The sequence below is a fragment of the Microcebus murinus genome, chromosome 8 (genome assembly GCF_040939455.1).
Source record: "Microcebus murinus isolate Inina chromosome 8, M.murinus_Inina_mat1.0, whole genome shotgun sequence".
Classification (NCBI taxonomy): domain Eukaryota; kingdom Metazoa; phylum Chordata; class Mammalia; order Primates; family Cheirogaleidae; genus Microcebus; species Microcebus murinus.
In genome coordinates this window covers 32,473,618-32,617,796 of record NC_134111.1, presented here as the reverse complement: position 1 = coordinate 32,617,796, position 144,179 = coordinate 32,473,618, and the positions used below count along the sequence as shown (strand labels likewise).

At 38.2% G+C, this 144,179-nt stretch overlaps 2 non-coding genes and 1 pseudogene across 2 annotated transcripts; all 3 read right to left on the bottom strand.

Annotated features, from left to right (window-relative positions):
• Positions 1–25,288: 25,288 nt before the first annotated feature.
• On the bottom strand, positions 25,289–25,360 carry TRNAA-UGC (transfer RNA alanine (anticodon UGC)). Its single transcript has one exon. It is a non-coding gene; the product is annotated as a tRNA-Ala (tRNA).
• A 33,671-nt stretch (positions 25,361–59,031) lies between these two features.
• Positions 59,032–132,847, bottom strand: LOC105879584 (52 kDa repressor of the inhibitor of the protein kinase-like; annotated as a pseudogene).
• On the bottom strand, positions 118,675–118,775 carry LOC142872464 (small nucleolar RNA U13). The gene has a single exon (XR_012920721.1). It is a non-coding gene; the product is annotated as a small nucleolar RNA U13 (small nucleolar RNA).
• Positions 132,848–144,179: the final 11,332 nt, after the last annotated feature.

Genomic DNA, 144,179 nt, shown 5'->3' with positions numbered 1-144,179 from the left:
GTGTCCAAAGTTGTCTTCAGTGGTTAACCTTCATTCTCCCTATTAGGGGGAGGACAGGTTACCTTTTGTCTTTGTAAATCTATGTCCTGCTTTTAGGCAGATAGAGGAAGGGCAGAGGACTTTCCTGCATCTGCTTCTTCTTAATTGCCTTCAGCTCTACAATCCTTCATATTTTGGGGTGACATATTCTGGTCTCTGACAAGGTATTTTTTTTTTTTTTTTTTTTTTTATTTTTTTTTGAGACAGAGTCTCACTTTTGTTGCCCAGGCTAGAGTGAGTGCCATGGCGTCAGCCTAGCTCACAGCAACCTCAAACTCCTGGGCTCAAACGATCCTCCTGCCTCAGCCTCCCAAGTAGCTGGGACTACAGGCATGTGCCACCATGCCCGGCTATTTTTTTGTATATATATTTTTAGTTGGTCAATTAATTTCTTTCTATTTTTAGTAGAGACGGGGTCTCGCTCAGGATGGTTTCGAACTCCCAACCTCGAGCAATCCGCCCGCCTCGGCCTCCCAGAGTGCTAGGATTACAGGCGTGAGCCACCGCGCCCGGCCTCTGACAAGGTATTAATTCTCTTCTGTTCAATGTTTAGGCTGCAGATGTTGTGTTCTTGGGTCAGTAGCCTCTACTTCTTTGCAATGCCTTCTGTCAAATATCTGCTACTGGTGAAGTTGCCCTGGAAGAGACTTCTTTTTCCTTCTTACAGCTTTGCAGCTTTCTGTGTCTTTACTCAGAATACACTGTTTGCCTGGATGTCTGCCCTTCCTATTTGGTCCCTTTGTGCCAGGAAATTTCAACTTTGCTCCTTTGTTAAAACTTTTGTAACTTCTAGATACAAACTGAAAACTGGTCCCCCCATTTTATAGAAATGTAGACATCAGATTCAAGGGGAACAAGTCAATAGACAGATCCTATAGTAGTGGGCATAGGAGCTCTGGTTTTTCAGCCTTGCTTTGGTCCTGTATTACCCCCTGCACCAATCATATGTTGAAGTAATAATCTCCAATGTGATGGCATTTGAAGATGGAGCCTTTGGGAAGTAATTGGTTTAGATGAGGTCATGTGGTTGAGCCCTCATGATGGGATAGTGCTATTATTAATATAAAAGGAAACACCAGAGAGCTTGCTTTCTTTCTTTTTCTTCCATGTAATGACACAATGAGAAGCCCTGACTAGGCACTAAATCAGGCAGTACATTGCTCTTGGACTTCCCATCCTTCAGAACTATGAGAAAGAAATTCCTGTTGTTTAAGCCACCAAACTATATTTTGTTATGGCAACCTGAGCTGACTAATATGATAAATGTCATGTCATAATAGTACTTGAAGGGGGAAAAAAAGAATACAGTATGGATTGCTTAATGACAGGGATATGTTCTGAGAAATGCATTGTTAGGCAATTTCATTACTGTGCAAACATCATAGTATACTTACAAAAGCCTAGATAGTATATGAATTTTTATTTATGTATATTTTTACATATGGAAAGCCAAATGTCCCAGCACCATTACTGGATATCAATCATTTCCCCTACTTGACCTGCAATATCAAGTACCATATACCACATATCAGGTATCTATATATGCTCCATTATAATCTTGTGGAACCACCATCGTCTGTGTGGTCCATCATTGATGAAAATGTTCTGCGGTGCATGACTGTGTTTTTCAGAACTGTGATCAAGGTGAATGTCGGACTCTCTTGCTAATGACCCAGCTATCTTTCTGCAATTATAAGTAGTCCAGGTATTTAACTCTTTAATAGTTTCATTCTACATAAGTACCAACCATGAGAATGCCCCTTTGCATGCTGCAGCTGGGAACTGAGAAGGATTATTTAGGCTGCTGGGGTTACTGATGGTGTGGTAGTGGGAGGGATGGTACCATGCTGATATTGGAAGAGGGTACAATTTGACTCATTTAACATGTATAATGATCTGAATCTTGCATTTGGAATGGTGTGTTTTAAAACTGAGACATTGAGCTAAATAAATTCATAAATACAGATAGAATATTGGGCCAGGAAATTTAAACATAGTAATAATGTGAATTTACATTTGTGGCCACCTTGTACAACTTTAGAGACTAAATCTGCAATTTTACAGAGAATTAGGAGACTAGATGAATAGCACCTATAAAATGAAAATCTGAAAATCTTTGACAAAATCCCCAAATGCCAAATGCATTTACAATGCTCCATGAGGGAAGGGAGAAGCACGAAGGAAACCTCATATGAAATAGGGAAGGGCTAAAGAAAGGCTTGCTAACATTCTCATTGCTATTATCATTTTTTTTCCTAGGGCTAATGGCTCCATATAAGACATGCACATTCATCTACCCATGACATCTATGCAGAGCTTGGAACAGTGTCTCTCTAGGTCTGTAATTGCTTGCCATGCTTAAACTAGGGAAAATGAACATTGGATATTTGGGAGGAAACAGACTACTTCTTTGGCAAAGTGGATAATGTTCTTTCTATTTAATATTCTAAGCTCTTTCGTAGACCAACAAAAAGAGCAGACAAACTATATGTCTAGTACTATTAGGATACTTACAGAAAAAGAGAAATTGTTTTTGAAAAAATACATTTGGTGCATAAATATGCTTTCTAGGAAAGGTCCCAATTGCAAGTTTACATACATTTAGGATGGCTTTTAACACTTAATTTTCTAGAAGATACAAAACTACTGGAGTTCTCAAGGTTTTTATTATGTATAAAGAGGAGATGAACAGGCTTCAATATCAGTCTTTCAATGGATGGAAATTATACTGTACTCTAATTATCAAATCCTCAATCAGTGAAGAACTTTGAGGACCTTGAAAACAGAGAACTGTGAACCCAAGCTTTTCCTGGTATTTCTTACATAGCTCCTTTCTTATCCTTGAAAGCCATCCTCCTTCTCCAGGTAATACATTAAGTTTACTCCCCTTGTATGGCTCAGTATCAGCCACTGCTGTGGCCAAAGAGGAAAGGTTGGTTTCTTTGCTTTGTGACCCTGATTGGACCTCAAGAGTTATGCCGAAAATAAAATTCTAGTGGCCCCAGATGAAATGTTTCTCTTGATCCTCTTTTGGAAATTGCAGGTAATCAGTCTGATGATACTATATTTGTCCATATGTTTTCTAAACTTTGAGTGACACATATTTCCTCACAAAGATGAATGCCTCCAATAACAATGAAAGAAGAATTATTTCTGAAGAATGTACAGTACCATAATGTACTAGTATCAACCAGAGTACATTACTGGTTGCCTGCAGAGTCTCTAGTACAAAAATGCAGCCAAATAATTTAACAAATATTAACTGAGCATCTACTTAATTCCAGGTCCTGCACTCACAGTGGTGAATGAGACAGAGAAGGCCTTGGTCTGATGAAGCTTACCTTCAGACAGACAATAAGTAAGTGACCGAGTGTATAAGTTAAACAATTTAAAGCACTCTTCAGTGTTTTGTTTCAGTTCTCTATGACTGTATGAGAAGCCCTCACAAAATGCAGTGCCTTAAAACAATCATTTTGTCTTACATTGGAATAGTCAAGGATAATTCTGGCGGTGGTGCAATGTTGTTTATTATGTAATCAGTCTCAGTGCTCATCTAAATTCAAAAGCAGGGGTTGAGAAAATAGAGCCCACCTCTTAATGGGGACGTGGTGAAATCACACTGCAGAAGTGCAGGTGGGATAGGAAATAGTTTTCTGTCATCTTTGGAATACATTAATATGATCTATGACATGCTTGAAGAAAATGAAACATGGGAGAGAGTAGATGGGGGCAGAGGGAATTTGGAGACTCATTTTAGTTAGGTTTACCAGCCATGAGAATATGTGGAAGAAGTTGTATGATAGTTTGAGCAAGTCTAAATAGAATGGTCAATTTACATTCACATAAGGCCCCATTAGCAATACTGATGACAGGTTGGATAAGGAGTGGCAAGCTGAAAGACAGAAATATTTAACTAATCTTACGTTATTCATCTTCTTTGAATATTTGCTTTAGTTCATCCTTAATCATTTACATTCTTCTTTTCTGTGTAATTATTTGCTGGAGGTGATAAATTGCAGTGGTGACTGCTTAGATATGGTTGTAGTGCAACCATATGTGGTACAACCATATCTAACTCAAGCAAATGCAGACATATTATGAAGACTGATGTTGCCTATAAAATCTCAGTTTCCAGATAACTAGAATAGAGACGTACTTTGAGTTTTCCAGGCCTAGAATTGCTTGTAATTCACCAGTTCTTATTCTACCTAAGGCCTTCAAGTATATAATCCCAAAATGTGTTGCACAACATCTGTTATGTCAGTAGGTTTCATCTTTTTTTTTTTTTTTTTTTTTCTTTTGGTGCATCAGAATTTTTGGAGGAATTTAAAAAATGTAGAGTCCCAGGTCTCACCTTCAGGGATATAGATTTGGTTAGTATGGAGTAAGGCCTGGACATCTGTATTCTGAAAGCAGTCTGGATAGTGCTGAGGTAGATGGTCAAAGATTTACCACTTTGAGTTAATGGGTTTATGATTATTGGTGTCCACAGTATTTAAAAAAATTTTAAGGCTGTATACCGATATGAAATCCAGGATATATTCGACATAGTCAAGGGCTATCATTACACTTGGTTTGATATAATCCTGACTGGACTGAAACTTCATTAATGCTTTTCCATTTAACATACATTCAGTAAGCACCTACAATGGGTTAGAGACTACGGTAGGTACAAAGAGAATCATAAAGATGAAGAAGACGATACTTGTTCCTAAGGAATCTATAATTTTGGCCTTCCATTTGTTAGTTTCTTTTTACTAATAACTATATTAGAGAATGATTTAATTACTGCCACACAAATGACAGAAGAATGGGAAAATGTATAATTCCATTTCAACTCAATCCAGAGCTAGGAAATTACAGTGCCAGTTTACCATAGGTTTGTTCTTGTGCCTTGGGAAAATCAGTTTGTATCTCCAGTTTTCATATCTCTTATTTTTAAAAATAAAGGGGTTAGGCCATACAATTTTGAAGTATTGCTATACTAAAAGTCAACGATTCTATATTAAGGAATTAAAAAAACCAATGACAGCATGGTACTGTCACAAGAACAGAGACATAGACCAATGGAACAGAACTGAGAACCAGGATATAAAACCATCCTCATATAGCCGTCTGATCTTTGACAAAGCAGATAAAAACATACACTGGGGAAAAGAATCCTTATTCAATAAATGTCACTGGGAAAACTGGATAGCCACATGTAGAAGACTGAAACAGGATCTGCACCTCTCACCTCTCACAAAAATCAACTCACAATGGATAACAACTCACAATCAACTCACAACTCTAAGGCATGAAACTGTAAGGATTCTAGAAGAAAATGTTGGAAAAACCTCTTATAGGCATCAGCCTAGGAAAATAATTTATGAAGAAGACCCCCAAAGGCAATCACAGCAACAAAAATAAATAAATGGGAGCTGATCAAATTAAAAAGCTTCTGCATAGCCAAGGAAACTATCATGAGAGCAAACAGACAATCTACAGAATGGGAGAAAATATTTGCATGCTGCACATTCAATAAAGGGCTGATAACTAGAACCTATATAGAACTGATGAAAATTAGCCAGAAAAAAAATTTAAAAAACCCATTAAAATGTGGTCAAAAGACATGAATAGAAACTTTTCAAAAGAAGATAAATGACCAACAAACATATGAAAAATGCTCAACATCAGTAATCATTAGGGAAATGAAAATCAAAACCATAATGAGATAGCACTTAACTCCAGTGAGTATGGCTTTTGTCAAAAATCCCCAAAACAACAAATACTGGTGTGGATGCAGAGAGATAGGAGCACTAATACACTGCTGGTGGGACTGCAAACTAGTACAACCTCTATGGAAAGTAACATGGAGATACCTCAAAGGGCTAAAAGTAGAATTACCATTTGATCCACCTATCCCATGTCTGGGCATCTACCCAAAGGAAAAAAAATACATTTTATAAAAAAGACATCTACACTTGAATGTTTATAGCAGCACAATTCACAATTGCAAAGATATGGAAACAACCCAAGTGCCCATCAATACATGAGTGGATTAATAAAATGTGGTATATGTATACCATGGAGTTCTACTGAGACACAAAAAATAATGGTGATCCAGCACCTCTTATATTATCCTGTATGGAGCTGGAGCCCATTCTACTAAATGAAGTATCACAAGAATGCAAAAACAAGCACCACATGTACTCATCATCAAATTAGTAGTAATTGATCAACACTTATGTGCACATATGATAGTAACATTCATCAGGAGTGGGAAGAAGGGGATGGGTATATTCACACCTAATGGGTACAGTGTGCACTGTCTGGGGTATGGACAAGCTTGTAGCTCTGACTCAGGTGGAGCAAAGGCAATATATGTTACCTAAACATTTACACCCCTAAAATATTCTGAAATAAAGTATATACATGCATATTTAAAAAATAAAATAAAATAATCATTACAAAAAAAAACCAATAAAAAAGATATGGGGGCTGGGCACAGTGGCTCACGCCTGTAATCCTGGTACTCTGGGAGGCCAAGGCCTGTGGATCTTTTGAGCTCAGGAGTTGGAGACCAGCATGAGCAACAGCGAGACCCCATTTCTACTAAAAAAAAAAAAAAAAAAATAGAAAGAAATTAGCTGGACAACTAAAAATATATATACAATAAATTAGCCAGGCATGGTGGCACATGCCTGTAGTCCCAGCTACTCTGGAGGCTGAGGCAGAAGGATTGCTTGAGCCCAGGAGTTTGAGGTTGCTGTGAGCTAGGGTGACACCATGGCACTCTAGCCTAGGCAACAAGGTGAGACTCTGTCTCACAAAAAGACATGGGAATTGCTAATAAGCAATGAAAAGATGCTTAAAACTCTTAGGCATTCGGAAAATGCAAATCAAAACCACAATGAGGTATCTTTTCACACTCACTAGAATGGCATTATTAACCAAAATAGAAGACAATCACAAATGTTGGCAAGAATGTAGAAAAACTAGAATTCTGATATATTGCTGGTGGGAAAGTAAAATGGATCAACTGCTTTGGAAAACAGTTTGGAAGTTTTTCATAAAATAAATTTAAATTTACTATATGACACAGCAATTCTACTGCTAGGAATATACCCAAAAGAGAGGAAAGCATATGTCCACACAAAGACTTGTAGGTAAATGTTCATGTCAGCATTATTCATAATAGATAAAAAGTAGAGATAATCTAGGTGCCTATCAATTGGTAAATGATAAACAAAATGTGGTATATATATATATACAATTGAAAAATATTTAGCAATAAAAAGCAATGGGAAACTGATGCATGCTACATTATGAATAAACCATAAAACATTTTAAGTGAAGGAAGTCATATGAAAAAGAGCACATATTGGATGATTCCATGAATATTCCATATATGACATATTCAGAGAGGCAAACTTAAAGAGACAGAAAGTAGATTAATGGCTGCCTGGAGTTAGAGATAGAAATGGTGGGTGGGGGTGGGGGTGACTGCAAATGGACACAAGAGATCTTTTTAGAGGAATAAAATGTTCTAAAACTGGATTTTGGTAATGATTGCAGAACTACTGTGTTTCCCTGAAAATAAGACAGGGTCTTATATTTACTTTTCCCCAAAAAGACACCCTAGAGCTTACTTTCAGGGGATGTGTTATTTTTTCCTCAAAGCCTCAGCTTGCAGCATGTACAGGATGGCCGGGACCTGACAGGGGAGCCGACCTTGTTGGTGGGGCTGCCCGCACCTTTCTAGTCACCTCTGGGACAGCAGTTGTCACCATGGGGCAGATGAGAAGGGCTGCTCATCTTCTTTACCACTCCATGACAAAATGCATGGGTTGTGCAGATATGCTGCATAGCCACACCCATCACTAGGTCTTATTTTCGGGGTAGGGCTTATATTGCGCAAATGCTTAGAAATCCTGCTAGGGCTTATTTTATGGGTAGGTCTTATTTTCGGGGAAACACGGTATGTATATTTACTAAAAATCATTAAATCATACACAAAATGGATGAATTTTATGGTTTGTAAATTATATCCTAATAAAGTTGTTTAAAAAATAAACAAAGCAATACATCTGCTATTGAGCTTGGATAATTCTCTGCACTCTAGTCCCATACAGAGCTAGTAAATTTCTATGTCAACAAAGAGGAGAAGATACCATCTGCATATGCCTCTTTTACCCTCATTTTAGTCCATTTTGAGTTGCTGTAACAGAAAACTTAAGGCTGGTTAATTTATAAAGGAAAGAATTTTATTTATTAGCATCACCATTCTGATGACTGTAAAGTCCAAGAGCATGGCGCAGGCATCTGCTCAGCTAATGGCAAGTGCTATGTGCTGCGTCAAGACATGGCAGAGAAGTGGGATGGTGAGCAGGTGTGTGCTAAGAAGCTAAACATGAGTGGGAACAACATGCTGTTGTAGTAACTAATCCAGTCCTGTGAGACTGAGAATTTACTCCCACAAGATGACATTAATCTATTCACAAAGGATCCACCCCCATGATCCAAACACCTCCCACCAGGACTCACCTTCCAACACTGCCACAGTGAGGATGAAATTTCCACATGAGTTTTGATAAGGAAAAAACCATATACAAACTATAACAACTGCTTACATTTTGTCTCTATCCAAATTAATAATTTAAACCTTACCTGAGGGGTAAACTGTTAAAATACATGTTTTAAAATGAAAGTAGTTTTATAATTGTGCCAAAATAACATTACTAATAACATAGTAATAATCATACTTACTATTTCTATTATTTTAGTTTAGCCCCAATCACTACATCATCTGATTTAAATTAAAGTAGCAAAAACAAATCAATCAAAGCTTGAATTCGTGAAAGGACTGATCTGAAGGGACCAAGGGCAGACTCATTTGCCCCATGTGATGTTCTCCTAAGGCCCTTGCTTTTGCTGATTGGTTGGTCAGTATACAGAGGAGGAGGAGCAAGCCTCTCACCCAGCTCCTGGCATCCTTACCCTTATATAGTAATATCTGTGGTTGTATTATATAGTGGGACTGTGGTTATTTTTGGGAAATTGCCTTGTCATAGATGGCTTTACAATAATGCAATCTCTGCAATAAGCCATGCCACAGCCTTTTCATCACTTTATCATTCATTCCTTAGTTACCAATTTATCTCAGTACCTGGGATACATTGAAAAAGCGTGAAGATGAAAATGTAAAAAAATCCCAACAACTATGGTAACCTCAATCTTACAAATTTTTATACCATATAGATATAAATTATTCTGACCTTTTATTATGTCTTTATATAATTTTAGTTGTTTCCCTTTCTTTCCCATTTTTCTTACACAGCCAGTCTTCTTACCAATCCTCCACCTATGCCATGAGACATGGCTAGAGGTGGATGGGTAAGATAATCTGAATTACGGAGGTAGAGATAGATGGTAAGGAATTCCCTTTCTCTTCCTCCCTTAGATCTTATATATGTGTTGAGTGAGTTCGTTCATTCGGCATGCATCTTTTTGAGTGCCAGTCATGTATTTGGATGGTAATTCCAATACTAGATGATTAAGAATGGTTTGGTTTCTTTTTTTGTGACTTTTTCACAGTTGGGTGGGGGAGGGAGAGAAATTGAAACATAAAAGATCAGTACAAATATTGTGAAAAATGCCAGATAAATGCAGACTTGTGTGCTAGGAAAGCCGAGAAGAGGGATTACCCACAGAAGAAATCATGCAATCAACTTTGTCCCTGCCTACTCGATGACTTTCTAGGCCTGATGGTTTAAGTTGTAGCTTGCAACTTACTTAACAAAGTTAGTGTCATTTCTGTGCCAAGAAGTACTAGAAATTCCCACCGCTTGCAAAATTATATTTTCCATGATTGGCTGAGGATTTGCAATTGCATTACTAAGCATAGATACATGTAATCTATTCGTATTAAGATATAATTGTCAGAGAGGTAATGTTTTAAATGTACACATGCTTCTGGAAAGTAGGTTCAGATGGTGGAGAGGAAAGAAAGTCTGAAGCCAAGTGGAAGCTTGTACAACAAAATGGGGATAAAGATAGCCAAGAGAAAGGGGAAATATCCAGAAGATCATCCTAACTTATTTCCCAGTTTTGCTTAAGGATCTCGCTCATACTACATGTAAGCTCTGGCAGGCAGAGACTTGCTGCTTTAAGCTAATAATGTGGCTGCAGAGGGGTTTGTGGCTTCAGCCAAAGCAAACCACAAGGATGATTCACTGGCCCCTTGTGTTGTCAAGAACTATGACATCCCTTCACTGCGGCCTGAAATCCATCTTCTGACCTTATTCTCCTACAGTGATTGTTTCAGTCCCTCTCAGTGTAGTATCCAAGCACATGGACAGCTTTCTCACTAAACCCAGGCTTTTTTCTGGTGTTTTTTTTTTTTTTTTTTTTTTTCAGAAAATCCTTTGGTTGATAACCTAATTCTGGGAATACTAGCCGTGATTCTAGGACCCTGGAGGCAAAGCACATTCAGCATTCCGGCTCCTATGAATAATCACAATAATCAATCATGAGTCTAAGGTCATATTCCATCATTCCTTTGACATAGTCAGTGTTTCGCAAAGGATGACTCATGGGCCACCTGCATCAGAAATTACCTGGTGGGGCTGATTAAAACTATGGAATCCTCATCCTATTCCAGAACAGAATGTCTAAGGGTGGGCCTTGGGGATTCTTAGGTTTGCTCAAGTTTAAGAATCTCTGGGATAGCTACCACAGTGTAATTCCACAGGACTAAAGTATGTGAAAAATGATTGACAGACAACAGGACCTCATAAAGGTTCAAGGGGATCAACAAAAAGAGAAGCTCGAAGAGAACTTCAAGGGTCTGTTGAAGCAGAACATCAAGAGTGCAGTCTGGTGGGCATCCAGTAGGCTAGAGGAGACTTTTCGGGAGACTGGCAGGAAGTTATGACCTGTTGCAGCTGCCGTCCCAACCAAGGACAGTTTGCACATGTGCACTGGGTAGATGTGGCTGCTGATTCCACATGAGATTGATTTTCCAGTACATTCCTTTTGGTATGTAGTGAACACTAACTGTGAGCTTATCTGTGAGCTGACTATTACAGAGGTGCAGAGAAAATTCCCCGGGGCTTTAACCTCAAGGAACTTGTGATCTAGTGGCATAGCCACTTGGAAAGGAGTCCAAAAAGGACAAACAGTGAGAGGCTAAGGTAGCATCAAATTAAGTGATGTAAATAGTGAAGTGAGAAAGTTCATATATTAGTGTTTTTGAAAATAGTGATCATGGCTATGATTGTCACTATGGGCTCTGAGAGTTCAGAAAATGTCCCCCTGCTCCTCATGTCAGGATCAATTGTCAGAGTCATCGTCTTGAACATGGTCCTACTGTGTTTTCTTCCCCAGACCCATGGGTGTGTGTACTGCCAGGGCCACTGACAGTGATGGGGCAGCCTTGTGAAGCTTCCTTTGCCTGATGCTTTCTTTGCATTGTTGAAGGGCAAGGCGAGTCTTGTGCAACCTGCCAAATGAATTACAATTCCCCTTGGACTCCACTCAAATTAAATTCCTACGTAGTTAATTAATTTGTTGCTGTCCTTGTTCTACCTCTAGCCACTGACTTTGTCCATATGGTGCCGGGTTACAGCAGCTAAGAATCAGAGATGGGAGTGCCTGGCACTTAGTGAGAGCACAACGCATAATTGTTATTGCCTCTGTTAGTGTTCATATCAGTTCCTCTCCGAGTGTGCAAAGTTATGTAAGAATACAAAGACCTATTTCTTCTCATGGAATCTTAGGGTTGGAGACATTTTAAATGCCACATAGTTTAATGTAACTAATATGATATTAGAGTCCTCTCTGCCATATTTTCGACAAATATCCCATTAGGTACCCAATCAGTCCTTCTGTTCTTTCCACCATATCCCTGTCTTTGGGGTCAGCTCAGAACACTACTAGAGAACTTGAATAAAGAGTGCAACTCAGTGTGCCAGTTGTAACTCAGTTTCCCCCAGAATCCTCCATACTGAGGGTCCAGGTTCTTGGTTTATTACCAAATGCAAAGCCACCCATGGCTGTCATGCTACATCATGGTTCCATTTCTCCCTGGCAGAAACTGGAGTCTAGCACTAGAGCTGGACTTGGCTGGTTTTGAAGCAAATCTCATGTCCATGTAAATTTCCCTTCTTCAGCAGTACTTGGAACAGGCTCTTTGTACATCCCCCAAACACACATCTGCCTCATGCGTTTGGATACCTGATCTAGATTGAGTGGGGGGCTGGAGGTGGGATTTGTAGAAGCATAAACTGAGGTTCGCAGGCTCGCAGCAGTTGGCTTGGAGTTAGAACATCTAGATTCCAATCTCAGCTCAGACTTGCTGGTGGCCTTGGGCTGCTAACTTAATAAGCTTGGGCCTCAATCTTCTCATGTATAAAGTGGAGACAATAGTAATAATTACACAGTTTCAGGGAGGATTAAAAGAGATGGTGCGTGTTGGGTGCTCGGCACTGTACCTGCCTGTCTTCAGGAGCTCATTTTAATCCTTTATGAACTAAGGCTTCCCTGGGCTGGGCTGAGGTTGTGAACTAGAGTGACAACAAAGACCATCACTGGCAGCTGTTTGAGCAAGGGTGTGGGGATGGATATTAAGTAGAAACTAGCTCCTGACGTCTCATTGTCACAAGCATCATTTTGTGCAAGGGGGTGAGGGAGTGGGTGAGAAGACACCTTGGACCTGGACAGAACTTTAGAGAGGATCTTGTTCATTTTCTTCATCTCGCACAAGCATCTGTTTTCCCCACAAGCATCTGTTTTCCCCACATTGCATGGGACTGCCTCCCTCTTATTTGACAGCTCTTAGGTATTTTTCTTGATCCTATTTACTGCCTTAAGTATACAGTCTTTTGGGATATGACAGATAAAAATAATAACAAAACAGAGCCACTTTCTGTTCCTTATCATGCAGTCCTAGATCCTTTCATGGCACAGAATGGGGGATTTAGGAGTCGGGGGGGGGAGGGGCAAATAAAAGAGCCCACAGGCTGCATTTGCTGCCCCTGCCGAGTGCAAAGCTGCCAGTACCCATCTTGTCACATTGCTCCTTCTCTCACCCCCCAGCCCCAGGGGCCAGAATGAGTATTTGCATTAATGTCGGGCACAGCCACGTTCAATGTGCATTCTTGCGTGTCAAGTGGCTAATGACATGCACCTTCACCCAAAGGGCTTTCCTCGTACATTTCCCTTGTTCCTCTGGAAAGAGAGAATTCCACCTGTTTATAGGTGCAACCTTAAACATCCTACAGACAAAGAATCCTTGTTTTCCTAAGTAGGACAAAAGTTTAAATATTGATATTAGTTGAGAGGAGAGGAGGTAATCAGCCAAGATACGCTTTTAACATGCGGGTGCTCTGCATTAGACAGGTGGGAGAAAGCGATGATATAGTTTAGATACATTAGGAAAGATAATACTTGGGGAAAGTCTGATGTCTCACAGTGAGGCCTCAGAAAAATTCCCTTTATGACAAAATAAAGAAATTATCCCTTCCATTTATCTGACAGAATGACGGGGACAGAATATGTCTGGTGAAACACACACACTCACTGTTTCTGTCTACACTTAAACAAAACACTTCTGCGACCAGATGTGTGGGCTTCTCTCCACACACCAGTTCTCCGGTGGACACCAGCTGGGTATCCCATCATTCAAGTCAATTGTGACACTATCTACCTGGAGACAGTGTCAGGTCCCACAGGTTAAGGGCGTGTTCCCATAGGACTGCCCCACTTTAGATGCCAATTGCATATCTGCGCCTCTCATACACTGACCGACTGGCTGTAAATCGGGGGTTCTCATGATTCCCCCTCCTTAGGTTCGATAATTTGCTAGAATGTCTCACGGAACTCAGGGAAGCACTTTACTTGTGTGTACCAGTTAATTATACAAGATACAACTGAGGAACAGCCAGATGGCAGAGATTCACATGGACAGGGGAAGGGCAGGGAGCTTCTGTGCCCTCTCTGGGCACACCAGCCTCCTGGCACCTCTGTGTGTTCCGCAATCCAGAAATCCATCAGATCTCATTGTTCACGAGTTTTTATAGAACTCAATCTCCAACCTTCCTCTCCTCCTTCCTGGAGGTTGGGGGAGGGGGTAGGCCTGAACGTTTCAACCCTCTAATACTTTAAGCTTGTGGTCCCCAACCCCCAGGCCATGGACTGGTATTGGTCTGTGGCCTGTTAGGAACTGGCCCGCATAGCAGGAAGTGAGTGGTGGGGGAGTGAGTGAAGCTTCATCTGTATTTATAGCTGCTCCTCATTGCTCACATCACTGCCTGAGCTCTGCCTCCTGTCAGATCAGTGGTGGCATTAGATTCTCATAGGAGCGCTGACCCTGCTGTAAACTGCGCATGTGAGAGATTTAGGTTGTGCGCTCCTTATGAGAAAGAATCTAATGCCTCGTGATCTGAGGCAGTGATGCTAGTGCTGGGGAGCAGCTGCAAATACAGATTATCATTAGCAGAGAGGTTTGCCTGCATAGAAACTATAAAAATCAATTGCTTGTAAACTCATATCAAAACCCTATCAGTTATGAGTATACATTTTATTGATTTGGAAATGAGGAATGATCAAAAAATCTAGTTTTTCATTCCTAAGGCAATGTGTCAGAAAAATTTAGTGAGGAATATAGTTGAATACTATCAATATTCATAAGCAATATAAATGTTTTTTTAAATTTATTTGAATATAAAAATAAATTATGAGATCTACTGACAGCTAAACTAGAAATACAAATAAATAATAGTACATATGTTTAAAGAACACACACAAATAAAAAAGATCCTTTCAAATGCATTAGGACAGGTGATACAAAGCGAAAATAAAAGAGAAGTGAGAAGGGAGAATAAATAGGAAATAAGTGTGACTATTGACTAGGGAGGTATCAAGAAAAATGAAAGAATACTTACCTAAGTGAATTTCTTTCCCCAGAAAGTTGGGTTTCATAACTCTATACTCAAAATGCATTCCAGTGAAGAAAATGGAAACTTTGGGAATCTAGATCTGATTTTCACCAACCAGGACTGATGCTTTTCTCTATGATTATATCCTTCAATATTAAATAATAAAGATCAATGTTGGGTAAAAAAACAAAACAAAACAAAAAACTCTATCAGTGAGTGGCAAGTGACAATTAAACTGCATCTAATCACAGACTTTATAGTGGCAAGTGAGCATCTTACTTCAATTGTAAAGGTGAATCTGGTGGCAGGCTTTAAGTCAGTATCTGACACTTATTTTAGTCCACGCATGGCCTGCCCATTATTTTATTTACCACTTCCATCTGAGCCTCTTTCACTGTCGCAGTCATGGTTTTGGTAAGTTCACACTTGTCTCAGTCACGGTTTTGGTAAGTTCACAAGCTAACCCTAGCAAAATAATGCGTGAAAAACAAACTTTGCTGGAGAGCTTCTTTGAAAGCTCATTGGGAAGGACCCAATGACGAGACAGCAGAAGACTCCAAGACTGCCAACAAAATGAAAGCTGCATTTAAAAGAAAATACCAAGAGTCCCATTTAAATTATGGGTTCATTGCAACAGGTGATTCACATTCTCCAAGCCTGCTTTGTATAATATATGGTGACCGGCTACCCAGTGAAGCCATGAAACCTTCAAAACTGCTTCAGCACACAGAGACCACGCACCCTGGATTAAAAGACAAGTCTTTGGAGTTTTTCAAAAGAAAAAACTTGAATACTAAGAACAGAAGCAATTATTGAAGGCCACCATTTCATCAAATATGTCTGCAATGGATTGGCATGGAGAGCATCATTCTTAGTGGTTAATCATATTGCAAAAGCTGAAAAGCCCTTTACGATTGGCGTAAAGAGTTATCCTGCCTGCTGCTAAGGACATTTGCCATGAACTTTTAGGAGAGGCTGCAGTGCAAAAGGTGGCAAGTGTTCCTTTTTCAGCTGGCACCATAACTAGACAAATTGATGAAATAGCAGAGGACATTGAGGCACAATTCTTAGAGAGGATTAATGAGTCACCGTGGCATGCAATGCAGGTTGATGAGTCTACCAAGTTGACAACAAGGCAACAATGCTTGTTTTGGTGCTGTGTATTTTTCAGGAAGATGTGCACAAAGATGTGTTATATATGCTTTTGTTGCCGAACAACACCACAGCTGCAGAATTATTCAAGTCTTTGAATGATTACAAACATCAGGAAAACTGAATTGGTCATTTTGTGTCAGTACATGCACGGATGGAGTGGCTGCCATGACTGGACGACTTTTTGGTTTTACTACTCAGGTCAAGGAGGCCACTTCTGAATGTAAGTCTATGCACTGTGTCATTCACAGAGAAATGTTGGCTAGCAGGAAAATGTCACCTAAAGTAAACAATGTTTTGCAGGATGTGATTAAAATTATCAACCACACTAAAGTACATGCCCTTCATGCAGTTCTGTGAGGAGATGGACACAGAGCACACATGTCTTCTCTTATATATCAAAGTGAGAAGGCTTTCTAAAGGTAGATCACTGGCCAGAGTTTTTGAGTTACGAGGGCCACTCCAGAGATTTCTTTTAGAATAACAGTCACCACTGGCAGCACATTTCAGTGACACAGAATGGATCACAAAACTTGCTTACTTGTGTGACATATTCGACCTGCTCAATGAACTCAATCTGTCACTTCAGGTGAGAATGACAACTGTGTTCAAGCCGGCAGATAAAGTGGCTGCATTCAAAGCCAAACCAGAATTATGGGGATGATGAGTGAACATTGGGATTTTTGACATGATTCAAACATTAGCAGAGATTTTGAAAGAGACTGAGCCAGGCCCTTCTTTCTCTCATTTGGGTCATCACCTATCTCAGCTTTCAACAGAGTTTGAGCATTGCTTCCCAACCACAAAAGACCCCAGAACTTGGAAGGAATGGACCCATGACTCATTTGTGAATAAGACAGGTGGATTGAGTTTGTCTGTGCTAGAAGAGGATCAACTGGTTGAGATTGCAAATGATGGTGGCCTTAAAAGTATGTTTGAGAGAACTTCAAATCTCCATATGTTCCTTATTAAAGTCAAGGAAGAATATCCTGAGATTGCCACAAAAACACTGAAAAGCCTCCTTGCATTTCCAACATCCTATTTTTGTGAAACAGGGTTTTCTGTAGTGACAGCAACCAGAATGAGATTACAGAGTAGACTGGACATGAGCAACACACTTTGGGTGTCACTGTCTCCCATCAGCCCCAGATGGGACTGTCTAGTTGCAGGAAAACAAGCTCAGGGCTCCCACTGATTCTGCATTATGGTGAGTTGTATAATTATTTCATTATATATTACAATGTAAGAGTGAAAGGTGGTCTTACTAATAACCTATCTATCTAACAGAGGAAAATAAACTATAAAACAGAAAAGTAAGAGAAATAAACTCACAGCACAAATTTGCCCCTTTGAAAAAAAACCCTCACAACTACCCTCTTTGTTTTGTTTAACTAAAACACCTGTGGTCTATTCTGTTATCTCTAAGACTTCATTTTGTCAGCCTTGAAGAGCCCTAAGCAGATAGTAGGGGTATGATCTCTCCACTCTCTGCTTTAGTTCCTGCAAAAAACAGATTCCAAGGATTCAGATAAGCTGAATTCATAGAGAAAAGGAAAAAAAAAATAGAAAAGGCAAACATGACTACTCCACAGCTGCTCCTGTGATCAGTTTGTTAAATCAGAGGGAAAAAACAAGACAAAACACCATCTTTACCCTTTAAAACACCAGCCACTTTTCCTCAGCTGCCTGGCATTTTCATTCTTTTCTCTGTGTGCTTTGGCCACTCTCTCCTTCCCTCTCTCTCTATCTCTATCCCTCCCTCCCTCCCTCCCTCCCTCCCTCCCTCCCTCCCTCCCTCCCTCCCTCCCTTCCTTCCTTCCTTCCTTCCTTCCTTCCTTCCTTCCTTCCTTCCTTCCTTCCTTCCTTCCTTCCTTCCTCAGGAAAATAAATAAACTTTGTATTTCTTTCTATCCTAAACTCTGTGTGAGAATTCTTTCTGCAAACCACCGAGACCACCTAGTAAGTTTCTGCCCTAACAAATAGAAATAAAGTGCGCAATAAATGTAATGTGCTTGAATCATCCCCAAACCATTCCCGCATCTCCCCTCACCTCATCTGTGGAAAAATTGTCTTCCATGAAACTGGCCCCTGGCGACAAAAAGGATGGGGACTGCTGCTCTAAAGTACTTGGCTCCAAGTTTTAGGAAACTGGCCCCATCTTGAAACTATCTAGGGGACCCACCCTAAGTCACCCCACTAGCATAGACTCAGGTGTAATGGAAAAGAGCTCGTTATGAATAGCAGAAGATACTCCCATCACTTAGGAAATTCCTAGAGTTTTAGGAGCTCTGTGTCAAGAATGAGGACGAAGACTGAATATAGTTCTTATCATATCATAATATGCTATGGATGAGGTAGCCTGGGCCAAGGGAATTGAATGAACCTGGGAACCAGACAGATGGTTTTAAATCTCGACTCTGCCACTCTGTGACTTTAGCTAAGTTACTTCGTGTCTCTGAACCTCAGGAACATCATCTATAAAGTGGGATGTGTGTGTGTCACCATGTATGTAATGGCGGAAGCTTAACATGACTGGCTCCATTTTGCTTCTGACTCCCTGCAGTAATATCGTTTAGGTTAAAAGTTTCTGCACATAGGAAGAATTTAGTTTGTCGTTCAACTCTGGAAGAAAGATGATAACCATCCCTTTCCTGAAATTGATTTCTAGGGAGATAAGGAAAGTATTTGCACAAGTAACGATGCTATGTTAAAGATTTATAGGAACATTGTAACCTGACCTATGTTATCCAACGTTAGAAGTTTCACCACCTCCTTGGACCCCTGTGGACGCCAAGATGCTTGTGGTCATTGGTCACCCCTTGCAACCTCTCTCCTCTTCCTCCTGCCCTCAATGGAAAAAGGAGCCTAAAGTTCACACTAACTTAGTATGGCTTTTTAGGACACTAGTCCACCATCTTCTCAGTTTGCTGGTTTCTCAAATAAAAGTTGCTTTCCTTGCCTCAACTTGCTTACCTTGTCTCTTGACTTATTGGCTGTCATGTGGCGAGTGGTATGAGCTTGAATTTGGTTACATATAGGCTTTTGAAATTAAATAAATTTATTTAATTTTTCCATATTTCCATGGCTCCCTTTCCTCCTCTCCTCTTGTCTTCCTAAGTCATAAAAGTTTTCTTGGTGTCTCAGTCAGTCTTACACACTTTCAGAAAAGCAGCCACCAGCAACAAGCTATTTGAAAGGAGCTAAGACGTCTGCCTACTCAAAACTGCATCTGCACTCATGCAAGTGTTATCTGGTTTCAAAGCACTAAAGGGATGGGAGTCTTTGGCAGCTTAACTTGAGTTAATCGGTTTGAAGGGGAGGGAAAGAAATGGGGACGTGAAAGATTTGATCAGTGGAGAAGAGGAGCTGAGGAAAGAAGCAGAGGATGAAGCTCCCTGGGAAGAGAAGTTTGCAGAAGCCACACGAGGGTCCTCTGAGCACCTGGCATGGGCAGTGGGGGTGAGTGGCCTGGAGGAGGAAGGAAGGTGAAGCAAGGGCAGACAACATGCAGGGAGCAAAGAGCCAGTATCGGGCAGGGTGTGGTGACTCACGCCTGTAATCCTAGCACTGTGGGAGGCTGAGGCCGGAGGATTGCTTGAGCTCAGGAGTTGGAGACCAGCCTGAGCATGAGCTCAGGACCCTGCACTTCCCTGCCTACAAAAAATGAGAAAAAATTAGCTGGGCATGGGAGGGTGTGCCTGTAGTCCCAGCTATTCAGGAGGCTGAGGCAGGAGGATCACTTGAGCCCAGGAGTTTGAGGTTGCAGTGAGCTACTGCACTCTACCCAGGGCAACAGAGTGAGACTCTTGTCTCAAAAACAAATTAACACTTGTATCCCCATAATACGAGAAAATAAAAATAAATAAATTAAAAACCAAACAAACAAAAAACCCAGTAGCTTCTTGGGGCCTGCCATGTACAGGAGTTTATGTTTTATCTCTTATGTGCTTAATATTCCTACATTTACATCTTGCTTTTATCTCTATTTACATCAAATGTAAATAGAGATAAAGTGGCTTAAGATTAAAAAAAATAAAAGCCAAAACCAAACCAAACCAAACCATAACACAACACCAAGGCTACTTTTTTGCAAATGATCAGTTGGTATTCACTTAATGGCACCATAGTGTCCAATCAGCTTATTGGAATGAATAGTATCTCCCCAGGAGAACTTCATTCACTGTGGCTTGATGGCACTAGGAAATAATTTTAGCTTCTAGGCAGTACATATCCCTTCCCTCATATCCACATCCATATCCTTTATTGCCATAAATACCAATGTAAGAAGTTAAACACAGAATCCAGGGCCATTTTATTTTGCTCATCATTACTATTTATAAACACAAATATACACCTCATACTAAATTGTATCAAAAGTAAAAGATGACAGTGAGCAGCTACATGTTAATGTATTTGCACAGAATGCTGGCATGCTCTTAAAACATGGGGTTTGGGTTGTTAATAAGGCTTGATTGGTCTAAGAAATATTAATAATGTTCCAGACAGTGTCTTGTTAATGCCCCAAAGTATTTCTGCACCCACCTCGTTTTCATCAGGAAAAGAGAGATGTAACAATTAAGGGTCTAATGGTCAAATGATCCTGCCGCTAACCCAGATACTGTCATTTATGCACCATGATTATGCCAATGGATCTTTCCAATTTTGTCATTCCCTTCTGTGCCATTATTCCTTCAGCTGCTTAGTTTCTGGCTTTCATATCGGCCCCAAAGAAAAACAGTTAATGGTGCTCACATTTCTGTTGCTAATCTTTGGTTTATTAGATCTTTTCCTATAATTGCATTTCAGGGGCTCTACTGAGCTGCTGGAATAGTTGGTGTGAGTCAGGTATTATTGTAAGACTTGGGGATGGTAATCCTGGGCTTTACAAGGTAAGACAAATGTGGTATTGGAGAAAAAGAGATTGTTGATGGTGAGGCTTACTAAGAAACATTTGTTTTCCTTCCTGCCTTGGTTGTTAAATTAAATTATGACTTTGAGGAACAGGGGCTCTAAATTCTTTCTTCCTGCCTGGAAAGCATATTCGGCTAGGATTTGATGCTGGGTCCTCTCCCTCACTCTGTCAGTGGCTGGCACCCCGATGAAGACTGCTGTCAGCTTAAGATAAATCATATTTCAAACATATTTTCTTTTTCAGATTGGGCAGCCAAAATTAGTGCAAGGAATGTCAGAGCGTTGCCAGATCTGTCAATATAAAGTTTAGATCACAGTTAACTGGTGCCAGTTTAGTTAACTACCTGACAAGAAAGGCTCATAATATGCCACGAAGAATGATTTCATTCTTAAAATGATAGATGCTCAGCGCCGGCGGGGATACTGGAACTGACATTGGCCCTTTTAAAAAAGACTTGATAACATTATGGAATAATGGGAGGAAGGGAAGCTTGACCTGGAAATAGATGAAGGTTGAAAAATCCTACCTTTATATCATACAACTTATCTACTAGTATATATATAAAAAAAAGCACTCTCAACTTGGGGCCATGCAGAGATTTGTCCTGTGATAAAATAGCCCTTTGGTTAGTTCAATTTGCTTCTAAGGGTTTTGTTGATATTTCAAATTCCAGAAGGACAGAGTTCAGACTCCAGATGGTTTAGGAATAGATGTGTTTAGTTGTATTTGTTAGAGCAGGCTCATCTGTGTTAAGAAATACAAGCAAAAAAACATAACGGCTCATACACAGTTTCTTTGCAAGTCTTTCATGAAGCCCAGGCAGATGTTTCTGGTCAGCTGGTGGCTTTCCTCCATGTGACAATTCAGGGACTCTTGCTCTTTTCACCTGGCAGCTCTAGGATCCTCCCAGCAGTCTAGACCGGAGCTTCTCAAATTTCAATGTGTATATGAATCCCTTGGGGAGCTTATTGAAATGCAGATTCTGTTTTAGAAGGTCTAGTATGGGAACTGAGATTTTGCCTTTCTCATAAGCAGCAGATGAAGTGAATGCAGCTGGCTCATGGACCCGATTTTGAGAAGCAAGGATCTAAAGGACCTCATCGTCAATTGCTTCCAGCTGGTGGAAGAGACAAGCGTATAATGCTTGTTGGGGGTTTCTGTGGAGCAGGCTTGGAAATGGCATATATCACATCTGCCCACATTTTTTTGACCAAGACTCAGAAGATGACTGCACCTAACTCATAGGAGACTGAAAAATGTAGGCTAGCTGTATGTTCAGGAAGAAAAGGAAGCACAATTTAGGGATCTGCTAGATATCTTTGCTACAGCAGGTGATTTTAGGTGCTAGAGCTCATTTATTTATTTTTATTTATTTACTTATTTTTTGAGACAGAGTCTTACTCTGTTGCCCTGGCTAGAGTGCCGTGGTGTCAGCCTAGCTCACAGCAACCTCAAACTCCTGGGCTCAAACAATCCTACCTCAGCCTTCCGAGTAGCTGGGACTACAGGCATGTGCCACCATGCCCGGCTAATTTTTTCTATGTATATTTTTAGTCGGCCAATTAATTTCTTTCTATTTTTAGTAGGAACGGGATCTCACTCTTGCTCAGGCTGGTTTCTAACTCCTGACCTTGAGCGATCCACCTGTCTCGGGCTCCCAGAGTGCTAGGATTATAGGCGTGAGCCACAGCGCCCAACCTAGAGCTCATTTATTTTTACTCTGTAATGATAATCCTATTAAAAATTCCTTCTAGATGCCCCCTTTTCCTGTTCTTTCTCAGCATTTTAAAAAATGTTGACAATTTGCTGTCCTTCTCTGTGAGTGATGATGCCTGGCACCTAGGAATAATTCTTTTGAGAAGTCCAAAGCTGCTTTTGAGCATGCGTTCATTAATCTTGTGAGTTAGAAATGATCTTGGGTCATCATTCCCACCCCTAAGACACTTAGGTATGCTGAACAGATGTGGCCTCCGGGGGGGGGGGGGGAGGGGCGGTGGTGGTGCAGATAGAGTACCTGCAATGCAGCGTTGCTTTGCCAGTATCAATCTCCTCCTGGAGCTCTCTGTGGTTGCTTTTGAAGGCAGCTCCATGGCCCTTCTCCTGGCTCCTCTGTTCTTATTGCGGGCTTCATCTTGTCTCTTAATGGACTAGAGCTTTCTCACAGCCCTGTTCTGTGTTTGTATTCATATGGTGCATCTATCCTCAGAGGATTCAAGATCCATTTAGACCATGTAATTTGTTTTAAATAGCTCAGTAAAAAGTTAGCTGAACTCAAGCTCCAAGGACAATTTCAGGCAAATGCATGTGTTATTGGAGCTGATCTTCAAACGGGTACAGTGGGGCATGTCAGGGGGGGTCAGTGGGTGAGACACTTGTTTGATTGCAGTTTGTAGTCATCGCAGTGTATATAATTCTTACGTTGTGATACCTAAGCTATAGGTGGGGAAAGTGGAGAGTTATTTTATTCCTATTATTTTATGCCAGACACAAGTGGGAAAACCCCAAAGCTTTCATTAGGCTTTTATAGGTTTTGCAATCGTATCTTCCCAACTTAGATGTGGTCTACAGGCTAAATGAGGTTATAGCAGTTGGCAGTTTTTCAAGCCTAATATATGGGTGTGGCTGACAAAGTTTGGCCTCGTAAAATAATTTTTTTTGGGGGGGGGAGTTATTCCTGTTTTTTCACTTATACACCTGCATGAAATCATTTAGTCAGCACCCAAGAAATCTATAACAAAGGAAGTTTAATGTTTCGTTAATAAACCAGCAATTTCTTTTTTTCTGTTCCCAAAGGACTTGTTCTATTTTGTGATACTTTTGTACAAATTTGATCTTAGAATGTATGTTAAAAGTTGGGACGGAAGTTTCCTTTGAGACCTCATGGGAGGTACAAAGCCTTTTACCTCAAAGTCCCCAACCTGAATCTGCCCAATATTTAAAGCTTCTGCAAACTTGTATGTGAGTTTCTTTCTTTAAGTGTGGCTTTCCTCGCATATATTTGAAAAACGAGTTAGTCTCACCTTAACTCTTGAATCATCTACTGTACTTGCTTCTTCAAGGATAGTTCTACCTTGTGATTGCCAGTTCCGTTTTGTCCACCATTCACATGCATTGGATCATTGCCTTGGACTCTTGGACCCCAGGCTCTCAAAAGGTGGAACTGTCATAATTCCAAAAGATAGAATTCTGAATGTTGAAATCCCAAAAGATTAAAATCCCGAATATATAATTCTGGAAAAAATAATTTAAAAAGTTCTCTAAAAGATATTTATTTGCCTTTTAAAATGGGGATTTATTTGAGAAACATAAAAACATCACAGAACACTTCATATGCCTCAATAAAATAGGCAATAACAGGCAATACATATTTTTGCAAGCATAAACACACTCAGGTATACTGGTAAGGACAGTCTCTTGGGTGTAAGGGTTACAAGCAAATGAACCTTATTCATGAAGAAATAGGTCATAAAGTGAAATGTATAAACACACATCACTGGCTGGTAATTGTGTGCACCAAGGTTTCTAACTTCGATCATCTGAAATCAGGTTGGATTTGATGGACAACCTGTCTTTTGATGAGATTAACCAAAAACCTCAATGGATCACTACTGCATGTGCAGTCACCCAAAAAGCTGAGATCTAGAGAAATTTTATCTTTCACAAATGTGGCTGTACAAAGAGGACATCTCTTCTTTGTTGAGGAAGCTTCAACATTGTTAGGTACATATACACTAATTACAGGCAAAGTCAACTTAGTGATAATAAACTTTCATGGAGTAAAATTTGTAAAAAATGCATAAAACAAATTAAAAATCTCTAAAAGTCATTACATAATTTATATTTACAGTATTGGAAATGATGCAAAAATGAAATACATAGCATAGTGAATTGTAAAAAATAGATCTGATAATTTAAAATAATGGGAAAAAACTAAGAAAGAAAAAATTAAAAAGAAAATTTGGAAAAGTATATTACAGGAATAGATTATGGGAAATTGCATGGAGATAGTCCATACGAGCTGACTTTCATGAACATTAACTATTTTTTTTTTTTACATTAACTGTTTTTTGAAGTCTTCCAACATGATGAATAGTTGCTTTTCTCCTTTTATGGCATGGCTCTCCTTGGAGAATATTCAGCATGTGGTGCTGTTCTTTTTTTTTTTTTTTAATTTCAGAATATTATGGGGGTACAAATGTTTTGGTTAAATAAATTGCTTTTGCACATTTTGAATGTAGCATCTGGTAGAACCCTGGGAATAAAGATGTGGAGATGCTGGGGATCGAACCCAGGACCTCATACATGCAAAGCATATGCTCTACCACTGAGCTACATCCCCAGCACTGGTGCTATTCTTCTTGAAACTCTATGATTATATATACATCATCATAAGCATTTTCTATTATTAATAAAATTTTCTATTTTCTGTGACATGGTTGTATGTTGTTTTGAGTAGGGGAAATCCATTGTACATGCACTCATATATATACAGATCACAAATTTGGTGGAAACAATACTGGTGATTGAACAGTACACTGTTGCATAAGTGTCTTCTTATCCTACTGTGCATGTAATTATTTTTGAAGCAGTCAGTAACTTCGCTGGCTTCTTCAGGCAAATACGGCTTTAAGTCATTAAAATCTGGAATTTCATCAGCTGGAAGGAGTGCCAATGCAGACAAATGATGAATTTTTAAATTGAAGTTTTCATCATGTCAGTATCACACGGCCAATCCACTCATCTGAATTTTCCACCAAGTGCAAATAAAGACAATAACAAGATAATAGTTCCTAACATGATGCAACTATCCTGTGTTCAACTGAAAATACACTAATCCCTTCCCCAGAATTTAGATTTTAGGATTTCAACTTTTAAGATTTTAACCTTTTTGGGTTGTGATTTTTCGGATTTTAGACATTAAAAATTTTAGACTTTAGGGATTTTGATATTCCAGGATTTCAACATTTGAGATTGTGGTGTTCAGAATTTTATCGTTAGGGATTATGATCCAAACCCCCCAAAAGGTCTTTTCCCTCTGTATAAGCATCAACAAAAGGGTGAATAGTCCAGACCACACTCCTTGCCCTGGCCTTGGTTTTTTGCCCTACCAAATGCACAATGTATAGGCATATGCAACTTTACTAAAATATCGGGGAAACTGAAGGTAACTGTATTGTAGGAAGAGAAAATTTTTAATTCTGTCTCCCATGACAGTTTCTGTCATTCAACGAAAAACATACAAGCATTTAAGCTCTTTCTGGCTGTTGTCTCAAGCAAATGCCCAGTTCCTTCCTATCTTGCTTCCTAACCTTACATCCACCCTCTTATAAGGAAGAAGAGCTCCTTCTTGAAAACTCTATAGATGGTATCTTCACTTCCTGTGAGGCTCAGTATTGCCCTAGGCCCTATTTTTCTTCATCTGGTAGCAGGACCCAGAAGTCCCACCAGTGTGTTTTTCTACACTTGAGACTGCAAGTCTTCCATAACATCCAGTGGCAGGGACTGGCATGGGCTTGGCTGGAGAGTTTAGGATGAGCCTTGGCAATCTCAGTCCTGTAGAAACACCCAGAATGGATTTAGAAACTCCCAGTCTGATTCCCTTCTACCATCCACACCAAGGGAAATGGAGATTAAGTCTTCTTCCTGGTAATCCAGTTGGTAACTTTTGAAATATACACATGTGTACCCAAAAAACTCATTTGCTTAATCAAAATATTAATGTTAAAAAAAAAGTAATGTCTAAATCCATATCAAGCAGAGAAATAGTTCATCAATTACAATCCGATCTGCACAGACTCCTGAATCTTGCATGGTAGATTCAGGCACAATTTCTCCCAGAGCATGGCTTTTGCCATCCTCCAGGTCCAGGGTAGGCCCTTGACTCTCCTGCTTAAGAAATACATGAGAAGTTGAGTCCATTACCCTGAAGACTATGCCAATAAATGCTCAGGAGATGATTTGTAAGGACCATTTTTTTTTTTTTTTGAATTTTAGGACACGTTGTATTTTTAGGACAACCCCACTCCCTAATTTTTTTTTTTTTGAGACAGAGTCTCACTCTGTTGCCCAAGCTAGAGTGCCATGGCATCAGCCTAGCTCACAGCAACCTCAAACTCCTGGGCTCAAGTGATCCTCTTGCCTCAGCCTCCCAAGTAGCTGGGACTACAGGCATGAGCCACTGCACCCAGCCAATTTTTTCTATTTTTAGTTGTTTGGCTAATTTTTTTCTATTTATAGTAGAGACGGAGTCTCACTCTTGCTCAGGCTGGTTTCAAACTCCTGAGCTTGAGCAATCCACCCGCATTGGCCTCCCAGAGTGCTAGGATTACAGGCTTGAGCCACGGTGCCCAGGCCCGACTCCCTATTTAAAGGAAACTTCATTCATGTTGGGGTGGGGAGATTGAAGGCAGTGTCCCCTCTTTCAATGGCTTTGTTTTTCTCTAACCTGTGTAGGTAAACAGTCATTGTTTCCTTGTGGAGTTATAGGTTTTTTTATTTTTTATTTTTGTGTGTGTTTTTGTATTGTTTTGTTTTATTTTGCGATGCAAGCTGTTACTTAAAATCAATACACTTGGAGAGAGACTCTTTCTTCCTTCCCTTATACAAGGGCTTCTCAGTCAAGGTTTGAGAATATTAGCACCACACAAGTTCCTAACCACCTGAATTACACATGTATTTAATGGACTGTAGCGGGTCATTCTCTGGTCTAATAACAACTTAGTTGTGGGAGTCTTTAGTTTTGTAGGCCCAGTGCTAATTCTATTAGTGGTGAGTTTCTTGAACATTATCATTGTCTTTGAAGTAAGAGAAAGGAAAACTTGAACCTCAAGAATATGTCAAACTATCATAGAATCTGAGTTTTAGAAGTATACTTTGAAATTGTCTAGAAACCACAAATGGAAACAGAGGGTCAGAAAGATTAGATGAAGTGACTCCACTACATGTCATTTGAAAATGGTTATGGTGGGAAAAGAACAGCAGTGCAGTGATAGCCCCTATATGCTGCCCAGTCCTAAGTCAGCCAGATCAGGAGGGCGAAGGGCGCAAAAATCCAAAACAGTGGTGGCAAAAATGTACTGGCTAATATCATATACAGATCTGAATGCTGCTAAGCAACGTGCACACAAGTGTTCACAGACTGTTGGAGTTGGGGGTGTTGTCAGTGTCATCCAATTCCCTCATTCTGCAGAGCAGGCTCAGAGCAGTTGAGGGCCTGCCCAATGTCTCTAAGTTTCTTGGTGGCAGATGCAGGGTTAGAACTCAGGCCTTCAAAATCTTCACACAGCGATCTTCTAATTGCTGATTTCTAACTTTCATGGAGGTGCTTTAGAGGCAATCTTAGGGGGTGAGGGACAGGCTGAGCTTTTAGCACTAGGGCCCACTTGAATTAATGCATCTGGAGTTTTAATTGTTTTAATTATTGGGGTTCAAAGATTTGATCTAAACTGGCTTTTACTATTTAAAAAAATGCTTGAAAAATTTTGTAGTATAGTATGTTTCCACTTATAGACTGCAAACAATTTATTTGGTTTGCAAAATATGAACTTTTTATGCTCTTTCATGTGGCTCTGCTCCTTGTAGTTATTCTTGCTTTGTTCTATTAGGCCCTAAGTAATTAGGCTTATAAGCTTCAGCAGATGATACAATATATTTCTCTACAAATATAGGTTATATTGCCAGGAATTTAGGCAAAAATCAAAACTCACTTAATTTACCTTTTGATTCTAACAAAAATCTATTAAAACATTTAAGACTGTATTGCTTAATTTCTCATTAAACCCATGGATAATTTTTATTTAGTCTTTTCAGTTTTCCATTAGGTTTTGGATACCAGGCTTTTCATCTTTCTAAATGAGCTCTTATTAATCAAGGACCTGAGGCAAAATTTAGACATTGTGAATTAAACCTAAATATAAAATCTATAAAATTTGAAAAACGTCAATGAATACAATATTCTTGGGATTCCCCCATAGGCAGCAAAGGATCTTTTTGGCTTCTTCAATACAGTGTTGATTTTATACCTAGTTTCCTGTGGCTCAGCAATTACAAATGATTTTTATGTCATTTTTAGAAGATAGAGCCCTTTAAGAGAATTGGAAACCAGAGGCATGGAGAATATAGCATGGAGAGGGTGTGTGGGAATTCATGGTAAGCAGAGCCTTGTAGCTTAATTTTTAGGACTCATGTTCTCCTAATGATGCCCCTGGAAGACTGCAAAAGAATTGCAAAAGAAGAGGAAAGGAAGAAAAGGAGAAAGCATTACTCAGTTGTTGTTTTCATTGTGTCTATGAAGATGAAATATTTACTTTTTACATGTAATTTTTTTTATTAATAAAGGAAGAGTCTCTAGGTTTTGAAATGCCATAAGATCTAAAATTAGATCCTTCTAAACAGTGGTTGTCAGTGAATCTTCAGCTTCAAAAGGAAAAAGAAAATATATTTATCAAATTTCAGAAAGTTTATGAGAGACATATATCTATTCCCAATGACATTTGCATAGCCTACTTAAACAATCCATCTTATCCAATAACCAACACTGGGACTGAAATAGAAAAATCCTAACAATTGGTTATCAACAACTAGATGCTAGATTTTCATTTTTATGTTATTAAGCAAAATAATATTTAATTAATGCTACTTATGGAATACCCATGGAAGTTTGGGTTTAAATCGATGTCACTTAAGAAAAGTTTTTGGGATTTTAACTGGTATATATTCATGCACCACATATTCTATTAAAATATTTCGATTTGTTCTCCTTTCTAAGGCAAATTTTTTTTTTTTTTTGTCGGGGTAGAGGGTCAGGAGATTTCTTAATGCAAAACTGAACATTGAAATCTTGAGGGACTTTACATGATTGAAGACAGGATCTTCACTCTGACAGTTTAATGCATTTTACATTATGATGGCATTGCATGCTTCACAGTTCCTGAAAAAGAGCTTACATTAGGTCTCAATGTAGCCTTTTTCTCCCTATAGTTCCTGATTATTTCCTTTGCTCACATCAGATCCCAGAGGGGACCCATTTGTGGATGGGAGATAATTTTGCCACTTGGGAAGGATGCATGTGGTTCTCTGCCTCAGGTAAAATTAGTTACAGAAAATATTCTGCACTGTAAGTGTTTTGTCCAGACATAGAATGGCCTACAAGGTTAGCCCCCTGACTGCATCCTGGTTCATGGGTCATGGCTCCCTGTAGAAATTCTATGTGTAATCGATTCTGCAATTTTCCTAATGTTGGAAGCAGGGAAATAGATAGTGACACCAGATTTCAGTCTGCCTGTCTCTCCCACTTCTTCCCCATATATGAAAGACCACAAAAACATATCATTATATACGTGTAGTATACAACTCATTTGCCAGAAAAACAATCTAAATTTTAGCCTAGACTCTTTCATTTATTTGTTGTAAAATTTTGGAGAAATAATCTAACATTTGAGTTTCAATATCCCTTATCCTCTAAGAGGGAAATCACAGTATTTTTATTAATTTCTTGTTGTATATCTTAATTTAGTTCAGTAAATTTATTTGTCTGAGAAATAAATGTTACTAGTCCCATATTACTGATGAGAAACAAAGACCCAGAGAAGCTAGGTGAATTGCCCACTGTCTTTTAGCTGGGGAAGAACTTAGGGTACTTTAAAAAAAAATCGTCTTAACCATTTTGCTTTTATTATTTTTAAATTGACACATAATGATTGTACATATTTATGGGATACAGTGTTATATTTTGATACATATATACAATGTGTAATGATCAAATCAGGGTAATTAGCATATCCATCCCTCAAACATTTATCATTTCTTTGTGTTGGGAACATTCAAAATCTGCTCTTCTATCTATTTGAAAATACACAATAAATTCTCATTAACTGTAGTCACCCTACAGTGCTACAGAACACTAAAAACTTATTCCTCCTATTTAGCTGTAATTTTGTGTGCATTAACCAACCTCTCACTATTCCCCCTCCCCCTACCCTTTGCAGCCTCTAGTAATCACTATTCTATACTTGTATGACATCAATATTTTTAGCTTTCAAATGAGTGAGAACATTCAATATGTAGGTTTCTGTGCCTAGCTTATTTCATTTAACATAATGTCTTACAAGATCATCCATGTTGCTGGGAATGCAAGAATTTTATTCTTTTTATGGCTGAGTAATATTCCATCGTGTATATGTACCATATTTTCTTTGTCCATTCATCTATTGTGAACACTTAGGTTGATTCCATATCTTTGCTATTCTGAATAGTGCTACAATAAACATGGAAGTACAGATATCTCTGTTTTTTTCTCTTTTTTTTTTTCATTAAGCCCCTTCCATTCTAGGATTCCTTCCTCCCTTCCTTGCTTTCTTTTTCTTTTTTCATTAACAGATATTGCTTTGACATACTGACTTTATTTCCTTTGGATATATACCCAGTAGGGGGATTGCTGAATTATATGATAGTTCTATTTTTAATTTTTTGAGGAACTTTCATACTACTTTCTATAATTGCTATATTAATTGACATTCCCACTAACAGTGTATAAGAGTTGTCCTTTCTCTGCATCCTCATCAGCATTTGTTATTTTTGTCTTTTTGATAATAGTCATTCTGATAGGGGTAAAATGATATCGCCTTGTGGTTTTGATTTGCATTGCCCTGATGATGAGTGATGTTGAGCATTTTTTTCATACACCGTTGGCCATTTGTATGTCTTCTTTTGAGAGATTTTTATTCAGGTCATTTGTCCATTTTTAAATTTATTATTATTGTTATTATTTTTGCTGTTGAGTTGTTTGAGTTCCTTATATATTTTGGATATTAATCTCTTGTCAGATGGATAGCTTGCAATTATTTTCTCTTGTTCTGCAGGTTGTCTCTTTACTCTGTTGATTGTTTGCTGTGCAGAGGCTTTTTATTGATAGTTAGATATAATCCCACTTACCTATTTTTGCTTTTGTTGCCTATGCTTTTGAGGTCTTCTCCATAAAATCTTTGCCCAGACCAATGTCCTCAAGTGTTTACCCTGTGTTTTCTTCTATTAGTTTCAGTTTTGGATCTTACACTTTGAGTCTTTAATACACTTTGAGTTGATTTTTTTTGTATACTGTGAGAGACAGGGTCTGGTTTCATTCTTCTGCATGTGGATATCCACTTATCCCAGCATAATTTATTGAAGAGACTGTCCTTTCTCCGATAAGTGTTCTTGACACCTTTGTCAAAAATCAGTTGGGCATAAAAATATAGACTTATTTCTGGGTTCCCTATTATGTTTCATTGGTCTGTGTGTCTGTTTTTAAGTCAGTGTGATGTTGTTTTGATTACCATAGCTTTGTAGAATATTTTGAAGTCAGGTAGTGTGAAGCCTGTGGCTTTATTCTTTTTGCACAGGATGGTTTTGACTATTCAGAGTCTTCAGTGATTCCACATAAATTTTAGGATTTTTTTCTATTTCTGTGAAGAATGCTCTGGTATTTGATAGGGACTACTCAGGTTACTTTTCAACTCAGTTAATGTCTGACTTCAAAACCAATGTTCTTTCCACTATGCCTTGCAGTTGCTAGAAAATGCAACTGCTGTGATGTATATTATTCTGTTAAAGTACAGTTGGGTATTCTAGACTGCAGAATGCTATAAAAAGGCAGAACTTTTTTACTTATTAATTTAATAGTGTTGTTATTTATAATAACACTCTGATAGGACTAAATATCTGAAATGTCCTGATCCCAGCTTCCAGCCTATTTGAGTGGCCAGAGATACACTAAAAGCATACTCTGTGTAATGTTACTAAAATTATTCAGAATTTTGGCCAATGTAGCAGGATTGAGAACAACAGACATTCATGTTTTTGACTTTGGCTGATAACCTCTTCTGGGATGGATTATGATAAACGACATTTTTAGTCCAAGTTAAATTATCTGTTTGATAATTAGTGAAGAAAGAGGGACATTGGCCAAGGCAGCCTTTTAACATCCTGTAGAAATTATTTTAAACTGCTAGATAAATATTTCCAGGAAGTTGGAGAATCCTAGTTATGATGTGAAAAGAAAAGCAGTACAGAAACAACCTTTATGCACTGCCAAAATACTAAGTCAATAAGTTTAGGAGAGCCGAAGGTGAAACTGATGATATTGGAAAGGTTATAATCACAGTGTAATATGATAGAATTAGAAAATTGGGCTGTTGATGATTTTAACTGCTGTTTCAAATCCTACATATTTCGCATTTTATCTCTGAGTACTCAATAACATGTAGAGGAGGAATTAAGTTTATTGTGATAACTTCTGACTTTTTTGATTGGAGGCAGCAAAGGTCATCGTTGTTTGCAAGGACAGCCTATGCAGCTGTCTGTGTCAGAGCCCTGAAAAATTTGCGATAGTGTGATAAGAAGGGACTGGAGTATAGTGACACAGCAGCTACTCCCTCCCTTGGGAAAGAGGAATTGAGGGACAGACGTTCAAAAAGCCAGAAAATTATTGCCAAGCTCCAGTTCCCTTGCATGTGGGAAATATCTTCCCCTTTTGTGTTCTTAATGAGATTACAAGTAACGTGAAAGCCATCTTCCTCTTCTGTGTTTCTCATGGTACTTAGTGCTGAGAGTACAAAATGCACACTTTAAAGTCTTGATTGTTTAATTAGTTACTTAAACCTTTTTTCTTTCATAAATCACATTTGATCACATCTGGAGATGTATTTTTAATTCTCTAGGTGATGTCAGCAATATACCTTTGGAAAAAAGAAAATTTTCTGTAAAAACCTTCACTGACACAATTTATAACTTTAAACTGCCTACCTTAAATCAAACTAAGCTCAACAATAATAGCTAGCAGATTTCCTTATTTAAATTAACAGAGAAGAATGCAATTCATATTATTTGCTAATCGAGGATTCTGATAAAGTTGAGTGTACTTGAAAATAGATGACTGTTTAAATATTTTTTAACCTTTTAAATAAAAGGACTTTTAAAATTTCAAAACGAATATATGCTTGTGTTAAGAAAAAAATGCAAGCAATAGAAAAGCATTTATTATACCTGTAAAGGGAAAATTCCTCCCTGTACTCTTTCCACATGGGGGTAGGCAGAACTTTGGCCCCATGACTTTGCTTTTCTGATGTCACACCAGCAAATCTGTTACCTTACATGGCAAAAGAGACTTTGCGGAGGTAATGAAGGTTACTAATCAGCTGTCTTTAAGACACAGAGATTATCCTGGGTTATCCAGGCGGGCCAGTGTAATCACATGAGCTCTTAAAAGCAGAGCTTCTTTCCAGTTGAGAGGGGAAAAAGCCAGAAAGATTTGAAGTGTAAGAAAGACTTCACATGCCACTGCTGGCTTGAAGATGGAGAAGGTCAGGTATAAGGAGGAACAGAAAGAGATCTCTAGGGGTCAATACCAGCCAGCAAAGATGTGGGAGCCTCAGTCCTACAGCTGCAGGGACTGAGTCCAGCTATCACCTTGAATGATGGCAGGTGGATTCATCCCCGGAACCTTCAGAGAAGAACACACCCTTGCCAATACCTTGTTTTTAGCCTTGCCATGTTCTAAGGAGGGGGCCAGCTGAGCCACACTGTAACTGGACTTCGGATCGACAGACCTGTGAGATAATAAATGGGCGCTGCTGTAGGCTACTACATCTGTGGTTATTTTTTTACAACAGCAACAGAAAACGAATACACCCCACATTCATTTCCAGAGAGTGAATGTTTTAATGTGATCCCATCAGCATGTTCAATGTATTGAGACATTTTTTTTGACTAAAAGTCTTAGTACCATGATTAATTTAAAAAAAAAACTTGTTTTAATTGAAAAATAGAAGTTGTATATATTTATCATGTACAACGTGTTGTTTTGAAACAGGTAAACATGGTAGAAAGTCTAAATCAGGCGAAATATGCATATGTGTTATTTCACATACTTGTCATTTTATTGTGGTGAGACTTGGTTAACCTTTATTATGGTTACAGAGAAAGCCTTGCCAAACAAAGCTAGACTTCTGCAATAATGATGCTGAATCTGAATGGTCACAGTTTCTAAGTCTGATGCATAAATTCACATCTTAACGAGTCCCATCAATACGAATTTCAACTTTGCAAAACTTTAAAAGTCAGATGGGAACCTGCTTCATTTATTATTGTCTGCCTTGGATTTCCACTACACGATTTACTACTCCTTTTATAAATGAATATCTTGAGCCATTTTACTTCTATCCTAACTGTTTTCTGGCTTCCATGGTGACAGAAACTTTGACTTAAGGCAGCGAGCTTTCAATCAAGGGTAGAGGGATGAATGTGAAACTCATTCTGTTAATGGCTCTAGTGACAGTGTAACCTTTCACGAAGTTCACTCCAGCTTTCTGCTCAAATTCAGGCTTTATTGACGAATATCTAAGTAGATGACTTTTTTCCATAATGGTGGAAAGGGAATAAAAATAAAGGTAAGTTTATTATGGTAACCTTAAAGGTCGCTTTTTTCTCTTTGACTTGAATGTGCAGAGCAAGTTTCTGTGTTAAATTTAGGCAGCATTTCTGTTAAAGTGGCAGTTTATCTGTCTGCTCATCTGCCCATGTGTGGCTACAAGGTTTATCACTCCAGGCTAGCACCACAGTGACTGACGGGCTGGACTCCACACTCCAGACTCCATTTGACCTCATTGCAAGAGTGGCAGTGACGGAAATTTAGCTAGTTGAAAGCTAACGTTTAGGCCAAGCGCGGTGGCTCTCGCCTGTAATCCTAGCACTCTGGGAGTTCCAAGGCAGGCGGATTGCTCGAGGTCAGGAGTTCGAAACCAGCCTGAGCAAGAGTGAGACCCCGTCTCTACTATAAAAATAGAAAGAAATTAATTGGCCAACTAATATATATAGAAAAAATTAGCCGGGCATGGTGGCGCATGCCTGTAGTCCCAGCTACTCGGGAGGCTGAGGCAGCAGGATTGCTTGAGCCCAGGAGTTTGAGGTTGCTGTGAGCGAGGCTCACTCTAGCCTGGGCAACAAATTGAGACAATGTCTCAAAAAAAAAAAAAAAAAGAAAGCTAACGTTTAGTGCTGAGACTCAGCAATTGTCCCAAAATGTTCCGCTATCTTAAGGCATTTTAAACTTTCTATTTTATTCTTGTAAATCTATGAGGCCATCACGGGAAGGGGAAGCATGGGAATGCCTAGTTTAGGGGTAATACTGACATATCAGGGCCTGTCTGGCGAACTGGTGAACAGGCCTATTTGCCCGAGGGTTGAGGGGGCTTCAGGAAGAGAATGCAAACTGCTGGAGGACGGACTCAAGAGCGATGACTTTGACCCAACAGGGAGGACGAGTTACCAGAGGAGAATGGAGATTCCAGGTAGAGGGGAGATCCCTCGGCTTTGGAACAAATGCTGCCTGGTTGGCACCGAGGGCTCCATTTCTTCAGTGGCAATTCCTGATGCAGCAACCACCTTGAGCGGAAAAATGGTGCTGTGTGACAGTGGGGCAGCCTCTCTAGGAACTCTCAGAAATGCCAGGGAATAAAGAACATTTTTAGGAGCTTGGGATGTTGAGTTAGCGCTTGCAGCAAGAGCTGGTGAGATTTGAAATATTGATGTGACTTTGACTTGCAGGTAAGGGAGACCTGGGGAGACTCTGTCATGTATTGCGGCAGCCATTCTCAAGACGGTCCTCGACGGTTTGTGCCTCCTGGTATTCATGGTCTTGGGCAGTTGCCTGCCACATTGAAATGGGCTGACCTATGAAACCTACAGGATATTTTGGAAATGATAATGTGTGGCTTTCAAGTTCAGGCCATAGAGGACACTGCAACTTCTGCCTTTCCTTTCTCTCAGATCACTTGGTCTGGGGAGAGAAGCTGCCATGCTGTGAGGATGCTCAAGTAGCCATGTGGAGAGGCCCACGTGGCAAGGAACTGAGGCCTCTTGCCATCAGCCATGTGAGTGAGCCACCATGGAAGCAGATCTGGCTGCCTCAATCAAGCCTCTAGAGGACAACAGCCCTTGCTCACATCCCGACTTCACCTCTTGAGAGACCTGGATCCGAATTACCCAGTTCATTTACTCTCAAATTGTTGACTCACAGAAACTGTGAAATCCTAAATGTTTGTTGTTTTAGGCTACTGAGTTTAGGGGTTATTTGTTGCTCAGCAACACACCAATGTAGCATATTACAGATGTGTAAATCTCATTCTCTAACACAAGTTGGGTAATGAGTATTCTCTAATACTAGTTCTTTGAAAGCAGCCTCCATATTTTATCCATCTTTTTGTTCCCCACAGTTCTAAACACAATGCTTAACACATTCTTCTTGATATATAGATTTTTTTTTAAATAAAAAGAATAAGTTATCTTGTACAAATTGAAAATTTTCCAGTCCCTGTTAAATAGCACCTAAAATGATTCATCATGATAAGTGTTGCTACCAGAAGAAACTGCTCAGCACTATATAGGCATCTGAAGGATGGGAGTGGAGCGGGGGCAGGTAGGAGCAGGGGCGAAGAAGAAAAAACATGGCAGTGATTGTCCTTTATTCACATCTCTCATTGTTTCTACTGCTCTTGTAGCTTTTGTTACAGCTTGCTAGTCAAGGCATCAAGATGATTGTGGTTGTTGTGAAAATAAAACAAAGATAGATGATACATAGATACCCAGATATTGAGGACAATCATTTAGCTCACTGATAGTCTTCCTTTTTCTTTCTTCCTTCCTTCCTTCCTTTCTTTCTTTCTTTCTTTCTTTCTTTCTTTCTTTCTTTCTTTCTTTCTTTCTTTCTTTCTTTCTTTCTTTCTTTCTTCCTTTCTTCCTTTCTTCCTTTCTTCCTTTCTTCCTTTCTTTCCTTTCTTTTCTTTCTTTTCTTTCGTTAGAGACAAGGTCACCCAGTCTGTATTGTACTGGCATGAACACAGCTCACTTAGAATCTGGAACTTCTGTGCTCAAGAGATCATCTCACTTTAGCCTCCTGAGTAGCTAGGACTACAGATACATGCCTCCATGCCTGGCTAATTTTTTTCATTGTTTTTTAGATATGGGCATCTCTAAAAATGTTGCCCAGGCTGGTCTAGAACTACTGGCCTCCAGTGATCCTAAACCTCAGTCTCCTGAGTCCATGGATTCTAGAGATAGTTTTTTTTTTTTTTTTAATCAGTAACACACTGCAGACAAGATGTTTTGAACTTCCTCTTTAACAATCCTACTAATATCTACCTGTCTCTTGGTTTATGTGTTCAGCTACCAGTCTCATACCCATAGCTGACAGCTGCTTTCCAAAACTGACATCGAACATATTATTTGTATAGTTCTTGGTAAACAATGAGAAATCAGAAAGAAAACCAATTATTATTTGTAAGCACTCACTTTGTTTTTGGAATTGAACATCCATGAAATGTTTCCAAAACAATCTCATTTTATTAATAAGGAACCTAAAGTCTGGAGTGGTTCTCAGCCTTTTCCAAAGGCACACAGTGAATTAACTGGTAAAGTGTGATTAGAACCCAGACCTTTTAGCTCCTAAGCCAAAAATCTTACTGATGAGCCATTTTGAAGCTTCTTTTTTCACCTTGATATTTCAGCATGCAACATAAATTATATACATATAGAGACGAAAAATTCAGTGCTGGGCTTATTACATATATTTTTTTCTCTAGCACATAACATCAATTGTGTTTATTTTAAAGAAGAAAAATGCTGTGCTAGGGTTATTAAATATTGGTATTCTTTTAGAAATGTTTTTATATTGGAAAAATGAGATGGAGGGAATGCATCTAATTTTCCCCAATGTGGTCTGATATATAGCAAGTGTCACTAATAGACTCCAGTTCATCATCATCATCAACATAATGATGATGATGATAATGATGGGATAATAGCAATAATGATAATAGATATAATAGCAAGAATTCCAGCTCAAGCCTAATCAGTGTGTGCTCATGTATTCAGACATGTCTGGAATGTCTGCAAGGGGGGGTGTCTACTTACATGAGTGATCACAGAGGCTTCGAGGAGAGAATGTACCTTGAGGGAAGACAAATGGGTGAACAAAATTGATTCAGAGATGACAAACCAGGAGAGTTAAGGGAAAATGACTTTGGATGCCTCCTGGTACATTATTCTCAGGATGAGGTGGTTGCAATGTGGGAAATAACAAACCCAATAACAAACCCTGTGTACCTGCTCTCTGAGGGACAGGGTTGTGCCGGGGAAGTTACTTTGGTGCTGGCAGCCCCTGCAGGAACAGGAAATGGTTGTCCCCAGGGACCTTCATGCTGGCAGAGCAAGCACTGGAGGCCTCTGCACAGATGTGGTGGGAATGAGCAGCAGCACAGGCCCCTGGAGCTGGTGTCCACAGCAGCAGTGCTGCCATCAGTGTCTATCAGCAGGATGGCTGACACCAAGGGAATGGCCATAGCAGGCTGGAGAAGTCTAGAGAAAATGGCCCATGCCACAGAGAAGCAAAACCATTGCCTGGGTGGGGACTCTCTCCAAAACTGTCTAGAAGGGATTCGAGGGGAAGTAGAGACTCTAAAATTGGGAAGGGATGGTAAAATTAGAGACATACTGGCTTTTTTGACTGTTAATAGGATGATTTTTTTTTTAAATCAATGCAGTGGGGACCTACTGTAGGACCCAAAGTCATTATTAGAGAAAGCATCATCATAGGTTCACTCTATCCTTCTATATTCTCGATTCGGGAATGTCAAGTTGGCTACTGAACATGCATTCACCTCAAGAGTCCCCAATAATTAACATAATTATAGTACAGGTTATGCAACTGAACACAACAATCTGATATCTTGTTTCCTGTCAATTCAACAGATGTGTTTTAAACCTGGTAGTATCACCACTTATAATTATGTAGGATAATCTAATTCTCGCCCTTTGGCATGCTAACATCTCTCTGGCCCTCATCCCGGGGCTTGCTTTCCAGGTGAGGCCTGAATGGATCTCCAGATATGCTTTAAAAATTAAAAATTAAGAGTGCTCCGCCTTGGGTTCTGAATCACAACCCTTCCTGGTATCGTAGGATGCCAAGTAAAAGCAACCACATTCAGGCTGAACCTCTGTTTAGCCACAACTAGAGTAGAACAGGATCCTCTTGTGCCAGGTGGATGTTCCTCAGGTGTCTATCAGCTGGTTGTGTTGAGCAGCCATCTCAAGCCCAGTTTGCTGATCTCTGGGGCCACAGTGAGCCTTGGACTAGTGAAACCTGTCTGTGCGCTGCCCATGCCAGTGGTGGCCACAGTGTGGCTCCTTTGGGTTGTGTTGAGATGAGGTTTCCATGACTTCCCGAGGGTAGTGCCATGCCAGTGTAATAATTAAGAACGTGGGCTTTGCAACCAAACTGTTCTGGCACCAATATCACCTCTGTCACTTATGAGCTACGTGACCTTGGGCAAACAGGTAGATCACTTAACTGCATTGTCCCTCAGTTTCTTCAGCTCCAAAATCAAGATCTTTGTATCACCAACCTCATAAGCTTATTATAAAGATCAAATGAAACAATATAGGTAAAGCTCTTAGGACATTGCCTGTTCCATCGTAAACACCTAATAAATATGAGTTTTATTACTATTTCAGTCATGATTCATTGGCTGGTTTAGCCTGGTTTGGTACAATGAAAACTATGTCTCAGAGATGGGAAGGTCATTATAGCTCTTAGGATTTCAACAGGAGGAATTTGTTAATATTCTCATTGGGAGGCTTCAATTAATGAGTCAAATCCAATTATTTTCAGTTTCTATGTCTCTTCTTTCCTTTGTGAAATTTCGCAGAGAAAGAATAAAATGACCTAACTTGGATCAAATGCCCACCCTTAGCTTAAATAGCTTTGGCCAGAATCACTGCGTAGAAGATATGAATGCTGGGGCCCATCCTGCGGGGCCAGGCTCAGAGAGGTCAGGGTGAGCTGGTGGCTGCCGTATTTGCACCTGTTATAATAAGCCCAGCAGTAGCGCTGGGAATCTGTGTTTCTCCGAATGTGTGTGTGTGCACATGAATTTTCAAGTAATACAAACAAGCTTCTGTAACCAATGTGTGACATTTAATAAAACTGCTGGTTGGACTAAAAACTTGTACAGTCTTTTTGAAGAGCAATTTCTTAATTTCTACTAATAAACTTATAATTTTATATAAATTTTGACCAAATCATTTTACCGGTACAAATTTATTTATTTATTTATTTGAGACAGAGTCTCACTCTGTTGCCTGGGCTAGAGTGCCGTGGCATCAGCCTAGTTCACAGCAACCTCAAACTCCTGGACTTAAGCAATCCTTCTGCATCAGCCTCCCGAGTAGCTGGGACTACAGGCATGTGCCACCATGCCCGGCTATTTTTTTTAATATATGTTTTTAGTTGGCCAATTAATTTCTTTCTATGTTTTTAGTAGAGATGGGGTCTCGCTCTTGCTCAGGCTGTTCTCAAACTCCTGAGCTCCAACAATCCGTCCACCTTGGCCTCCCAGAGTGCTAGGATTATAGGCGTGAGCCACCACGCCTGGCTCAAATTTATTCTTAAGGAAATAAAAGATTATTGTAAAAGATTATTATAAAGATACTGGCATGAAGATATTCATTAGAACATAATTATAATGTAAAGATGGAAAGAACATAAATATTCAATGAAAAGGGAATGGTTGAATAGATGTTGGCACATCTATGGAATGTTTATTCTCAATAGTCATTGAAAATGTTGTAGGACATTTAATAATATGCAAATTTTTTCACAGTATATTATCAAGTAAAAAGAGCAAATAACAAAGTGGTATTAATATGATTCCATTTTTGTAAAAAAGAATAAAAGACATGCACGTAGAAACACGACTCTAAGAAATTAACAAAATAACTGATCATCTTGGTGTAGGGAGAATACAAGTAATTTTTATGTTCTTTTTTCTTATCAGAATTCTCAATTTTTCTTCAATAATTATATTTTCTTTTTGTAATAAGAAAAATATGTATAGAGTCATTAAACTCGAATCTGTGAGCCACTGACTTGGCTGTAAGCTTTCTTGCAGCCAACACAAAGACAGGAACATTACCAGGTCCCTGATTCACTGTGCCCATCAAAAAAAAAAAAAAAGAAAAAATGAGTTCAATTGCCTAGGGGAAATACTTCTCTTTCTGGAACTAAGATCTATGAGAAATTTATCCTAGCAGTCCTCTTAAAGAGGTCACCAGGTGATATAAGAAAATGTGTACTTGTTGGCATTCTTAAATACAATCCTGAGTTTTACAGGATTCTTTTTCATAATGTCCCTCTAAAGTATACAGCTGAGAGACTGCTAAAGCACATTCAGAAAAACATGATTTAACTAGGAAACCAAAATGATGCCATCCAATTATATAATTCATTTATCGGACTTCATCCAGTGAAGATTTTTGAAGGGGAAAGGAACAGATGGATTGCATATTCTTCAGCCTTCTACCGAGGAACAAAGAATTCAAGGTTATTTTCCCTGACAAGTAGCTGCACTTCACAATTTAATCTTTTCTGTTACTGTGTATAGCTCTATTTTCTCTCAGCTGACCAAGATCTGTGATGAGAGGGATGACCGTCACTTCTTTAGGGAAGTTAGGATCCTGACAGGGAGAAATGCTTAACTGAAGGTTCAAAGCCTGGCCAGGAAAATCTTACAGAATGTAATTTTTGAATCATTTTAGCTCCTAGACACATGGATGAATCAAGCCTGAATATTTTCTCATAGAATAGCGCCACAATACAAGTGGTCTAGATTTTTTTTTTAAGAGTAGGTGCAACAAAATATTCACCTCATCTATTAAGACTAAACTGAACCAAACAATAACAATAGCTCCATTAACAGTCCATAGAACATTGACATAAGCCATATAATTTCTTGGTGTATATTTCAGGTCAAAATGACTATAAACCTGGTTTAAAAGAAATCTGTAATTAAGTAACTGAATGACTTAAATTTTTAAATTTTGGGTCTTTTAGATGACAGAGGACATTTGCCAAAAAGGATGACCTGTTTCAAGATGGTTTTTTATTTATTTAGGAATTAACTAGATAGTTGCTATGTCAGTTAAGACAATTCCCAGTTCCTCACCATAACACTGAGTAATGGACTGCATGCTTGTTCCCCCCAAAATTCATATGTTGAGTGCCATTAGGAAGTAGGGCCTTTGGGAGGTAACTAGGTCATAAGGGTGGAGCCCTCATAAATGGAATTAGTGCCCTTATAAAAGGTATCCCAGAGAGCTTCCTCATCTTCTTTCGACCATGTGAGGATATAAGGAGAAGTTAGCTGTCTGCAACCTAAAATAAGTTGACCTGACCATGTTGGTACCCTGATCTTGGGCTTTTACCCTCTAGAACTATGAGAAGTAAAGTTCTGTTGTTTACAAGCCACTCAGTCTATGGTACGTTGTTAGAGCAGCCTGAATTGAGTAAGACATGCCCTATGATTTTCAGGGAGGAAAATGCTTATCTTTTTGTGAGCTGGTGATGATGGTGGCAGTGCTGGCCATGCAGTGCAGCAGGTGTGTGCTATCACCACCAGGGAAATATCACCTCGTGTATTTCCCATCTCCCTTTTTCTTCCATTAAAAAAACCCTTTTATATTACACAGGAATATTTGTGCTATTTCTTGACCAAAAAGGTAAGTTCCCATTGAAGTGACCTCTAAACTGCTTATCTACTAATCAGTTTTAAACACAGGCAGTAGCAAAACTGCCTGCTGATTTTGCCTGTGGTCAAAGGAATGTGAGGAAGAGAATGTGATAGCATTTCTTATTAGTGGGTTTTCTTGGATATATTCTTTACATGTTTGTCCTCAGTGCTTATCAGTTCAGTATAGCAATTGTGTCTGTTGCAAAAATAAAAATGCCTGCAGTAGTGATTGATTGACCACATGAATCATGAACTGCAGTAACACTTGGAAACTCAGTAAATTCCTCTATGATAGTTACAGCTAACATGCTAAAGTGTCACCAGGTGTGTTGGATGAGGCAGTCTGGCTTAGGACAGTCAGAGGCCCCTCACTCATATGGAGCAGTTGTACATTTCTTATCCATTTCATTTAATATTTTATTTGTGGGGAAAGTGGAAGCCAGTAGGTATGCATTTGACTTGGAACTTGGCAAATTATACTTGTTTAAAATATATGAGCATATGCCTCCTATCATACCACCTATTGAGACTTGCCTGGATTACTGACAACTACGACTAAGGTTACTAATGCTTAACGGGCTACTGAGGCTATTACAAGGTCTCCAATTTTTCTGTCCTATTCTCTTGCAACCTAACGCCTGCACTAAAACCAGAGGGGTCTTTGAAAATGCAAACTCTGATTATCTTTCAGTGGCTTGCCGTCCTGACCTGGCTTTTGCTCATACCTTAGCCTCACCTTTCAGTTTTGGTGTTGCCCCCATTCCCACGCTTCCCCCAATGCTATGAAACTATGATCTGGTTTCAAAGCCAGTCTCACCCTTGGCTTTTTCAGAGTGATTTCTCTACCTGTAACTGTCAACACCACCCAGCCTAGTCTCCTGGCTAAATGCTACATTTTAGTCTTTGTCAGTGTTCCCTCACCATAAAGTCTGAGTTAGGAGTCCATCCTGTGTCTCTTATACCAGCCCAGGTGCCCTCTCTCTGCTCACTGTGGGACTACAGGCATTACATTTTCAGTAGTTCTTCCCAACTAAACTAAGTTCTCCAAGGACAGGTTCCAAGTCAACTTTGTGTATATTTTTATTTCCAATACTTACCTGAGAGCCTGACACATATTTGTAACCAATGCAATGACTTATTTGATGAATATTTGGAAGGAAGGTGGAAGAAGTACACAAAAACCACTACTCTTGGCTACAGAAGCATCTGACATGAGATGCATGCACAGGGCTGGTGACAGAGCAATGAGTGCTCTGTGCATTTAGAGAAGGGAGGAAGCACAGCTGTGGGCATCAGAAGGGCTTCAAGGCAAAGGAGGTTTTCAGATTGGGATTTGGATGAAAAAGTGAACTATGTGAATGGGGAAGGAATGTGTTTGAGAACACAGGAAATGCAAAGCAAGGCAGAGAGCAAGGGAAAGCAGCAGTGTCTGCAGAGAAGTGGTGCATAGTTCAGTCTGACTGGCATTTAGAGTGCGTGAAGGGATTCTTGGAGAATGTGCCAGAATAGCGGGTCCTGCCAGATTGTGGAGGCCAAGAAAGCTGTCACAAGGAACACAGACTGCAAGCAAGCAGAGTCAATGGCAATGTTTGAGTTTATTTTAAAAGAGTAAATATTAATAGAAGATAGAGTTGGTCATTCTTTATTCTATTGTGCCCTTAACCATCACTTTTAGGGACATGTGAGTAAGTGCCAGTCTTATTTTAATAGGAAACTTTATACAATATTTATGGAATTGATGGAAAACAAACTTCTGTGTTTCTGTGGAGTCACATCGTGTATATTGCTGATTCTTGGTGCATTTTTAAATACCACTATCCAAACTCCTCTTTAGAGTGAGTTGGGATATAAACAAATAGAATAGTAAAGATTGTGCAATTGCTGAATAATATGGGTGAACATAGAGAAGACGCTCGTGTCGCTAGTTTTTACGGTGAGTGCCTGTCTGCAGTTGTGGCCGTTGGCTTCACCGTGTTACTGGAACCAGCTTTTCCTGGAGACCCGCTATGAGTCTGAAGCTGCCTCAGAAGACAGATGCAGGGTGCAGAGTTTGGACAACGTCCAGAGAAAAGCAATAAAAATGATTAATAGCTTGGAAAACAAGACCTCAGAGGGATGTTTAAAGAAGTTAAAGAGAATCTTACTCGATATCAAAAGAATGGCTTCAGTGTCTTGAATCATGGTGCAGGCGCTTTTTCCTTCATCTTCAGAGAGCATACGTGAGGGAGACACGGACTCAACTCAAAGCAAGCAAATTCCTGTAAGGCCAAACAGAAAAACGCTAACAATGGTTTAACAGTAACAAGTACAGACTGAAACTGTGAATTTCTCATTTAGAATAGAGTAGACACCTGTCTGGGAGGCTTTCGGCAAAGTCATGAAGAACCTCTGCACTTTCATTGATTCTTCTATCAGGATTTATTTTTATTTTTATTTTTTTTGCTATTGTTGTTTATTGACATATATCCCTTAAATGTTCATGTGTCACAGTTTGGGTTCTCTGGAAGCAGACGTTGAGGCAGTTAGAAGTTCAAGCTACTTATCCGGGAGTAAACCTGTGAACAAAAAAGGAAGGAGTAGGGCTGGGCAGGGGGTGCTGCCAGCCCATGATGCCGTCCTGACCAAGCCTCTGCCAGCCCCGTGGGGCGCTCTGGAGCACAGCCTGCCTGTGTGAGGGATTGCTGTGGGGTGGAAATGGCTGGGCCTTGCAGCACTGCTTGTTCAGTCATTGGCTGGAGGCTGCTTCAAGAACATGCTCTTGGCCACCACTACCTGCCTCAGCCATTGGCGCCAGGGGCGGCCCCACAGTCTGGAAAGCCAAAGCAGACCTGAAGGACTAACAGCAGGGGGCTGGGAGCTAACCGCACTCCTCACAGCTGGGCAACCAGTCCTTTCTCCAAGGAGGATCTGAGTGACACATCTCTGTGTCTGTCACATTTTAAATGACACCCTTGTCTTTAATCGGAATTAAAGAAATATAAGATAGCCAGCTTTTTATGTGCAAATGCAATCCACAAAGTATTATTAAAATTTCCATTTCTTTTTTTTTTCTGATATAGAGTTGCATGAAGTAGCCAGAGCACCTAACTGTGGGTTCTCAGATTCACCTAATGAAAGACCACAGCCTAGGAATAGCAATAGGCATTCAAAATCAGGTACTTTACTCATACTAGTTATAACTTTCACAACAACCTTGCAAGATAGGTATTGTGCTTCAATTTTTCAGTTGAGGAAGCTGTAGGTCACATTGTTTAGGAGATTTTTTTTTCTAGGCACTGTGACCAGTAAGTGGCAGAGCAGAGACGTTAGATATTTGTATTATTCTAAAGGCACGTTGCATTATACTGAAGTGACTAATTTGAAAATTTGCAAAAAGCAATATGACTGCCCAGCCTGTAGTATTTCAATTCTTTTCTTCTAATTATTTATTTTTATTTCAGAATATTATGAGGGTATAAACATGTTGGTTACATTTTATGACTTTGCCTCACTCGAGCAAGGATTAGAGGCGTGACCTTCCCCTCTAGAACATTCACCATGTCCATTGCTTGTGAGATTATTGCCCCCCACCAAGTATTTCAATTCTTATGTACTTTAATCTAGATACTGAGGATGTTTGATGTAGTCCTTATTGTATTAAAAATAACATGTTATGGTTTTGGCTTGCATTTGACAGAGTGAAATTAACTTTTGACGTTATTCTTTGTAATACTTGGGTGGTTGTAGCCTATATATGTATACCTGCTAACTTACCACATTTGCTGAGAGAGTTGTGACTCCTTTTTCATAGGACCTTATAGAGTTTCCTTTTTATTTCTAGCTTTATACCTCATTTACCTAATCTATTTTAAACATAAAATAATATCACAGTCAAAATATAAAGTTCAATAAGACTATGATATCAACTATAAGAAATTTCTGAATATAAAAAATAATCTTCCTACTTGTACCTTTTTCAGTATTTTATGCATAAGAATATGTGATAAATATCTCAATAATATTATTTCTCTAACTTTTGAACCAATGAAATTAATATCCTTTTTTTATTTGGAAGTCATTAGAATCAGTTGCATAATTAAACATCTACTTCTAAGGCTAGAAACGTGGTAGTATATCTTGTTCAGATATTTATTGATGAGTAAATTCAGCACTAGGGCACTTTGTCAATTCACACTTAGTTTATTCAGATTTCCTAAGAATTAGCCTCAGGTTAAGCTAAAATTTGTTTGTTTGTTTTTTTAAATAAAGTAAACATGTAAACAAGTTGGGAGGAGTAGTTATTTAATCATTTCAAAAGAACAATTTTCTTTCTTTTTAAGAGATGGGATCTTGCTGTGTTGCCCAGTCTAACCTTGAACTCCTGAGCTCAAGTGATCTTCCTACCTCAGCCTCTCAAGTAGCTGGGACTACAGGCATAAGACACCACACATGGATTCAAGAACAAACTCTTTTAAAGAACTTTAATACATTAAGCTGTTTTGCTAATGCTACAACTAAACAGCCACCCTCTTTTTATTAAGATGGAGACACTATCACATATTGACCCATTTTAATTTCACCTTAGGAAGTACTGATTTCTACAACACCATTTGTCACTGAAGTAGTTTCCAAAAATGACTACAGCATGTGTGTCTATGTGTGTGCATGGATGAGTAGATAATTTGGTATGTTGCTATTATATTGATTTCCCCTCATCCTTGAAGCTGATGAGAGCTAGTGATAAAGCCTGTAATACATTCTCCTGGTGCACCAGCCATAGCTAATGCACTCTGTCACCTCTTTACTAGGTTGTATAGTGTTCCTAATAAGATAAGGCACTCCTGGGACCTGTGGATGTGACCTCATGTGGAAATAGGGTCTGTGCAGATGTTATTAAGAATCTTGAGATCAGATCATCCTAGTTTTAGGGTGAGCTCTAAAGCCAAGGACTGGTGTTCTTATAAGGAGAGGGAGATGTGAGAGTCAGTGGCTTTTGCTCCAGGTAAGCAGATCTTGAGATCTTGGCTGTGACCTCTATATTTTCCCATGTCTCCAAATTTCAGAGTGGTCCTTTGTCCTGTAACCTCAGTTCTCTGATAAGTCTAAGAAAGGTTGTTGATTTTCAGTTTGTTCTACTTTTTCCTTGTTGTGAGGAGGGGCATGATGACTTCTAAACAATACATGTCTGAGCTGAATCAGAAGTCTCCTCACAGCATATTTTGGGCAAAACAGCCTGAGAAATTCCTGTAATATATAAAACAGACCATGTTGCTCTTCTGTTTATAGCCTGTTTTGGAGTAAAAGCCAAAGCCCTTCCATTGACTTAGAAGGCCTCCCTGATCTGCACACTCTCTGCTCTACTCATTGGCTTCTTCCTCTCTTAGTCTTCCCCTTACTCTCTCTGATCCAATCCCCTTGGCCTCTCTACGTTCCTTGAACACACCAGCAGGCACCTACCACAGGGCCTTTGCACTTACCTGGAATTATTCATTTCCCAGATGTCTACCCATCTCTGCACAAAAATCAGAGATTGAGGCCTTTCCTAACCACCCTGTTTAAAATAATTCTAGAGTTCACTTCCACCCTTTGATTTCCTCACCTGTATCACCTTTATTTATTTCCATAGAGCTTTTCAACACATGATCTATTTCGTATGGTAGTTTTCTGATTTTTTTATGTCTATGGTCTCTCCCACTGGCTGGTAACCTGCAGGAGAGCAAGGACTTTCGTTTGTTTCATTTCTTGCTGTAAGGAAATCATGAATTCAGGATTATCAGTGGGTGTTAAAACTGTTTAGTGAATGGTTGATGAGGAAGGGAGCACCTATAAAATTCCAAAGTTCTGCTACATAGATGACTTTCTGGTTGCAAAAAGAAAAGCACTACTATTAAATAGAGGAATCAAACTGTCACTACCCTAATCCAGGGGTTAGTCTTGGTTTCATTAATGGTGGGTCAATCAGATATGATGTGTTTTCTTAAGTGATACAACACAAAGTTGATAGCATCACTTGTGATATTATCTGGCTAAATATGCTAAACTTGAATCCATAGAGCCTTTAGATATAACTCTCAGTTCACAAAGCAAGAAATAAGCTAAAATTCACCACAAGGAAGAAACCAGACAAATTCAGAAGGAAGTACATCCTGTAAGATTGTTCAAGATCATTAAAGTGAAGAGTCTGTTCTAGATGAAAAGAGACATAAGGGATAAGACAACTAGGTACAATGTGTGGGCTTGGATTGACTATGATTTGCGCAAATGAGTTATAAAGGGAGTATTGGGTCCATGGTGACATGACCCAAATGTTAGATGACATGAGCATTTTCTGAAATAAAATTGGTGAATGTGAATGGGAAAGAGTGGCTTTCAAGAGAATATGTATAAATATGTACAATTACAATGTGTCATTTAAAAAATGTGTAGAGTACGATCTCAGGTAAAAAAATGCAAATGATATTTCACTGTTCGGTAAAACAATTAAAACAGTATGCACAGTATAATGTCAAAGAAAAATATACACATACAAACTGTTTTTAAATTGGCACTTAGCTCATAGGTTTCTTTGAATGTTCATTTCTAGATGGGAGGAGAGAAAATTGCCCTATGAGTATGATTAAGAAAGAAGAGGGGATACATAGAGACCCACCTGCTTCATATTTCAAGATATAAATGTGCTACACACATAAATATAAACTGTTATGGTTGGTATAAATAGCTGTAGATACCAAGTATTATATAACTGCATGCTTTCAAGTACTTAAAATTTTGGCTTTTGTTTAATTCAAATTTGCCTTACTCTAATTAATTTAATTAGTGAATTTAAAAAAATCATATCAAATCTAGCCCCATTTGTTCATTATGCAAGGATTTCAAAAAGTCTGGAAATTTCTCCTTTAATCTGTTTCTTTGTTTGTTTTGCTTTCGAAGGGGGAGATCTGGACATTTTATTATTGATGGATTAAAAACAGTGTACTTTTTGGTGTATTTAGACCATTCATATCTAAAGTGATTTTTGATATAGTTGGATTAACATTTATTATATTTGTAACTGTTTTCTTTTCACAGCCCTTGTTCTTTGTTTCTTTTTCTGTTTTCTCTTTTTCTGCCTTCTCTAGTTTTAATTGAGCATTTTATGAGATTCCATTTTCTCTCCTGCCTTTGCATATCAATTATACTTTGTTTAATTTTGGTAGCGGCTGTCCTAGGGTTCACAGTATGCATTTACAATTGATCCCAGTCCACTTTCAAATACTGTGATGCTGCACTGCTTCACAGGTAGTCCAAGTACCCTGTAACAGAGTATTCCCAATTCTTCCCTTGGATTACTTACACTGTGGTCCCCAACCCCTCGGTTATAGACGGATTCCAGTCTGTAGCTTATTAGGGACTGGGCTGCAGAGCTCTGCTGCCCTCCATCCCCAAACTGTCTTCTATGAAATTTAGGAACGCGGTGGGGTGGGGACACACAGGAGGAGGTGAGAGGTGGTTGAGCAAGCAAAGCTGTCTGTATTTACAGCCGTTCCCCATCGCTGGCATCACCGCCTGAGTGCCGCCTCCCTTCACCCCCACTCCCCTGCTCGCTCCTACTCAGTCTGAGGAAAAACTGTCTTCCCTGGTGCCAGAAAGTTTGGAAGCTGCTAATAATATTACTGTCATTAATTTCATTTATATATAAGCTATAATGACTGAATATTTTATTGCTATCATTAATCTGTTTTTTTTTTTTTTTTTTTTTGAGACAGAGTCTCGCTTTGTTGCCCAGGCTAGAGTGAGTGCCATGGCGTCAGCCTAGCTCACAGCAACCTCAAACTCCTGGGCTCAAGCGATCCTCCTGCCTCAGCCTCCCAAGTAGCTGGGACTACAGGCATGTGCCACCATGCCCGGCTAATTTTTTGTATATATATTTTTAGTTGGTCGATTAATTTCTTTCTATTTTTAGTAGAGACGGGGTCTCGCTCAGGATGGTTTCGAACTCCCAACCTCGAGCAATCCTCCCGCCTCGGCCTCCCAGAGTGCTAGGATTACAGGCGTGAGCCACCGCGCCCGGCCATTAATCTGTTTTTTAATTTAGATGACCCTATCTTGGAAGTTCGAATTTCAGTAACTTGATCTAGAGTTTTAGACTCTTTAAATATTTTTCTTCCTTCTTTCCTTCCAGCCTCTCTTCTTTCCCTTATTTCTCCCTCCCCATCTCCCTCCTACCTTCCTTCTCTTCTCTCACTTTCTTTCCATCGCCCATTAATACCACATTCATTTTCTATTATTTCTTTTAAGAAAAATGTTTAAGTCTTCCTCTAACTCAACTCTCCCTGCCTTTATTCTTATTTGTCCCTCTTCAGAGAGAAACACTGTTCTGATCTTCGTGTTTTTTCTATGCATGATTTTATACTTTCATAGAAGTACAAACTAGATGTTTCACTGTTCAGTAAAACATAAATTTCCATAAACAACATATAGTTTTGAATCTTATATATATATCATAGTGTTCTAATGCTTTTGCAACTTTTTCTTTTGTCAACATTATGTTTTTGAAATTTATCCATGTTGCTAAAAGTAGATATATTAAAATAGTTTATTTTAGCTGCCATATAGTGTTTTATTTTATGAATACTATCCATTCTTTTATTTAGGTATATTTAAGTTCTCATTGTTTTGTTTTTATGAATAATGCTGCAATGAACATTTCTTATTTCTCCCTGCCTGCATGTTAGAATTTCTCTAAAATATATACATAGTGGAATTACAAGGTGTTAGGTAATGTGCATATTCAGCTTTACCAAACATTGTCAAATTATGCTCCAAAATAGTTGCTCCAATTCCATCAGTAATAAATGAGAATTTCTGTTGCATCACATCTGGAAACACTAGGTGTTCAGTGTTAGAAATTCAGTTTGGGAATTCAGATTTTTAAAATTTGTCCATTTGATAAATGTGAGATAATATCACATTTTTAAACTTGTTTCCCTTTTTATTAGTCATTACATTAAAAATCTTTTCACATATTAAATAACCAATGGATTTCCAGTTCTGTGAATTTTTCATTTTTCTATGAGATTATAGTTTTCTATGCATTCTTTATATACTCTGGATAATAACTTTTTTGTTAGTTAAGTATATTGCAAATGTTTTCTCCTAATATGTGCCTTATTTTTTCCCACTGTATTGCACTTTGTTGTATAAAAGATTTCATTTTATTTTTTATTTTTTTTTATTTTATTTTATTTTTTTTTGAGACAGAGTCTCACTTTGTTGCCCAGGCTAGAGTGAGTGCCATGGCGTCAGCCTAGCTCATAGCAACCTCAAACTCCTAGACTCAAGCGATCCTCCTGCCTCAGCCTCCCAAGTAGCTGGGACTACAGGCATGTGCCACCATGCCCGGCTAATTTTTTACATATATATATCAGTTGGCCAATTAATTTCTTTCTATTTATAGTAGAGACGGGGTCTTGCTCTTGCTCAGGCTGGTTTTGAACTCCTGACCTTGAGCAATCCGCCCGCCTCGGCCTCCCAGAGAGCTAGGATTACAGGCGTGAGCCACTGCGCCCGGCCAAAAGATTTCATTTTAATATAGCAAATTTATTAATCTTTCATGTGTCATTTGTGTTTTTATGTGTTTTATTTAAGGATTTCTTCCATACCTTAACATTGTTTAATCTCCTTTATTTTCTTCTAAAGTATTTAAAGGTTTTTGTTTTTCATATTTAGATTAACATTCCTGGAATATTTTTAATGTTTATCTTGTATAAAATAGGGAACTAAACTTTTAAAATATAGGTATCTTATTTTTTAATCACAACTAATTTATTGGCTCATCCTTTCTCTATTAATTTATTACATCTCTGTCATATATCAGATATCAATACATGTGGTTATGCTTTAGTGCCACTGATCTATTTGTCTACTTTTGGGTTACTATCACATTCTCTCATTACTCTGACTTATAAATGGGATCAGCTTTTTGTATTGCACTGTTTTTGTACTATGATCTTGAATTTTCCAATCTCTCTGAACTCTTTCATTAATGGTTTTATCATTGACTTGTGTCAAAGAGGCCAAGATCCCTCTCTCAAGTTTTTCACTAACTAGTTGTATATCCTGGAGAAAGTCACTAGTGTTACTAAACTTCAGTGTTCTCTTTAAAAAGGGACAGGTCATACTATCTATTGATAACTTACAAGGTAGGGTTATCATGGACGTTAAATAAGAAAGTGAATGTAGACAGCCTAGCACAAAGTAGAGATGCTAATTCCAAAGTACTAGTTCCTTTTAACAATTTTATTTCTCTAAAATTTGCCTGACGAATAGTTGATACTTCAATTAAATTCATTAAATTAGATTTTATGTACCCACACACACAAGAAGACCTTTCTTGCCATCCAAAGCTCCAGGTTCCACTAAGGCATTTCTTCAGTTTTAAAGTCACTGATTCATTTGTTTTCTTTTCTTGAATAGGGAGGTACTACCCCTTTTATTACTGAAATCCAAACACTGGGCTGGGAAAAACTATTTCTGGGAGATAACCACTTAGAGAGCACAAAATTATCTCCTGGATTCAGGTAAGACAGATGTGCTTTACATGATTCATTATAGATATTAAGGATGTCAGAGGAAAAAATGGCCATTATAATTATGTGACTTTAAAGTATTTTCCAAAAGAGCCATATCTGTCATCAGTTATGAAAGCTGACCAAATGTGCACGATGACAGACAGATGGTTCTCATTCGTATTAACTTCCTCTCAAGCAAAAGGAATGCTAAGGCAATCTGACCTTATATTATGTTGATTCCAATGTAATTACATTTGTTATTTCCAGGCGATGCAGTAAATCAAGCTGTGGCAAGTAGGTGGATATTTCACAGAAGTAATTTCGGAGACCATTAAATACGATCACATGTTCCGCTGTACTCTCTTCCGCCACAAGACAAATAATGTCCAGTCCAGGTGTGGGGGAGGGGACAGAGTGGGAAGCAAAGTTATTTCCTTTAAAAGATAGGACAACCACATTTTTCTACATGCAGATGCAAAATTTTTAAGAAACAAAGGAGTCCAGTGAAGGCATGTGGGGGTCAGAGGTACAGACAAACTGCCCCTATGCAAGAGATTTGTGAGCTCTCTGTTCTCAGTCCCAAAGCTGCCAAGTCCAGCTGCTTCCCAGGCAGTTGTGTCCTTCCCCCAAACACACCTGCTATCCCTGCACTTTGCTCTGCCGAGGGAGAGCCTGGTCGTTAATTACAGTCTACAGCACAGAGGCTTATGACCCTTTTGATTTCATTATAGTTAGAACCTCTGTAGAGTTCACTGTCATTCATAGAAAGGCCAACTGCTTTTAGAATCCTTTAATAAACCAATTGCCCAAAGGCTAAATTCAGGAAGAAATCTAATATAGACACTAAATGATCATTTTGTTGTCTAAAAGTCTCTTTTCACAATGGATATAATTCTTCTTTTAGCCTGTGATCCGACCTCCCATGAATACCAGCTTCCTAGAGTGTTATCACGATGCAGGAAGAAGGAAAGCAAAAAAAAATGAATTTGACTTTAAAGAGCATCTTTGCCTAAAACACAGATTTATCTAAGAATGAAATAAAGGCTCACAGACTGTAGCAGAGAGCAGAGATTTACCTATCAATTGCTCAACGTGTTTTAAAGAACTGGGAGATACTCTGGAGTGGTTTAAGGGGAAAACTGCCCGGAGATTCTAGGAAAAGATGACCCCTGGCAGACCTTTCCAGCTCTGTGCACAACTTCTTGAGAGAGCAGACGACATGAACCCACGGGTACAGGAAGCAGTGTGGGAAGGCCTGGATCTTGATTGGTTCAGGCAGGGTAGCTTGGTTTCAGCTGCCATGAAACAATCCGACCCAGTGGTGAAAATTTTTGCCTCAAATCTCTACAAAGAAATCAGGCCCTTCTCAATGTTCCCTATAACATCTTGTTTTAACTTGGCCAGGGTTTGTCCAAGTTGCTTAGCATATAGTCCATTGAATTTCGTTCAGGGAGCTTGAAATCAGAAGGGGGTGGGGAGGATAAGAGAGAGAGAGAGAGAGAGAGAGAGAGAGAGAGAGAGAGAGAGAGAGAGAATCAGAATTCCAGTCAAATGAAAAAAATAGAAAAAGGCAGCTGGGTGCAATGACATGTGCCTATAATCCCAGATACTTAGAAGGCTGAAGCAGGAGGATCGTTCAAACCCAAAAGTTTGAGTCTTGGGCAAGATAGGGAGACCCTATATCAAAAAACAAACAAACAAGCAAACAAAAATAATAAAATTTTAAAAAGATTTTATTTTCCCAGAATGCTTTGTTTTCTAACTTTAATCTCTGGTGCTGCCTCATGACATAGCTGTTTGGAAGGATTCCATGGGGGAAAAAACAAACTAAGAAAAAGTAATCAATAAAAGAACTTCTTAAGAAAAAAAAATTATATTAGCCCATTAAAACAGAATAAAAATGTAGATGGAACTGTTTCCTTAGGTTTGACTTTTCCATTCCATATTTGTTTACCACAGCTACATATTATATTTAAAAAATGAGCCAGAGACAGCTTATGAAGGGAAGTGGAGTTTGGCTTACTTATTTTTGAGATCAGTTGAAATTCTAGAATATTCACTAAGTAAAATTAGTTTTGAAAAAGTATGTTTGATTTGTAAATAGAGATAAAAATAAATATATAAATATCCATATACAATGTATACATGTCTGTATTGCCTTTAGCAGATCCAGAATATGGACAATGTGGAAAGTTCTGTGAAAAAAGACAGGATAGGGGAGTTCACACAAAACAGCATGACATGGTGGGTGGTACCCACACAGTAGGTGCTAACGTTCTGCTCTGCGATACCCAGGTTCCTGGGTGTGCCTAGACTGGAGTCCCTTACCTGGGGGACATCACGCTGTCTGTGCAGGAGCCTCAGCTTGTTGGGGACCCGGACTCTCACTCGAGTTTTACCACTAACTATCTGAGTGACCTTAGAGACCTCACGTCACCTCTTAGTCCCCAGGTTCCTCATTTGCTTGGTACAAAGTAATTTTGCAATATGTTTTCATTGATTAATTAATAAGAGTGAGTTTGACAATGATCTTGGAGATTTAAGGCTTCTCTGCCCCATTCAGCAATTCTCTGTTGCCATAGATTTTTTTGTGTTTTGGCTAACAAGGTGGTGTATCCACTTATGAACAGCTTTTTCTAGATATGCCAAGAAATATGCAGTTGACTATTAGTATGACATCCTGAAATTATTAGTTCTAGTCTTAGGGTTTTAAATGTATGTAATAACAAGAAATATTGGTTATTACACATATGGTAACTTTGGACACTTTTCAAAATGATTTAAACAATACACCTCTACCCACAGGAGAAAGCAACCTTCCTCCAGGGCATATAGCTTGGGGAGCAGAACACAAGTTCCATTTCAGCCTCAGCCACCCACTTAGCAGGGCAACACATTTTAGGGCATCCGTGTGTAGGGTCCTTGTAGAACAATATGTGGTGGCCCAAGGGGTATCATGTGTATGACAATCCCAGATCAGGCATAAACTTTGACCATTCAGGAAGAGATGGTGTCACCTTCGAATAACTTACAGGGATAGTTTGATTTGGAACTAGTGTAGTCCAGTGGTCTCCAAAGTGGAAGACCCTAAAGGAAGCATACAGAGATTGATAAGGATATAAAAACACATAATAAAAGTTTAATTTACATTAACCTTACAAAAATTAAGTTTCGCTAATTTTTGGCTAATGCTTTTTTACTGTGGTAAAATATATATAACATAAAATTTACCATTTCAACTATTTTTAAGTATTCAATTAAGAATTTAAGTATTCAATTCTTAATATCTATTCTTAATACTTAAGAATTTAAGTGTTCAATTCGCAGGCATTAAGTCAATTGATGATGTTATGGAAGGATCACTGCTATCCACTTCCTGAACATTTTTAACACCCTAGACAGAAACTCTATACTCACTAAAAATAACTCTCTATTCCCCCCTCCCCTTCTATTCTACTTTTAGTCTCCATGAGTTTGCCTATTCTAGGTACCTCATATAAGTAAACTTATACAATATTTGTCCTTTTGTGTCTGGCTTATTTCACTTAGCATAATGTTTTCAAGTTTTAACTGTGTTATAGCCTGTACCAGAATTTCATTCCTTTTTTAGGGCCAAATAATATTCCAATGTATGTATATACCGCATTTGTTTATCCGTTTATTCATTAATGGACATTCAGGTTGTTACCACCTTTTGATGGTTCTGTCTGGTTATGCAGATAGAGGGAAAGCCCCTCCCAAGGGCCTGTTGATCTCTAAGGGCCTTTAATTCAAAATACTGTTTATAATAAGGAGTCATATTTTGGGGTGAAATTTTCTGAGCTTCTTCATAACCTCATTTTGAATGCTTTTTAAAATTGCTGCATCCATAACATATGTTGAGAGTAGGTTTATATCATATAAGTTAATATTTATATAACCAATACTTATTGGGATACATCCTCCAATTTTTTTTTTTTTTTGATAGAGGTATTTCAAAAAGTTCAGAGAACACTGATTTCTGTAAAAAGAAGTTAACTTACAGACATATTTTCCCATCAGCCTTGCCAATTAGGAAACTGGCACATTTTCATGTCTAGGGTATTTTCTCCTTTTAAAAATGTAACATTGACTTGACTCCAGTGTGTTTGGCCAAAGTTCCCTGATGGATCACTAGAAAGGCAACAAAGGATTAGCACCTTTGGCTTTAGTATTATGTGAGAACAATTGTACTTTTTTTCATCCGTGTTTATACAAAGTTTGTGTATGTAAAGTTGAGTAATCCTTGTGACGAAACAATTATAACCCCATGGGACAAATTAGACTCCAGAAGAAAATACTATAGCTGAGTTGGGTGACAAAAGTCATACTAGGCCTGAGTCATGTTAACAGAGAAGGGAATTTTCTCAGTAATGACACTGTAGGTAATCAATCATGTTGAATCTGAGTTTCTCATTGTACCATTCTAAGGCAACTCAATTATTATCCAAGCTTAGAGATTTGCTAGGGTCCTTGTTTACACTGACATTCTCCCACTTGGGATCCTTCTCCTATTTCACTGCTCATTAACACATCCATTGAGGAGTGAACTGGGGCAGGGATGGGAATTTTATCTGGTAGCTTTATTTCCTTGTTCTAGAATGACTTAACTAAAACAATTCCAGAGTGTCACTAGCAGAGATCACAAAGAAGTGAAAAGTGGCACTTTCAATGCTATCTTCTGGAAGAATAGATAGGTATTCAAAGCATGGGAGTTCAAACAGGGGCCATTAAATTGGTAGATTATCAATGGCTAAAGTATTCATTGGAGGCCTATAGGTAAAGATATTCAGTGATTAAGTGGCCTGTATATACCTTCCACCTCTCTTTCAAATATCAAATACAAGAGAAAGCCTATTTTAAGTCTCTTAGGTATTTTCAATGGTTTCTCAATTATCTATAGGAAACTCTGACTTAGTTGTACAGAGTTTAATATATGTGTCCACCATTAAATCCAGACTGTGTTTTATATCAAAATTTATGTTAAGCAAAGCCAAATTACTTGATCTTTGGCCTGTCAAAGTGTTCTTCAAGTATACTTTGAGATGCTTTTGTCCATTTTCGTAGCACTCATTTTAAACCTTTATCTTGGAAGATTACACAGGACCTTCAGCAATGCATGTACATTAGGAAAATACTTGACATCAGGTAGGTGGAGGGCTTCAGAAATGGTGGATGGAAGCTCAATGTCTTTCTCTCTGTGTTACCATTTGATTCTTCAACAATGAGGTTCAGCTGAGAGCATGTCAGGATTGGGTAAATCACTTCTGTACATGTCAGCATGGTGATCCTCTGACATACTGAATTTGAGTTGACCCATGACTGAGGATACCAGAGATAGGCATATAAGAGATCTGAGGTGCTGTTCTGGGAATATGTCTTTAAGTTCCTGAATAATATTCTACACTGTTGGAACACTTAGCGTTTCTTTATAGTAACTCTCAGAGATTAGTTGAGGTTCCAAGTTACTTTGCTGAGCTCTGTGGAATTTCCCAGGGAATTTCATCTGAATATCAAGTTTGGTTGTCAAATTTGTGGCTTCTTCGAGCCCAAACTCATGATAAACTTCAATATTTTCCATCACTTCACTGAGTGAATGCAGTACTGCCTGGAGATTTTCCCCAAAGACCCTTGTAAAAGAGAGAACATTTTTAAGAACAACAGTAGTAACAATGAAATCAAAATCTGTTACTGAACTACAAAGGACAAATGCTCAGCCAGCTATACAGTTATTCTGTCTAACAGCTTTGTCACTATTTATACCATCTAAACGTAAAACAAGTGCTTGCAGGAGGTCCACTAAAATTTTAAAAGTATCAAGCCTTCCTGTCCACTGAGAATGGCAAATTTCCTTCAGTTCTTTCTCCCTTTCTTCACTGTTCAGAAAAAGAACAGAAATTACATGGTCGAGTTCTAAAAGCAGTTATAGTGATCGATGGACAAAAGAAAAAACTTCCTCAATTGTCCCCAATGCAACAGATACTCCCATAACAGGCACTGATTTTGCCAACCACATATTTAAGGTACAGAAAGAGCAAAGTGTGTAGATAGCTTGGGGACATTTCTCTAAAAGTCTAGAAGCAACAACTTTCATTTTGGAAGCAAATCCACTGGACACAATGTAAGCCTGGCCAGGACAGTACTCCATATTTAAGCCCCATTTTTGTCAGTTATTGCAGTGTGAAATTTCACACCCCAAATTTCTGCATCAGCTTCAGAAAGCAGAAAGTCCACAAATTCCTCTGTCAGGCTATGAGATTCATTGATGCCCCTCACCAGGATGTATACATGCTCTCCCCCTACATCATCAGTGATAAAGGAGAAGAAATGTGAGTTTCCCACTTCCTTGAGAGTTTTTGCTCGAATGCAGCTCTCACCGATCTCTAGCATCTGTCTCTGCTGTATTTTTGAACAAAACAATGTGTTAACCGCTGTTGTCTCAAAGCGCTTTCTCAGAACCTCTTCACCAGAACTTATCCAGCACTCCAGCAGGGCTTGCAAGCTATCAGGACTATAGAGACTTTCTGGGATTTCTTCAGCCTCACGTCCATCCAGTGGTATGTTTTGGTTTCCCTTAAGAATCAAGATATCAAATAGAGATTTTGGTGTTCTTCGTTTTACTTCTCTTAAAGGATTAGAGGTAAAATGTCCTCATCATGTTCTTCACTTCTTTGTTTTGCACTGAGGTTCTCAGAATGGCTGTTGTTGCTTTCTTTATGTTTTTGTTCTTGTTCAGAAGTTTCGTCTATTTTTTTTTTTCTGTCCTTATTTCATCTTCCATCAATTCTTTTATTTCTTTCTGTGTCTACTGTGTGGATTGTTCCAGTGACCGGTAAGATCAGATATTGTTAGTATTGCATTATCTTGAAGAATTGTCCTATAAAGTCTCCCAATGACTTTTCAATTGCCTGCTTCAATTAATTTTAAGAAATAAAATAACCGAATCATTCTTTAGTTTTTCTGATGCCTCTGTACAAAATGTATGGCTGGACAGATCATAGAGGTCTCAAAGTGTTTGTCACATAATTGATAATGTTTATTTAGTCGATCAGGTGTGTTATTTTCTAAATCTGCTCACAGTTCTCCCACTTCTGACATCTGGCCAGATCCTGTGGGAACCTGGCCAGGTAGGACTGTATGCTCTTCCCATTAGCTGGGGGCAGCACAGAAGTTACCCTCACCCCCAACCCCCACCCCCCAGGGGAGCCAGGCCAGCAAGAGGCCATCTCTCCAATGCGGGGAGGGGGGGGCTTTTTTTTTTTTTTTTTTTTTTTTTTTGGTGTTCTCCTCAATTTCTTTCACCAATGCTTCATACTTCGTATTATAGAGATCTTCCATTTCTTTGATTAAGCTTATTCCTAGGTCTTTTATTTTATTTGTAGCTAGTGTAAATGAGATTACTTTCCTGGTTTCTTTTTCAGAGTGTTCTCTGTTGGCATGTAGAAATGCCACTGATTTTTATATGTTGATTTATTATCTTGAAACTTTACTGAATTTGTTTATCACTTCTAATAATTTTTGGTGAAGACTTTAGGTTTCTCTAAGTATATGATCATATCTTCTGCAAACACAGATAATTTAACTTCTTCCTTTACCATTTGGATGCCCTTTATTTCTTTCTCTTATTTAATTGCTCTAGCTAGAAGTTCCAATATTATGTTGAATAACAGTGGTGAAAGTGAGCATCCTTGTCTTGTTCCAGATCTTTGTGGAAAGGATTTCAGTTTTTCCCCATTCAGCATGATACTAGCTGTGAGTCTGTCATATATGGCTTTTATCGTGTTGAGATAAACTCCTTCTATACCCAGTTTTTTGAGAGTTTTTAATCATGAAGTGATGTTGAATTTTATCAAATGCTTTTTCATTATCAAATGAAATGATCATATAGTTTTTGTCTTTTGTTCTGTTGATATAATATATCACATTGTTTGATTTGTGTATGTTGAACCATCCTTGTATCTCTGGGATGAATCTCATTTTATCATGATGAATTATTTTTTTAATGTGTTGTTGAATTCAGTTTGCTAGCATTTTGTCAAAGATTTTTGAATCTATGTTCATCAGAGATATTGACTTACAGTTTCCTTTTTTTGTTGTGTCTTTGTCTGATTTGTGTATCAGAGTGGTACTGGGCTCCTAGAATGAGTTTGTGAGTATTCCCTCCTTCTTCATTTTTTGAGATAGTTTTCTTTGGTAGGGAGGTTTCTCTCTCTCTCTCTTTCTCTCTCTTTTTAAGAGACAGGGTAGTCACACTCTTTTGCCCACAGGAGTGGAGTGGTTGAATCAGAGTACATTGCAGCCTCCAACTCCTAGACTCAAATGATCCTCCCATCTCAGCCTCCAGAGTAGCTAGAACTACAAAAGTGTACCACCATGCTCAGCTAATTTTTAAAATTTTTTTGTAGAAGTATGATTTTGCTATATTGCTCAGGCTGGCCTCAAACTCCTGGCCTCACACTATCCTCCCACCTTGGCCCCCCAAAATGCTGGAATTACAGGCATGAATCATCATGCCTGGGCTACTGGGAGACTTTATTACAGCTTCTTTTTCATTACTTGTTACTGGTTGATTCAGGTCTTGAATTTCTTCATGGTTCAATTTTGGTAGTTTGTATGTGTCTAGGAATTTATCCATTCCTTTAGGTTTTCCAATTTATTGGCATGTAGTTGCTCATAGTCGTTTCTAATGATCTTTTGAATTTCTGCAGTCTCAGTTGTAAAGTCTTCTTTTTCATTTTCTCCATGCATCTGACCAGGAGCTCATAAAAAAGATTGGTAAGAGTCCTGAGAATGTGTGCAACCCTCTCAAGACCCTTCTTCCTTTGGAACAAAATCCTTGATATGGAGGGGGGGAAGGGAGAGAAGGTAGACAAACACTATGGCCTTGGTGAAAACCCAAGCTGGGAGATGGGAACAGAAAACACTCTCTATCACTGGGAATGGGAAGGCATATGTACTGGACCAAGACATACAACGTGGAGAAGGGCATGAGTACTGCGACTTAGTGCCCCACCTAAGACTGAGCTGTGATGAACTGCTTCCTCCAAACACTAAGCCAACAAGCCTTGAATAATAAAGAAACTGCAGAATATACCGGAGAGAGTTTCAAGAGCACGAGACAGACTCCGAGGCACAGTGCACGGGAAAGACCTAAGGCAGAGTGGAATAAACATTGAGAAAAATATTTTGGCATAACAGCTCCCATGCTAAACCCAAAGTATTGTTAGAGGAATTTGAAGCTTGTGGTGCACTAAGGGTAGCCATAGCAACAACAAACCTAAAATCAAGTGCAATTCCTAACCAGATTAACTCAGCCTCCTTCACTAAAGGCTTAGCAGAAGGAAGAGTGTGTCCATTTCCAGGCATAAAAAGCATTTACCATAGTCCTCATTCTCTTCAATAAGACATGATGCTTTCAACAACAGCAAAAAAAAAAAAAAAAAAAAAAAAATTAGAAATTTTTCTTGGAAGAAAAAAGGTAAACAAAACCAATCCACTGCCAAGAGATGAAGCAATCATCAGGACCATGCTCAGATATGACACAGATGTTGTAACTCTCTAAAAGGGCACTTAAAAGAACCCTGATTAATATGTTAAAATCTCTAATACAGGGATTGTCAAAGGGATTCTCTAAAAGGCCAAATAGTAAATATCTCAGGCTTTGTGGGCTACATATAATCTCTGTTATGTATTATTCTTATTCTGTTTTTTAAAGTGTTTTCAAACCTTTTAAAAATGTAAAAACTATTCTAAGTATATAGGCCATATAAAAACAGGCCACTGGCTGTTTCTTACCCATAGGCCATAGCTTGATGACTTCAACTTCAATGGAGAAGGTAAACAACATGCCAGATCTGATAGGTAACTCAGCAGAGACAAAGACTCTATAAGGAAGAAGCAAATGAAAATTATAGAAATTTAAAAAATACATGATAACATAGATAAAGAATGAACACCTTTGATAGGCTCATCAGTAGCTATGACAAGCTAAGGAAAGAATCAGTGAACTTGAAGATGGGTCAATGTAAATTACTGAGACTGAAACACAAAGAGAAAATAAAAGAGTGAAAAAACTAAGCAAAACAAGCAAATGAAAACCAAACCAAACCAAAACAAAACTCCCTAGAGCATCCAAGATCTGTAGGATAACATCAAACAGCCGTATGTGTAACTGGAATGCCAAAAAGAGATGAGACAAGAGAACAAGGCAGAAGAAATAGTCAAAGAAGTAGTGGCCAAGAATTTCCCAAATTTACTAATAGATATTAATAGAAAACATATGCAAGAAGCTCAGAGTACACCAAGCAGTATAAAGCAAATAATAATAATAATAATGATAATAATAATAATAAAGCTATACAGCTAGATTCAAACTGCTGAAAAAGTGAAGCGTCTTACTCACCTAAGTCTGTTGATTCTTCTGGGCAGAGGATGTGGTATCTGCCCAAACTGGGAAGTAGGAAAAGATCAGGAGTTTTGAGTGGACCAATTATAGGTCCAAGGAAAGCATAGCACCTTTAAAGGAAACGAACCATCCTGGGACGTTTTCAGAATAGCTTGCTTAGGTATCTATAGGTCACCTCACAAACAGAGAAGCTACCGTTTGTATCTACCTAAATTCTGGAGACGATGGTTGGACTCTGGCCAAGAGCTGTAACATGTCAGAAATGGTGATGGAAGATACAGGGAGATTCAGAATAAACAACCACCCATGACCTTGATCCCATGCCCTGTATCGTATCCTTTTTGTTTAACTTAAAAGAGAAAGAGAGAAAAAGGAATGCTTGAGTAGGACCTCAGAGCTAGGAAGTAAATCTTCCACAATCACAACCAAACCAGGTTTCTCTGTTTCCTGTTTTAGAAAGGAGGTGCTGAGTCAGGAATTTGGGCTCCTTGAGACAGGAGCATTTTTAGTGAATGGTTAGTGTACTTTCGACATAGACCAGATACTGGGGCTGTTTTTTCTTTAGCCCTGCTGGAGGGCTAAGTCAGTGCTGTTGTTGACATGAATCTCTCTCAAATGACTTTCAAACAGCAATGGTCCTGACTCTGGGCCACGTGAAGTGTCTGCTCTCTTTGACCCTATACCAGGGCATCTGACTCCTGCGTAACAATGTCCCTGAGCATGTATGGTCACCAACTCAGCCATAACCTTAATATTGTCTGGTACCATTTAACTGGTTATCATTCTTCTCCTCTTCATGTTTCCCATAGAAACTATTCTAATCCTTCAAAATTATTCAATGTTATTACCCCACTTCTCTCTTACTAGGTGGTCATGCTACCTACTTCACAGAAAACAGAGCCCCTCACTGCTCAGATAGTATGTTATATTCATTTCATCTCTTATACACAATGCAATACATTTGCTCTTTTTACAAATGATCTCATTGATATTAATATCACCTTTATATAGACTTATTATTTCCTCCTCTAAGAAAATATGAAGGTTTAGAGAGGACTCAAAGTTAGGTTGAATCTCTGAGCCTCTGCTCTTTTTATTACCTTCTGCTTCCTCTAGAAAATAAACTATATCAAAACAAAAATTAATCCAAACCAAACCTTCTTTCTGATCTGCTCTAGATATTTTTTAATAAGGAGAAAAACTTAAAGTTTAAAAATCCATTGGCAAGGTAAAAGATGAATAGAAATTGCATTCAAGTACAAATATCTGATGTTGATATATTGCTGCAAGCTGATTTTAATGAGGGTGGCAAGTGGGGGTGGGGTAAGGGACAGGATGGCAAGAGAATGGGATGGGGAGAGCTTATAGAAGGGCCCCAACATGTGCACAGGAAACTCAGGGTGTAACCAGCTTTATGAACAAAATTCAGTGGCCCCAATATATTTTTTTTATAATCTTCTCCCTTAACTAACTACTTAAACTTTTGAGTCATTTCCCAGGAATGGTGGATTTTCTGCAAGACAAAGGAGATAAGACTGTGAAGGCCCCTGGGAGACTTCCTGATGCTAAGATTCACCATCCCCCCAACCACACAGCCCCTTGTTAGTTATTCTACGACCTGCCCCAAAGCATGTGGCCCCTCCTTTAAATGCCCATGATCTCCTTTAGTGAGAGAGCTAGATTTGAGGCAGCGTCTCTCCTAACAAAACAAGACATCTGTTGCATTTAAAATTCCTTTCTTCCTTGGCAATCCTTGTTGTCTCAATAATTGGATTTTTGTGCAATGAGCAACTAGACCTAGACCGGATCCCCCTTGCAGTTTTGACAATAATTATGGGGGCTCCTGTGGGATGGCACTGCTCATGGTTTGATGTCTGCAGAGCAGGGAGAGACCAAAAGTTTCCCTTGGCAGCGGCCTGGCCATATTTACTGGAAGACAGCTTTGGATTCTCCCGCCAGCTCTGCCATTCCTGGCCTCCAACTCCCTGGTGATTGCCTCCTGGTTGCCTCCAAAGAAAGGAATTTGGATTTTGATCTTTGCATCCAGATGGGTTAGTGCTATTGGAAGGTGCTCACAGTGAGGGATGTCCCTCTCAATTTGGGGAATTCTCAGGGAATTCCCATTTGTTTTGGGTTGGATAGGCCCCCAACCATTTGTGAGAGTGGGAACTAAACTAACTGCTTTGACTTGGCACTTCCAGGCCTTATTAGGTGAAACTGCAGCTCATTTGTTTGGAACTTCTTGAATTTCTCTCTATGTTGACTGTTTATCTGTATTGGTGTGTGGCATGTAAACGTGGAGTGTGTTAAGCTCTTTGTCTCTATTTTCCTCATGCCCGTATTAAATTGGCTGTTGATGGTATTTTAAGCGCAGTCCAAGGTCTGGGAGGTTGAAAGGCACCTCTGATGGTAGTTTCTCTTGCAGTAGGTTCTAAGTTCTGAGAATTTAAAAGACACCTCCGTCCTAAGGTCTGGGAGATTAGAAGACATCTTCGTACTAAGGTCCAGGAGACTGAAAGACGTCTCTGTCCACGAACAACCTCGCTGAGATGTGCAAACACTCACCGTTTAAAGGGAAAGAACGAGATAGAAAAATAATGTATGTAGATTTATGTGGAACCCCAGAGTATCTCATAGCTAGAATTCTGAGATAAAAGCTATTGCAACTTTGTGTGCATGCGTATGTGTTTGTATGTATTTTGTATATGTACGTGTACATTTTACGTTATGTCTACGTGGTACCAAAATGGGCTTATAAATAAAAGGAGGTCTCATAAATTAAATAAATAAACCCAAATGTTTTTCAAGTTCACAAGAATTTAGTAATCCTTGGTAAACAAGTGGTTTTTAAAAATTACTGATAAAACAGCAATAAAAATATCTTCAAAATTGTCAGTATGCCTTCTCCCATTGGGTTTACTGGTCATTTTTATATTTCAAGGTGTTGGGGTTTGACACAAAGGTTATAAAAGCTAAAAACCTAGCCCAAACAAAATGCTTCATGTTTATATGATTCTTAATAAAATGAATTTAATATTGTTGGTTTAATAAAAATAGCTAAATCTCCTGAGTTATCAATAAAAATTCTCATGTGTTTAACATTAAGGTTTTTATGCTTAGGTAAAAATGTAGACATGCCCAAACAAAAATGAGTGTCACTAAATTAGAATGAATAAAATACTAAGTAAGTGATAGCACAAAAAGCAGAAACTTATGGTCAAAGGTTTATGAATACATTTTGGTTTGGGTCACCCTTCTGAGTATTGGTTGCAAACCAGCCTGTTATGTGTTCATTGTGTTGCCATAGCAAAGGCCTTTGCCTGAAAAAGTTATAAAAAGAATCCTTGAACTGTTCATTTTTGTATAGTAATTTATTTCAAAATGAACAAAATGATTACTTTTAGAATTCAAAGAGAATCTCAAAACAATTTTATTCTTTGGAAGTATTACATGTAATTGGATTTGTACTTAAGTAGAAAAATGTTTTGAGACCAGTTAGATTATTTTAAAAAATAGCTTGAGTTTGATACTTATATAAAAATATGTTATGACTTTGTGTCATTATTAGAGGTGCTAAGAATTGATGTTAGAGATTTATTTGGTCTACAGTCAGGTGATGTCAGTAAACTTTATTTTGGGATATTGTTATTTTAGAAAGATCAAATTAGTTAACATCTTCAAGCAGGATATGTTCTAAAACTTCTGTATTTATGAAACTTAAAGATGTTACATTATCCAGAACATCAAGTCTTACTGGTATACTTATACTTGTTATTTTGGCAGGTTTTTGTAAAGCTTAAAAATAATAGTCAAAACTTTATTTTGTTTTTTGGTCTATGTTATAAAATTCATTCCTTTCTCTTTTCTTCCAATATTGTTTATAAACATGTGTTTAGATATTAAATGTGTTTAGACACAAAATGTCTGTGCTGAGGGCACAATTAATTACAATGTTTGTATATCTAATATTCACAGGCTATCAACATGGTTACACAAACTACTAAAATAAATTAGGCAAATGTAAAAGAGATAAATGTAATAACATTGTAAGAGGTTTTCTATAATCTGCTTCTTCTGAAACTTCTCAGATTTATGTCTCAGAAGTTCAACTTTTGCTGTGTCTGCTTTCAGCTTTTCCTACCCATGGTAATCTTCTCCTTCAACCTCTCCATAGGCTCCTGTAACTTTGTTCCCTTTCTGGCTCTAAGTCTGTTGTTAAGGTGTGACCCTGAAATGTTTACCTTAAAGGCCTGAAAAGCAATTTTTTTTTCTTAGCTTCTTGATATGTCTGAATTGTTCAACATGGTCAAAAATCTTCCTATGCTGTTATAAAGAATTGTGCATTCCTCTTCACAAGATATTAGTTTTCTAGTTTCTTGTTTCCTTTATAATATAATATTCACGCATGACCCTGGACACGGTCTTCTTATGTCTAATATATTCTGGTACCCTTTTCATGAGGTTTGACTTCCCAGTTTTCTAAATGGGTTTCCCACAAGAAAAAGCAATTGCACTAAAGAAGGTTTTTCTTTACCTTTTGGTAATTGACCTAAGAAACAAAAGATTTTATGTTTTATTCAGATAATTCCTACGTTGTCCTTATTAAGTTTTTGATTACATGGGAAAACTGAGCTTCAAAAACTTAAGGTTTTTTTATATATTGCCTTTAGTCTTCTGATTATCACTCTTTTAAAAAATGAATTTATTTTTTATTTTAAAATATTAAAGGGCTATAAATGTTTTTATTACATGGTTTTCTTTTATAATGCTGAAGTCAGGACTTTAGTGTGCTCTTCACCAGGATAGAGTTTATTGTACCTGATAGGTAAGTTTTAGCCACTTCCATTCTCCCCCTTCACCCTTGTTGATCTCCTATGAACTTCACTTCTCTTTGTTCCTGTGTGTGCCCATCAATTAGCTCCCAATTATTAGAGAGTACATGCAGTGTCTGTTTTTCCATTACTAAGATATTTCACTTAGGATAACCATCTCCAATTTCATCCAAGTTGCTGCAAAATACATTATTTTATTCTTTTTTATGGCTAGATAGTACTTCATTTGATATATATATATATATATATATATATATATATTACATTTTCTTAATCTATTCATGAATTGGTGGGCACTTAGGTTGATTATACATCCCTACACTTGTGAATTGTGCTGCAATAAACATTTGAATGCAAGTATCTTTTTGATAAAATGACTTCTTTTCCTTTGGGTGGGTATCCAGTATTGGGATTGCTGGCTCAAATGGTAAGTTTACATCTATTTCTTTGAGGTATCCCCATACTGTTTTCCATAGAGGTTATGCTAATTTGCAGTCCCACTAACAGTGTAGAAGTGTTCCTTTCTCTCTGCATCCTTGTCAGCATCCATTGTTTTTTGACATTTTAATAATGGCCATTCTGACAGGGGCCATTAAGGTGATACCTCAATGTAGGTAAGGTGATACCTCAATGTAGTTTTAATTTGCATTTCCCTTGATTATCACTCTTGGTTAAGTGAATTCCTATTATCTTATAATAACCTGTGATTTTGTTTTGAACCAATGTTTTGAGCTTTTTAATGTCCTTGACAAATGTCCACAAAATCTAGATAATTAGAATGTTTTGCTACCTATAAGCTTCTGTTTTCCTGTCATTGTCAGAACTAGGCAGGACTTATAACCTTTTTGTTCAAAATGTTGTTTGTTCATTCTGATACAAGAGTCTCTAAATCTTCATCTCAGATGGTTTCAACAAATGCTCATGTTTTGTATAATGAATTCCTATGGGTCTAGCAGTAGTTTGGTGCTTACAGATAACTTAATTTTATAACCCCCATCCATTCATTCTCCTGATTATCTATTCATCTTCCCTAGTAATCATTTATTGCCCTTCAACAGATTACCTATATTCTTCATCTCCCGTCCCCTCTAAAATGAGTGTATATAAACTTCTGGACCCCACTGGGATATTGGGTTATCTCTCTGTGATTCTCCCTATGTGCACAGTCAATAAATTTCTAATTTTTTTCTCTTATTAATCTACCTTATGGTGAATTGATCTTTCAGTGAACCTTTTGGGGATAAAGGGAAAGTTTCCCTATCCCTTCATGAAGGTAATATATTAGAGATCATCTTAGTTTTTCTGAATGTGGCCAGCCATCTCAATTAGTATCTATGCCAAAATATTAACTAAGATCTTATTGTAGCAAGAAAACCACCAAAATATTGATTTGAGGATTCATCAGAGATGGTCTCAGTTCCTGAATGGCAGCTTGGCCAAATTTATGTGCAACATTGTTTGACTTCCAGAGAGAACTGAAGGAGCCAAGGGGAAAACTTCCCTGTCATTCTCTGAAGGTTTGCTGAAAAATCAACTTCACAAAAGGCAGATTACTTGGAGAAAAAGCATACAAAATTTATTAGCATGTGCATGGGGAACATCACAAAATAATTGCCCAACCCCCCTCATGGGGTTCAAAAGATTATATACCATTTTGAGGTTACAGAAAAAATGGAGGCTTAGATCACGGCAAAACAGGTTATGGTGGCAGAACAGCTTATGGGATGGAGAGAAGAGGAGGCCTGGCCAGCAAAGGTGGTCTTGTTATATAGATGAAACCTCCCAGGTAGTAGCCCTCAGAGAGAATAGATGTTTAATGTTTCTTTCAGTCCTTTCAAGGTGTCAGAAGCTCAGTTAATCTTTGCTAGATCTCCACAAGGAAAGGCCTGGCTGCACCAATGCAGATTATCTGCAGATGCAAAATTTCCCCACAAAAGATAGATTTTCATGGCTACTTCTCTTTGCTGGCACTCTGACAGCCATCTCAAAATGTGTCAAAGAAGTATATTTTGGAATTAAACATTTTTATTTCCTTCAGAACATTTTTTTTTAACTTGATAAATTGTGGAACCATTGATTCTCTAGAGGTTCAAATAAGAAAAACAAATTATATTTAAATGAACACTTGGCATTTGGTTCAACAAATTAATGTGACGTGGAGTCATTTTAAAGACCTTTCATTTTCTCAGCAGAAGGAGCAGTCTTTTTGTGGGCCAGACCCTGGTCCAATTTCTCTCATTCTTCTCCTGACTTACACTGAATTAAGTCCTTATTAAGAGTAGACTGCTTGGCTGTGTGTCTCCTGGAATACTTCTCCTCCAGGACCCAAACATTCTCATTTAATGAGATACTTTCTTGTTATTGGATATAAGGTCACTAATACTTTCCTGAAAGTCAATATATAAAATTTATGTTAACTGCGTATTCACCCATAGAATAACTTGTATAGCTATTTTGTCCTTAAGGCAAAGTCTTAGCTAATGTGTTACAGTAGAAGTTTTATTCTAAAGGGTTACTTCTGGTCATTGGGAATCTTAGTTTTTTCATATTTAATTTTATGTAAACCAATTGGTTATTTATAGGCTTATAGATGATTTGTTTACTACTTATAGCTCTAATTAGGAAATATATTAAATTGTCGGCAAAGTATAAGTCAGTAATGTACTCTTTGAAGATTATGAGATAGGGAGATATTATAGAGAAATGATTCTCCTGTTGTTCTCTCAGTAAGCAGCTGTTTTGCTTTGTGTGAATATTTCTCCTGGTTTTTCTGATGCACAGAACCAAAGTAAAGGGGGCTGATGCTGCTAAGAATTAATCTTGTGTTCAGGGAATAAACTTAAACTAATTGTTCCACCAGGGGTCTGAACCTATAACCTAGGCCTCATTATATTAAACTTGAACCAACTGAGCTAACTAATAAAGAAGAAGCCCTCTGAAGGAAACCTGGTGCCAAGCCTATGGCATGCATACCACTACATCAATTCCAGCATCTCTGCCTCTAGTGTTAATCATTAACCAAAGGAATTTTGGAAGCAATCTCCTTAACAAAAGTTTATTATGTATCTTAGGAACTTAGAGGATTCTTCAGTATTTGACAGCATGGATTTGATGCCATGTGAAGTCATATAGAATGATAATACTATCTAGACTTAATAAACTAGCTCCTGGTACTCTTGAAATAGAAGGAAAAATTTTTTCTTCCATATATACCATGGTGAGAAAGTGCCACAAGATATTGAAATGGTTATCATCATCATTCTGAAGGAAATCAAAATATTTTACCCCAAAATATATTTCTTTGACATATTTTGAGATGGCTGTCAGAGAGGTAGCCCTGAAAAGCTGTCTTTTGTACCATGTATTCTCTCTGAGGGCTGCTACCTGTGAGGTTTCATCTGCATAGCAAGACCACCTTTGCTAGCCAGGCTTTCTCTTCTCTCCCTCCCATAACCTGTCTTGCTACTATAACCTGATTTACCACTATAGCGTGTGTTTGAACAGGCTCCAAGTCTCCATTCTTTCTGTAACCTCAGGATGGTATATAAGCTTTTGCTCCTCACTAGGGGTTGAGACTTCATTCTTGTAACAGAGTAGCCACTGCTCCTCCCATAGACATGGAAGTGGAATACTGAGAGTGGGGAATGGCCTGAAAAAAACATGGCAAAAATACTTTCTGTCTCTTTGAAACTTCCCCCACTCTTTTGAACTGAAGCCTGCATCCCTACCTCAGGCCAGTGGTGGGGAGGACAAGGGAGAAGACCTTTTGTTCTTATCCCAGGTAGCAGCAGCTCCCCAGGTGGATGGCTGGTGGAGTTCCCAGGCATTGTCTTTGGCAGATGGGACAATTAGAATAGTTAACCACACTAGCTTAGAGCTGAGAAGCGCTCCCTTTAAAAGCTTTGTATTTGGCAGGGTGCCGTGGCTCATGCTTGTAATCCTAGCACTCTGGGAGGCGGAGGCAGGAGGCAGGTGGATCGTTTGAGCTCAGGAGTTTGAGACCAGCCTGAGCAAGAGCGAGACCCCCATCTTTACTAAAAAAATAGAAAGAAATTATCTGGACAACTTAAAATATATAGAAAAAATTAGCTGGACATGGTGGCGCATGCCTGTAGTCCCAGCTACTTGGGAGGCTGAGGCAGGAGGATTGCCTTAGCCCAGGAGTTTGAGGTTTCTTTGACTAGGCTGATGCCACAGCACTCTAGCCTGGACAACAGAGTGAGACTCTGTCTCAGAAAAAAAAAGCTCTGTATTTCTCCCTATGTTCAGAAAATTTGGATTTTGAGATGCAAAAGTCTGCCATTATCCCCCTTTGCAAGCAAAGTAAATCTCTTTCCTCCTCCCTGAAACGCTCATCCTCGTTCTTCTGATTCTGCGTCATAGACAAGTGCCGAGTTTTCGGTAACATTCTGAAGGTTTCCTTATCACACAAAACTATGACCAGATAAATTTGCATGCCTTTTCTCTTATTTTCTCTTATTGCCTGCCTCTTGCCAGTGATTTTTAGTGAACTTTCAGAGAGCAAAGGAGAAACTTACCTTTGACCCTAACAATGCACTTTCAGTGAATGTGAAATTGGCTTGACTTCCTACTAACTCATCATATTGGGCATATCCCAAATGTACTATTCATTCATTCATTCTTTTATTCAAAAATATGTTGAGTTCTTTTCTCTGTGGCAAGAATTTTCATAGGCAATGGGGATACAGAGATGACCAAAATAGACAAGGTCTGGTTCTCATGAAGCCTTCATTATAGCAGGGAAATATAGTCAATAAATATACAAGCTGTCCAGAAAGTATCCAGCCACGTACTATGTTCTCATTATATTATTCATAACAAAAGCAAATAAATGAGCAAGGATTGATTATTAATGCTGGAAGTACATAATTTCTTAGATGTCAAAAATATATTCTTTCAGAGGCATGAGAGGAGCAAGGCTCTTGGCCCCCCGAAGGTTCACTGAAAAATCACTAACATGAGGCAGATTGATTAATAGGAGGAAAAAGATACAAATGTATTTAACATGTATACATGGGGACTGTCAGAATGAAGATCCAAAGATACAGGAGGAATTGTCCATTTTTACACTTTGTTCAACGAAGTATGGACAACCATCTAGAAATATGATCTCAGCAGGGCCTGTCTGTCTAGATTCTGCTTGGCCACTCTGAGCATCCTTTTTCCTGGGCGTGGGGCAGGGCCCTTTCCAGATTGGGAGTATTACAGTCAAACAAGGTAGATCAGATTTACTTTATGGCCAGTTTTTATATAGAATAATTTAGGTTTTAAGGCTGGCTTTCAGGAAAAGGGGTTCTGATTTTATGACCTGCCTTTGAGAAAAGGGATTCTAGTTTCTATGGGTAGCCTCAGAGAAGAATGGGACTGGGAGGCAGGAAGGACAGGGGAAGGTCAGAGAACTTTTGCTTCTGAGGTCTTCATTATGGGGTACTGTTTTCTGAGCCTCAACAGGCACAAAATGTTGAAAATTATAGGTAAGTCACTGTGTATGTGGTCTATTAATGGGGTGAGATGAAAGCTCACTACAATATCATAATCGAAATGCTCTCAACATTTTTGAGTTTTCATTAAAGGGTTTGGCTTTGAAATTAAGCATACTTGCATTTGAATCCTGCCCCCTCTGTTTGTTAGTACTATGAATTTAGGCAACAATTTCAGTTTCCTGGTCTGGAAAATAATGCAGGTTTGCTGTGTTAAACAGTGTAGTACAATATAAGTAAAATGCATGGCACTTAGCAGGTACTTAAGAAATATTAGTTCTTCCTTCCAGTGAAAAAGAACACTTCTTTTTCACATACAATAGCCAGGTGTAACTTATTTTGAACATTAGGTATAAAGACTTTGGAACTATAGTAAAGAATCTGAGCTATGTTACTTTGCAGAATGATTTTATTAAAATACATATAATTCCCTCAAGAACATTGTTGGCCTTAGATACAAAGGCAGTTTCACCATAACCTTGCTTTCCAAGATAAAATGAACATTTGCTAAATCATATTTAACCTTTCACTAGTGATTTATCACAGTCTTTATCTGCAGGTATTTTTCTTCCAACTTTTCAGAGTTGGGGAATAGAGCAGACAATAGGTTAAGGAGAGAAATACATATTTAACTTAGAAATTTTCATCTGTGTGCTCTGATCTAAGCATTCCTCTTTCAGGTAGAGGTTTGGTATTTGAAAAGCAAAGGATTCAAGTTTCTTGGCACTCTGTAGCCTTAAACATTTATCAAAATAAACCCCAGGAGCTGGGGCCTGCACCAGCCTTTGGAGATTAGAAGAATGCTGTGCATGTGGCAAGGGTGTGGGGGAGGGGAGATGATTGCCCCCAAGGGAACTGGCTTTCTGGAACTTTCTTTCTGTGCTCCAGCCTGGCTGTCTCTATTAGTAACAAAAGAGTTGCCTCCCTCAGCCCTAGGCATCTGGCTCCATCCCCAGATGCTGCTCTGAAGTCAAGAGTAAAATGCAGAGAAATTGTCCGGGTGTTTTAGATTCAATAATGCTTGCTATGGTAAAAATGACGATAATAGTAATAATAATTATATTCGTTAACATAATTATAAACAAATATTTCATATTTATATAAAATATATAAATAATTGTATTAAAGTAATTTCTACGATAAATATTACTATTATAGAAATAATATTATTTTGGTATACTTACTAAGAACTTCACACACATCAGCTCTTTGAAACTGTAAGCAAAATATTTTGATTCAGGTGCTATTTTTCCCCCATTTCACAGAAGAGGAAACTGAGGCTCAATAAAGTGAAGTAAATTCCCCCAAGTCACCTAACAGGTAAGTGAAGGAGCTGGGAAATGAACCCAGGCAGTAAAACTCTGAAGTGTAAGTTCTATATCGGATTATAGAAAAATCTATATTCAGCTTTATTTTCTATTATTGATCCAATGACTTGAAATATCACCAACATCATCAATTGTGATCAATGATGCCAAAATGGCAACATGCACCTCTGAGTCACTCAGTATCCCCAGAAGTATCACAGAGGATGTGCCTTCTGTCTGTCCCCAGGATCCTAGCTGGTGCTGCATTCTTGGATGGGGCTCTAATTCAATTAGCAAATACCATAAATCAATTGAGTAAAGGGAGGGTTTGTGAGTTGGAGACAGAATTTATATCATTGGCCTTTTGAAGTCAGAATAGCTATGCTTCATTTTCTTTTCTTGGTATCAAGTCATATTTTAGTCCTTGTTGTTTTTCCTTTTTCAAGTAAATGACCCCGGGATTGTTTCACTTTTGTGCTCATGTACCCAAAGCCCAGATGATTTTAGACATAACCTCCCCAACCTTTGGATGTTTTCTTAATCAATCACTTAGCTCAGTTCTGAAATCTTTCAGGCTCATTTGCCACCAGGCTCCAAGGTGAGAATTTGCAACCTCTGATTTTTGTTTATAAAAGTTACTTCCATCCAAAATAAAATATCCTGTCTTCCAGAAAAACTAGGAAGGGGTCATTGTTCACCTCAAAGGATGCATATAGGGCAGGAATTTTCTCCTGAAGTCAAATGCAGTGGACGAATTGTTAAAAGCTGATGTTGCAGGTCACTGGCTGGCAGCTTCTTTCAAAAATGTCACCTGATACAACAAAGGCTTAGTTCTATTTTTGAAAAAGCAACATATAGATTTGTTTTGACCAGGAGGATAAACACCCATTAGTTATCCTTTTTGGTTTAAAGTCATCTGGTGGTTTAAATATATATTTCCACACTTTTTATACATTAAGAACTCTGATTGAGAATTCAAATCCCAAAACGACTTTACTGGCTTAATATTTTGGAGTTCTCAAGTTAGTTCAGAGCATTCCAACCTGCCTCATTCAACAGTACATGCATAAATTTATTTCAATGTTATATTCATCTGGGAAAGGAGACTAGAGGAGGATGGAAAGAAGATTGAAAAAGAGCTCACGCCTGTAATCCTAGCACTCTGGGAGGCCGAGGCGGGAGGATCCCTTGAGCTCAGGAGTTTGAGACCAGTCTGAGCAAGAGTAAGACCCTGTCTCTACATAAAAATAGAAAAATTAGCCAGGTGTGGTGGTGTGTGCCTGTATCCAGCTATTCTGGATGTGGAGGCAGGAGGATCACTTGAGCCCAAGAGTTTGGGGTTGCAGTGAGCTATGATGATGCCATTGTACTCCAGACCAGGTGACAGAGACTTTGTTTCAAAAAAGAAAAAAAAAAGAGAGAGAAACTAGCTTGACTCCTTCTTTCTTGCCTCAATTCAATAAATTAATTTATTCATTTAAGAAATATTGTGAGCACTTACTATGTCCTGAGCATTGTGCTGGGAGATGCTGCTATGAATAAAACCAATATGGTCCTGCCCACATAGCTTAACATCTAGTGGTAGAGATGCAACAATAATCATAGTAAACTGTGGTAAATGGCACAGAAGGGGATATGAGGCTTTCTTCTAACACCCGAAGGACTTAATTTTGTCAGGGGGTTCAATTTATTATCTATATTTTCAAAGGGAAGAATTAAGAGTGTAGGGAAAAGAGAGTATCTTTTGTCCCATCTTAGGTTCATGGCTGAGGCTCCTATAAAAAAAGAAAGGCATACTCTTCTATTTAATAAAAGTTCTACAGGATATAGGAGCCTTCAGAAATAAAGACCCAGAGACACATGTAAACTTGTGTATTTTAATGTTTGGGTTTGATGCAGAGTGGAAAGTTGTGGAGAAGTCTGACTGGAGGACAGAATGGTATGGCGCAGTGGTAATGAGGTGGGGGGAACTTAGCAAGGCTTGTTTGTTCAGATTCTTGTTGGCATCTCTGTGTCTTTTGAGGATAAAGACATTCCTTTCTTCTAGGTATAGGGTGGGCACCTCTGGAATGAGGTTTTATGATCTACTTCAGAGGAAAGTGAGATAATTCTTTTATGACTTGCTTTAGAGGAAAAGGGTAGAGAAGGTTAGAATGACTTTCTTGTTTCTGTTGTTTCCTCAAATACTAAGGTGCCATATTTTGGGTATTGTGTCATGAACCCCATCAAAAGCAATGGTTAGAGATATAAAATGCAGCCTTCAGTGGGGTTATAGTGATTTAATAGTGAACACCTTGCAAAGTAGTAAGCTTCTTGTCACTGGCAGCAATCAAATAAAGATATGCCATTCAGGCGATTTCTGGTCAGAGAAACCACTGGGGTTGATGCTTGTGAAACTTCAAACTCAGAAATTCTTCAGTTTAATGAGTTAAGTGTTTGCTTTGAGTGGTTCTTTGTCTCTATGAGAAGATGAAGACCTGAAGTCTGGACACTTTTACTGGCAGCCCATAGCCAGGAATTAGGGGCAATAAAACAAGTGTGAAGACCTCTGATGTTTACCTCGTGTGCCATATAATACCTTAGTTTTGAACATTAGAGTCTACTGGTGGCTTACTGTAATTGAAATTCCCCTAGTGAGAACAAACCAAAGCATCTCCCATTACAATAAAAGAAGGTAAAATGCTTTATTTTGAAATAAATGTTTTCAAATGTGCCATATTTTTCAAAGCATTTTCTCTCATGACTTCCTTAAGCAATCCCTTTCTTGTCTTATTTAACAAGTAGAACCTGAAATGGGTTCTTTCCCAGCACCAAAATCTCAGATTCTCTGAACAAAGGTTTTGTGCTTATTAACGTCAATCTACTAATAAATGCATGTGAAGAATCCACATACATTTCTAAATATGCTTGTTACAAATATAGGAATAGTCTTTGGTATTACTTTAAGCAAGCATTATAAGATCTTTATATTAAAATGTTTTCTTACTGACAAAGAATCTTGGCTTTTAATCAGAGTTTCAGTCCCACAGAGCAAGTATGATGTATCTGATACATGTGCTGGGAACTGTCAAAGAACAAAATTTCAAAAAATTGAATTTTAAAGATCTAATTGGCTCTTATCAGGGATTCATGAACTGGACAGCATCCAGAAATAGATGGGAGCTCCATTGGGAGTGGGGGGACAGAGGGTTTTGTAAGACAACTCGAGCAGGAGCAAGGACACGACATAGAGCACAAAAGCAGATTAGTTAACATCAGGTTATTGACATCAGGTCACTGTCCTTGGTGGGTTAAAGCAGAAAGGACTTCCTTATCATGCCAGCTTAGATAGACTGGGCCTCATATGATTGATTGCTGTGAATCTCCTAATTTTGTTTGGAAAATCAGGGATTTGACTATCATCTTGCTCTTGATTTCACAGAAGATCAGATCTTACAAGTAAACAGTTTGAGTTTCAGTTTGGTGATGTGGGATCTTAGCATGAGTGACTCCATTTTGGGTGGTCCGTTGGGGCTTAGTGTAGGAGCTCAGTTCAAGTCAATGGCCTCTCATAAATTTAATTTAACAAAACCAAAATCATGAGAAATCATGACTCTTTCCTGTGCTCCTTGTTTTTGTATATTTTGCTTCTCAATAATAGATTTCTGGGGTTTTCCCCCTAATAATTATGCTCTGTGCTCTGCTTTTTTATTAATATATTTTGATTATATAATTGCAGAACTGGTTAACACCAACTGATATTAATTGAGCCACTATTATAAGCCAGATATTGTCTTAGGCACAATTATCTGAAGTTGAGGAAAACCAGTCTCCAATAGCAGAGCGGAATGCTTCTGAAAGCCAACCATCTCAGACGATCTATAATGAAGGGTGCTATTTACCTTGCCCTAGAAGCTTTATATTAGTCTTAAAAATGCAAAAAGGAATTTCCCCAAGAGAGCACTCCATCATAAAATGGAAAGCAAAACACAACACATAACCTCCTAAGCTCCGGATGATTTGGAAATGAATGAAAAACGAAGCATTGCAAAATTTGTTCAAACATACTTTGGGTATCTACATAAAAGAGACTCTTCCTTGAGTGCTATTGAGAACTTCCCATTTAATGAGGCAACCATTATCTCCTTTTACATGTATGATTTCTATTTATTTCTTTGCATGTGCTTCTGCTTTGGGGAATTGAGCTTTTGCTGAAGTTACAAGAACATTATATGAGTCAGGTTGTGAAGGTTGAGAGTAATTGATTGTTAGCCCCAAAGTACAAATTCAAATGCTCAAATAGAATGTTTGGCAGCACTAACTAAACCCACGTAACTTTAGGAAATTTTTGTGACTCATTCACAGCTCATTTCTGACTCACTTATAAAAGAATCTTTTTGGAAGACATATGTGGCATGAATGGCAGTTTTATCCTTCCTGGTGTTAAATAGTACTCCCACGGAAACTGTACAGGCATACCTCATTTTATTGTGCTTTACTTTATTGCACTTCCCAGATATTGCATTTTTACAAATTGGAGGTTTGTGGCAACTCCGTGTTGAGCAAGTCTACTGGTGCCATCTTCACACCATGTGCTCACTCCATGTCTCTATGTCACATTTTGGTAATTCTTGCAATATTTCAAACTTTTTCATTATTATTATATCTGTTATGGCAATCTGTGATCAGTGATCTTTGATGTGACTATTATAATTGTTTTGGGGTTCCAAGAACCGTGCCCATATAAGATGGCAAACTTAATCAATAAACGTTGTGTGTGTTCTGATTACACCACTGACTGGCCATTCCCTCATCTCTCTCCCTCTCCTCGGGCCACCCTGTTCCCTGAGACACAACAATTTGGAAATTAGGTCAATTGATAACCCTACAATGGCCTGTAAATGTTCAAGTGAAAGGGATAGTCACACATCTCTTACTTTATTTTTTTATTTTTATTTTTTGAGACAGGGTCTCACTTTGTTGCCCAGGCTAGAGTGAGTGCCGTGGTGTCAGCCTAGCTCACAGCAACCTCAGGGCTCCTGATCAGCCCTGACATTCCCTCAGTACTTTTTCTTGTTTGATTAGAAAGTTTTTATATAAATAAGATTTTTGATAGCTCTCCTTGACTTTAAAGAGTTTCTGAGGTAGATTTGTGAACCGGGCTCTACTATAACTCTCGCTATACAAAAACCCTTTATTCATTGAAATAATTAGTTTTCATACGCCTGACTTCACTTCTTTCTTTGGGCCTGAACACAACTGATCCAACCCTGGCTGATGGTACTTTCCATGTAGTAAGGCTGTGGCAAAGATGGCCTATTTCAGGCCTAACCAGTTTGTTATCAGTATTGAAAAGAAATAGCTGTAATGATATGCTGGGGAAACTGGTGAACACCATCTGACAGAAACCCCCATGTCTGCAAAGCTGGCAAACAGCCATGATTGCAGTGGTCACATGGTCACAGACCTAACAGATCAACTGCCGAGACATCTGGGGCCCATAAATAGAGGGAAGCTCATTCTGCATGACCTTCCCCCTTGACCTATATTCTGACCACAGTGGTATGAGGGAACCTTAGAATGAGCCTGAGACCTTAGAGCCACCCAGACCTTAGCCTGAATCTAGGCTCTGATTCTTTCTCATTGTGTAACCTGGAACAAATCATTTATCTTTGTCGAATCTCAGCTTTACACATCTTTAAAATGGGGACAATAAGGCTCTGTGTACAAGGTGTGAAGATGAAATTGTATAAACTGCCTAGTGCACAGCAGCAGATGCTCAACCGGAGCATGGATTGGGCTGTGGATTTGAATCATAGCTTCTCCACTTCCTGAGTGCTGCATCTCTGCCTCAGCTTCCACATCCAAGCAAGGGGGATAATAACAGCACTATTTCTTAAAGTAGTTGTGAGGAATAATTGAAATTAAATATACTGTATAAAAAAAAAAAAAAAAAAACTCCTGGGCTCAAGCAATCCTACTGTCTCAGCCTCCCAAGTACCTGGGACTACAGGCATGCGCCACCATGCCCGGCTAAGTTTTTCTATGTATATTCGTTGGCCAATTGATTTCTTTCTATTTATAGTAGAGATGGGGTCTCACTCTTGCTCAGGCTGGTTTCGAACTCCTGGCCTCGAGCAATCCGCCCGCCTCGGCCTCCCAGAGTGCTAGGATTACAGGCGTGAGCCACCGCACCTGGCCACATCTCTTACTTTAAATGAAAAGCTAGATATGATTAAGTTTAGTGAGGAAGTCATGTCAAAAGCTGAGATAGGTTAAAAGCTAGGCCCTTATAACAAGCAATTAGCCAAAATTGTGAATGCAAAGGAAAAGTTCATGAAGGAAATTAAAAATGCTACTCCAGTGAACACAGGAAAAGAAATCACATACTAAGAAATCAAAACAGCCTTATTGTTAATATGGAGAAGGTTTTTGTCATCTGGATAGAAGATCAAACCAGCCACAACATTCCCTTAACCCAAATCTAGCAGAAGGTAGTTCATGCAGTTTAAGGAAAGAAGCCATTTTCATAACATAAAAGTGCAAGCTGAGGAAGCAAGTGCAGACGTAGAAGCTGTGGCAAATTATCCAGAAGCTCTAGCTGAGATCATTGATGAAGATGGCTACACTAAACAATAGTTTTTCAATGTAGATGAAACAGACTTATATTGGAACAAAATGCTATCTAGGCCTTTCATAGCTAGAGAGGAGAAGTCAATGCCCAGCTTCAAAGCTTCAAAGGACAGGCTGACTTTCTTGTTAGGGGATAATGCAGCCAGGGACTTTAAGTTGAAGCCAATGTTTCGTTAATATTCCAAAAATCCTACAGCCCTTAAGAATTATGTTGAATTCACTCTGCCTGTGCTCTATAAATGGAAAAAGCAAAGCCTGGATGACGCATCTGTTTATAGAATGGTTTACTGAACATTTTAAGCCTGGTGCTGTAACCTACTGCTCAGAAAAAAGATTGCTTTCAAAATATCACTGCTCATTTACAATGCACCTGGTCATCCAAGAGCTCTGATGGAGATATACAGGAGATTAATGATTTTTTTCTATGCCTGCTAACACAATACCCCTCCTGCAGCTTATGGATAAAGGAGTATTTCGACTTTCAAGTCTTATTGTGTAATAAGTGCATTTTGTAAGTCTGTGGCTGCCATAGATAGTGATTTCTCTGATAGATCTGGGCAAAGTAAATTGAAAAGCTTCTGGAAAGGATTTACCATTCTAGATACCATTAAGAACATTTGTGACTCATAGAAGGAGGCCAAAATATCAACATTAACAGAAGTTTGAAAGAAGTTGATTCCAACCCTTATGCATGACTTCCAGAGGTTCATGACTTCAATGTAGGAAGTAATTTCAGATGTGGAAATAGCAACAGAACTAGATTTACAAATGGAGTCTGAAGTATAACTGAAGTGTTGCAATCTCATGATAAAACTTTAATGAATGAGGAGTTGCTTCCTATAAATGAGCAAAGAAAGTAGTTTTTTGAGATGGACTCTATTCCTGGTGAAGATGCTGAGAACACTGTTGAAATGGCAAGAAAAGATTTAGGATATCATATAAACATAGTTGATAAAGCAGTGGCAGAGTTTGAGAGGATTGACTGCAACTTTGAAAGAAGTTTTACTGTGAGTAAAATGCTGTTAAGATAGTATCACATGCTACAGAGAACTCTTTCATGAACGGAAGAGTCAATCAATATAATAAACTTCCCTGCCTATGCCGCAGAAATTATTCCACAACATTGAGAAGGATGGAATCTTCTCCAACACATTTTATGAAGCGAACATAACCCTGATACCAAAACCAGGAAAGAATGCAACAAAAAAAGAAAACTACAGACCAATATCCCTTATGAATAGATGCAAAAATTCTCAACAAAATCCTAGCCAATCGAATCCAGGTGCTTGTCAAGAAAATAATTCATCACAACCAAGTGGGCTTCATCCCAGGGATGCAGGGATGGTCCAACATACGCAAATCTATAAATGTAATGCACCATATAAGCAGAAGCAAAAACAAAGACCATATGATCCTCTCAATAGAGAGAATGCAGAAAAGCATTTGACAAAATTCAACACCCTTTTATGATAAGAATGCTCAACAAAATAGGCATAGACGGGGCTTACCTAAAAATGATACAAGCCATATATGACAAACCTACAGCCAATATCATACTGAATGGGGAAAAATTGAAAGCATTCCCACTTAGAACTGGAACAAGACAAAGTTGCCCACTATCTCCACTTCTGTTCATCATAGTCAAACTCTCACTCTTTGCTGATGACATGATATTATACCTAGAAAACCCCAAGGATTCAACCATGAGACTACTTGATCTGATAAATGAATTTGGTAAAGTCTCAGGATACAAAATCAATACACAGAAATCAGAGGCATTCATATACGCCAACAACAGTAAAAGTGAAAACCAAATCAAAGACTCAATTCCCTTCAAAATAGCAACAAAGAAAATAAAGCACCTTGGAATATATTTAACTAAGGAGGTAAAAAACCTCTACAGGGAGAACTATGAAACACTGAAGAAGGAAATAGCAGAGGACGTAAACAGTTGGAAGAATATACCATGCTCATGGGGCGGCAGAATCAACATTGTTAAAATGTCTATACTACCCAAAGTGACCTACCGAGTCAACGCAATCCCTATCAAAATACCATCATCATTTTTCACAGATATAGAAAAAATAATTTTATGCTTCGTATGGAACCAGAGAAGACACTGTATAGCAAAAGCAATCTTAGGCAATAAAAACAAAATAGGAGGTATCAATTTACTGGACTTCAAACTATACTACAAGGTTATAGTCATTAAAATAGCTTGGGACTGGCACAAGAGCAGGAACATTGACCAATGGAACAGAACAGAGAACACAGATATAAAACCATCCTCATATAGCCAACTAATCTTCAACAAAGCAGACAAAAACATACACTGGGGAAAAGAATCCTTATTCAATAAATGGTGCTGGGAAAACTGGATAGCCACATATAGAAGACTGAAACAAGACCCACACCTTTCACCTCTCACAAAAATCAACTCATGCTGGGTAACAGACTTGAACCTTAGGTGTGAAACTATTAGAATTCAAGAGGAAAATGTTGGAAAAACTTTTCTAGACATAGGCCTAGGCAAAGAATTTATGAAGAAGACCCCAAAGGCAATCACAACAGCAACAAAAATAAATAAATGGGACCTGATCAAATTAAAAGGCTTCTGTACAGCCAAAGAAACTGTCAAGAGAGCAAACATACAGCCCACAGAACGGGAGAAAATTTTTGCAAGCTACACGTCCAATAAAGGGCTGATAACTAGAATCTATTTAGAACTCAGGAAAATCAGCAAGAAAAAAATCAAACAATCCTATCAACAAATGGGCAAAGTACATGAACAGAAACTTCTCAAAAGAAGACAGAATAATGGCCAACAAACATATGAAAAAATGTACAACATCTCTAATCATCAGGGAAATGCAAATCAAAACCACAATGAGATATCACTTAACTCCAGTGAGAATGGCCTTTATCAAAAAGTCCCCAAACAACAAATGCTGGCATGGATGCGGAGAGAGAGGAACACTCCTACACTGCTGGTGGGACTGCAAACTAGTTCAACCTCTGTGGAAAGGAATATGGACATACCTCAAAGCGATACAAGTAGATCTACCATTTGATCCAGCAATTCCACTACTGGACATCTACCCAAAAGATCAAAAGTCACTTTATGAAAAAGACACCTGCACTCAAATGTTTATAACAGCACAATTCACGATCACAAAGCTGTGGAAACAACCAAAGTGCCCATCAATTCATGAGTGGATTAATAAAATGTGGTATATGTAGACCATGGAATACTACTCAGCTTTAAGAAACAGTGGTGATATAGCACCTCTTGTATATTCCTGGATACAGCTGGAACCCATACTACTAAGTCAAGTATCTCAAGAATGGAAAAACAAGCACCACATGTACTCACCAGCAAATTGGTATTAACAGATCAACACCTAAGTGGACAGATAGGAGTAACATTTATCGGGTGTCGGGAGGGTGGGAGGGGGGAGGAGGGGATGGGTATATACAACCACAATGAGTGAGATGTGCAACGTTTGGAGGATGGACACACTTGAAGCTCCTACTAGAGGGGGGAGGGGGGCAGGGGCAATATATGTAACCTAAACAGTTGTACCCCCATAATACGCTAAAAGAAAAAAAATAAACTTCCCTGTGTCTTAACTTAAGATATCGCCACAACCACCCCAACCTTCAGCAACCACCACTCTGATCAGTTAGCAGCTGTCAACACTGAGACGAGACCCTCTGTGAGCACAAAGATTAGCTTACTGAAGCCTGAGATAATCTTTAGCATTTTTAACAATAAATTATTTTTAATGAAAACAGGGACATTGTTTTTTAGACAGAATGCTATTGCACACTTAGATGACAGTATAAACATAACTTTTACATGCACTGGGATACCAAAACATTTGTGTAACTTGCTTTATTGTGATATTCACTTAATTGCAGTGGTCTGGGACTGAACCTGCAATGTTCTGAGTAATGTAATAGAGGCATGTCTGAGGCATGCCTATATTACACTCTGCTGCACCTAGGGTTCAGAAAATAGAAACGATCCCCTTTTCTTCTGTGCTTGTGTAAGTGCTTGAAACAGTAGGTTTGCTTTGAAAGGGCATTTACATGATGTTTCCATGACTACATTGAAAACCTTTTCAATCAACAAATATTTAGAAGTATCATTTTAGGTTTTATGAAGAAAGCATAGTTTCTGTCCTTAAGAAATTTACAATATATTTGAGTGAAGAGAAATTCATATTAAAAATTATGCATTGCCAGTGAGTGCTGTCAGCTTGACAGAAAGCCCCCAGCTCTTGTGAAGTGTGTTAGCAGTGTCATTCCACAGCCACAGTTTTAATTGTTTTCTAATTAGTCTGTGAATTCCTCAAAAATAGGAATTTGAGAAATAGAAGTCTTTGTATCCTCTATGGCTTTTAGTACATATTTGTTGGTTGATGTTTTAAGATTTTGGAGAAACTGCTTTCCCCTTTTTGTGAATTTTTTTTTTTTTTCTGTTTTCCAGTGTCTCAGAAGTTCTTTAAGAGGAGACATGATTTTTTTTCCCATACTGTGGCAAAGTCCACAAATTTTCTTACCATAAGTTGATATGGCATTATCTAATCTGAGACTCTTAGGAAAAAAAAAAAACTGGCTTTGGTTAGTTTTAATTAATTCATCCCTTGTCCCAAAGCAGAAGTGTGACTACATGCATGTGTTTGCTTTGTCACCTACTCTAATGGCTTGTGATATTTTGGTCATATCTTCAATAAAGGGCTGCAGGTGAGTGTGGTCTCAGTCTTTGTTCTTCACTGTCAGCAGATCGGAAGTGTAAGGGGAAAAAAGTAATATGTTTTCCTTATTCATTGCAAGGTTCATGGCTGACACCCCTGTGACAAAAGACAGATTAATAAGAGAAAAGTGTCAAAAATTCATTTAACCAAAGTTTTATGTGACATGGGAGTCTTCAGAAATAAAGATAGAAATACATGGGGAAAACTGTATTTTTATGCTTAGGTTTGATGAAGAATGAACAGTCATGTAGAAGTATGATTGGCCAAAAGGGGGTATGATCTAATGGTCATAAACTGGGAGAACTTAGCAAAGTCTGTTCAGATTCTTCTTGGCGTCTCTGTATCTTCCTTTCTTTCCTCTAGGTATAGTATAGGACACCTGCCACATGAGGGTCCTCAAGAAATAATGTCAGAGAGAAGAGCTTTCTGCTTCTGCAACTTTCTCATTTTCCACAGTGCCACAGTGAAGCATGTCCCCAACAGAAAGAAGATAAGATCTCTCTGTGTTGACAATCCAAGCCATTTAAAGCTGGATCTGAATGAGTGATCCACCCCAGCATAGCAGTTTAGATCAGTAGCCTTTAGAGTTTCAGAGTGTCGAACAGTAAGCCCTTCCAGGATAACAAAGTTGAAAAGAGAAAAGAGACGCTCAAGGAGACAGGCTTAACCATAAGGTGAAAATGGCCTGGAACCAGAAACCAAGTATTTTCATGACCAATAATTAGGTTTTCCCCCAATTCCTCCTACCCCTCATTTGTATCCCTTCTCATAGTTATTCAGAAATGAATGCCAACAAATTTTTCAACTACCATTATACAGTATTAATGTTTTTCTATTGTAGGATTTAGGAAATCAGAGGCTCAGAGTTAATTTTTTTTAATATCACATTTCTTTTTATTGATACATAATTCTTTACATAATATGGGGTGCATGTGATATTTTGTTACATGCATAGAATATGTAATGGTCAAGTCAGAATATTTGGGGTATCCATCACTTTGAGTATTTATTTATCATTTCTATAGGTTGAAAACATTTCAAGTTTTCTCTATAAGCTACTTTGAAATACACAATACATTGTTACTAACTATAATCACCCTACTCTGCTATTGAATATTAGAATTTGTATCTTTATCTAACTGTATTTGCCTTTAAATTCTTGGGCGCCATATTTTAAGAAAATTTTTAAAAAATGGATCATGTCCAGAAAAGAAAAAAAATGAGAAAAATCTGGAAATAATTAACAATTAATTAATAATTAAATAAAATTATTAATTAATTAATAATTAATAATTAATAAATTAATTTTAGGTGAAACTTTATGTATTTATGTAGTAGAATAAAAGATCAAGAAAAGACAAAGATATTGCACTCAGGTATTTGAAGATTAAAAAAGTTTTCATTATAGATTAGGCAACTTTGTCTCCATGTAGCTCTTAGACACAAGTGACAGAACTATATTTCAGTTGATAGATATTTATCCCTTTTAAAATTCAATATAAGTTACTACTTAACAGTATTCTTCCAAAAGAAATTAGGAAATAGATTGTCCATAGGAGTCCTCTTGACTATATTACAAATTCCTGACTGTGTATGGTTAGCATTAACAGGACATGGGTTGGAGCCCATGTGGTAGAAATTTATGCTATAAACATCTTTTGAAATATTGTGACTGCTGAAGTTACAGGTAATGAATCAATCATAGGTATAAACGATGTTATTGTTCAGCTGGTAGATTCATATTTCTGATTTATGAGGTAATATTTATGCTTTCTCTATGCAAGAGGAAATGGTAGCTGTTTGAACAGAAAAACAAATAAGCAAACTTATTATGTCATGTAGTATCTCCTGTTTTAATGTCAATTGGGCAAAATTGAGAAATCCAGTTTGGGTAAAAATTATGTCCCAGTATATAGCCTTATAAATATTGCTATAAAAATCTTCTGTCTGGAAACAACACCAATGAACCATGAAGATGACTCCCATTTAGTGAACAATTACAGGGCTCAGGAGAGTGAGACAAAGTCTTTTATCCCACCCCTAACTGGGGGACAAACTCCTGACCTCAGCAAAAGAACAGCCTGTTCCCAGATGTGAAATGATAGAGTGAATGGTGATGCCTCAAGGTCATCTACTGTAGAGCTCTATTCAGGGGCTTCTGATTCTAGCTATAACATGATGGAGCAGCTCATATTAGACTGATATCTCTGCTGGTATCAACAATAAAAGCTAGGTAAAATACAAATAAAACAAATAAAGAAAATCATCTTTGTAGAGTTATTGGAGAATAATCTGGTCAGCCAGGTCTTGAGAGACTGAGATCTGTTAGAGAAAGAAATGAAATGAGGTGAGTCCTACATTCACTGCAGCTCATGGATGCAAACTGGGAAGAAAGAAGCATCCTGGAGCTTTGGCAGCTTCACTGGGGAAAGGATAAAATAAATTTGAAATTTAGAGCTACTGAGACAAACAGGACTTGAAAGCCCTTTGTGCTGAGAAAAGAAAGCTGTAGAGAATTGAACCCAGCATTCTGTGTGCAGCTTCCCCTTGAGTCATTTGATGACTTCTAAGCTGTGTGTGCACAGAATGAGACACATAGAAACTCAGCAGATTACAGTTGCTAAGAGGCTAAAAAGCTAAGCTGCAGATGTTTTGGCAATCTAATGGTACTGAAGACAAACTGGAATTCAGGCTTGCCAAGAAGGGTCCTTCAAAATATTCCAGATTCATCTGAGACTCATAAAAGGCCATGCTCCAGGAGAAAAAAATGAAGGATGGAAAAAGAAGGAACATATCTCAATGCATTTTATGAGGCCAGCATAACCTTAAAATTAAAACCTAGTAAAGATATTACAAAAAGTAAAAACTACAAAGCAATTTCTTATATAAATATAGATCCAAAAATCTCAAATAAAGTATTAGCAAATCAAATACATCACGACCAAGTTGAGTTTATTCTAGGACTATGTAGTTGATTTAATATAAAAATTCAATCATCATCATATACTACACTAAAAGAATATGAGAAAACAACATGGTCATATCAGTAGATACAGAAAAAGCATTTAATAAAATTCAACATTCATTTGTGCTAAAATCTCTTAGGAGTTAAAAATAGAAACAAATTTCTTCAAACTGTTAATGGATATCTCTGAAAAACCTACAGCTAATCACGAAGCTTAACCACTTCGGTACCAGCATTGACTATAGTCAATAGCCACAGATGAACACGCACAGTGACGTTAGCTGATAGCCGTGATATGACTTTTCTAATTTTTCATTTATCAAGATAAAATTGTGAACATTTAAAAATAACATAATGAAAACATATATGTATATGTTACCTATTCCAATTTACATTACAAGTAAAGTTGCCTGTAAAGTAAAACAAGCTTTCAGTGCTTTAAAGCTTTCCTCATCACACAAAAGCAAAACGGATTCGTCATCAATGCACAGCACAAACTATCGTGCAGACTATGAGTGCTGGCTGTGGGCAAGGTTTAACAGCTGGTGAACGTGGTACCAAAGTGGTTAATGAAAAAATAGTGAATGCTATCTCCCCCAAAGTCTGAAATAAGACAAGGGTGTTGAATATCATCACATCCACTTAATATTGTACAGGATGGTTTGGTTAGCACAATAGAACAAACAAAAGAAGAAAATAATAAAAATCAGAAATTTAATAAATACCATTATTTTGAGATGCTGTCATTGTGTACATAGGAATTTCAAAAGAATCTACAATCAGGATTTATAAGTGAATTAGAAAAGGCAATGAAAATAAGGAAAACGTACAAAAATTCTATTGTTTTTCTCTATAAAGCAATAAGTATGTAGATAAATGGGTTTACAAATGATGCTCTTTACAATGACATCAAAATCAATAAATATATGGAAAGCAACATATCAAACATTGAAAATCTGTATTCTCAAAACTACAAAATATTATTGAGGTAAATGAAAGAAAATCCAAAAAGGGAAGAGATTTCCAAGAATTGAAATATGCAATGAAAAGATGTCTATTCTCCTTTAAATTGATTTATAAATTTAATGCAATACCAATCAAAATTCCACTAGCATTTCTTTAAATGAAAATTGATAAAAAAAATCTTAAGATTTTTATGAAAAGTCAAAGAATCTAGAATAGTCAAGACAATCTTGAAGATGGTGAAAGTTGGAGGACTTTTGCCTCCAGATATTAACGCTTACTATAAAGCCCCATTATTAAAGCAGTATGGTATTGGCACAAAGACAGACAGACTTTGGAGCAGAATAAGTCCAGAAACAAATCTATGCATAGACAGTCACTTGACTTTGAACAAAGGTGAAAATTTAATGCATTTGGTGGAAAGATTTTTAAAAAGTAAGTTGAACTGGATTAGTTCAATATTCACATGGAAAAAAAAGGAAATGTGACCCCTACCTTATACCATACACAAAAATTAATTCCAGGTGGATTTAATGTGCTTAGTTACATATGGAATACTTACATGTAATATGCTTAAGTGTGGAAAATAAAACAATACACCTTCTAAAGATTAACAAAAGCTCCATGATCCTGGAATGAGCAAAGATTTCTAAAAAGAATACAAAAGCATTAATCATAAAGGAAAAGATTCATATATTGTACCGTATTAAAAATTAAGAGCTTCCGTTCATCAAAACTTATGATGAAGAGAGTTCAAACTGAAGCCATAAAGGGGTGAAAATATTTGAAATGCATATATCTAGCCAAGAACTTGTATTAGGTAATATGAATAAAATAGAAACATAAGATGACTCAATTAGCACAAAAGAAGACTTGAATAGGCACCTAGGAGTGTATGCAAATAATGATTAGCATATGAAAAGATGGGGAACATCATTAATTATCAGAGAAATGCATATTAAATCCACAATGACACAGCACTACCCACCCATTGGAATAACTAAAATGAAAAAAAAACAACCAATGAATATAACAATTATTGGTAAGGGTAGAATAACATACATTCTCTTTCATTGCCAGGAGTGAAAATTAGTACAACTATTTTAGAAAACTATTTGAAATATGTGCTAAAGCTAAGCATATGCATACTACATGACACAGAAATTTCAATTTTAGATATACATGTAACAGAAATGCATAAATATGTTCATCAACAACATGCAAAAAGTGTTTATATTATTAATAGCATTATTTGTGAGAATCCAAACTGGAAATAACCCAAATGTCTATCAAAAGTAAAAAAGATAAATAAATCATAATAGTTTCTTTTCTAATTTCAAAATATTAAGGGAGTGCAAATGTTTTTGTTACATGGATATCTTTTATAATACTTAATTCAGGGCTTTTAGTGTGCCCATCACCAGAATAATGCTCATCGTATCTGACAGGTGAGTGTTTGGCCATCCCAGCTTCTTGATGTCAAATAACCTTTACATCTCTTTGTGCCTCTGTGTGCCCATTGATTAGTTCCCAATTATTAAGAAGTACATGCAGTGTTTTTCCATTCCTGAGTTGTTTAGGATAATGGTTTCCAGTTCCATTTAAGTTGGTGCAAAAGACATCATTTCCTTCCTTTTCATGGCTGAGTATACACTATGGTACATGTGTGTGTTTACACACACACACACACACACACACACACACACACACACGCACACATTTTCTTAATTCACTCCGTAAATTGATGGCCACTTAGGTTGATTTCATATCTTTGCAATTGTGTGTATTGTGATAAATGTTTGAGTGTAGGTGTCTTTTTGAAAAATTGACTTCTTTTGCTTTGGGTAGATACCCAGTAATGGGATTGCTGGGTTGAATTATACATCTACATTTATTTCTTTGAGCAATCTTCACACTGTTTTCTATAGAGGTTGTACTAAGTTGTAGTCCCACCAACAGTATAAGCATTCTTTTCTTTCTGCATCCACAACAGCACCTTTTTTTTTTTTTTTTTTTGGCATTTTAATAATGGGCATTCTGACAAGGATAAAGTGGTGTCTCATTGTGGTTTTAATTTCCATTTCCCTGGTGATTAGTGATGTTGAGCATTTCTTCTTATGTTTGTTGGATATTTATTTATCTTCCTTTGAACAACTCCTGTTCATGTCTTTTGCCCACATTTCAATGGGGTTGTTTGTTTTTTCTTGCTGATTTGTTTGAGTTCTTTGTACATTCTGGACGTCAGTCCTTTATCACATGTATAGTTTGTGAATATTTTCTCCCATTCTGTGGGTTGTCTATTTACTCTGTTGATTATTTCTTTTGCTGTGTAGAAGATTTTTGAATTCAATTAAGTCCCATTTATTTATTTTTGTTGTTGGTGTAATCCTTTAGGATCATTCAGCAGCAAGTTGTTTCATTTCCATGATTTTGTGTAGATTTGAGTGTTTCTCTTGGAATTGATTTCTAGTTTTATTCCACTGTGGTCTGAGAAGATACATGGTATGGTTTTGATTTTTTTTTTTTTCAATTTGCTGAGACTTGTTTGTGGTCTGAGATATGATCAATCTTGGAGAATGTCCCATGTGCTGTTGAGAAGAATGTATATTCAGTAGTTTTGGGATAGAATGTTCTGTAAATGTCTGTTAGGTCCATTTGTTCTAGAGTCCCATTCAAGTCCAGTGTATTTTTATTGATATTCTGCTTTGAATATCTGTCTAGTTCTGTCAGTGGTGTGTTGAAATCCCTGGCAATTATGATGTTACTATTTATTTCTTTGCTTAGATCTAGTAGAATTTACCTTTTAAATCTGGGAGCTCCTGTGTTAGATGCATATATATTTAGCATTGTCATGTCTTCTTGTTGAATTGCTCCCTTTACCATCATATAATGACCATCTTTGTCTTTTTTTTTTTTAACCACTGTTGATTTAAAGTCTACTTTATGCAATATGAGAATGGCTACACCTGCTCACCTTTGGTTTCTGTTTGCATGGAATATTTTTTCCATTCCTTTATCTTGAGTCTGTGTGAGTCCTTGAGAGTTAGATGTGTTTCTTGGAGAGCACATATACTTGGGGTGTGCTTTTTCCTCCATTCAGCCAGTCTAGTCTATTATCACATGTACCTCCCAAATTTGTACAACTATTATATATCAATAAAAATCCTTTAAAAAAGCCAGACACAAAGAGTTTATGATAATGTCTGATTCCATTTATATAAAGTTCAACACTAATCTATGGTGATAGAAGTTAGAATATTGGTTACCTTTGGAGGAATAATGATCGAGGATAATTGAAAGAAGATAGGAGGCTTCTGGGATTCTGGTAATGTTGTCTATCTTGGTGTAGATGGTGATCACCTGGGTATGTCAATTTATAAATATTTCTTGACCTGGGCTCTTCATTGTATATACAGTGCTCTTTACTGTATGCATATTTCAATACAAATATATCAAAAGATGCCCTTCTATATATTTTTAGTTGTAAATTCAAACCATTTCAAGACCTTAAGCTTTTGAACCCCTTTTGAAAGAACATCTCCCAGTGCTAAATTTTCATGGTAGGTTGTAAGATTATACCTATTGTATTTATACCATATCGTAATATTGTAAGATTATAGTTATAACTTGAAAATCAGACCACAATTCTTGGTATCATCTTTATTACAGCCCTACAATTTAAAATGACCAAGCTAGTCATTTTATTTCTAGTTATAGTGGTAAGTTATCAGTGATATATGCTCCAGTCAGCTCTAAACACAACACAAGAGTTACCATTAGTTTGATTCTCAGTAAATTTGGGGTGGTTTTGAATTGGTTTTGGTAGCTTAGGGCAGGCTCCAATTTTGTAAGGAAGTGGTTCTGGCTTAGTTTAAAGAGCTGAGTGAGTTTATCTTGGCTTTGGGGCATCAAACACAGTTTAGTTGAATTTGGCGTGGGTGTGTGTGTGTGTGTGTGTGTGTGTGTGTGTGTGTTTTGCCTGCTACCATTCATTTTAGATAATTGGGAAACAACATTCTACTTAATGTCAGAGTCTTTTTAAAAACAAACTATAGCTAGTACATGACTATAACCCTGGCTTATATCTTTGAAATAACATGATTAAGGGTTATAGGAAAAATATTAAATTCTTCCAATCATAGTCTTCATTACTAGCTAATGTGCCAGTGTGCCATTCATAGAACTAACTTCACCAGGCCTGTAAAGAAAATTTCAATGTAGTTTGTAAATAAATAGTAAGTGAAGGGCTCATGATACTTTGTGATGTTAATTATTGATTTGTTTTTTGCACCTGTCCCTTCTATTCATGGGTAATAAAATAAACATTACCATCCTTTGGTATTCAATTATTAAGTTGGTCATCTTAAAGATATAGTAATGGCACAAATACCTTAAATAATTGCCACTATTGTAGCTGAAAAAGCAAATCAATCACTAAATTATAAACCCATGCCACGTATTTGAAGACTAGACAACAAACAGCATTTCAAGAGCAGTGCTACTCCATTAATGGTGGGTAACCACTCATTCTCCCCATGTGCATGTTAATAAATTTTATATGCCTTTTCTCCAATTAATCTGCCTTTTGTGAGTTGATTTTTCAGTGGAACTTCAGATGGCGAAGGGGAACTTTTTCTCTTGACCCCTACAACAGAAGAGAATATATTTTATGTCTCATTCAAGTATCTGTAACAGATAACACATTAATTCTCCTAATTGTATCATTGAAAATCCTGGGATGATCATACATATGAGTATTAGTGAAATGAATTCCAGTTGATACAATATTGTATAATAGAAAATATCTTAAATTTCATCATAAAATTTATAATAACATTGTGGGATAAACTTCTTAGCTTTTTTCTTAACTTTTTAGACTTCTTAGCAGCTTATTCCTTCCCCTACCTAAAGAAGACAACTTCTATATTTTTTCCTTCAATACAAACATAATGCATGTTCACTATTTAAAAAAAAAATATATATAGAAAGTACAAGTCCCCTTTTTACTCCATTTCTAAAAGTAATCACTGGTAATAATTTGGTGGCAAATACCCAAATCAATATTTTCCCCATTAATTAAAAAAAGTATGTGTATATGTGTCTAGTGTGGGATGAGATGTTTATAAAATGAGACTGCAGACTGAATTAGCGCTATGTAGATTGTTATTATAGAATAATATGATGGAGATGACTTTCAGCTCTCACCCATTGGCAATTGATCTTCCTTTCTTTTATGATCCCATAAAATCATGACATAAATCTGACCATAATTTCTTCAAGGTCTCATTCATTCAATGGTTGGTCAGTCCTCCTAGGCTGAAATGACATTTATGATAACTATCATAATGACAAAGAATTTCCATCGATTCCTAATTATCTGCTGATATTTGCCCCTGTTTTCTCAACCATCTTCCTCAATGTACTTAGAGCAACTATAAAATTGGCATTTTGCATATTCTTGGAATTTTTATAATATATCCACTATTACAACTTGTATGCCTACTGTATTCCTGTATGAATCAAAACTATTTGCTAGTATATGAAACAATGACAGAAAGAGATATGTGGAATGCTAAATAGTTGCTGATTAAATTTTTTATTTCCTTTTATTCACGCTTTTTGCAAAACTCCCACAAAAATGACAGCATATGAATTAAAATTACAAATCCATAATGTCATCAAGAAAAGATATGTCAAAAGCTCTCGGGAAAACATTGAAAGAGTAGCAATTTACTTAGCAGATTGGAGAAAGCTGAAAACTCATTACGTGTGTGTGTGTGTGTGTGTGTGTGTGTGTGTCTGTGTGTAAATGTGTCTGTGTGGTGAAGAAGCTAATAAAAATCAAGGTGGATATTGTTACCTAAAATACCCAGCAAAATCATAAATCAAGGTGGGTATAAGGAGGAATAAAATATTTTTAAATATGTAAGTTCTCAATAATTACTTTCCATACATTTTTAAAGAGAATATTGGGGGATGTCTTTCACCAAAATAAAAGAGTAAAGTAAAATATCCCCAAAAGATGTGGTCCAGGGGACAAGGGACTGGGCATAAGAGAGAGGAGAAGTTAATTATGAGGACAATGTGGAAGAGAATTGCCAAGACAACTGTGCAACAGCCCTCTGGAGCAACCAGTCTAGGTTGGAATATGAGAACTGGGGTATCCAGAAGGGATGTCTTAAAACAAAACCAAACACGATACAACACTAGAGATATTTCTTTTAAGTTGCCAAATTTATTGGTTTGAAGTCTCCACGATACTCCCTTATTTTCCTTTTAATATTTGTAGACTCTGTAGAGATATCACTCCTTTCACTCCTGAAGTTAGTCATTTGTGTCTTTAATTTTTTCCTGATCAGTGTGGCTAGAGGTTTATCAATTATACAGGATCTTATTATATTCTACTGTGAGTAACTGAAGCTATGGTAAGTGGAATTGTGGATAAGGGGAAACTACTGTATTGATTTCAAAGACTAGAGATTTTCTGACTGTTCGGAATCTTGTTCAACTTGGCCCAAGCTCTGCTCCTAGCATCTGTGACAATTCAAGCTTCCCCAAGCATTAGCCCTTTACTTTCTTCACAACGTTTTATATGTGTGCAAAGCTTATTCCCTTTTCAGTGTTTTCTTCCAAAAAGCCAATCATATAACAAATTCCTGAGTTTTAAAACCTCTCTGAAATAAAAAAAACGTCACAATAAATGATATCATTCCTCCTCACTTGGTCTTCTGAGATCTCACTAGCTCCACTTCTCCAGCTCTGTCACATGCCAAAGTCCAGCTGTCCTCAGCCTGCCACTCCTCATGGTCTGCAAGTCACTTTAGAAGTGTGGTACAGGAGCCAACTGCTTCTCTTGGGCAATGGGGGTGGGTGGGGTGGGGTAGTAGTGGGAATGGGAGTGGTCCTTCCCAGCTTGACCTGTCTTCTTAGACCCCTTGGAAGATAAAATTTTCTCCATCTTAACATATATGTGTATATAGTATTTATTTATACCTGCAAGGTATGAAATCAAAGATTTCCTCACTCTATTTCCAACACTCGGTATTGATGTTATCAATCTCATTAGTTAGTGTTTACCAATCTAAAGAGTAAATAATTTTTATCTTGTGGTTTAATATACATTTTTCTGATGCCTAGTAAGACTGAACATCTTTTTAAGTATATTCACTGTCCATTTGTATTTCTTCTGTGAATTGCTCTTTTATAACCCATGTTCATATTTCTATTGAGTTGTCTTTTTCTTATGTAAATATAGAAATGGAAACACTTCATAAATTTTAAATGTAAAAACTTTGTTGTACATGCTGGAAATATATATATATATATATTTTTTTTTATTTTCAAAATTTAACTTTTGTTGTAGACTCTTCTTGAATAAATGGTTTAAACTTTTAAATAGTCAGTTTTGGTGGTCTTTTCTTCTATGTTTCTTGGCTTTTTTCTCAATATTCTCACTAACCCCAGAGTGATGATAAATAATATACTATATTTACTCCTACTAATTTTATTGTTTTAAATTTTATATCTTTAATTCACCTGAAGTATATTCATTTATTCATATTTCTATGCTGTAAAATAAGAATGATTTTTCCCCCTAGATGTACAGCCATTTAACTCAATGATTTTTACTGAATAATCCATCCTCCCCTATCCCCCCTTTGAAAAGTCCTCCATATCATGAGTTACATTTCTCTATGTGTGTGTGTGTGTGTGTTTCCACACACATCTGTTTCTTTACTTTCTATTTTGTCCATTAATCTCACAGGATTTCAGTGGAACTAGAGGAGAAATGGAAATTATCCAGAGATCCTGAGCAGATGGAAGACAGGAGTTGGGAAGGAGTGAGATGTTTCAATGTCAAAATTTTAATGTTTTTTAAAAAAATATTGAACTATGTGAATGTGTTATAAATTAAAAATATAAGCTGCATATCAATGAAGTTCCAATGTTGCTTCGGTTAATTTTTTTCCTGGTTCCCCAATGTTTGTTTCTATGTTAAATTTTTTCTTGATTAATTCTTAATTATTTCTTTAAACATGCTGTGTGTCTACCAGTGTTTGAACATTGCATTTGAAAATGGGGAGTTGGGACATATATACATTTCCAAAAGTCATTGTTTAGACTTCTGATTATCATTCATTAATAATGTTCTGGTTTTGAAAGATTAGAATATTTTTAGGGCGATTAGCTTGGCATAGTTGAGAAAAAAATGTTACTGGAATTTTTTGCTGTGGCTTTTGCTTTCCATACATACTCTCTTTTATTTGCATATTGCCTCTGGGGAATTAATGTTTGACTGCTTGAGGTTTGACCCACCCCACATGGGCCATCTGGCAGAGAAGTTTCACTAGTCATTCATTCAGTAACTGAAACATGAGAAGAGATTGAAAGCAAAGAAACACAAGGATAGATTTACATTGAGTCTCTTACACAGATCTGACCCAGACTGAACAATCTACAAATATGCAATGAATCCTGCTATTAAAACAATAATTGGTTTCCTAGTTTCTGAATAATTTTCCTCAAACACACACATGCACGTGTACACGCACACACACACACACACACACACACATAGAACCACTGGGTTCTGCATGCACTTCATAGTATCCCAATTTATTAATATAATGTTTTGTATTTAATAAAATTTTTATTTGGGAATGGAAAATCAAATGATTAGTATGCTACAAGTTTCTACTACTTGCCTAAATGCTGCTTCTCATATAGTAAATATTAGTTTTAGATAGGTGGATAATGTGTGCTGCAACTATGCATAGAAAATATAGTTTATCAAACTAGAATTTACCTTGATACTGTAGCAAAATTTAACTAGAAAATGTGATTTGGAGAAAAGTTTTAAAAAGTGGGAAAAAGCGTTATTTATAGCATGAAAAAGAGAGCAGGAATTTCTTGTGAAAATTTTGGAAAAAACAGAATGTGATAATTTCTTTTTAGGCTGGGCGCGGTGGCTCACGCCTGTGATTCTAGCAGTCTGGGAGGCCGAGGCAGGCGGATCGTTGGAGCTCAGGAGTTCCAGACCAGCCTGAGACGGGTCTCTACTAAAAATAGAAAGAAATCAGCTGGACGATTAAAAATATATAGAAAAAAATTAGCCGGGCATGGTGGCGCATGCCTGTAGTCCCAGCTACTCAGGAGGCTGAGGCAGGAGGATTGCTTGAGCCCAAGAGTTTGAGGTTGCTGTGAGCTAGGCTGACACCACGGCACTCTAGCTGGGGCAACACAATGAGACTCTGTCTCAGAAAAAAAAAATTTCTTTTTCATCTTCGTTATTTTAATAATGTTTAGTGATCATCTTCTCTATACCTGCTAGTGTGTAAGTGTGACTTTTGGATTTCTTTTACATGTATTTGTCCAACCTCAAAGTCTTAGGTGTTTGGCAAACTCTTTATGCTGGTGCATATTTATGGAAATCACTTCTCTTTTGACTTCATTTAACTAATGTCTAGCTATTCTATTGATAATGGATATTGCAAACAATTATAATTCAATTATGTAGGAAGAGAGCAGGTCTTCAGATTATTCCAAATTTTTAGGCACTTCAACATTTATGTAATATTTTTATAATGATAAAACTACTAAATGTTTGACATAATTTTTTTTATTGTTACTAACTCTTTTCCACAATAGGTTTTTGTTTGTTTGCTTATTTCTTTAGATTAAACATGTTTACCATAACCATGGTTTTGACTTCTTATTCTGCTCCTTTCTCTAGGTGGGCCCAGCTCTCCTGGGGGATAATAAGTGCAGACCCCCTCCTCCCAGACCCAGGCAGCAATGCTGAGGAATGAACCAGGTAGAACAGATATGCAGCTACATGATTTATTGCTCAGCTAGCCTGCCAATAGTCATGGGAGAACCTCTCGACCCGGAAGTGCAGGCTCATGGTAATCCTTTGATACATGCTAAAATTATTTCTGTCAGTAACTCTCAGTCTGCCCCACAGACCCTTCCCAAATTCTTTTGTCTTTTCGCCAAGGTACATAAAACTAGAGCACTTGAGGTTCAACCTCTAATTACCATTCATTTTATTTGTAAGTGGATTCTTTACTTTTATTAGCATCAGTGGGAGTCCCACTGCTTTGAACTCTGGGAAATAGAGCATGCACAATTCTGTCTCTGTTTTGATCTTTTCTTTTATTTGATTGAATTCCAAGTAAATTTGGTTCACTTCATTTTTCAAAATGCAGCTTGCTGCTGTTTCCCCATCTTTATTTTATCTCTCTCTCCATTAAGTTCTAGGTGAACTCTGCCCAATTCTCTATCACCACTGGTTTTGCCAAATCTCTTTATACCACATCCTGATACCTTCAGGACCTATAGTCTGCTTCTGAGCAAGACTACCCACTCAAGAACTTCATCTGTATTCTCTTACTTTTTTTTTTTTTTTTGAGACATATTTTCTCCCAGGCTAGAGTGCAGTGGCATCATCGTAGCTCACTGCAGCCTCAAACTCCTGGGCTCAAGTGATCCTCCTGCTTTAGCCTCCAGTGCAGGCCACCACACTGGGCTAATTTTTTCTTTTCTTCTTCTTCTTCGTTTTTTTTAATTTTTTTTTTTTGAGTAGAGACAGGGTCTCGCTCTTTATCCTTTTACTTTGTATTAAGGTAAATCCTACATCTCTTTAAGTTTTAGCCTACTCATGTCTCCTTCATGAATTCTTCTATAATGATTAAATCTTCATTCCATAGCTTTTTCCATTTCAATTCTAAAAGCACTGAGAGTCTGTAACACACAGTTAAATTCTTTTCACTTCCTATGGTTATTTTGAGCATTTGTTCACTTGTAAGAGACCTGAATATAGTGGCTTGAACATGACATGTAGTTTTCCCCCATATAAAGAGATGATAGGAGGTAGGGGGCCCACTGGTTCCACAGTGGTTCCTTGCGGCTCTCCATTCTGCTGTCCTCAGGGTCTGGTACTCTGCTTCATGGTATGAAATGATGCTATAGCTAGTAGGAAGGAAAAGGAAGTACATAAATAGCCAGCCTATTTTTTAAAATTACATTTTTTACATTTTTGTAGAGCAGTCTTAGGTTCAGGAGAAAGGTACAGAGATGTCCCACATACTCCCTGCCCCTGCACATGCATGGCCCCTGTTAGCAACATCCCCCACCAGAGTGGTACGTTTGCTACAATTGATGAGCCTACACTGATGCATCATTATCACCCAAAGTCCACAATTTGTATTAGGGTTCATTCTTGTTGCTGTACTGTGGGTTTGGAGGATGCACAGTGACATGCATCCACCATTACAGTATCATACAGAGGTTTCTCACTGCCCTAAAATCCTCCATTCCCTGCCTAGTCATCCCTCCCTCCCCACAACTCCTGGCAACACTGATCATTTTACTGTCTCCACCGTTTTGCCTTTTCCACAATGTCATATTGTTAGAACCACATGGCCTTTTCAGATTGCTATCTTTCACTTAACAACATGCACTTAAGATTCCGCCATGCCTCTTTATGGCTTGACAGCTCATTTGTTTTTTAGCATTGATTAATCTTCTCCTGTCTGGATGTACTTCAGTTTACTTATCCACTTACCTAGTCGAGGATGTCTTAGTTGCTCCAAGTTTTAGCAATTATGAATAAACATACTATAAACATCTGTGTGCAGGCTATCTGGTAGACACCAGTTTTCGACTTCTTTGGGTAGATAATACCAAGAAGTGGGATTGCTGGATGGTATGGTAAGAGTATGTTTAGCTTTTCAAGAAACTCTCAACTGTCTTACAAAATGGCTGTACATTTTTCATTCCCACCAGCAACGAATGGAGTTCCTGTTGCTCCATACTCTTGCCAGCATTTGGTATTATCAGTGTTCCAGATTTTAACCATTCTAATAGGCCTGTAGTGGTATCTTATTGTTATTTTAATGCACCTTTCCCTGATAACACATGATCTGGAGCATCTTTTCATATGCTTATTTGCCATCTGCATATCTTCTTGGGTGAGGTGTTTGTTAAGGTCTTTGGTCCATTTTTTAATCATGTTGTGTGCTTGATTTTAAGAGTTTTGTATATTTTGGATAATAGTCCTTTATCAGGTGTGTCTTTTGCAAATATTTTCTCCCAGTATGTGGCTTGTCTTCTCATTCTCTTGACATTATCTTTCACAGAGCAGAAAATTTTTAATTTTAGTGAACTCCAGCTTACCAATTCTTTGTTTCCTAGTGTAGCTAAAAAGTTATTGCCATAGCCAAGGTCATCTAGGTTTTCTCCTATGTACTATCCAGACTATTTTAAAAAGCTTTTCTGGAAGTGCTGCCAAATGAGGGGCCACCGTTTTCTGCAAGGGAAGCTGGGAAATGGAATTGTTAAGACATTTACATCATTGCTACCCCAAATCTAGGGATCCTGGTAGTAGGGGGGAAGGGAGGATGGTTATCGTGGCACAGTTCTCAGTCTCTATGGCAAATGCATATACATGAGACTTCCACTTCCATGTAGCTGCAGAGACAGCAAATGTTTGCTTTGCTTCCTTGAATGGTGGTAAAGGAAGTAAACTATAAACGTTTGACAATATCTAGATGTACCCCTTAGGTTAGGAAGGGTATTTCCTTTTTATTTTATCTTGTACTTTTTATTATTTTTCTAGAAATAAATGCAGACAAGACAAAAAAATTTTGAAAAGATATAAAAGCTAAAAATAAATGCAAGACATGTTTATTTTATAAACACAATGTTTTGTTCTGTTGAACAAAATAATTACTATAAGTTTATCTGGATTTTGATGCTATGCTACTTGGTTATAATAGTAAACAAATGTCCACTAAACACCCTTCAGGATAGCACACCCTTCTAGGTCTTTGTAGCACATGGATTTTTTTGATGTCCATCTTAAATTTGTAAGCTTTGGGAGGAACTCATGCAGTTGTTAGTTAAATCAAGTAAACTGGCTCTGTATTCTTATAATTTAAAACAAAGAATATGCATGATAAATATTTGCTATTATTTGTGATGTGGTTGTGGAAGGCCATTAAGAGCATTTCTGCTTCAACTGAAGGGTGCTTTCCTACTCTTGTCAGACACAAAGCAAGCCTCCTTTTGTTTTCTGATCACAGCTCTAATTTTCCCTGCTGGATGAATTCACCAAGTTGAGAATCTGAGAGGCCTTAACATTAGCAGAATCTGCAAAGCGCCAGAGGGGCACAAAACCTGCACAGGGAACATTTGCTCTATGGGCTTGGCGGTGTGGTTGCCACAGCTACCAAAGCTGCTGATTTCTCTGCTTTGTGTTCATGTGGGAAGAGGAGCTCTCAAGGTGCCACGGCCCTTATTATATAACTGACATTGAAATTCATTTGCTTTGATATTCACATTTTAATCTAGCATACCTACTCTTAAATAGGACTTTTCTTTGGGAATATTCAGCTAGGTGGGGGATGGGTAGACAAAGTTTCATACAATCAGGATTGCAGATCATAGAGTAAATTAATATTTAATTATGATTTTTCCCTGGATTTTGCCACCTATTCGTACCTTGACTTAGACCAATGTCAGGGGGCTGCATTGCTGTATCTGCCACAAAAAGAATACAAGAACCATTTATTCATACACAGACACACACACACAGACACACACACACACTTACACTATGGGCCAATTTTAAAATAGCAATTAAGATAAAAGCACATTAGCCTGACTCCTTGGTGAAGTTAAATATCCATGTATAATTAACTGACAAATCATTCTGAAGCCTTAAGTTTCTGCACTTTATTTAACAATCTTTAAGCAGTATCTATAAAATATTAATTGCAGATGAGTAGGCTTCTCTTAAGACCAAATCATGTACATAATATAATTGACATATGACCTTCTCTAGGGGAAGTTACTTAGTGAGAGATATATGAGAATGTGTTAACAAAAGGGTTTGCAGTTTATATATTTCCATGTTTTCATAAGTGTTATCAATGATAAAGAAGTTTCTCACTTCTTCCACTCACTAGTCCCCAATCTCAGTCCCCAATCTCAGGTCCCCAATCCTCACAGGAGGATGTGAGTTTTATATCTTCTCTTTGATGAAATGTCATTATCAACAGCAAAATACTTACATTTTTTAGGTTAGGAAGGAGCAACTGAAACACCATTTGTAGTATTTAATTTTTTGGTTTTGTTGTTAAAAGAAAGCATGCTTGACCACTGCAGTTGTTTAACACCTTCAAATTTAGAGAGATGTCATGATATACATCTCCTTTGTTTACATTTTTAACAATCATTAATTTGTCTATCAAGAATTCTTCTGTAAATACTGTTAAATATAATCTATATTATACTGGATGCTTGGTTTTATTCTCAGCAACCTTTTTTTCCTATCTTTCCCCAAAGACCTCCAGTTTTCTTTGGGTGATCCTTGTGGGAACTGGAAGCTAAATATAAGCCCAGTAGCAAAGGTTGGTCATGTGACTCAGGCTAAGTAAATCAGAGCTTTTTGTTCCTTTGGCCACAGTGATTAATAGAACAAGCACGGAAACTTAGCTAGTGTCATCATTATAAATACTAAGACTTGCTTTGAAATGCTAGGACGAAGATGCTTTCTACTCATTCGAATAGTGTAGGGTTATATTTCCAAGGTCCAATTGACTTCAGACTTGTCTGTGGCCAATGACATGCACAAGGAAGGGACTTGTGCCATGTCTAAAGGGAGCCTTAACAACCATCATGTGTTTCAGCCATGTTCTTTTTTCCCTGGTCAGCCAGAACACTGGCAATGACAGACAGGAGCTGCTTCATCAGCCTGGGACTTGAGACACAAAGACACTGTGAAACAGAGCCACCGATGACTACAGTGGACACGGACAGTAAACTGAAAATGATTTTTTAATTGCTATAAGTCATTTAGATGTGGGAGTTGTTTTTCTGCAGCATGCCATAGCCTACATGGTAAGGTGTGGACGTGATGCTCGGAATTGCTGTAGCCATTTCTGCTGCATGAAGTCAGCCAATGACAAAGCTGAGGGAAGAACAAAGCAGAATCAGAAAAATCATAGGCAAAGACAGATGGAACTCTGATGAGGGTACAAACTGTTGGTTCATGGCTACAGTCATCGCTACAGCTGATATTTTAAAAGTGAATCAGTATATTTGCTTTATTACTTATGCCAATTTAGCTAAATTTTCTGTTACTTGCAACCAAAGCAAAACTAATTGCCTTACATAGCATGCCATAAGTTCCACTTCATTTTCACACAACATACATGTGAAATAGCCTGGAAACCAGCCCAAGCAATTTAAATCATAAGGTCCTGAAAGTTTATGGCTAGATCAATATTGACAAAGGAAGGAAGCCACTCAATAGACAAATTTATCATAAAATTAGGTGGATGCCAAATAAGAACTATGTAAAATCACTCTGCTAGTAATAAGACTCAAATTATTTCTTTAAGGATGAGTGAAGACCTTACATTTTTCCAGAATTTAATGCCTATTTAAAGATGTATGAACAAAGATCTGTAAGGAGAAGTGTTGGGAGAAGGGTCATGGGGTGATATTTGGAAAGACTCTTGACCAAATTTCACAAAGTATCTAAAATGCTACCATAACTATACTAACTGACTCATCCCTGGGTTTGTTTTCTCTGTTAGAGAAAAACTGAAATTAAGAAAACTATCAAAAATAAGTCAAAATAAGTATATGCACCCCTTTACATTAAACAGTAAATGTCATGTTTTACAACAAATGGAACAGGTAACACTTGCAACATTTTTTTGAGTGTTTCCCTTGGAAGAGCGAGTCACGTGTGCTCTATGCTGCTACTCAAGGGCAGAGTGGACTCTCCTGTTGAACCCTCTGAAATGACTGAATGGAGTTAAAATTGGGCTTCACCATGGATAATTTTTTGGTTGTAGGAGAGATAGTTATTAAGGTCAGAACACTTTCACTCTTTTTTTTTTTTTTTTTTTTTTAATTATTTTTTTTTATTTTGGCATATTATGGGGGTACAGATTTTAAGGTTTCAATAAATGCCCATTTCCCCCCTCCCCCCAAAAGTCTGAGTCTCCATCATGACCATCCCCCAGATGGTGCACATCTCACCCACTATGTATGTATATACCCGCCCCCCTCCCCCCTCCCACCTGCCCAATACCCTATTACTGTAGCACCTATGTGTCCACTTAGGTGCTACTCAGTTAATACCAGTTTGCTGGAGAATATATCTGGTGCTTGTTTTTCCATTCTTGGGATACTTCACTTAGTAGTATGGGTTCCAGCTCTAACCAGGAAAATATAAGGTGTGCTATATCACCATTGTTTCTTAGAGCTGAATAGTACTCCATGGTGTACATATACCACATTTTATTAATCCATTCTTTGATTGATGGGCACTTGGGCTGTTTCCACAGCCTTGCAATTATGAATTGTGCTGCTATAAACATTCGAGTGCAGGTGTCTTTTTTGTAGAGTGTCACTGGATCATTTGGGTAGATGCCCAGCAATGGGATTGCTGGATCAAATGGTAGATTCACTTGTATCGCTTTAAGGTATCTCCATATTGCTTTCCACAGAGGTTGAACTAGTTTGCAGTCCCACCAGCAGTGTAGGAGTGTTCCTCTCTCTCCGCAACCACGCCAGCATTTATTGTTTGGAGATTTTTTGATAAAGGCCATTCTCACTGGGGTTAAGTGATATCTCATTGTGGTTTTGATTTGCATTTCCCTGATGATTAGAGATGTTGAGCATTTCTTCATATGTTTGTTGGCCATTCTTCTGTCTTCTTTAGAAAAATTTCTGTTCAAGTCCTTTGCCCACTTTTTAATGGGGTTATTTGATTTTTTCTTCCTGATTTTCGTGAGTTCTAAGTATATTCTAGTTATCAGTCCCTTATCGGATGCATAGGATGCAAAAATTTTCTCCCATTCTGTAGGTTGTCTGTTTACTTTCATGACTATTTCTTTGGCTGTGCAGAAGCTTTGTAGTTTGATCATGTCCCATTTATTTATTTTTGTTGCTGCTGTGATTGCCTTTGGGGACTTCTTCATAAACTCTTTGCCCAGGCCGATGTCTAGGAGAGTGTTTCCAACTTTTTCCTCTAGAGTTCTAATAGTTTCATATCTTAGGTTTAAGTCTGTTATCCAGCGTGAGTTGGTTTTTGTGAGAGGTGAAAGGTGTGGGTCCTGTTTTAGCCTTCTACAGGTGGCTATCCAGTTTTCCCAGCACCATTTATTGAAGAGGGATTCTTTTCCCCAGCGTATGTTTTTGTCTGCTTTGTCAAAGATGAGACGGCTATATGAGGATGGTTTTATATCAGGATTCTCACATCTGTTCCACTGGTCAATATTCCTGTTTTTGTGCCAATACCATATTGTTTTAATTACTACAGCTTTGTAGTATAGTTTAATATCTGGCATATTAATGCCTCCCATTTTGTTTTTGTTGCCTAGAATTGCTCTTGATATTCGGGGTCTTCTTTGGTTCCATACGAAGCGTAAAATTATTTTTTCTATATCTGTGAAGAATGCTGATGGGATTTTAATAGGTATTGCATTGAATCTGTAGATCAGTTTGGGTAGTATAGACATTTTGACGATATTGAGTCTGCCGATCCACGAGCATGGTATGGATTTCCATCTGTTTACATCCTCTGCTATTTCCTTCCTCAGTGTTTCATAGTTCTCCCTGTAGAGGTCTTTTACCTCTTTGGTTAAATATATTCCTAGGTACTTTAATTTCTTTGTTGCTATTGTGAAGGGAATTGAGTCTTTGATTTGGTTCTCAATTAGATTGTTGTTGGCGTATATGAATGCCTCTGATTTCTGTGTATTAATTTTGTATCCTGAGACTTTACTAAATTCATTGATCAGTTCCAGGAGTTTCTTGGTTGAATCCTTGGGGTTTTCTAGATACAATATCATATCATCAGCAAACAGTGAAAGTTTGATCTCTTCTGCCCCTATTTGGATACCTTTGATTCCATTTTCCTGTCTGATTGCTGTAGCCAAGACTTCCAGCACTATGTTGAATAGAAGTGGAGATAGTGGGCAGCCTTGTCTGGTTCCAGTTCTAAGTGGGAATGATTTCAGTCTTTCCCCATTCAGTATGATGTTGGCTACGGGTCTGTCATATATGGCTTGTATCATTTTTAGGTATGTCCCTTCTATGCCTATTTTCTTAAGTGTTCGTATCATGAAAGGGTGTTGAATTTTGTCAAAAGCTTTTTCTGCATCTATTGAAAGAATCATGTGGTCTTTGTTTTTGCTTCTGTTTATGTGGTGAATTGCATTTATAGATTTACGTATGTTGAACCATCCCTGCATCCCTGGGATGAAGCCCACTTGGTCGTGGTGGATTATTTTTTTGATAAGTGTCTGGATTCGGTTAGCTAAGATTTTGTTGAAAATTTTTGCATCTATATTCATTAGGGATATTGGTCTGTAGTTTTCTTTTTTTGTTGCATCCTTTCCTGGTTTTGGTATCAGAGTAATATTCGCTTCATAAAAGGTGTCGGGGAGGTTTCCGTTCTTCTCGATGTTGTGGAATAGTTTCTGCAAGATAGGTACTAGTTCTTCTTTGTAAGTATGGTAAAATTCAGGTGTGAAGCCATCTGGACCGGGACTTTTCTTTTTAGGGAGATTTTTAATTGCTGTTTCTATTTCAGCTGTTGAGATTGGTCTGTTCAGGGAATCTATTTCTTCCTGGTTGAGCCTAGGGAGGCTGTGTGTTTCTAGAAATTTGTCCATTTCCTCCACATTTTCCAGTTTGTGTGCATAAAGATTTTTGTAGTATTCATAAATTGTATCTTGTATCTCTTTGGGATCAGTTGTGATATCTCCTTTTTCATTCCTGATGGAGCTTATTAGAGATTTCTCTTTTCTGCTTTTCGTTAGCTTAGCCAATGGCGTGTCAATTTTGTTTATTTTTTCAAAGAACCAACTTTTTGTTTTATTAATCTCCTGAATAGCTTTCTTGTTTTCAATTTCGTTTAGTTCTGATTTGATCTTGTTGATTTCACTTCTTCTGCTGGGTTTGGGGTTGGTCTGTTCTTCTTTTTCCAGCTCTTTGAGTCGTTTCATTAGATTGTCTATTTGTGATCTTCTTGCCTTTTGGTTATAGGCATTTATGGAGATAAACTTTCCTCTCAGAACTGCTTTAGCTGTGTCCCAGAGGAGTTGATAATTTGTCTCTCCATTGTCGTTTTCTTCATAGAAGTTTTTTATTTCCGTCTTGATTTCTTCATTTACGAAGTAATCATTTAGTAGGAGGTTGTTTAATTTCCACGTTTTTGTGTAGAAATGTGAGTTTCTGTTAGGGTTGATTTCTAGTTTTATTCCACTGTGATCTGAGAAAGTACATGGTATGATTTCTATTTTTTTAAATTTCTTGAGATTTTCTTTGTGTCCTAGGATATGGTCAATCTTAGAGAATGTCCTGTGAGCTGATGAGAAGAACGTATATTCAGTGGATTTTGGGTAGAATGTTCTGTAGATGTCTGTCAGACCCAATTGTTCTAGAGTTTTGTTTAAGTCCATTATTTCTTTATTAATTTTCTGTTTGGAGGATCTGTCTCGTGCCGTCAGTGGGGTGTTGAAATCTCCGGCGATTATGGAGTTGCTATTAATCCATTTGCTTAGCTCCAGTAAGGTTTGCTTTATGAATCTGGGTGCACCTAAGTTGGGTGCATATATATTTAAAATTGTTATCTCCTCTTGTTGGACTGTGCCCTTCACCATTATATACTGACCCTCTTTGTCTTTTACTACTTTTGTTGGTTTAAAAACTAAATCGTCTGAAATTAGAACTGCCACACCAGCCTTCTTTTGGTTTCTATTTGCTTGGAATATTGATCTCCACCCTTTTATTTTTAGTCTATGTGCATCCTTGCAGGTTAAATGTGTTTCCTGAAGACAGTATATACTTGGCCTGTATTTTCTTATCCATTCAGCCAGCCTATGTCTCTTGAGTGGAGAGTTTAAGCCATTCACATTTATTGAGAGAACTGATAGGTAAGGTAGATTACTGATCATTCTGTTGGGTTGGATGTTGTTGCTATGATTTCTGTCTTGAGCCATTGTAATATCTGGCCTTTAATATCTTTGGGTTTTGGTTGTTTTTATATCCGTGGATTATTATTATGATGTTCCGTGGGTAACGCTGTTTTAAGTACTTCTTGTAGGGCTGGTCTTGTCTTGGTGAATTCTCTGAGCCTTTGCTTGTCTGAGAATGTTTTTATTTCTCCTTCATATATGAAGCTTAGTTTTGCAGGGAATAATATTCTAGGCTGGGCATTGTTTTGTTTCAAAAGAGTGAGAATGGGGCCCCAGTCTCTCCTTGCTTGTAAAGTCTCATTAGAGAAGTCTGATGTTATTCGAATTGGCTTTCCCTTGTATGTCACTTGCTTCTTTTGTCTTACAGCTCTTAGAAGGGCCTCTTTAGTTGATACTTTGGTCAGTCTGATGACTGCATGACGTGACGTCTTCCTGTTTGCATTGAATCTCCCAGGGGTCCTCTGGGCTTCTTGAACTTGTATATCGAGATTTTGAGCAAGGCCTGGGAAATTTTCCTCTATTATATCTTCAAAAAGCTTGTCCAGCCCTTGAGTGTTGTCTTCCTCCCCTTTGGCTAAACCTATGACCCTCACGTTAGGTTTTTTCACATAATCCCACAGCTCTTGTAGGCTTTGGTCTTTTCTCTTGTTTCTCTGCTGTATTTCTGTGACTGATTTATTTAATTGGAAGGTGTTATCTTCAAGCTCTGAGATTCTTTCTTCTGCTTGATCTACCCTGTTCTTGAGACTTTCCACAGTATTTTGTAGTTCTCTGAGTTGATTCTTCATCTCCAGGACTTCGGTTAAAGTTTTCTTCACTGTGTCAATCTCTTTGTTGAACCTTTGTTCCATTTCTTGGAGGTTTTTTGTGTTTTCTTGGTGTTGGTTATTGAGTTGTTGTTGCAGCTGGGTGAGTGTTCTTATGATCCACATACGAAATTCCTTTTCTGTCATATTGGTTGCCTGATTTTGGTCGGTGTCCGTTTCTAGGGGGCTGGTGCTCCTCCTTGGGGGTGTGTTTTCCGTTTGGTTCTTCATATTTCCTGAGTTCTTTCGCTGACTTCTTCCCATGTCGATCAGTTGTTGTTTCTTTCCTTAGGTTATTGTTTGGGTATTCACACACCTTGTTTAGTTTCTGAGGCATTAGGTGGTGCCTGTGGGTGAAATTGGACCACTCCCTGTATATTGAGTCAGTGGATGCCGTGGAAAGGCTGTGCAAGATGCCGCCCCTGTCAGTAGGTGGCGTTTGCTTGGAGGAACAGGCTATGGTGTTGATTTTGAGTCCTGTTATCAGCTCTTGTTCTGGGCGGAGCTGGGTTGGGTAAGCCTGCCCTCAGGCCGTTAGCAGGGGTCAAAGTTCTGTTCTCAGCTTACAGGGAAAGCTGTCAGGGCAGGGCTGGAATGGTCCCGCTCAGCCAGAAAGTCTGGAGGTGGGGGTGGGGCTGTCTGAGACCCGCAGTCTGCAGCAGGCCTCGCTTCTTTCCACCCTCCCCAACTCTGCAGCTACTCCTGGGCCTCTGCCAGCAGGCCAGACCACAAGCCACCAGGCCTCCCCGGACTGTGGTGCCGGCGGGGAGGTTCCCTGCACAGGAACGCCACCTGGGTTGGGCGCACGGCCTCCTCCTGGGAGGAGGGTTGCCCTCTAGGACGCCGATCCGCCCCTGGAGGCACACAGCCCTCAGTAGGCTGTTCGTGTATAATCCTTCTGTGCCCGGGGCAATGCTAGCCCTCGGTGCAGGGGATCTGGTCTGCAGGTCCGACCTCTGGGTCCCAGAGTTCAAACTGTATTCCCACCAGGGAGAGGATTTCCGGTCCTAATTCACCCACAGGGAGCCCAAGCTGGATCTATGTCTCTCAGCCTCTGAGTCGGCACCGTTTTCCTGGGAACACGGTGCCAGCAGCACCTGGGAGGGCGGGCGGGGTCCCAAACGGGAAGGTCCCGTTCCCTGGAGGTGCCTCCGGCTGGTGGCTGTATTGTCTCTCTGGGCAGCCGCGGGTAGGGTCGGCGGAGGGGAGGAGGAGGCAATATGGCGCCTGCCGCGCGGCTCGGGTCCGTGCACACGGAGGTGCCCGGAGGAAGTTGGGAACCTGGTGCCACGTCTGCTACAGGCTCACCGTTGGCAAGCGGCGGCAGTCTCTGGGCTGATGTCCGCAGGTCTCTCCACCCACTGGGGAGCCCGCCAGCAGTCCCGAATGCAGGGGAGGGGAAACAGCAATTCCACCTACCCTTGCCGCTGGTCTCCGGGCTGCTCTGGTGGTCTCAGCCTCCAGTTCTCCTCCGCAGCCTCCTCCCGTGGAGTCTCCCGGGGTCTCAGGTACCCCTCCTTCTGGCCCTTGTCCGCTGTATGCTCGTCTTCTTGCTTCTTTCCTCTAGTTTCTGCTAGAATTGGTCTTTTCTGTAGAGACCCTCTGTCTGGCGGTGTTATTCGTCCGCCATCTTGCTCCGACCCCCAGAACACTTTCACTCTTTGAAACAGTCTTCAGTTTATGAGCGAAACTTTCTGTGTCTACCCTTTCAAATGTGAATGGACATTTGAAGGCAGTAAATCTTACAAGTAGAGGGCTGAAACCAATAAATAAATAGTAATATTCTTAGTTAAGAATAAAGTAACAGTAAAACAGCAACAACAATTTTAAATACAGTATCTTTGAATAATCTCGGTACATAGAAGTGTGTATTTCATTTTTTATATCATCTTAATCTCTTATTTATTGAAGAATATTTGAATAAGGAATAATTTTGCATGATAAATATATAATGCAAAATGATATGCAGTCAAAAGTTTTGCTCTCACCTTTACCCTCGTGGACCCTGTTTTCCTCTGTTACCAGCAGGTAACCATAGAGTTAATTATAAGTATCCTTTCAGAATTCCATCATGCACAACCAAGTAAATGCACATATATTGTCGTTTTCCTTTTGTCTCACCCAAAATGTAGCACACTATAGACTGTTCTGTATTTTGCTATTTTCATTTGCTGATATATCTTGGAGATCCTTATCAGTACACCAATAGCATTGTCATGCTTTCTTACATCTGCGTAGTATTTCCTGGAAGAGGTGTACAGTAATTTATTTAATCAGCTCTCTATTGATAGAAAGTTGCATTATTTTCAATTTTTTATGATGACACAAAATGCTTTTGATAAATAATCTTCACATATGTTATTTCATACATATTTATTGCTTATTTCTAGAGAAACAAAATAAAGCCAAGCCCTAAAAGAATTATCCTCAATTTTGGCAAGTTTCTAAATCAGAGGGCTTACTTGGGTTATTTTAATGACCTAATGTCACTAATTTTTTCTTCACTAGCCATCTCATTTAGCCAGGAAAAGTGGCTTTAATTTATAAATAAATGCAAGTGATGCAAATGTTTGGGAAGAAGGGATGCATGTCATATATATCCATAGAGCTATGTAGGAGCTGCAAAAAGGTTGATTTCCAACAGAATGATGAAAGTAAGGGCCTTCCCAAAACCTTGGAAAGCCCTGGGCCTTCTCATCTTGACCTCCATTTGAATGCGCTACTTGAATCTGAGGATTCATCTTCCAAATTGATTCTGACAAGCATTCCTTCCTTTATATTCCTTTACCCATCAGCTACATTTTCCAACATGATTGCTGCATCATGAATGCCCTTTTTATTATGTAAGGGAGAAAAAAAATTTTTTTTTTCCCTACTCATCCTAGGTTCATTGGCCGGGACCCTGTAAATTACATTGAGAAAGACAGATTAGCAAGAAAAGAACAAACAGAAATTTATTAATGCATGCATAGCACATACACACAGGAGTAATCAGTGATGAGTAACTCAAAGAAGAGGTGAGAATTTGAACTTATATAGCATCTTAACAAAAGAACGATAAATTTGTAGGGAAGAAACAAAAATAAGGAAGAGGACTTTGAGCTTCCAGGGTGGCAAATATATGGAGAAACTTAGTGAAATATGTTGTGTAGACCTCTCTAGTGTGGTGTCAAGTGGGAGGTTGTCTCTGGTGGACGAACTTCTGTCCTTCCTGGTAGAGAAGGGAAAGGGACCCACTTTTAGGCAAATAGGGGTAGGGCAGAGAGCTTTCCTTGTATTTGCTTCTTCTCAATTGTCTTCAGCTCAAAATAGTCTTTATACCAAATAAGTAGCATATTTTGAGGTTGCATATTCTGCTACCCTTCCATACCATCCTATTTATTCTATGTGCATTCTGTTGCTGCTGTGTCACTTTAAAAGGTCTCTTTTGTTGTCTAATACCTATATCAATTCTTCTTTGTTGTTGTTGTACAATGTTTTCTCAAAGACTTTTTTTGGTAATTACTTTAATGGTTTTTGACGATTTATTCTCTCCCCAAGCACTCAATGGGAAATTTAAAACACAGGCAAGATTTTGTTTGTTTTTGTTTTTTGGTTTAAAGAATCCAAATTTGGTCCAAATCAAAATCAAAATCTGGTTTAAAAAATCCCTTTTAAATCACAAACTGCCTAAAGGTAAATTAAGTTAACATTTTTAATTAATATATTTTTATAGACCCGTAGCTTTCTAAGAGGCCAATATTTTCAACTCTACCCACGCAATCTGATCTCTGCATGTTCCCCTCACTGACAACAATGGCTTGTAGGAAATTTCCTTTACCAATCTTTCCCAGCTACTCCACCACCAGAATATGCTCTCCACTAGTCACGGAGTCCCTGGGTTTTTTTTTTTTAAGCATCTGTAGTTCATACCTCCAGTATTACTTTGAAAAGTATGGGTGGGGAAGCAGTGGAGTGGGGGGCACTCTATTTTCTTTTTTCAGCAAATCCATTTATTGATTCAATTGATTTATTGGTATGTTTTCCCTCTTTTACTGCCTTCTTTTTTTGCTCACTTATGCCTGAATTTGTCTCCTTCATGGTTCTCTCTGCAAGTAGTATCATCCTCAGCTTCCTTTAGCTGCTTTCCAGAATTCTGAAAGCAAAGGTCTCCAAAACATAAATGACCTACTAGTACTCTGAGAATAGTTTGTTTAATTATAGTTGGGGGTAAGTCAACATTACTATAATCCCTCTTTTAAAAAAATGTATTGATACTTCAGTTGGCTTAGGATGGTTCTAAATAACTCTTTAGTCATTTACTATCTGTTCCTTGTTATTAGAAATGAAGAGGTCTGATTGTTGTATTTGTGCAATTTTGTGTACGTATTTATAAACCATAACAAAGATACAGTCACTGCAATATACAGAGACTGCATGTTTTTATACGACTGCAAAGGATAATGCTATTGGTTTATGAATTCAAACTCATTTTCCTATATAAGTGAGAAAAAAAATAAAATCATACTTTTCCCAGTGGTTATGGTTAACCTTATGATGATTACCCCTCCAACATGTTATTATTATTTGGGCAGTGGAATTTTGCAGAAAAGAACAAAAGGCAGAAAAATAGAAAATATTCAGCAACAAATTGAGAGGAAATCATGTTTGACTAGATTGCAATATTCGAATTGTGGTTAAACTAATAGCCTGCCTGATATTTTGGGCTGATTGCTCCCTCCCCAAGGGGATATTATAAACAAGGATTTACTATCAAAATATTTTTTATTTGTCTGAAAACTAATTTGCCAAGCCTGGAGATCAGAGGTGTGGAGCAGATGGGAAAAACAACCTGTTTCTCTGCCTTTAAGGAATCAGCTGCAGAGAGAACTGCGGCAAGTGGAATGGAAATGTCACTTGAGCCCTGAAGCTTCGTAAATATCAGGAAAGTAGACAGTACCAATCTCCCAGCCCACAGCTCACAAAACCACTTTCTCCTCCAGCAGGTATTAAACATTAATGACCGTTTCTATAATAAGGGCGAGGACGACTCTTTGCTGTAGACCTGTCCAATCATTTGGGTTGTGTTGGATTTTCAATAGCAGCACGTATCACAATTTTTTTTTCTGTGCCTTTTATCACAGTGAGAATCTTCAGCCTGAAGGTAATGAAGTGCTTCCTTCACCACTCTGTATCATTTGAAATATTTATCTGATTATTTGAATAAAAGATTACTGCAACTTACTATAACTATATCCCTGTGTATACTCAGATTTCAAAAGGAAAAAGGAAGCTTAACAAATGAAATAATACCAAGACATTTGTCAATAAACTTTACAAGTAACAAAAAATGCCATGATAAGTAGCAGCTTGGTTATGGAATGTAAACTCACACACAATGCTGAGCATTGGACCAAACCCAAAGCAACAATTGTCCTTTGCAGTAATAAGTTAGACATCAATAAGTTTAAAAGACATTTTTTTAAAAAACACATTTGAGCATTGCTGAATACATTCTAGCCACCTTGTTGATTCTAAGTGGAGTCACTAAAGATAATGTGGATTCTATCAGGCAGTTTTCTCATGATCCGTGTTATTGTACCCTGAGTCTCTGGTTTTATTACCTGGTGAGTATGATGCATGGAAATGCCTAAGTACAGGTACCTTCCAAGTTCCACCTGCCTGGCTGCGGGGAATTTAGTGTTTTGCAAAGGATGCCACTCCATATACTTTTTGGAGTAAGTACAGGTGGCAACATGAGTCCAAAAAGGAGCTTTTGTCCCCACTAATTGCCATAGAAGGTCACTCTGAGACTTTGCTCCATCAGGACCCAACAGCCATAATGGCTGTGCTAATTACATTCCCACCAACAGTGTAAAGGGTCCCCTTTTCTCCACAGCCTGACCAGTACTTGTTATCTTTTGTCCTTTTGTTAAGAGTCCTTCTGACAGGTGTGAGATGATATCTCATTGTGGGTTTAATTTGCATTTCACTTAAGATTAGTGATGTCAAGTATTTTTTCATACATCTGTTTGCCATTTGTCTGTTTTCTTTGGAGAAATATATATTCAGGTCTCTTGCCCATATTTTAATCAGGTTATTTTTTTTTCTTGCTATTGAGTTGTTTGAGTTCTTTATATATTTTGGATATTAACCCCTGATTGAATATATGGCTTGCAAATATTTTCTCCTAATCCCTAGGTTGTCTCTTCATATTGTTAATTGTTTTCCTGGCTGTGCAAAAGCTTTTTAATTTGGTGTAATCCCATTTGTCTATTTTTTTTTTGCTTTTGTTGTCTGCACTTCTGGGGTCAAACCCCCCAAAATTATTGCCCAGACCAATTTTGTGTAGTTTTTCTCCCATGTTTTTTTCTCCCATGTCAGACAGGTAATGTGTTGATGTAACAAGGTGTGAGGGAGTCATATCTCACACAGGTGCATGAAAACCCAATCATCACACTGATGAACTACAAAAGGATCTTCCCCCCATGGTTTTCTGATATCTTCCTAAACCTTTTGTAGGACAATAGCTATTAAATAGATAAACCAGAAATAAAATGCAGATCCAAGTGATATTAAGCTCCTAAGAGTTATATTGGAGCTCTATAACCTCAATAGCTCCTGTGGATTAAAGTAAGATATAATATGAAACACTTAGTTTAGTATCTGACAGAAATTTTCCACAATTTAATAATAATTATTAGTTATTATTATTCCAAGTTCCCATTGTAACTACAATATTGATATTGCTAGAAGCTGTTTTGTTTTAATACAAATTAAATTTATTAGCAGAATTCTGTGGAAAGTGTCAGCTTTTCTGTCCCCTATTTTTGGTATTCTCAGGATTGCTGGAGGAGGACAGGGAATAATTACCTGGGGAATGTGTGCAGAACTACTGTAAAATGGATGCCATATTGGCTAGTAAACTAAATTATTATATTCATTGTGATCACTTTGTTTGATTGTTATCTAAAGAGGGCTCCTATAGGAAAGGATGAGGTGGCCTTTGTTTGTGATTGGGGAGAAAAAGAGATACAGACCAAATGAAGTCTTGGGATACCTGGAGATGCTTCTGGCAATTTGGCCAAAGTGGAAATTGCCAGGGACTCCTACCTGGGAGGCAGGAAAGATGGGCACATGGTTCTTGTTCGGAACAATTGCTTGGCTAACTATAAATGTTAGAGGCAGTTAACCAAGAAAGGGGAAAATAAGACAGGTGCTGCAGAGAGTGGCTTCCAATCAGAGAATAGTTTTCATGTGGGTCAGTACTGCTACCTGAACAGTGGTACATTTTAGTCACATGGAAAGTAAGTGACAGCTTTTTAGAATAGGAAGGGGCAGACGGATGGGTTCCCAGATTGTGGCTTTAGTCATAAGTCACAAGGAGACTTAAACCAATCTAATAAAAGGTATGGAGAGGTTGTACAATATTATGAACGTAATTAATGCCATTGAATTATACACTTACAAATGATTAAAATGACCAGTTTTGTTATATAAAATGCCTTTCAAAAATATATTTTAAAGTTGAATTTTTAAAAAGTTTTTTAAAACTTAATAATGCTATACACCAAAAGCCATTGGATTGTATACTATAGGTGGGTAACTTGTATGATATGTGAATTATACCTCAATAAGCTGTTTTTAAAAAGCTGTGGGCAGCATTTTGTTTCTACTCTTAGTAGGTGAGCTTTCTTTCAGTTTTCTGAAGGCTGCCTAGAAAATAGAATTTGATATAATGGGAGCCACATAAACCTCAAGGTTATATAGGTAGCTCTGCAAACAGAGATGAATATGTTATTTCTGGTATTTGGAGTAATATAGTCAGCTGAATGAGGAAAAGTACTTGACTGAAATATAGGGCTTATGTGTTTATTATGAGGTTCTCATTTTCTTATTCCTTAATTGCCAACTACTATGTGTTGCTTTGTACCTAGCCTAACAAAGCTGTGCTTGTAAAATCTCCTCAGTACAGAAGCTGACAGGATCAGACAATAGACTTTGCTAATTAATATTTAATGGGCCTATGGATTTTTCCTCAGCAGCTGGAGTGCTAAATAATAGTCAATTAGCAAATGTGTTAATTAACCCTAATTACATAGCACATGAGTCTTCTCCAAGGATTTTTGCTTTATAGATTTACAAGTGAAGTTCCACCACTTTTCCTGAACACACCAGGCAGCTAATTAATTGATAAATAATAATTCATTCTTCTCTCAAAACATGAATTTAAAAATAAGATCCATTGTAAGGCTTGGTGGGTTTTTAAAATGACATTTAAGGATATAAGATGAATCTGATGTCTACTTTTCAAATGAGTTTGTCTTAATCACCAGGAAGTTTTTTATTCATATGTGAATGAGAAAGAAGTAGGGAGCATTATGAGTTTATGTGTGTATGAGAGAAAGAGATAGAAGAAAGGAAGAAAAGAAGAAAGAAGAAAGAGAGGAAGGAAGGAAGAGGTTTAGGAAGGAAAGAAGGAATAGAGACAGAGATAAGAAAGAAAGAGGGGGAGAAAGAGAGAGGATAAGAAAGAGGAAGAAAGGGAGAGAGAGAACAAGGAGGAAGGAAGAAAGAAAAATGAACTGAAAAACATAAAGGAAGCTGGTTCTTTGTGAGGAGTCAGAATATGCCTCGTTTGACTTGCAATATGCAAAATTATGAACTCCAGGAGCAAGGGCAATCAATATGTACCATGCAATTAACAGCAATCTTCTGCGAGTCACGTGCCAGTTAAAGAAAAAGGCTTCTGAACATTGTATGGTGCCTGCCACTGGGGACAGAGAATGCTCAGAGGAAGGAAATTAGCATAGCAGCTTTGCCCATGGTCTGGCAGGAGTTGTTAGATCAAAGGCTGCCTGCTCCAGGGGAGCCAGCAGCCCTGCCACCATTTCAGTGCCGGAGGACTCCGCTCAAAGCAGTTGCAGAGAAACCCTCCAAGGGGACACTGCGGGAACAAAGTTGGCTTTTTCAAACAAAATCAGGGTCACAGAATTCAGCTCAAATGGGACAACTCGGTTGAAGAATTCTATATCACAAGTTTGCATTAAGTCTCAATTCATTGCCTCTAGCCTCTGCTAACACCCTTAAATATTTTGGTTAGCTACAAAGAATGTTCAGCAAAAAAGAATGATAAAGTTGATCTTTCAGATTCTAATTGTTTGATCATTTCAACATGACCCAAAGGAGCTCCCAGCTTGGAACAAAAACATCATGCTTTTTAAATAATCTCTCGTGTGGCAAAAGAGTTACCAAATCTATAGTTCTCTTTAAGAACACTCCACGGAAACAGAAGGTACACAACTAAACAATGCTGAGTTTTCTTTATCTGTTCATTGCATTTTCTTATTGAGACACAATGGCAGGCTGGGTGCACTTACCTTTTTCAAGGTTTAGAGGAAGTGGGTGCGAAGTGCATCTGTTCTTGTGAATTAGCATGCACTTGCTTTAGTAGACAATTCATTTGCTTCTGATGGATAGCAGCAGTGTCTCCTGTGTTTTGTTTTGTTTTGTGGAGCCTAGTTGAGAGCCACATTCATGGAAGGCCTTAAGGAAGCCTTGAGGCCATGGATGGTGGCACTGATAACAGGGCTGGGACATGATCTGGGAGAGTCAAGCAGTGTGATAAAGGAAGGTCGAGGTGACACTATGGGTCAGTGACTAGGAGTCATAAAGATAGAGTCCCCTGTATCAGATACCTCGTTGCCTCCCTACACCTGGTGAGAGGCCAGCCTTCCTCTTTCCCCCAGCCATCGCTGTGACAGCCATCTGCAATGGGTGGCTCCTGGCTCCAGCTGCATAGCTCCCAGTCTGTCACCTCCTGGGACTCCTGCAGAGCCCAGGCAGCCTGCACAAAACTGGGAGTGCACAACCCCAGAGACAACTCCCTCTCTGTCTCTTGGGTCCTGGGGGGGGATTGAGGCTTGGTTGTCCACAGTGATAATCAGCTTGAAACACACCCTGGCACTGGCTTTCCTGCTTTCCCATTGCACTTTCCCCGAGGCCCCCACACCTGTTCCCCAGGGTCACACGACCTGCACTCGAGCTCTTGTCTCAGGTTGGCCATTCAGAGGGAATTTAAGTTACATCAACTCCACTCCAGAAGTTAAGCTGAAGCCATGACTGGAAACACAGACAGGAGTGAGAAGAGAACACATATTTCCCAGACCACAAGAAAAAGCAGGGAATCAGAAAGCAGCCAAGTAGTGCATGCCATGGAACTGGAAGGAGCAAAGGAATGTAGATTTCTAAACTGGTCTCTGGGGTCCTTTCAGGCTCTGAGCTAGAGAGCTTGCAGTGCTGCCTGGGCGGAGGCAAAGCCTGTGGCTGGGAAATTACTCACAGACACTATTTAGTCTACCCACCTGGCAGGGTCTTCTCCGTGCCAAAGAGAAGGAAAACGCTATGTTTACCCAAATAACTTCAACTTGAGTGGGCAATGTGCTTGGGACAAAAGAGAGAAAACTTCAAAATAAAAGAGTGCCCTTTCTTCTTTCTCCTTATTCTCTCTGCACAGGTGTAAACACTACCCAACAGGTGTTGCAAGGATGTGATATTTTTTAGAGTTAACAAATAACAATAGTCCTGTATTAGTGTTCTGTTGGTGCTGTGACAAATTATCACAAAGTTAGTGTCTTAACATAACATGAATTAATTATCTTACACTTCTGTAGGTCTGAAGTCTCACATGGGTCTCAAATAGGATAAAATTAAGGTATTGGAAGAGCTGCCTTCCTTTTTGGAAGCTCTAGGGGAGAATCCATTTTTTTATTTGCCTTTTCCAGCCCTTAGGGGCTTTCTGCTCCCTTAGCTTGTGGCCACTTCCTCCGTCTTCAAGGCCAGCAACAGTGGATGGAGTCCTTCTCCCATGGCATCACTCCACTGCTTCCCTCTTCTACTCTTAAGGACACTTGTGATTACATTGGGTCAACTTGTAATAAGATAATCAAGGATGGTCTTCCTGTCTGAAAGTCGGCTGATTAGTAACTTTAACTCCATCTTCAATCTTAATTCCCTTTTGCCTTGTAACATAACACATTCACAGGTTCTGGGGATTAAGATATGAACATCTTTGGGGTGGTCATGATTCTACCTGTCTTTTCTGAAATCTAATTTATAAGATTGAAAATTTCAGCTACCTAGGAAGTCCTCAATCTGGCACAGACAGAAGTCTGACTTCTTTTTCAAGGTGCAACTCATATATTATACCTTCAATTGAAAGCCTATCTTGAACCCAAATGTGTAGAAATAATTCTTTCCTTTATTCTGCTCCTAAAATATTTTGTACATCTTTCTAATGTAGCACTTTGCCACATATACATGCTCTGAAGATCCTGCCGACTGGGCGCCCTGCTGTTAATATGCTTACACGTTAAGAAAAGGGGACTGTCATAGTTCTGTGTGAAGCCCCCTAGCTCACAGGTGAGGAAGTATAGGACAATCAACTCCTACAACTGTCTCTTGAACTGAATGTCAATGGAAGTTCAAGGAAAGATCCATAGCTCCACATCTAAAGGTTCTTGTTGGGAGGAACTGTGTTTTTCTCACCTTCCTATTTATTTAAACACTGAGCATGATGCCTTTCTGAAAAGATAAGCCAGAGGGTTTTTGCCACCAGCTCCTGGTGGAATGCAAGGAAATTTATTTCGTCTTTTAGGCCTCATACTTCTCACCTCTAAAATGAGGATGTTGTTTCTCTAGATGTCCCTTAGGGTTCCTGCCAGCTCTAACATTCAGTGAGTCAATTAGCTATTGAACCTAATAGAAATAAACTAAATTCCAAGCCAGTGTCGAGAAATATTAAATTTATATCTTACCTTGGAGTTTGAAAATTTCACACAAACGACCCCTGGGACTAAGTTTATCCTTATTTAACTGAGGAATCATGGAGTTGCACAAGGACTGCAAATACCTTACATGAACAATTAATTGTTGGCAGCCAGTCTTCTTAGGCTTGGCTTAAGCTATTTCTTCTGAACCACTTGTATATTTGAGCAGCCAATACAGAGTGAAGAAATGCCCAGGGCTGGGTGAGATTGTTCATGGAAAGCATCTCAGAGATGGCAAGGTCTACCTACCTGGATAGAAGAAGGGATAATGTGGATTGGCAGAGAAGAGGATAAAAATATTCCATGAGCTTCTGGCAATACTTTTCCCCTAAAGAAGAAGGAATTGGGAATGTGATATCTCTGCCAGTGAGTGTGTTCAGATCAGCTCACATGGGCTGTACTGATGATACTCTTTCTACTTCTACTACTGAGATGATGAAGAAGAGAGGAGATAAGAATCCAAAATATAAAGCCTCATAAAAATGAATATGAGAGCAAATTTTTATTCTATGTTTTAATGAGATCACTGTTATTGGCATTATAGGATAACTAGACCTGAGTTGCTGGAAGCCTTCCTCACTGTATTTGAGAGAGCAGGGATGGGATGAGGGCAAGCCTTGCAAAGTTTCAATAATCAGGCTCAATTTAAGTAGGAGAAATGTGGAAGTTTATGACAGTGGAGAAGTAGAGCAAACAGAGCAAACAGAAGCGTTACTACTCCATGGCCACGGGTTCTTTCTGATCACATTCTGAAGAATGCAACCCAGGGCTGAAACAAGTGGAGTAAGTAGCTGCTATAAAACGTGTTTCTAAGATGACCAAAATTTCCACTTTATGGTTTCAGTATAAAAATTCCTGTCCTTTATGCTGTCTCATTAAAACTTTTTTTTTTTATTCTTTTAAAACAAACACATATTCCTAAGGAAGAATTTATACAAAATAAATTATTAAATCGGGTTTTTTTTTTAACTTTTTTTTAAAGAGCTGAGGACCTGCTATGTTGCCCAGGCTGACCTTGAACTTCAGGGCTCAAGCTATTCTCCCAGCTCAGCCTCCCGAGTAGCTAGCATTATAGGTGTGCACCACTGAACCTGGCTATTTATTTTTATTTAATAAATATTACATAGCACTTACTGTGTGCTAGGGACTGTTCTAAATGGTCTAAATATCAATGTGTCTAATTAGTTTTAGTTACCTATTATAACTTTAAGAGAGTTATTTACAGAGATAGGAAACATTTTTTATTGTGGGTATTAGAAAATAAAGGAAAGGTTATGGTATCTGTTGAGGTGATAAAAGGCTTGGGTGGGCCTTTGAGAGGAATCAAAATGAAGAACGAGAAGGAAGTCAGGATGTGGAAAGGTACTTAAAACACATTTCTGTTTGCATCACCATGCTGCCAAGTGGTCAACCTTTGGTTCACTGGTGGTTGTAACCCAGAGGTTGAGATACAGATGAAGCCATACAAACTGTTTTGGAATAATAAGGAAAGAAAACTAAAATATATCTCTGAAAATCCCCAAAGTATCTTTTAGGCACTACCAAAATATTACCAAAAGAGAACACTGGGTACAATGTTCTAACTTAGCAAGAGGAAAACATCCAAATACGGCATGAGCATAAAATAGCAGAGTGTCTAATGCATTCACCAAAGTCATTACTAAAAATAATTAAATGGATTGTTGGTCTCAGGGATTTCAAAAGAGAGAGAGACATGTGCCAGAGCCATCCATACATTTCCCAGTGGAAGGACAAAAACTATGAATAAAATTAGGGCCAAGCTGCAATAGGCGATCACACAATTAGCATACATGAAAAGAACACAAGTATGAGGCACAGCAAGGCAACCCCACCATGCATTCTCTACACTGGTTTTTTTTTTTTTTTTTTTGCTTCCATTTTTCAATAATATCGATATGAACTTTAATAACTCTACAGATATGAGATTTATAAAAATTCCTTCTAAATTTAATTATTGAGGAGATTATCATCTTGTTCATGAGCAGATAGATGATAGTGGTGACATTTTTTGGGTGTATCATGGGAAAACAAAATTATTCTTAACTGTTCATTTGGTAGTTTATAGGTTTCAGGGCAATGGGTGAGGTTTGGGTATGAATCAATAAAAACAAAATTATCTTTAGATAATGCAGCAAGGCACATTTGGAAAGATGTTAAGTGTAGAATTCAGAAACTAGGTTCTGGTCCTGGCTTTCTTCTTGTGTGACCTGGATAAATTGTTCAGTGTCTCTGGTCCTTAGTTTTCTTAGCTATAAAATGTGATTGTTAAATTAGATAAGAAAAGTGATAATAATGAACATTTTCTGAGTACTTGGTATTTGTCAGCAATATTCTAAGCATTCTGGACACATTGATTTGTTTAATCCTTACAACAACACTGTGAGATAGATACTATGGTAATTCTCACATTATGGTTGAGAAACTGAGGCACAATGATGTTATCAGCCTAAACCCAGTGGAAACAGAACCAGCACTTGGAAGACAGTCTTGCTATAGAGCCTGAGTAGCAACTCCTGAACAATACTGGCTACCAATTAAAGTGTCTTATGGTTTAGAAAGATAGCTTTGCAATTTTGATTCTATAATTCTCTTTTGGAAATATGTTTTCTGAAAGAATTTATTTTTAAATTCTTCATGAAGTGACTTTTCTGAGTAAGTAATTGCATTAGAGTACCAGATGTTTTTGCCCATTGAAATCAATGAAAATTTTAGGGGTAAGCACATGTTCAGGCCATTGTTCTTGACTCTGTGTGTGTGTGTGTGTGTGTGTGTGTGTGTTTGTGGGTTGGTGGTACCTGTCGATTTAGGTGTTTGGTCTATCACTGGTGAAACTCTTCCCCAGTAATTTCATAAAATATTTTCGTATACGGAAAGATTATATAGAAACTCTTGAGTCTCCACTAGTTATTCTGTAAATAATTCACAGGGCCTTGTGGAATTCATTTTCACCCTGTTCACTGACATTTTAGTAAGCACCACTTTTTTCATCTACTGCAACAATCACTGCAATATTCACTAAAAGATTTTTTGTTTAGACTTTTTCTAGGTGAAGATGTTTCAGAGCTTCTCAAACTTTAGCATAGCATGCATATGTATCACATGAGAAATATGTATAAAATGTTGATTTTTGGATCATTACTATCTATCTCTCTACCAATTCTGAACCAGGAAATCTGGATGAAGCCCAGGAAATACCATTTTTAATGAGTGTACCTAAGTGATCATCCCAAGTTGACAGTGTATAAAACTGAGATGTACCCATTCAAAAGTTTTATATAATTGTTTGGTCATTTATATATAAAATTGTATAGGTATTTTTATGTTGGAGGGGAAATGTCAACTCTAGTTATGTAGTTTCATTTTAAAATAAATGTTTCCATAATAGTTTATTAATAATAGCAATAATAGTAATAATTAACATACTTTTTTTTATGATGCAGCAGGCATTTGACTGTATTCATTTAATCTCCTGAACAATCTTACTCAATATGTACTATGATTATATCCATTTTATAGAGGAGAAAACGGTCGATTGTGGAAGGTAATTATTTTAGTTTACAGCTCAGAAAGCTGGTCCTGGAGTCAGGGCTGGCAAATGTCTACTTTAATCCCTCTCTCTTTCTGCTTTCCCTTCTCTCCCACACGTTCCCAGCCCTCCCCTCCCTTCCCTTTTCTTCCTCCTTTCTTCCCTCCCTCCTTTCCTTTCTTCCTTTTCTTCTTTCCTTCCTTCCTGCCTGCCTTCCTTCCTTCCTTTCTGCCAACTAGTAATTGGTTTTTATTTTATCATTTTCTGTGTCCTGTGCCTTAGACTTTAGTAAAATGTTTACTATGAAGCCTTGGAGTACCTTCATGAAGACAGAGTAAATTGGCTCCCCAGGGCTGACATGAGCTAGCTCTCTGCCCTATGTCTCTTTCACTGCCATCTGTGTTATATCTACAATCATAAATGTCAGAGGTGGGCCTCAATAGACATTATACAGATGCCAAGGGAAGGGCAGGGAAAAAAAGGATTGTGTCTTGATTTATATGATAGCTTTAAAAAAAAAGCACTTTATAAAAAGAAAGTAGGCATTCCATTTTCTTTTACCTTTTACTAAAAGAACCCTTGAAAAGCCATTTTTTATATTCTTTTAAAATTGACCAATCTGTATTAACTTTTAAAAAAATCATTAAATAAATTTTACATGGTAAATTATTAATTAATCAGTGAGATAATTTTTCAAAATATTTTAAACATCTAAGAAAATAATCCTACATTGAGTGAAAAAAGAAAACAAGTATCGCAAAGTAAAAATCTGAAAGGAAATACACCAAAACGTTTACTGGGATTTTCTCAGAGTAATAATTGCAAGAGATTTTTATTTGATATTTTTTGTTGTTCTCTGTATTTTCCATGTTTTTTCCCAATAACTAGGTATTGCTTTTATAATCTGAAAAAACATTCTTCATCTAGTGCTATAGTTTTATGTTTGATAGAGTGAGTCTGGTGCTATTTCTGTCATCTGCAAACCGCCATCTTTTCAAATAAAAAACACATATTGAGCTTACTTGTAAACCAAACTGGGGCACAGATTTTTAAATTCAAAAGTAGGAGAGGCACACTGTGGATAGAAAAAAAGGGATGGACTGAAGTGGCTTCGGGAGGCTGGAACTAAAGACTTTCTCATAGATCATATGCTGCTAAGATTAGGAATTATGTGTTCTGTCCGGTTCACCACTGCAAGGCCAGTATGCAGCATAGGTGCTTAATATGTGTTTGTGACTTGAATTAATAGGGAAGTGTTTGGCAGATGGGATCATCTGTGTACTGCCATCACTTCTTCTTCATAGTAGGGAAGTCATTTTTCATATTACCATTTCTCTTAAGAATCTTAAAATCTGTAAGAAGTCTATAGAGTCCCACCTGATTTGACCATGGTATATTGTTTTTGGTTACTCATCTAATAAAAACTTCAAGACTCATTTCCTCTACTTCTTGCGATATTTCCAAACATCTTCCTCAGACATCAGGAGGTGGGGACTTGAGTAAAGAAAATCAGTTTTAATAAGAGTCTAGACCAAATAATGGGGTGGGGTGGGGCAGGAACTACCGTGCCTTATTTATTTAAGTGACTTTTTGATCATTGACCGGTTGAATCATCCATATGAGTTAAGCAGGTGTCACTTTAGAATAATTCACTTTGGGAATTTCAGAAGGAAAACAAATTGCATTATTTTTAGTATAAACACAAAGCAGTAGATAGAAAACCAATAAGTCAGACCCATATAATTACAACTGATCCAGAACACAAACTCAAGTCTGCCGGCAGCCAAGTGCTTTCCCTAGAAAGTAAGATTCAGACTGGTGATGGGCAATGAGCAAAGTTGCTCCAAGCCATTAGAAGGTTGAAGTGACATAGTCAATTTCATTGTCATATTAAAAGCAGAGCCTCCTAGCTAAGGGCAGGCCTAATTGCTTAAGCATATCACCATGTGTCAAAATCCCTAATTGATTTCCTGCTCATTAAAGCCATTATGCTCCTTCAAGGCCAGATTGCTGGGTGTGCATAACTTGTGTTGATGACTACAGGAACCAGCTTCAAAATCTATAGATTATGCGGAAATCTATATCACCGTTGATAGAAACTAAATTAAATGAATTGTAGACAGCAGATTTATAAATGCAGTACAAATCATTTAGGTGTATTCTCTTAGTGTGATATTGTTTGAGAATTATATCGAGCAATCAAATATCTTATTCTAAATTCTCATAAAAACTTTTTTTTTAAAACCAGGCAATACCTTTGACTATGACTAAATTTCACTGGCTTACTCTTACTGCTACAACACATTTCCCTCTCTGTTCAATCTTATAACAGAATGTCTTTTCTATATTACAATTTTTGATAGATTTTATACACAAGCATGTATTTAAAATCCTTTGTGAATTTGGTTTTGAAATTAAATCTGAGAATGAGTCTAAGTTTTATGTGAGAATTTGTTCTTAGACTGGGATTATCTAAAGAAGCATATTTTTATACAACATATATTTCTTTTTTTTCAAAAAGAAGGCAAACTTTGTTTAAACATAGTCACCTACCTATAATGACAGAAACACAAAATTTGTTTTGGTCTGGAATCTTAGACATGTTTCTCCATCTCTTTTTTTTTTTCTCTTTTGCTAAAAACTTAACAACACAATTATGATAGCAAATACTGTTTCTGTTTTGATTTTTTCATTGTAAAGCTGATGAACTTGAAAGGCTTCATGAATGGTGATTTTTCTATTTGACTTTGCTGTTCTTTTGTTTCTTTTTCTTTGACTAACCAAACTTGATCCAAATTATTTGGCAGCAAAATACAATTTCTTAAACTTTACACTCTACTCTCAGAAGTTATCAGGGAGACTTGCCTTTGGAGGCTCTCAGCAGCACCCTTGATTGAACAGAGACAGACTGATGACATCTGAATGACTGGGCTTTAAATGATACAGATAACATAATTTTTACATCTTTCCAGATTTAGAGAACAAATATATATCTTTGCTTCTGTGTGATAGGCATTTTTTTGCTTTGCTAAAATTCCTCCATCTCTGTTACTATCTGTTATGAATTGGATCATGTCTTCCCCAAACAAGATGTGCTGAAGTCCTGACTCCCAGGACCTCAGAATGTGACCTTATTTGGAAATAAGGCTGTTGCCCATGCAATGAGTTAAGATGGAGTCATACTAGAGTGGGGGCCCCTAATCCAATCTGACTATTGTCCTTCTAAGAAGATGATCACGTGAGGACGGAGACACATGGAGAACCCCATGGGACGACAAAGGCAGAGACTGGAGCTATGTGCTGTTAGCCAAGGAATGCCAAAGATTGCGTGCAAACTCCCAGAAGCCAGAAAGAGGCGAGGCAGGAGTCTTCCCTAGAGCCTTTCAGGGGGAGCATGGCCCTGCTGGCACCTTGATTTTGGATTCCCAGCCTCTAGAACTGAGACAGTAAATGTCTATTGTGTTAAGCCACCACCTAGTTTGTGGTACTTTGCCACAGCTGCCCTGGGAAACTAATACAGTGTCACAGCCTGCTGGTCCTGCTCTCAGACACTTTGGGTAATGGATGTTGGTCTGGTTGGCTGCCCTGGTTGGTCTCCTTGGAGCTGTCTGCACACACTGACCCCCGTACTACATCACGGCCAATGACGGCTTCCCCAGGCTACGTGTGCACCAGCACTTCAAGGCTGGGCCCACGCCTGGGCCACTGAGAAGTGACAGTGGAGAGCTTTGCCTCCTCCCAGGGTTTGGGATGCTTTCCCAGGTCCCTGCTCTGGGAGCTGGCATGGCTGGTGCAAAGTGACAGAAGCCACAGCCAGGTCCTCGTAACCAACCCTGACTGATAGCAGCAGAGGTAGCAGAGGGTTGCTGTGGAATGCCCAAGACCTTTCTTCACTTCCAGACAGCAACTTTTAATGTCCCACCCTCTCCTTTTCTATTTTGCCTCCATCTCATTTCTCCCTGTGTACTTTCTGTACTTGAACAGATCTCTAATTAAGCATTTTTCTTCTCTCATTCCCAATTCAGACCTAACCTGGTCCAGCAACAGTTTCTAGGGCTGGCAGCTCCTACATGAAGAACAGTGAACACAAAGGTGTCCTGTGCTGATGCCACCTGTCTTCTTTCAAAAGTCTGGTGCTTCCACCTGTTTCAGGGATGGAAGAGGATGTGCACCAACCAATAACCACAATTGTTTAATCGATGAACCTTGTCTATTTAATAAATCTTACATGTCCTAGCAGTAGCCCGATGGAACTTCTATTACCCGCTTCAGAAATCCATGTTACAATTAGGGCTACGTATCTTTCATTTTTATTGTTTTTTCTTATCATTACAGGACATCCCACAAATTCTGTTAGTGGGAGATCCTGAGTCTCCCTGAGGAAGCATCATCTCTCCCCATCCAATATCTCTCCCCTCATCCTGACTTAAAGAATTTGAAGCAGCCAGGCACGGTGGCTCATGCCTATAATCCTGGCACTCTGGGAGGCTAAGGCGGGTGGATTGCTCAAGGTCAGGAGTTCAAAACCAGTTGGAGCAAGAGTGAGACCCCATCTCTACTAAAAAAAATAGAAAGAAATTAATTGGCCAACTAAAAACATATACAAGAAAAATTAGCCAGGCATGGTGGCACATGCCTGTAGTCCCAGCAACTCAGGAGGCTGAGGCAGGAGGATCGCTTGAGCCCAAGAGTTTGAGATTGCTGTGAGCTAGGCTGATACCATGGCACTCTAGCCAGGGCAACAGAGTGAGACTCTGTCTCAAAAAAAAAAAAAAAAAAAAGAATTTTCAGCTAACCCAGTCTACCCTCAAAAGAGAAGTTAATCCTTCTTGCAAATACCAAACAGAAAGAACAGGTTGATAATTAGATATTGCTATTACCTGTCAATACCACCAAGTGTATTACTAAGGGAACTACTATTGCCCTAGACTCCTTTATTAGCCATAGACAGCCAACCGGTGGATGCTTGTCTCAACAGCAATGTAATTACAATATTTATAATCAAGTTTTATAATCAAGGCCTATTCTGGAAACCTCCTTCCCCTTCCTCTCCACTGCAGAAATAAAACCAGCCTTGTGATTAATAAAATTAACATACTCCTGGTCCAACTTCTTGGACTTGGGAGCTCTGTGGCATCAGGGCAGCCCCAGAGTTGCTGGCTGGTTTCACAGCCATGACTATGGCCCTCACAGTGACAGGAGGCTCACACTACACAGGAGAGATCTTCCCACAAGGTTGAGTTACTTTTCTTACATTATACTTCTTATGCAACCAGTATTATGCCTGGTTATTATACTTCTTATGCAACCAGTATTTTATGATTATAAAAATTCCTTGGCTTTTTTTAAAAAGAAATATTCCATGGGTTTTCTCAATATTTTCATTTTAGCCTGTCCAAAGATTCTTTTTCTTTTCAACCTCTGTTACCTTATGTCTTTCCTTTTACAGCTATACATTACTCAGCTGTTTAAATTCTCCTGAATGCTAAAAACCCATAAGGGACCCAAAGGTAATAGATTTAGTGATAGGGGCCTCCCCAAATCTCTTAAGTGGGAACTTTATGCCTGGATACTCTTATTATTTCTAGTTCATTGTTTCTAGTTATTGCTTGAGAATGCAATTTTATTCAGTTCTGATACAGCGGTGGCAATGGAGTGACCTGGAGTAGGGGAAGGTATCTAGCAAAGTCCCTTCTTCTCCACCACTGCGACTGGTTTAGGGCAGTTATCTGACTCAATTGGTTCATTTGCAGCAAAATTCAAGATTTGTGTTCTGTGTTTGAAGAAAACGAAGTGAGCTCCTATGTGCAGCTGTCTTAATGACAGGGTGACAGGATGACAGCAGCCAGCCTGGGTCAGGAGCAAGACATTGCCTAGAGGTGGAGAACCCGGGCCGTTGTGGCCTTGCTGGGTTGCCGGATCCATTTTTGCTGGGAAGTCAAAACACTCTCAACTTTCCAGTTACACAAAGGAATGAATGTATGCCTTTATGGTTTAATTGTAGTTCGAATTGTGTAAAGAATGCTTACACAAGCCCTTCTGAATTGGGATTTTGAGAGTCCCAAAGTTGGGTTTCTGATTTGTCATCAGTAATAGAACCCCCCGCCCCCGCCCTTCCTCTCTGGTGCAGAAATAAAGCAGCCTTGCGATGAATAAAGTTAACAGGCTGCTGGTCTGTCTTCTCGGACTTGGGAACTCTGTGGCATCAGGGTGGCTCCAGGGTTGCTGGCTGGTTTCACAGCCATGACTATGGCACTCACAGCAATAGGAGGGTCATACCACACAAGAGAGATCGTCGCACAAGGCTGAGTTATTTTTCTTACATAGCACTCCCTATGCAACCAGTATTGTACCTTAGCACTTACACCCCAAAGATTCCTTCTGAAACATTTTCCTGGCTCCCAATGAGAGCATTCTTATTTCCTTTGCTTTACTGTTTCTTTTTCATTCCTTCCCAGTTATGTAAATAAGATACAAGAGCCAAATCATAAGATGTGGCTTTGTGTTTGACCTTGAGTTTGCTCCAGTCTTTTTTCCTTCCTTCTTTCTTCTTCCTATCCAGCAAGTGCTTCTTAACTTGACTAGCAATGTGCCTGGCAAGGCATTTTGCACAATATCTGGCCACGTGACAGTGACAGTGAAAAACACAGCTCAGGGCTTAAAACATAGTAGGTATGTGATAAATGCTGGCTGCTATGACATTACCACTATTAATATAAGATTATGGTTATTCTTTTTATGCCAGCTTTTCAGACATTTCAAATCTCATTTCATGAATTAAAGAAGCCCCCAAATCTAGCCAATGCCTCTTTTTAAAATTATTTTTACTTGTGTTTTCTTTATTATTGTTATATTTATTTAGAATGTTATTTTTATTTGTAGGATATATTCAAAATTCAGACATGTATCGCCTTAAGCAGATCCAGTATAACATAACATAACAATCTAGAGTTGTACCTTTTTATAGGTTTTTTTTAAAAAGGTAGTTCTCTTTTTGAAATTTAAATATGATTTAATGATTTTAGTTTTGTTTGTTTGTTTGTTTTAGATAAAGTTGAAAATTGGAGTAACAGGAAGTCGCTGATGTGGTCCTTGTGGCAACTCCAACAAAAAGGAGTTTACTATTAACTAGTGTCCTCAGTAGGCATTCTGGGCTTGGCAGATGTGACCTAACACAAAACAATTCTACTGAGGTTTTATCTGCTAGGATTTGTTTTCATTGTTATTCTAGTCTAATTTTTCATTCAGACAATGAAATTGGTTTTCCATGCAAATTTTCTGGCTATCTAGTCTTTGCTCCATTTTTCAAGTGGCATAATTTAGTCACATTATTTTCATTTCCCTCTACTAGCTTTGGTTTGTATGTTTATTTTTCTTATTTCTCTTACATTAAGCTATAACAAAAACAAAAGCCTTTACTCTCTGTTCCCTACCATAAAACTCTACTTCAAGTATTTATTTACAAATATGTCTGGCATGATAGCTTTTGGGTGATTTCTTTCCACTTTTATTTTTAAATCAGAAGAGGAATTTATTGAAATCCTAAGAGTTATATAGCAATTCAGTCAGATGCTGCACCTCATGGAAATGTGTTCAGCAATTGTCACGACTGGCATCATTAACTTCTATCTTCTCATCTGCTGTAATTGGTGATTGATGATGAAGGTTCCTAATTACAGGCATGATGACGGTCCAGTTGGGCTGTGTGATGCCTAAGGCTGAGTGAGCTACTCCTTCTCATTCCTCGGCTCACAGAGGATAAAATAATTCCTATAGCAGTCAACCATTCTAATCTTCAGGGAATCTGAACTTATTTTTATCCTATGCTTAAAACACCACCACTATGCATTTTCACATATAGACACCACAGGCCAAAATAATTGCTGCATCTACTTGACAATTCAACCAACCAATTAAGAAATTTGAAACAACAATAAAAGTAAAATTTTTAGGTAGATTTGGTCCACCAATTTAGTTAGTATTTGGTTTTAATGAGTGTGTACATATAAACAGACATACAGAGAAGAGTTCATATAAAATGATAAAAATGGACTAAATTTTACATAAATCAATTTCATAAATGTGACATCATGAGCCATATTTGACAGAAAATGAACAGTAAAATGGTGTGTAAATCCTAGCCCTTGGGGAGGAAAAGTGATTATACTATATTTTATAAATAAGAATTTTGGGAACAGCTAATACAGTTTTGCTTATGTTAATAGAGCAATTGTAATAAGACATTAAAGTTATGACAACCATGCTAGCTAAAACTGAATTACAGTAACAGACTACTTTTGTAACTGGTTTGGAAAAACTCACTTGCCTCATTGGAGAAAGGTTACATAGAAACATGTGCTGGCAGATGGTTTCCCAAATTATAATTATTGTTAAAATAAAACTAATATTGCTGAATTTGTAAAAACACAGGAAACTTAATGAGTGTGAGCTGTCTTACTGTGATCAGTGAAAACACAGGAAACGTTAGCTTCAGTGACATATCTCAGCTACGTTTTGTTCCAAGGCAAATCAGATTAGGCTAAATCAATGAGGAACTATGAAATTCTCAATAATATTTTTTTTTCTTAACCACTAAAATTATAGCCAATTCTAAGGAGGAAAAGGAAAACTGTTTTAATAGGAACAATTCACTTAGTGTATAATAAATAAACATATTATGAGCTTATTTGAGGGAAGCCATTTGATGTGTTTATAATTTAAACTAAGCTTTGCTTGTAAATTCATCTGTCAAGTGCCAGGGAACCTTGATAATTGCCACAATAAGTCATCGTTTACTGTCTGCCTATCATGAACAAAACTCTGATACAGGGACTGTAGCAATACGTGTAACTGGAAACTGTCATCTCTTTCATCTGTGGGTCTAGCTGTAGAGACGGGTGTTCACACGGGATAAGGTAATGAAACAAATTCAAACAGCACTTGCCTAGGAGTAAGTAAATGCTAATGTCTGAGTGTCATCGAAATGCAGAAGATGGGCATGTGACTTTTCACCTTAGCTGGTCAGAGAAGTGTCTTAGAAATTGGCTTTGGGTTGCATTAAGAAAGACAAGTAGAATAGGAAATGACTGGAAAAGTAGATGAGCTTAAGGCAGGCAAGGCAAGGATGTCATGAAGAAAAGGGAAGAAGATAAAAACAACAAAAAATGCAAGGTATATTTTGGTAGCCAGTTTAGCCAGTTGGGCAGCTTTCCAGTTTTCTATCCAGGAATAAAGAAACGAGGCAGGAAATATAAAGAGGGGCCAGATCCAGGGGGATGTGATTGTAGACAGAGGAGCTGTGGAGTAGATCAGCATTCATCTTCAAAAATGTCCCCGAAGATGCCCTGTCACTCTGTCCCTTTGTCTTTCTGCCATGTGTTATGCACCCCCAAGCCTTTGCTCTTCCATATTATCTTGTGCTACCTGTGTTGTCCTCCGTGCTTCATACTTCTCTATTTTATGTCTATATATGCCTTGAAACTAGAAGTCCACTTTCATTTTGCCGCATAACTCATGTGGGCAAATCCGAAACACCAGAAAACAAAGGTGGACTTTGGGGTAAGTTTTTACCAAGAAGTGTTTTCTGGGGGTAAAAATCCAAACTTAAGTGTCAAAGGTATTACTGGAGAAGACAAGAGATTTCGCCATTCCTCTCCTAATACCCCAAACCTTCTGTCCCCACGTCTAAATCTATCAGGTTTTTCCCTTGTGTGATGACATCTGACTTACCCATTTCACTTAGCTTGGATGCTCTCACTCCCACCATGAAGTCATTCAGTTATTTATGCAAATGTGTTGAGCGCCTACACTGTGTTGAGAAACATGTCATGGAACCCAAAGAAGAACAAGACAAAAACAAGCTCTCAAACACGTCTGGCTTTTGAGAGACTAAGTGGACAAATGAACAATAGCCAGACCATATAAAAAAACAGAACTCTGACCTGCATCCTACCCAGGAAACTAACACTTTTATCCATAATAAACAACCCAGAGGACCAGCCTGCTATAAATCAGACCTGCAGGAAGCCAGATTGCTATCTCTAGTAACAATCCAGGAAGCTAAACAATAACTTCTGTAATAATTAGCCCCAAATGGCCAGGATTTGATTAATAACTGACAGCTTCTCTAATTTTTATTTCTACTTTTAACTTAGGACTAATCAGAGAAAGCCAAATATACTTCCCTAACCAATTGATCAAATAGGGTACTCATTTCTACTTAACCCACATGCAGCTTCTCCATGCCAATGGCCTCCAATCAAGGCATACCTGAAGCCTTCCATTTTTCCACTATAAAGCTTTCCCATGCCTCTACTTCCTTTGATTCTCTGCCAAACGTAAGGGATGGTAGTTGACTCCCTTGCTATAGTAAGCTTCAAGTAAATAGCCTTCGCTTTTCTCATTTTGTTGGTCTTTGTTTATTTCCCACAGTTATTGTACAAGAGTCACTCTTGATAGTTTAGCACCATTGGAGAGATGAGTTGCAAGTCTCCAAAAAGATAGAATGCTATAGTGACACCAGACTTCTCTTACCCAAATTTCTAGAGGCCTGGTTCAAAGTGCCACCCAACGAAGCTGCAGGTAATTTGGTTATTGCATGAGTGACAGTCAAAGCAGCAAAGAGACTTTATTCCTTTAACTCCATTGTCCTTAAACGGGCTATGTGCTATGGCAGAAGCCCCTGGAGATAAGGTGTTTGGGGTCACATCTGAGCTTTAGCAGCTAAGTTTTAGATACTACAGACAGACAGCTATGATTTAAATCAAAAGTTTGCTGTCTCAATTAATTAAAAGATCTACCCCTCACCTCTCACATGTAAGAAATGAGAAACATGGGGATAGGGGAGAGGAAGGTGCGATTGTCATATTAACTACTTGTCCAACCAACTCTTCCTCATCCACTTCTCTCACTTGGCTGCTCCTGGTTCCCCATGATTGGAGCATGGGATGGGAGCAACTTGACCCGCACAGGTATAATGTGTTATGGGAGCTTCTCGCCATGCCTCTCAAGACTTAAACAGAATATTAAAGTGTGGCAGCAGGGTGAGGGCAGTGGTGACACTCCAGAGGTTTCCAGAGAGCAGACTGCATGCTTGTCTGTGACCTTGGTCACCCCCACAACTGAGCTTGTTCTGTTCTGGTGAAGCCGGAAGTTCAACTTGTCTTGAATCCAAGGACTGAGGCAGCACAGGCCCTAATCCAGTGGTTGATAAATTTTTTCTGTGAAGAAAAAGATAGTGGATATTTTAGGCGTTGTGGATCATGCAGGAGCTGCCTGAGACAGGACTCTAGGGCTCCTCACCTGCAGACTAGTCACAGGGACCCCACTGTGTCCTTGAGGGCCGAAGCTCAGGACAGAAGCCTTACCATTGCAGCTTTGGCTAAAAACAATAACCAGCCTGCAGTCATCCAGAAAATGTTAACCTAGGTTCAGCACACGCAAATAAAAAAGGGGGGAAACAAAGAAGAGGAAAGAAAACAGGGAAAGTTATGCATCTACCATTAGAGGAAGACTTATTTTAGAGATGTTTAAAATACAAAAACTTTGAATTCTGATACTAAAACCTTCAATTATCTAAAAAGTTACTTAAGAGATAAATGCCCTGAGTCGGTAATGGCAGATGAGTAAGGTGTTACAGAATCACACTAAAAGTTGGCTCATCCTTAAATATTTGAAAGCTTCCAAGAGAAAAATTAATGTAGTTGAAAGTCTCTACCATGGAAATCCAGAGTTCTAACTGATTAACAGCCTGGATTAAGGAGAAACATCCTCTTATGGGGCATGAGTTTGACCCAGTGCTGTTTGCTTTTAAGCCTAGAAAAATATCCAAGCAGGCGACTGAAACTCTTATTGGTACAGTGGCCGGCATTCATTATGTTATTGAGAATAGAGTAAAAACCTATTTGTGCTATTCATGTACTACTTTTTACAGACCAAAGGAGCAGTCAGTTAATAGCTGGCACTGGCAAATTAATAATAATGGACCAGACTCTCATCCCATGCAATCAAATAGATGTTATTCTCTATTGAGTTATGCAGCATATGAATCTCACCTAATAACAGTAATAAATAATAGGGTAATTTCCATGCCAGCTGCTAACGGTTTCCTTGCTTCTAACTAGAGTTTTATATCATTACATTTCTACCTACAGGAAACAATGACATTCTCAGGCCTATTTTAAAAGTCTGCACTTTTTGTTTTTTATTGCTATGCTTTTTATGGGTTGTCTCAGCCCAGGGTTGAATTTTTAGGAACCTAAGAAAGGGAAATGTGTTCAGAACAGTACTGTTAATGGAGCTTGAGGTGCTTACTGTGGAAGAGGCGTTTGGGACAAAGGTACCTGTCACTAGGATTTGGGGGAGACTTTTTCAAGGCAATTTGCATGATACTCAGGGGAGAATATGTACTTTGCTGCTGATGATTATTGATTATTTTGATAGTGGTTTGAATCCATCTCTGATGGTGCAGATGTGATTGACTATTGAAGTTTAGTGGATTAAATTTACCTGGGGTTCTGAATCCAGAGTGTGTAATAAATTAATAGCATGTTTCCCTGAAAATAAGACAGGGTCTTATATTTATTTTTCCTCAAGAAGACACCCTAGGGCTTATTTTCAGGGGATGTGTTATTTTTTTTCAAGTATGGTACAACAATCTACATTTATTCAAATATAGTTAAGTCGTCTTCTTCTGGAACATCATTATAACTCTCCAAACCCCGAATTCCATCCTGAATTTCATGTGACTCTATTTCCTTTAGAACCATTGGCCCCAATCTCTCATGTCGAGCAACAGAGCTCTCATGGGGCAGATGAGAAGGGCTGCTCATCTTCTTTACCTCTCCAAGACGAAATGCATGGGTTGTGCAGATGCGCTGCGTAGCCACGCCCATCACTAGGTGTTATTTTCGGGGTAGGGCTTATAGTGCGCAAATGCTTAGAAATCCTGCTAGGGCTTATTTTATGGGTAGGTCTTATTTTTGGGGAAACACGGTGTGTGTGTGTGTGTGTGTGTGTGTGTATGTATGTATATGTGTGTGTGTGTTTCATTTTAATTTTTAGAGAGAGTTCAGAAGATGAGAAACACAGTAGAGTCAATATGTGGACTTATAAATATCCCTGCTTTTACTTCAGGCTTCATCTCTGTGTCATCTTGGACAATTATATTGCTTTTATTATATTATCTCAGAGTGATTTTAGCATCTCTCTAGTGCTCTAGAAGTGAATGTGCCTTAACCTCTGCCCCCAGTGCCTGGATTTCTAGGCACTTGGTCTATACTTCTATTTTAACTTATCACTTTTGGGATGCTTCTTGGATTGACTGTATACCTGTTTGTTTTCCTCACGCAGCTGTAACCCTCTTTGCTACCTTGTGATGCAGGCTATGGTTTCTCTCAGTTGACACATTGGAAACTGAAGCACACAGAGGTCTATGTGTCCCAGGTGGCAGAGCTGGAAGGTCTAAAGCCGAGACTGGAGCCCAGGCGGTCTGGCTCCAGAATCTGTAATCTTAACCACACTCTGCTGCCTCTCTGGTGAACAGCTAGCACAATGCCTTAGACATGGTTTATTGAACTGAATCGCTTTGTCCACAGACATGGTGTGCAAGCATAAGCTGGTATTGCTATGAACAAAAAAATGTTTCTTTGGAAATGGGGCAGGTGTGTGCCAGGAAGCTCTGCAAGTTCTTGCATCTCTAAAGGTATATCCTATATTTTCGGTCCTTCTGTCCATAGAAATGCTGCTCTGGATTTCTGGATCTCTCTAAGGGGAAGAAGGAATGCCCAGTACTGAATCTGATTCTATCAGCTTGGGGAAATTCTTGACATGGCATCCCGGGCTCCCAAACCCAAGGAGCTCCTCTTGAAGGTAATGTCTGCGAGTCCCTCTAGGCAGTGGGACTGTTCTCATTCGTCACTTGGAGTAAACACACCTAACGTATTCTTAATAGTCCTGAGAGTAGAGAAAATAAACATGAAATAATACATTTCTCTTATAGTGAATGATTTAGTTTGCTGAAAAAAACATTTACCTGATTTCCATCTCCTCACAGTGTCATTTTAAGACTTAACAGTTTCTAAATGACAAAAGAACACGTTGAAAAACACTCTGTTACGCTCTCCCAGAACAAAAAACACTCTGCTCCGTTCCTCCAGAATGTCTTCCTAGTGACAGTACACATGGAGAGTAAGAGACTAATTTTGGATTTAGACAGATGTGCTTTTGGTTCTCTGAATAATTTGCCTAAACAAATTGCTGAATGCTTCAGAAATGAAACCTGTGATGTCTAGCACAGGTTGTACAGAATCCACATAAAAGAGATTGCAGTACTCATTGTCAGATGGTTTCTGATATACCCTGGCTGGTGGCAGGAGGTGTATTCATGAGATCAACTTAAAGAAGAGTTGCAAAATATTTACACTCTTTTATTTTTATCCCTACCCATGGTAAATAAATAAACCTTGGTGAATAAACAAATTCCATACAGCTGAAAAAGATTGGGATGCTAGCTGCTACAATAATTTTTCATCAGAAGAACAATACGTGTGCTCAAAATAATTGCAATGAGTTCTCATAATTATTCCTTGTTACTCTCCCCTTCCCCCTTACAGTAGGAAAGCCCTATGAGCAAGGGATCTTTGTAAAAGCTGACCGTTCAAATATATGCTGTCCTGTGTATAGCTCTGCAATTTAGCCCATCTCACTATTACTTCTAAATCCTGCTTGTGAGTAAGATAGATGCAGTTTTATCAGGAGAGTGACATCTGTTTATCTGTGTTGGGAGAGAGGGGGCTGGGCTAATAAATAAAAGTCACCATGGAAATCAAGGAATAGAAGCAAGCCTTACAATGGAGAAAAACACAAAGCCAGAACAACACAGCACAAGGTAGAAGTATGAACCAGACTTTCTAAATTTGTAAAATTCTTGAGCAGGGCATTGAATTTTCTACAGAATGTGAAATGAGTTCTGGTGACTCCAGAAGGTATGTGGATTAAAATTAATTCAACTATATTCATTAAACACCTTCTATGTGTTAGTCTGTCTTCTAGGTCCTTGGAATATATGAACGAAGACAACCACGGACATGACCCATATTGTGCTCCCATCATAGCATGGGGAGGGAGCACACCAAGCACTTACAGCCCTACCTCTCAGTGAAGACAAGATCTAGAGATTAAGGGATTTGCCCAAAGACACACAGCTAATAATTGACACTGTAAAGATCATACTCTTCAACTCTACATTGGATCACATTAGTTACTATTTCACCCATCTCAAACTACATTTTATAGATGAGATCACTGGACCCAGTGAGATAACACAGCTTATTTAAAACTTGTCCATGGTAAATGGTAGGAGGAACCATGTCACGTGTCTGGCTGCTCAGACGTGTAGATACGGTTTCCACAGGGAAAAATTGGTGTTTCTTCACCATTCTGCACTACTTTTACACCTGCAACACTGGATATCAAATGCAATCTATGTGCATTTCCAGTATTATATTTAATAAAATATCATTGAAGAGTTGAAATCATGGATATAGGATGTACGACTGTTTTTGTGAGATGAACATGATACATCAGAATAACAAATGTAGAATAATCATGCTTTTAAAGAATGAGTATCAAACTGTTATATGGGAGCCTTTATTTTTAAGATAAGCCCTAAGAGTTTCCAAAATATATTGCTACTTTGGAATTGGGTATTATGTTTTTGCTGCTAATATTTTAAAAATGATTTCTCCTTTTCAAATTTGATATACTAGTCTAAATAATCACAGTATTTAGCTCATTAGAAAACCCCCTGATAAATCAAATAAATAACTTATTAAGGTGTCAGTAACATACTAAACTATTAGAATGGTTGAAAACATTTAAGAATAAACACAATGTGAAAATTTTAAGTAATTCTTTTTAAGTGGTGTATAATTTCCTCATCCTTGTTACTTCTCTCCCACCCCATATCCACAAGCTGCAAGTTAATAGAAAACAGGAACACAGTATGTGTGTGTGTGTGTGCGTAGGCTCAGGATATTGCATTTGTGTATCCAAGGATTGGTTATTTTATTCAGTTTATTTGGAATTCAGGAAAGCAGGAAACATATTTAACTCTTAAGCGTCATGGGAATAGGTCATATAACACAGTCAGGAACCTCTCATAACAAATTAAATATAGCCAGGTGTGAGAGAAAATAAATTCCATATGTTCAAAAATTATTTGAGGAGATAGAATTTCACTGAAAATATATGTGGGATCTGGAGGTCTTTTCATTAAAAAGTTTATTAAACTGTAACATGTCTGATAGCCAGTGCTTATCTGAGAATAGGATGAAGGTGAAATACCATTGACTAAATATTCAAAGCACCTTGTTCAAACTACACCTATGATTTGTTTTGCTCAAACTAGGCTTCTCTTTCTTAATGAGCTAGAATATTCACTGAGTCCTTTTAAAATGTCTGGAACCATTAGGAATCTTCTAGAAACGCACTTGTACCTGAGTGATAGT